This window comes from Vipera ursinii (assembly GCF_947247035.1).
Source record: "Vipera ursinii genome assembly, chromosome: 5".
NCBI lineage: Eukaryota > Metazoa > Chordata > Lepidosauria > Squamata > Viperidae > Vipera > Vipera ursinii.
In genome coordinates, this window is record NC_139518.1 from 91,147,520 (window position 1) to 91,291,698 (window position 144,179).

At 41.1% G+C, this 144,179-nt stretch overlaps 2 protein-coding genes across 6 annotated transcripts in view; one reads left to right on the plus strand and one right to left on the minus strand.

Annotated features, from left to right (window-relative positions):
- Nucleotides 1-10,558: 10,558 nt before the first annotated feature.
- On the minus strand, nucleotides 10,559-71,705 carry SYNPO2L (synaptopodin 2 like). Its single transcript, XM_083364180.1, has 4 exons — nucleotides 71,514-71,705; nucleotides 48,297-48,448; nucleotides 36,341-36,984; nucleotides 10,559-14,817 (listed from the first exon to the last, which is right to left on the minus strand). The coding sequence occupies exons 1-4, from the start codon at nucleotides 71,622-71,624 to the stop codon at nucleotides 12,494-12,496; spliced, it is 3,231 nt and encodes a 1,076-aa protein (XP_083220306.1). The 5' UTR covers nucleotides 71,625-71,705; the 3' UTR covers nucleotides 10,559-12,493.
- A 15,674-nt stretch (nucleotides 71,706-87,379) lies between these two features.
- SEC24C (SEC24 homolog C, COPII coat complex component) overlaps nucleotides 87,380-144,179 on the plus strand; it is a 69,905-nt gene continuing 13,105 nt past the window's right edge. The window contains exons 1-18 of one of the 5 annotated variants that reach the window (XM_083364174.1): nucleotides 87,380-87,527; nucleotides 103,552-103,755; nucleotides 106,697-106,780; nucleotides 107,730-107,874; nucleotides 113,887-114,065; nucleotides 116,903-117,358; nucleotides 118,609-118,739; nucleotides 119,818-119,886; nucleotides 121,671-121,782; nucleotides 124,453-124,580; nucleotides 124,849-124,987; nucleotides 125,928-126,043; nucleotides 132,358-132,482; nucleotides 138,081-138,272; nucleotides 141,348-141,441; nucleotides 141,922-142,038; nucleotides 142,843-143,013; nucleotides 143,474-143,570. In XM_083364174.1, the coding sequence (XP_083220300.1) occupies nucleotides 103,581-103,755; nucleotides 106,697-106,780; nucleotides 107,730-107,874; nucleotides 113,887-114,065; nucleotides 116,903-117,358; nucleotides 118,609-118,739; nucleotides 119,818-119,886; nucleotides 121,671-121,782; nucleotides 124,453-124,580; nucleotides 124,849-124,987; nucleotides 125,928-126,043; nucleotides 132,358-132,482; nucleotides 138,081-138,272; nucleotides 141,348-141,441; nucleotides 141,922-142,038; nucleotides 142,843-143,013; nucleotides 143,474-143,570 (2,530 nt within the window). In that variant the 5' untranslated portion in view covers nucleotides 87,380-87,527; nucleotides 103,552-103,580. The other 4 variants (XM_083364173.1, XM_083364177.1, XM_083364175.1 and 1 more) reach the window with 4 other exon arrangements.

The following is a 144,179-nucleotide window of genomic DNA, read 5'->3' on the forward strand; positions in this document are numbered from 1 at the left end:
CCGGCACCCCTGCAGCTGATTCGGGAGGCAGCGGGCGGCACAATTGCCCAGCTCATCTGCCCGAATTTCTGGCCCCACCCCAGGGGTCCACTGACATCCCTGGGGGGCTCCTGGGGGGACGCCTTATCGTTGGGGGCTACGGAGCTCTCCCCAGCGCGTCCGCCATCTTTGGAGTCGGCAAAAAAAAAATGGCAACGGTCTCTCCCCCCCGCATCTTCTCAAAATTACTCCTTGTGCTACAAAAAATAAAGCTTTTTCTCCTGCATGAATCCCTTTTTTTAAATAAAAGTTTTTATTAAATTTTATAGGGTTAGGAAGAGGATATGACGAGGGTAAGGATCAGGATTTGGGATGGGGTTAGGATCAGGATTGGGATAGGAATGGGATTGGGAACAACATTGGGTTGCCCCCTAATAACATTTTCAATCTTTAGCAAACAGACTATTGTCCGGGTACATATGTTAAATTAACACTAATTAATATAACAGTAAATAGCTATAATACATATGCTAAATGATAATCATATACGGTATTAATTAGTCAATACATATCATTCTCCTTACTAATATATATTCAAAATAACATATCCCATTCATTTCTTGCTAGTTTGTTTTCCTAACCATTGGTAAAATTTATCCTATGTTTTTTTAAAAAATTGAATCCTCTTTCTCTTTAATCTCTAAAATTAATCTGTCCATTTCTGCACATTCTAAAATTTTCTTAAAATCTCCTCGGTTGGTAGGTTTTCATTTTTCCAATATTGGCTAAATGCTATTCTTGCTGCTGTCAATACATGCAATATTAGATACTCATTCTCCTTCTCATACTTAGCTCCTAATATTCCTAACAAAAACAATTCTGGTTTAAATTCAACCTGTATTTTAGTTATCTTTTCCAACCATGTAAGTATCTTAAGCCAGAACTTTTTCGCTTTAGGGCATACCCACCAGATATGGTAGTAGGTACCTGGCCTTGGTTTACATTTCCAGCAATTATTTGAAATATTTTCAAACATTTTAGCTAATCTTGCTGGTGTCATATGCCATCTATAAAACATTTTATACACATTTTCTTTATATGAAACTGCTTTAGTCAATTTAGGGGACGCGGTGGCTCAGTGGGTTAGGACTCTGAGCTTGTTGATCAGAAGGTCAGCAGTTTGGCGGGTCGAATCCTGAGTGCCGCATAACAGAGTGAACGCCTGTTACTCATCCCAGCTTCTGCCAACCTAGTAGTTCGAAAGCACGTTTAAAATGCAAGTAGAAAAATAGGGACCACTACGGTGGGAAGGTAACAGCGTTCCGTGCGGTTTTGGTGTCTAGTCATGCTGGCCACATGACCACAGAGACGTCCTCGGACAAATGCTGGCTCTTTGGCTTTGAAACGGAGATGAGCACTGACCCCTAGAGTCAGGAACGACTAGCATGCATGTGTGGGGGAACCTTTACCTTTACCTTAGTCAATTTAATATTTCTATCCCGTAATTTTTGCCAGTCTTCCAAATCTATAGAATATCCAAAGTTTATTGCCCATGTTATCATTGTATCTTTTACTTGTTCTTCTTCCATCTTCAAGTTTAGCAGAAATCTGTAAAGTTTCTTAATGAGGTTTTTGTCTGTTTTTAATAATATTTGATCAAATTCTGTCTGTTCTTTATAAAATCCCATTGTCTTTGCATCTTTTCTATATCTTGTTTGAATTTGTAAATATGGCCACCATGCTAAGTCAATACCTTGTCGATGTAAGTCTTGTCTGTCTTTCAATTTTCCTTCCTTATGTAGAATATCTTTGTAGGTAATGACTTTGTCATAGTTAATTAAATTTGGGTAAGCAAAAGCTTCCATTGTTGAAAGCCACTCAGGTAGTTTAATATAGATTTTCTGCTTTATTATTTCCCATTCTAAAAGAAGTACATTCCTTATAAAGTTATTTTGGAAGTATCTATGTATTTTACTTTTCTCGTACCATAGGAAGGCATGCCAACCAATTGGTAGGTCATGGCCCTATAGGTACAATAGTCTTTTATTTCTCAACGTAATCCATTCTTTAAGCCATGGTAAAATGGCTGCTTGATAATATAGTCTCCAAATCAGGAGTCCAAATCCTCCACTATTTTTAGCTTCTTGTAACATTTTCACTTTAATTCGTGCTTTCTTCCCTTGCCAGATAAATATCAATATTTTTGCATTTAGGTCATCAAAGAAAACCTTTCCCAGTTTTACAGGGATTGTTTGAAATAGGAAGAGTACTTTTGGTAAAATATTCATTTTAACAGTAGCTATTCTTCCTAACAGTGACATTTGAAGATTTTTCCACTTTTCCAAGTCCAGTTTTATTTGTTTCAACAATCTTTCATAGTTATCTTCTTTTCTGCATGAGTCTTATCTAGCTAAGAGAATATTTTTAATATTTTATCATTTTATCATTGGGGCTTGTTAGTTTAATCTTTTTTTTATATTTGTATTATTGTGTTTTATTGTTGTTAGCTGCCTTGAGTCCTTCAGAAGATAGGGCGGCATATAAGTCCCAAAAATAAATAAATAAGCAAAAAAATAATCTGTGCAATCATAAACTAACATCATAAAGCAATTATCTTAGTTAAAAAATGTTTAAGCAAGTTTCCTCAAGTCTTGTTTTGATTCATTCTTCAACATCAGCTGCTGATTTGCTTCTTGGCCTCTGATATAACCTTCATGTTTCATGTGTATATACTCTGTGGCTTGTTTCATACGTCTGTCTATTGATTGGGCATGACAGGGCCATTGTGGTACTTGCATTGGTTTGTCAATGAACCTCTTTATTTCTGCTGTAGTCAGTTTGCACATCAAAGGTGGCTCATATACACTTTTGGACCAGTCAATCAGCTCCAGCAGAGTGGATGCTCAGGGGTTGATTAAAGACGTTTTTCTTGCATGTACAGAAAAATCTCCCAGCATGTCATCATCTGTACCCCTCAAGTCAATGATCTTTTGTATATCAGCTCCCCTCTTTTGAATGTCATCTGAACACAAGAGTGTCTGGATTATCATTTCACTGAAAGCGTACCATGCTGAGCACTTGGCTGTTGGTCAGTGGGGTGAGTCAGCATATTGCAAATGACCCACAAATGTTTTTAAACCTAAGACCAGCTAAACAAACATTTGTTAGCTTGGCTAATGGACAACAGTCTGCTCTTAAAGGAGAAGTAAAGTTTATGTTCATGGAGTGGTGATCGGTCCTGGAAGCACTATTCACTTATATTAACACCACTGGTCATGCCCCAGAGGACTGGGGCCTGGCAATTGTTGTCCCAATTTTTAAACAGGGAAAGAGAGGTGCTAATTAGAGGCCAAGAAATTAAAAGACGCTTGCTCCTTGGGAGGAAAGCCATGGCAAATCTAGACAGCACACTAAAAAGCAGAGACATCACCCTGTCAACAAAAGTGCGTATAGTCAAGGCTATGGTCTTCCCAGTTGCAATGTATGGCAGTGAAAGCTGGACCATAAGAAAGGCTGAGCGCCAAAGAATTGAAGCCTTTTTTCTATGGTGCTGGAGAAGACTCCTGCAAGTCCCTTGGACTGCAAGGCGATCAAACCGGTCAGTCCTAGAAGAGATCAACCCTGACTGCTCTTTAGAAGGCCAGATCCTGAAGCTAAAACTCAAATACTTTGGCCACCTGATGAGAAGGAAGGACTCACTGGAGAAGAGCCTAATGCTGGGAAAGATTGAGGGCAAGAGAAGAAGGGGACGACAGAGAATGAGGTGGCTGGATGGAGTCACTGAAGCAGTAGGCGTGAGCTTAAATGGACTCCAGAAGATGGTAGAGGACAGGAAGGCCTGGAGGAACATTGTCCATAGGGTCGCGATGGGTCGGACACGACTTCGCAACTAACAACAACAACAATTAGAGGTTTCGGGTTCCTGTTTTCAGTGTAGCAGTTGGAGAATTTGATCCTCTGGCTGAAATTTCATTTTGTTGGGGACCCTAAGGGGCCAAAATCCACCCTGAAGGGGTGGACTGAAGGAAGGAAATCCCAGTGACTTAGGAGAGATGGCGGTCTCTCCAAACAGTCCAGGAGAAGCCTCCCAGAAACCAATGGAAGAAAAGGCTGGCCAACGCCCTATCCAGTCATAGCTGAAACAATGGAAGCCATAAGTGATTAAATCAAGCGAATAGAAAACACCATGTTTGAATCTGGGTAAGAATATTGATTTTCTCTATCCTACCTACTTTCCTGAAGAAGAAAATCGCCAAAATAAGAGATCTCCGAAGAAGGAAAGGGGGAGGGGGACTCCGTTCCTTCTCCTTTAAATGGGCGGCGGAATCTACCCTTTAGAGAAAGAAAACAACTAGAAAGACATGATAAATGAGCAAATGCTGACACCTGCTGGTGGATGAGGACTTTTTTTCTTTTTTTCCTTTCCCTTTGAACTCTTAAGCTTTTAAATGCACCTGTTTAAACAATAACACAGCTGAAGCAATGAATACTTTACAAAAAGAAACATGTGATGAGAGACAACAATTCCAAAGGACAATGACTTCAAACTACATAGAAATTCAGAATAACTTTGAGAATATGAATCAACTTATTTCCAACTTAATTTTACTCCAAGAAATTTCTCAGGAAAATACAGTAGAGATGATTGAACAAAATTCTGAAGAGAGAAACCTAAAGAAGGAACCTTATAAAACGCTCATTTTACAAAAGGAAACATATGACAAGCAGCAAAATTTCCAAAGGACAATGAACTTAAACTACAAGAAATTTCAGAAGAACTTTGAGAGCATGAATCAACTTATTTTCAACTTAATTTCACTTCAAGAACTTTCTCAGGAAAATATAGCAGAGATGATTAAATATAACTGAGGATAGAGACTTGAGAATGGAATTATATAAAATAAAAAATATGATTTAATTCAAATGGGAAATATTTTAATACATTTAAAAACTTTGAAGATAAGGAAAAGAATGAGAAAAAATTCCTTTTAGGGAAAGAAATGATACAGCAAAATATATTGATATAAGATACTGATCAGAGCAAAAAGACTAAAATGAAATTCCAGGAAAGAGACGGAGTATACCAGAAAGAATATTTTAAAAAGAGACATTTGTTTGAATATGGCTAAGAAATGGGAAAATTTTGAAATATACTACTTTTAGAGGGAAATTTTTTCTTCTTTTTTCTTTCTTCCTCTTACTATAATTGTGTTTTTTCCTTTCCTTTTTTTGTTTTGTTCTTCCAGTTGAAATGATTTAAACAAAAGTAAAATATAAAAAATGTGTTTTGAATGAGTTTTAAAGGATTAGATGATTAGAACTATTGAAGGGAATGCTTAAATTTTAAATAGATTAAATATATTCTTAGCTAAGATTAAAAAGAATGAGAAATTGAGGGAATAAATATATACTAAATTAGGAGAAATAGATATTTTCATATGTTATTTTTTGTAGTCTAGTATTCTTGTCTTTTTTCCTCTTTTCTCTGTTTCTCTGCCTACTTTTTTGTTTTTGTCTCTTTTTTCTTTTTTTGTTTATTAAGAAATATAAAAGCATAAAAGGGTCTATATGGAAAAAACAGAATTAAATTCACTAATGTAAATATAGTTGAATGTTGAAATGATTGTAATTTGTAAAAACATCTAGAATTTGGAGGGAGAAACAAGCTGTTCTCTTTTGTTGTTGTTGTTATTGTTTCTTTTTACTTTTTTACTTATTGATTAGGAATTATAAAAGCATGAGAGGGCTTGCATGGAAAAAAATAGAATGAAATCCACCAATGTAAATACAGTTAAGTGCTAAAAAGATTGTCACTTGTAAAAGTATTTAGAATTTGGGGGGAGAAATAAGCTGAAATAAATATGGTGACAGGATTTATGATAAGGCAACTAAAACAATACACAGGAGTACCGAAACTATATATTTAACTGTTGTTAAGCAAACAGAACTGTCTTAATCTAATGTTTTGCAAAGAAAGATATGTTGGGGAAAGGGGAAATCAAGTGAAATTAACATATGGAACATAGATTATAGAATTTAATTGTTAAGGACTGTTTTATAAATATTACCCAGACAACATTCTGTTTTATAATGATTTATGTCATGTTAAAAAATTTCAATAAAATATTTACACACACCCAAAAAAGAGAGATGCTAATTACAAACCAATAAGTCTGCTAAACTCTATGCCAAATACCTCTAAGATAAATTAAAGGAGTGATTGAATTTTAAGAACTTGATTGCTGAAGAGCAAGCCAAATTTAGAGAGGCAATAGATCAGTGCTTAGTCCTCCATCATTTGATTGAAAAATATGTATCAAATAGAACTACCGTATATCATTATATGCTGCCTTTATAGATCTCAAGGCAGCTTTTGATTCGGTTACCAGGACTAAGCTATGGGAGAAACTGGAAGCTGCTTCAATTGATCGTAGCCTTCTCCATTTACTATGTGCCTTACATACTAAAACATCCCTCAAGGTTAGGTGTAATATACAAAGGTCCTCTTGAGGTAGTCCAAACTCAAATTGCTTTTCAATTTCTATATTAATGACCTGGTAAAATGGTTAAATAAACCAAATTACCACCCCCAAAATAGATGATCGAAGCATCGCCCTGCTGCTCTATGCAGATGATGCTGCAATCTTCTCCAGGACACCTGTAGTTCTTAAAAGAGTCCCGAGAACCCTTGTCCATTATTGTAATTATAATAAGCTGGACATAAATTGCCAGAAAACTAAAGTTATGGCTTTGCAAAAAGGCCAAAACCCTGTTCATGGTATCTTAATGGTCATAACATAAAGCAAGTGACCATCTTTAAGTATTTAGGTATGATCATGCATGCCACCGGCTCAAGAAAAGCACATGGTGAATATGTAGTTGCCTCTGGCTAAAGATAAGCTAATAGTATTCTCAATTTTTTCCACACAAAGGGAGTACACTATGTTCTTGCCATAATTAAACTCTTTCAGGCCGCTAGCACAGCTTCTTTACAGAATCTTGCTCAGACTGTTAGCTTTGTGTTTCACACTACTTGAAAGAGTTCAATCCAAATTTATTAGAACAATTCTCCAGATATTGCGTTATTTCTCAAATGCACTTCTACACCTGGAGGTAGGATTGATAATAGTCAAAGCTATAGCTTCTTTAAATCTTTGGCTAATTTTTTCCCCCAAAAGTCTTTGCTCCATTAATCCTCCAAGACAAATTCTTCTCTTCGTGGATCAAGACTGTTAAGTCCAACCTTGCCAAACTAGGCTTTTCTCCAGCCTCAATACCCAAGTTAGACTACAACCAAGCAAAACAAATTTTGTGACAAAGAGTAGAGGACAAAGAGAGGCAAGCAGATTTAGGGAAAGCTCCATTGTTTCTGGCTTCAGACTCTATTAGATATGTTGTTACCCTTGCCATTTATTTTAACCAGTTGGAGATAGTGAACCATCTGAAAACGTTTGCATTTATATGGTGCCATGTGCTTCCATGGCACTCCTGCACAGCAAATATAAAAAGACACCATTAATTCAGAGACTCTGTCCCTGTGGCTCTGGAGAAAAGAGACCATTAGATTTTTTTTTAAAAAAACTTATCTTGCCAATAATCAATAGGTATCCTGGCCATTCCGACACTACTTATCTCCAGTGGCTGCTTAAGGACAAACAGATTGTGATTACAGAGCAGATGGCTAGATTCTGCACAGCAGCACTGGGGATTCGTCAGAAACAGGTGATTAATCCATCATAGCTATTTTACACAATTAATGCAGCAAACTCTTTTGCATTATCACTCTCTTACATTTTAGTATTTAATGACTATGAGCCTCACACTTTAAGGATTGATATTATATTATAGTTAGCCCATGCTATGTTTTGCTCATGTGCAGCTGAAGATTTTATAGTAGAATTTTTAACTGGATATTCCTTGAGTTTTTCTAACTTGACTTGACTTGAATCACTGCTAAGAGTTTAAGGATCTTCCTTTGATTCACAGTGAGCTTGAAGAGCCACAAATTGGAAGAAGGCAGCATTGGAAGATCACTGTCATTTTTATGTATGGTTTTGTAAGATAAGATAGCTCCACAAACTTTCTTTCAATGCCAATACTGGAATGGTGCTTCAAATTATAGATCTTATAACAAAGAACCTAGTATCTGTGCATCTACAAAATTAGATGCAAACTAGGGGCTAGTTCTGAATTAGGATGACCGAATGGAAAAGAGATGCGTGTCAGATTCACAGTTTAGCAAGTGAGATGACTAACTTTGAAGGCTGTACAGATAGTCCTCAATGTACAACAGTTTGTTTAGTGACTGTTCAAAGTTACAATGAAACTTGATAATGTGACCAAATTCTAACACTTGACAACTGACTCATATTTATGACAGTTGCAGTGTCCCGGATTCATGTGATCACCTTTTGCGACCTCTGACAAACAAAGTCAATGGGGAAGCCAGATTCACTTAACAGCGGTGTTACTAACTTAACAACTGCAGTGATTCACTTAACAACTGTGGCAAGAAAGGTTGTAAAATGGGGCAAAACTCAATAAATGTCTCCCTTAGCAACAGAAATTTGGGCTCAATTGTGGTTGTAAGTCAAAGATTACCTGTACTCATTTTATTTCTACCATAATTGTAATATGAGAATGAAAAAGGCAAATGTAGAGAAGAATTAAAGTGCATATCAGAAATTTATTCCTCAGCACAATCATTTGGAAAGTGACTTTCAGTTTCAAATGAAAGAAAAAAATAAAATAAAAACAAACTTCTAGAATGACAGTGTAGGTTCTATTGTTTACTTCAGAAGTTCAGCCTTGCACAGCTGGGGAAAAAGCTTCCAGCTGGCAGATTCCTTTCTTCAACATGAAATGTTCAATCCTCACAAAAAGCAGGCGAAGCATCACTGTTGTCACATACAGCACTTTTGCAAAGGTCATTCTTTGAGTTTGTTGTGGAGAAAGCCAATGCGATGATCCGAAAGATGCAATGATCATCCAAAGTGTCTTTCTGCGTTCCAGGTAAAGATTTCACTTTTGAGTGCTTTTCCAATCAGAGTTTGGAAGATTTGTAATTGTCCCTTTCCCAGAGGCCTAGCTGAAGACTGCTTTTACGCTGGTGAGGCTTTTGGTGGCATTTCCCACCACAACTTCATATCTATTGTCCAGTTAACAGAAAATTCAATAGACAAGGAGGAAAGGGTTGGCTCAGCTCCTGTATTCCCATGGTAGGCTCCTTCACTTTCCTAAGACTTGTACTGAAAATCTATATTTCTGAGCAGTTCTGAAAAGTTATCAAGACCCACAACAGACACTGTAGCTTAGGGGTGTCAAACTGCTGGCCTGTGGCCTGTTTGCATCATGTGGAGGCTGCACCCATTCTAGCTCCGGTAATGTGAAAAAAGTCGCAATATATCGTGACATGTCACATGACGCAGCGAGTTTGACACCCGTGCTGTGGCTGGTCTGAGAGGTGTGTTCAGTCTGGTCACACTTCATTCTATGAGATCCAAAAGGTTGCAATAGGCTGAATCATAGCAATGCTTGACCTTGGGTTATAAAATTTGGACTTGGTTATAAAAACTGGATCTCAAAGCCTCCTCGTCTTAATCTCCATTTGTCTCAGTCTTGGATGGTACAAATTCTTGGTTAATTTATGCTAATTACTATTTCTTTTGGAATTCATTCCACCATCCTCCCTATTTAAAATCCTACCAACATTCTCCTTCCTATTAAAAATATTATTTGGTATTAAAGGAGCGTAATAAAGCTGGAAGGCTTTTTGATGCCTCATCATCAAGGATTCTTTCTTAAAAGTAGATTTTGCAGTTGCATTAGGTTTTCCTAAACTGCATTTCTTCAGCTTTCTTCAGACCCTTTGTCTCTGCATAAAAGCTAAGGTACAAAGTCCTTAATTGTCTATAGCTCTTTATACAAGTTTTCTGAACACAGGCTCTCTGTGTCAATGGAACCTGAAAGTGACCCTACTCTGGAATCTCAGAAATCAGGACTGGTAGCCATGTTTGTTAGAAGTCCCAATAGAAAACCCAAAATGGACAGGGTGGTAAGGGCTAAAAGGCTGTAATCAAATTACATGGCAGCTTGCATATGTTCAAATACCAAACTTTCCAGTTTAATATGTTGAATAAACAAAACTATAAAGCTATTTAACAGACTTCTATAAGTGTAGTCCATTAAATCCAAATGTCCCTTAAATCCAAATTTATGTCATTAGCATCAATTTACATTGTCTGAAGAATTAAATAATTGAATTTTTTACATCATGATTTGTGTAATTACACAAAACATATAAATTGATGCAAAATTCATAAAAGTGTTACTTATGTGATTACATTAATGGCATACATTTCAACAATTGCCTTGACAATTTTAGGCAAAATTGGTTTTGAGGAAGATGTTTGAATTAAAATGTTACTAAATATAAGTCTGAAATTCACTGAATGAAGGTCCAGATAAACTAGGACACCCTGTAATTCCTTTCCCATTCATATGCAACATGAACTGTTAAAATAATATAAATAACTGTGGCCAGATAGCCAATTCACGAATTGCAGTTCAGATGGACAAAATACATTATTTGCACAGTCCAATCCTTTAGCTCATGTAAATTTTTTGTAAATTGGCTACTTTAAAATTGGACTGAATTTTGGGTATTTGAACACCAAATTCTCAAGAATCTAGATATGATTGCTGGCAAAGGAGGAGCCAGGACAAGATTATATTTTTAGTGTTTTTCCCTTTGCACTTCACTTTTAATATAATCCCCATCACAGAACTTCCAAGTGACTGAGTGAACACAAAGTAATCTTGGGATTAATATCATCTTGCTTCTAGTACCACTACCCAGGCACTTTTAAAGATTTCAAGTAGCTGTAAAATAACTTCTTCTCACTTGCTATCTTTAATTAAATTGCAAGCGCCTATAAAAGGACTTTTGCTGATGTTTTGGCTTAATGATTAAATCAATCATCTTAGGTACGAATGCAAATCCTACCTGATCAATTTTCACACACTTGCTCATACTTCCCTCCTTCTACTTGCTCTCTTGTAATAAGAGGTGAATGCCATCTTTGATATTAGCAGATTCAGTAGTCAACTCTTCATGTTTTGCTCCTCTGAATTCTCTCAACCTCTATTTTTTTTCTCAGGAGCCTCCAGAAAATATTATTCTGATTTATGGAAAATGGCTGCCAAGAAAAGAGGTGATGAGTAAACTCTCTCAATATTTATACCTTTCTTGCAGTTAGGAAAAACGAGTCATAAGAAGACTAAGGTCTTCTGGCTGTATTTAAACCACAGCCTCTTAACCTGGAAGGCATTTCTATGCCTTTTTCATTCCCAGCCCTTTCAGTCTTTCTTCCTGGCCCTAAAAGTCATCCACAGTTTCTGCTATGACTCTGAGAAATAAGGATTTAGTCTTTAGCTCCTGTTCTATTTAATTACAGGCTGAGGTTGCAGATACATTTGTGTGAATCAGTGACTTTCAAATGTTCTGTTTTACTTATACATACATTTCTTCAAGTTCATGATGGAACACATTGAGTTTTGCCCTTATTTAATTTCGTCACTCTTCTAGCTCTTTGAGAAACCCGAGAAATAATGACTGACCCAGGGAAGTCCAGAGCTAAGTAGGACCTTGAATTTGGGCATCAGTCCAACATCTTAGCCAGAAATGTTGGCAACAGAATTATCAAACAGCATGGACTTGATTTCTAGTCCTGCTTTAGGCCTGAAGCCAACTGGGTGACCTTGGGCCATCCCTAAGAAGCAGGTAATAGTAAGCCACTTCTGAAAAGCTTTGTAAAAAAAAAATCTTGTCCAGGCAGCTGCCAGAAGTCAAGACTGATTCAGAGGCACACATTGCAAAGCAGACTGGAGTCCCCTATTTGTCTCAGAATGCTAATCCAAGGGCAAAATGTGGGGACAATGAGGGAATGAATATCTACCAATGCTTCCCTACAAAGAGGGAAAAAACCCACTCCTGGCAATTTTATTTCTTTGTCCACCTTTGGCTTTAGATTCAGGCAGGCTGTCAATTGAGCAGAGGTTAAAATTTATTCATAATGTTTGGACTGCTTCCTGTTGCTTAGGACGAGTCTGAGCCATCTACCATGTAAATGAAAAAGCTTTCTAGCTTCACTATTTTATTTTCCTGCTCCAAACCAGACCCCCCCACCCCCCAAAAAATAACCACCCCAACCCTGTTGAATCCTGTTGAAGAATTTCAGACCCAAAAAACTGAAGGATCGGGGTTTAGGAACAAAGATGGTTTGTCTCCAGTTTGGCTTCACCGATCTGATTTATAGGAATTAGGTTTAAATAGAAGGCAATCACAAAGACAAGTATTTAGCTTAAACATCTGGCTTGTGCCTATGGCCATTTTGCACACTGCACAGAAACAAATGTAAGTTTGCAATCCAGGGCACAATTAGCAGTGAGCTGAAACTAATCTCACTTACAAAATTGAAGGTGTTAAAACAAACATTAAAAAAAAAACTTTTTTTCATTGGTGACCAGATCCTGGTCTCCAAATATGTGCCTGCATTCCAGTTTGGGATGCCGAAAACCTGGGTCTAGCTACCTGAAAATTGAGGGATGATGTGGGCCGGCTTGAGGAAGCTCCTCTGTCCGTCTCGCTGAGTTCAGGAGAACTTTGATATTGGAGGAGAACTCCCTGATATGGCCCTGGGGATGCAGGCACAGAAGTAGAGATCACTTCTGATCTCCAAACTGGTTCATCCAATGTGGTGGCAGAACGAGGAACTAACACTGTAGGAGCCATACCACTTGAGGTTGGCATTGGGACTGGGGTGGAAAAACGGCGTATTTCATAGGTCCTGGTTGTTTTCACAGGGGCTTGCTTGGCCGGTGTGAAAGACAAGCTGGACTGCTGAAGTGTTGGACTTGTAGGGGCCTGGACACCAGTGTTTGGAGTCTCCCCAAAACAGAACATGGCAGAATTTAGTTGGTATGGTTGATGTCTGAGGAAGTCAATGACTTGGATCCCTGATTTGTGACTTGGTGCTTTTTTAACTTTGCTCTCTGCCTTTGTGGCCTGGGACTTGCTAGCTGCCAATGGGTAAAATGGGGAATGCAATGGGTTGTAAGCTATGGGAGGTGGGGCACGAATATTTGGTGAATACTTCCAGGAAGAGGGAAGAGAAGGTGCAGGAGATGGAGTTCTCGGCTTTGATGTTGGTACAGCCTCCACCACAAACTTATCCATTCGACTCTGTCGCTTAGCAAAAAGCTCCGCCCCTTTCCCCTTCAAATGAGACAGGTCATGTGCAGGAGAGGAGCCATTCACCATTCCATTAGGGGCACTTGACTGCTGAGGCTTAGGCGCCACTGGAGGTGGGGTCTTGAACTTCCGGCCTGAGAACTGCATAAAATTGCAGGCTTCTGCTCCCAGACTGAGAACATCTTCTTCAGGGCCTGACTCAAATCCTGCTCCTTGATGGTCCCCTTTGGGTTTTTCATCCAGATTCTGTACAAGGGATAACAACTCTGGATTTGGGGAATTCTTTTTCTTCTCTTCTACAGATTTGAACATGGGCTTCTTACTGCTTCGGCGGCGGGCCTCCTGCAAGATACCTGTTCTGGGAGCTGGAACTGCAACCCTCTGCTCCCTGGAGGCCAAAGGCTCAGAAGCAGGTCGTGGAATAGCAGAAACATTACTGGTGAATGGCTGGATTGGTGGCTGATTGAGGAGCTGTGGAACTGGACTAACATATGAAGTAGAAGATGCAAAACCCTGGGTTTGTGGAGAAGATAATGGGGTAGATGTAGCTGCGACTGCATCCACAGCTGGTCTAGAAGAGGATGAGAGAAATATGGAAGCAGTGGAGGTTCTACCTGCTCTGGAAAGTGATTTAGCTTCTGCTGATTTTGCACCTGCTGCTGACTGTACTGATGATGGTGCAGTTGGGATATACAGAGACACAGATGTGCTTGCTGTGCCTTTAGGTTGCACTGATGGTGGAGGGGCAGGAAGGGCTGTGCCTGAAGAAATAGGGGAAACAGGAGGGGCAGCCATTCTCTGATTACCTGCCCTCTCACTACTTTTTTTTAGCACTAAGGGTCTAAACACAACAGATGAAGTTATAGGACGTTGCCCAGAAAAGCCAGGAATGAAAGGCCGAGCAGACCTATTGAAGATGCCTGAGGTATTTGAAGAGATCTGGGCTCCCTCTCCAAAGATAACAGATGGAGACTGGAGCTGAGCAGGTTTAGGTGGTGGCAGCTCACTAGAAATTGGTGCTGATTCTAAATGGACACTTAGGGAAGTCTTTTCTGCCTTCCATGGCATTGGTGCTTCAGTACCAATCATGCTATGTGTAGGTTGTATGGTTGAATTTGGGACCTCTGCCTCTGGTTTCTGGACAGATGTATTTTCCAACATCTGCTTCCCAGTTTTCTGCCTCTGCTGCTCAAATAATTGTGCTCCTCTCCCTGAGGCTTCACTCAGCCCTTGCTGTAGCTGGGCCTGCTCTTGTGTAGGATGACTTTTGGGCTTCTCAATGTCAAGGTAGGTGTTTCCTCCATCTGAGTGGTTGGTTAAACTTCGAACATCAGAGAAGCCTTCTTCATCAAATTCTGACTCACTGGTTGGGAAGACTCCATCCTCTTCATCATAACTGCGGTCTTCTTCCACACTCCCAAAACTGACTAGGGTATATTTCTTAGCTCTCTGCCTGCGTTTTTTAAACATCAGAACTCCCTTGGAGTGGGGATTAGGGGCATCGGTCAACAGGGATGCAATGGTTCTGCATTTGGTTTTGGCTTCCTTCATGTTTTTTTCTTGCATGCTCTCACCACGATTAAGCTCTGCAAGGAACAACAACAAAAAGCACAGTCAGGATTCTATATTAAAAAAATCTACATGGATGCACAATTTTGTATAATCTGTAAGGCAAAAGAGCCTTACTGATGACAAGAAATGTGCTTGGCTCACATATGAATAATCTTCAAGGCTGCATTAGACATTCTTCTAACAAAGGAATGCAAAAACGTCATAATACTTTGATAGAGGAAAAGAAATCTTTGGCAATAAGTTTCTGAGACCCTTTATGATAGAGCAACTGAAACTTCGACGTGGCCCAACAAATTTCAATCTAGTAAATTCCTGGTAGCTATTTTATATACACAGAAATTATTAGACTTTATAACATCAAGATCCATCAGGCGAGATATACCATATATAGGGAAGACACTTACAAGGGAAAATAGAGTCCTAATACATCAAAAAGAAAAGATTTAGCTCAATTAGCTCCTAGTTGCACTGTTAGGCTTTCTGTAAGCCAACTGTTGTTTTATTGTTGCATTTTCTGTATAAAGGCACCACACATTCAAAATTTAAAATACCCACAGGTTCAGGTCTTTGTCCACTTCTTCCTCCATTTTTTCTGTCACTCACTCTCCTCATCACATCTGGAGAGAGGTCAGCAGATAACAATCTGATTATTGTAATATGCTCTATATAGGGCTGCCGCGAAGAGAATACAGAAACTGCAGCTTGAAAAATTATGTGTCCTTCTCAAGCAACACGTTTTACCTCTGCTGTATTGCACTGGCTACCAGTATGCTTCTGTGTACAATTCAAAGTGCTAGCAATGACCTATAAGCCCTACATGACATGGGGTGGATTATTTGAGGGACCACATCTTCCCAATCATGACTACCCATTACTTCAGATCTGGCAGAAAAGGCATGTTGTGAATCCCCCTCCACAAAGGAATGTCATTTGACAGGGCCCAGGAGGAGTCTGTTCTGTCATGACACCCACCTTTCCCCCCTGGAGCTTAGACTGATGCCCACATTTCTCCCTTTAGGAAGGACCTGAAGACATGGCTGTGCCATTGTGCCTGGAGGTCTTGCAGGAGAGGTAAGCCTTGGCAATGGCTGTATGGCTTATATTTACTGCCTCACTGTGACTTTGCTTTATTGAATTTTTGAGGATAGTTGAATGCTGCTGTGTTTTTATAGATTCTGCTGTTGTTTTAACTGTTGTGAGCCACCCAGAATCACATGTGAAAGACAAGTAGCTATATAAATCTAATAAATAATTATCTAAGGCAGGAAGAACAAAAATAAATGCCACCTGGGGTCATAAAGAAGAAAAGAACTTTTGTCAGTTTCTATCAAGTCAATCAGCTCTGTAGAATTTGCAAAAAAATATCAGAATCAATTTAAAATAATAGCAAAAAAATAATAATCTCTCAATGGATTTTTTTGGTTTCAGTCAATACATCAAGATTCTGTTTTTATATGTTTTAAATGTGAAATGTATGTCCTTCCTGGGTACTTTCCTTAAATTTTACAAAAAAGGCGGAAACAATCTTTTTAGTATCACTTATGAAGAAGCCCTGGGGGAAAAGGCAGCTCCTTCTCCTGTATTTATATTATTTCTCAAGTAAAATGGTAATTTATGTAGCGTAAAAAAGTAAGTCTTGGTTGAAAACACAGGATTTTGTTTCAAGGTTCTTTATATAATTAAATGTATTTCATTCTAAGTCAATGAAATTGCAGGCTCTCAGCTCAGAAATCTTTTGGAATTTGCTAAGATTTGAAGGGTCTATCCAACATTCCTGGCATCTCCACTCTTTTAGATAAATGTTGATACTGGAATGTTATCAGTTCCGCTATTAAGCAGATTGAGGGTCAAGGAAAGTGACATAAGACTCCATAGGAATGGAGGTAGAAAAAGTACTAATAATACTCCATATTCCCAATTAGAACAGAGAGCATAGAATAATAGGGTTGGAAGGGACTTTGGAGATCTTCTGGTCTAACTAGAAATACTTCTATTAAATTATTAAAATATGCCTATCAAATAAGAATTATCCACCTTCCTCAGTAGGTGAGTACAGTACTATGGAGGTTTCCAGTGAGCTGTGCTTCCTGCATTGTAACTCTGATTTTTAAAATTGTCTTAATGCTGACTGCAAGCTCAGCACAGAGATTACAATGTACTGACAGTAAACAAAATGTACTTTGATGAGACGATGCAAAACCTCTCCTTAGCAGTCTCAGAATGGCACAGCAGTGGTTGGATGACTAGTAGATGCTATAAAATAATCAAATGCTAATAATAATAAGAGCTCTCAGCATCATGGAAAGCAGGGAATAGGGTGGAAAGGAGAACGGTGTAGCATTTCTAGCAAAGCCAACTTTTTCTATTACATAAGGTCAAAATAATGATTCAGACACTTCAGCATTATTTTCACAGAGCAGCCATTTGAAAACAGTATCAGTGGTGGAAATAGCTGTAATATTGTCATGATAAATTATTGTTCTCTTAAAAGAAACTATGAATTGCACAATACATTGGTTCAAAGTAGCTTCCAACCCATTGTTGGTTCTGTTCATCTTACTTTCTCCTAATTAAAATAAAAAAGAGGTTTTTTCCCCTAATTCAGTTTCCTTCTTCTGGCAAATATCCCTATGAAAAAAATACAGAAAGAGAAGAATCTTGCTAAGTTCAGGACACAAAGGAAATGGGTACCTGCATATGGTTGGTCCAAATGCTTGATAGTAGCATCCAGTCCTGGAGAGCAGGGCATGCCAAGTACTGTTTTTAACTCCCAGCTCTCCATAAAGAGAGACAGAAGGACTAGAGTGGCTCCCTTCTGGAGCAGAATCAAAACCTTAAGAGTCCAGGTCCTTTGACTGCAACTCTGCTGGCCTTTTAAAGCCACTCTTTTGTCTCTTCTGTATTGCTGCTAAAAGCCATGAGGTCACTCTCACTATTTTTATCCCCCAGGCATCATCACTAAACAGGGTGATGGACATTGTCAACTGTCAAACACTTGCTCCACTTCCCATCCTCCTCTCATAGCTGGGGTTAAAATAAGACAGAATGTTTCTCACAACAAGTTTTCACACTTCTGAATAGAATAAAGGCATCCAATGTAATTTACCTAACACACAATGTGCAGCTCCTACCGCCCCCCCCCAAAACATTCAACTTGTAATCTTAATCAGCATTTGAATCAAAGTATTTTCACAAACTGAGTTTTTGCAACAGGTTATACAATATGGCACACTATTGTTGTTCACAGACTTGTCCTATTCAAATCCAAAATTTAATTTAATTTAATTTAATAATTTGATTTCTATACCGCCCTTCTCCCGAAGGACTCAGGGCGGTGAACAGGGCAATACACAATAAAAATCAAATACAAAAATTAAAAAAACCATTAAAAAACCATTAAACATCATGCCCATAAAATCAATACATATTAAGTTAAAAACTAATTTTAAAAACCCAACCCCATCCCGTCAGACCAGGCCAGCTTGTTCGAAAAAGAATGTTTTAAGATCGCGCCGGAAGGAGCGAAGGTCGGGGGCCATCCGTAGCTCAACCGGTAAGCGGTTCCAGAGGTCTGTGGCTAACATAGGAAAACTAATAACATTTTAAGTGCATCATTAAGCGGAAAAAAAATTTCCCTTCTATACCTTTGTTCTTTAAGATCCATATCAATGGCCATAACCAAACATTAAATATTGTGCTATTCTGAATCACAAAGAAGCCAGTCTTGTCATGAATATCATAATTCTCTTTGCCTTCATAACTGTGTTTTTTTTAAAATTTCCCTGTTCTAATTTGAATTGGCACATAAAAATAAGACAAGGTTCTGTAATCAGGAATGGTAGTAAATTATTGTGCCAGTTATTTACATCACTAATTGTTGGGATATAACTATGTGTAAATCAAAGTAGAGGTGACTTTGGTAAAGGTGACTTTGGCCACAAAGAAGTGGGAGTCAAGCTATTCTCCAAAGCACCTGAAAGCAGGACAAGAAGCAATGGATGGAAACTAGTTAAGGAGAGAAGCAACCTAGAACTAAGAAGAAATTTCCTGACAGTGAGAACAATTAACCAGTGGAACAACCTGCCTCCAGAAGCTGTGAATGCTCAACACTGGAGGTTTTTAAGAGACTGGACAGCCATTTGCCTGAAATGGTGTAGGGTTTCCTGCCTGAGCAGGGGGTTGGACTAGATGACCTCCAACAACATCATCATCATCATCATCATCATCATCATCATCATCATTATTATTATTATTATTATTATTATTATTATTATTATTATTATTATTATTATTATTATTATTAACCATTAAAGGAGGAAAAGCAACTCAGTCCTGGAAAGTGTGAGAAAGAAACTCAAAGTAAAACTGCCTTGATTCTATTTGGTATAAGATGGGGAAGATGGAAACTCAGACAGGGTTTTAAGATTCTCTGATTCTACTTTCCACCTAAAAAAATTATTTGAATTGTTGCCTTGTCTATTTGTTGAATGGCTTACCTTGAAGGGATGACATCAATCCTGAAAGCCTGTCAGATTTTCTCCCTCCACCATCTTATACTTAATATAATTAAAATCTGCCTTAACAAAATCAAAGTGGGATTACTTTGAGTTTCTCATCCTTTTGTCTTTCTCAGGACTCAGTAATCTCTAAAATCTATAATAATAAGTAACAATCTGAATAAACTGGGTGTCTGTTTCCTGACATGACCCTACCTTAAATACTTTGTGAACTGATGGAGATATAGAAAAAAAATTACTGGAGGTTTGTCCATCCCCATTCCAACAGAAGAAATGTAAAAAACAGGTGGCGTGTCAGCAACTAAGGTGATATGATGTTAGAGATTTTTCTTTACATTCCTTTATAAATTTGCAGTGATGGACCATTCTATGCATTGTTGCCATTCAACTTGCTGGATCTGACTGTTACACTGCCAATCATCTCTATTCAGGTGGATTTTTAATAATTGGTGTCTGAACACAGAACTCACAGCCCAGTAGGTTCACTGATAGGATGGTCCAGCAATAAATCTCCTAGTCCTTCCATACTATTTGGAGTCAAAATCTGGTGTAATCTAGTGAAAACTAGTGAAATCTAGTAAAATTTCCCTGGATTTTTTTTTATCTTAAATCTTTCCTTACACAACTTCCCACTTGTTTTATTTTTGATGAAGGTCATCTTGAAAATATCTCAAAATGAATCAAATATGATTTTGATCACCACCTAGCAGGCTCAACAAATACCTTACTCTGGCAGCCAGTAGCAGAGTGAAATGGACTGTGTGGATAACTTTGTGGGGTGAGGGGAAAAAGTGCTGTCTAGGAAAAAAACAGACACGAGAAAGAGGAGCTCCCAGTGGATTAACGGTTAAAAAAAAAGAAACTTAGAAAGGATCTGCCCTAATTGATCACTTGGTTTAAAGTGGTAATGGGAAATTTGTTCCATCAAACTTGAAAGATTCTGTTAATCTAGCCTAGCAGTAGTGTACAATTAACTCATCTAGTTGTGCTTCTTATCTGATTTACTTGGGAGGCCATCTATGAGACAAAACATCATGAACACCAATAGCCTATTCTGTTACCCAATTTCTCTTATATTGTCTTGAGAAAAGGATCAGGCACCTAGAATGCTCAGTGCAGACAGAAAATGAATATTCCATCATTAAAATGAAGGGATCATTGAACTTCCAGTTTGATGTTGTAGCGATACGGACACTGGAAGGCAGAGCTCTGCTTTCCGCACACAATTTTGCCCTGCTGTGGGCTCTAAATGGGCCTAAAGTTGCCCCAAAGATGCAATGAAGAACAATGGGTGCCTCACTGATCACAGAAAGATGGTGGTCTTTTTGTTCGATCTGAGGAAAGTCCTCCAAACCAGCATGGGAAAAACTGGCTACATCCCTGTGGCCAGCCTCCAGCTACTGACAACCGAAGAAACAAAGCACTAACTAGCAGATTGTAAACAGCGTGTTTGGAACTGGGTGAGAATATTGATCCTTTCTTTACTATTTTACAACTGAATTTCCTAGAAAAGGCTCCCAAGAAGATAAAAACCTCCGAATGTGAGAAGGAAGGGGACTGTAGCCCCACCCTTCCAGAAAAATGGAAGCGGCATTTTAATTTTTTTTATTGGGGACAGAAATACATAATACTGAAGTAGAAACAATATAAAGTTACAGCTTTGATAAATTTGAGAACTGAGATAACTGTTAAAATTTTCTCTTTGAAAAAATTTTGGGGTGAAATATAAGAAATCAACCTTCTGTTTTGAGACTGGAAAATGGATATAGAAAGACATCTAGTGATGGATTAGAGAATAGCACTACAACTGCAAGGACTGATGCTAAGCAGAAGGACTATTAAAAAACATTGCTTTTAGTGCTGGACTCATATCATGGAACCTATTGGATTATAAAGGCTATACATAAAGACCAGAAAAACTAGATGAAACTTTGTTCTATTGCCATCAAGATTGGTGATATTAGATAAGACTTGTATTTGGAGAGCACAAAAGTTCTGACAGAATATCTGGGCCTCCTTAAGTAACACCAGCTGCCTGCAATTAGTGCAGGTTCGCATCCCACCAGGCTCAAGGTTGACTCAGCCTTCCATCCTTCCGAGGTAGGTAAAATGAGGACCCAGATTTGGGGCAATTAAGCTGACTTTGTAATAATGCCGCTTGGGGGTGTGTGTGAAAAACCCTAATAAGCAGGCATATACATAGAATGAAGGCTACTGCTAAGTTTGTAAGCCGCCCTGAGTCTTCGGAGAAGGGCGGGATATAAATGGAATTAAAATAAATAAAAATAAATAAAAATAAATAAAATACCCAGACAAAAGTGGTAGGAAAACATACCCAGCACCTCCATTTGAAGCCCCCAGCCAGGTTTATCAAGGATCTGCAGGAGTGATGCCTCAAAAAAACCCAATGCTTTTCAGAAGGAAGCATATTCTATGGTACAATTAATTCACCAGACAATTGCTTCACATAAAGAAGACCCAAAAAGAAACTATGATGAGAATAAAAACAATTTAGTTAACATAAATGAGCAAATCTCTAATTTAAATCTACAACTAGAAAGTTCCCAGATAACGACTAAAAGTATGAACAAATAACCCAGAAAACAGAAAATGAATCAGAGGAAATTGATTCAAAGACGGAAGATATAAAAGAAGGGAAATACAAACTGCCACAAATAAAACCTTGCAAGACCCAGCTATAATAATGAAAATGGAAAAGGCACTTTACCCCCTAGATCTGCAAAATACACTTGAGGACAAGAAAGATTTTAAAAAATGGACTATAGAGCTGTTAGGGGAAATTCCAGAAATTGGGAGACAAAAAATGAAAAGAGAAGCTGAGAGAGAAGGAAAGTGGGAGTTGCTTAAGGAATGTAAATGGACAGAATTCCCCCTCAAAAATACCTTAAATAAATTGTCTTCCTCATTCCAAGCAATTTTCACAAAAATAAAGAAAATATTATTTGGTGATTTTAATTGCCTTGGCCTGGAAAGCTATTTGGCAAAGGAAGAAAGCTAGAGTTAGACTTAAAAAAGAAAAGATTTGACTTACCAGAGTCAAATATTTATGATTAAATATTTGTTTGAATATGACTAAAAGAGTGGATAATCCTTAGATATAATTAGACTTTTATAATAAGAAAGATATGATTTATAATTAGAATAGCACCTTTTTTGATATGGGAAATATGAAAATACATGGATGGCTTGTATACATGAAACCCTTAGCTACATAAATGTAACTAATCTTGAGAAAACTATAACTGACAAAGATATTCTGAATACTGATGGGAAATTAAACTTAAATAAGAACGTGAAAAACAGGATATTGATTTAATAAGGAGATTTAATTGCAAATACATTTGAAATATAAATTGGTTAGAAAAGAGTTTATAAACTGATATTATTGTTATTTGTATAACACTAGAAAATATGATCAGGACGTTTATATACAATTTTGTATGTATTAATAGTAGCAAGAATTGTATTTGCGTAGTGTTGGGAAAAAGAAAACAATTGGGGAAGAAAGGAGGATCAGGGAAAAAACACTGGATTGTCCAGTATTGAACTGATTTATATTGAAGAAGTTAATGTTAAATATGTGAACCCAGACAACACATTATTTACTAAGCACTAAAGATTGTAATTGTTAAAAATAAATAAAATATTTTAAAAAAGAATATGCATAGTGACCAACAAATAATTTTGCTCATTGACTAGTCAGTGTGTTTGGAATGATGCTGAAAAATATGAAATTGTGGGTATTTTACAACCTGAAGAGCATGAATATTTGCTAACCAATGTATATTCTATTGTCTAGTCCAGGGCTTTTCAACTTTTCACCCATTGTACCACTTTTAGCATAAGGCAACATCCAAGTACCACTGGTCGCCTAGCAAGGTGTCAAAAACTTGATGACCAAAAAAAAAAGGAAAAAAGTGATGAAATACAGGTAGTCCTCTACTTACAACAGTTTGCTTAGTGACTGTTCAAAGTTACAATGGCACTGAAAAAAGTGCCCCCCAAGTCGAGTTCCCCCCAAGACACCTGCCTGCCCGCCTGGCGGCACTCTTTCTCCTGTCTGAGGTTTTAATTGTTGTGAGCATTTCTGTTGAAGATTGGCAGCGGGGGTGGGGTAGGGTGTATTGGTTTTTATTTCCCCCGTCTGCTGGGTGGTTGCAGCAGGTTTTGGTCACTTCACATGAACCTGGGACACTGTGACCATTATAATATCTGAGGGTCCGGATTATCTGAGGGAGCATCTGCTGCCGGCATCCGCTTCCCATCGTCCTGTGCGCTCCCACAGGGAGGGCCTTCTTAGGGTACCGCCGGTGAAGGATTGCCGGTGGGAGACTCCCAGAGAGAGGGCCTTCTCTGTGGGTGCGCCTGCCTTTGGAACCAACTTCCGATGGAACTTAGGACTGCCTCCGACCTCCGCTCATTCCACCGGGACCTGAAAACCTGGCTCTTTGAGCTGTCGGGCCTAGACTGAGGGTTTTTAATTGGGTTTTAAATGTTTTAATTTTTAAACTTTGGTCTTTAAATTTAATTAATTGTTTTATTTTTTTTAAACTTTTGTATGGTATGATTTTAATTGCCCTGTAAACCGCCCTGAGTCCTACGGGAAAAGGGCGGTATATAAGTCGGTAAAAATAAAATAAATAAATAAATAAATATGAATCAGTTGCCAAGCATCTGAAAAGACCCTGGAGATGCTGCAACATTCCAGCTGATCGGCGCTTCTTCTGGGCTCAGCAGAAGCATCAGGATCAGCACCGACCTCCAGCTGGAGCCTGGCACTGATCCTGGAGCTTCTGCTGAGCTCTGACAGCCCTGCAGCTGCAGCCATCTCTTGCTCAGGCTTGTGCGGTGCTGCCACCTGTTCAGCTCATTCCCCTCCCCCACTACCACTTTTCTAGGATGGTCACGTACCGCCTGCCAGGGGCCAATGTACCACAGGTGGTACCCGTATCACTGGTTGAAATGCCCTGGTCTAGTGTGACTAAGAGAGTGCATATTAGTTGAACAACAAACAAATACAATGCAAATCCTTCTAATATACAGTATGCATGCTTTGCACATATTAATAAATGGCATAATGGCTAAAAAATGATGGGATCAAAATGAATTTTATGCTAACAAGATAATTTGGTATTTATTTGCTCATGTTCATAGAGCTGTAGAGTAACTGTACAATCATAAAAATGTGAGCTGGTTTTGGCCAATGGTTCATATATATGGCATCTAAATAAGATACTGCAAAGTTCTTTATGACCATTTTCAGCTTAAGCATTTAAGCATTTCGCTCTTTAGCAGATACATGTAGAAAGCACCCTATACCTGTCTCCAAGTTTCATATCTATCCTCTAGTACAGGGGTCCTCAACCTTGGCAACTTTAAGACTTGTAGACTTCAACTTCCAGAATTCTGGGAGTTGAAGTCCACAAGTCTTAAAGTTGCCAAGGTTGAGGACCCCTGCTCTAGTACTTGGCAAGACCTCTTTTGACAGAAGGACAGAGGGAGAGATCAGCCTCAACATTTACTGTTCAGAGTGGCATTAGGAAGAAGTTCTGAGAAAGTACCTGGATATGCGGCATATGAGGACACAAGTTATATATTTTAGGATCAAATTCAGTTTATATAAAGGTAAAGGTTCCCCTGCACATGCGTGCTAGTCGTTTCCAACTCTAAGGGCTGGTGCTCATCTCCATTTCAAAGCCGAAGAGCCAGCGTTTGTCCAAGGACGTCTCCATGGTCATGTGGCCAGCATGACTAGATGCCAAAGGCACACGGAACACTGTTACCTTCCCACCGTAGTGGTCCCTATTTTTCTACTTGCATTTTTTATGTGCTTTCGAACTGCTAGGTTGGCAGAAGCTAGGTTGGCGCTCACTCTGCTATGCGGCACTTGGGATTCGACCCACCAAACTGCCAATCTTCTGATCAACAAGCTGAGCGACTTAACCCACTGAGCCACCGCGTCCCTTTCAGTTTATATAAATGTAGACAAAAATTATTGGGATTTGGAAAACAGTTCCTCATTTGCAAGATTGCAGTAATCAAAATAGCCAAATCTTTTAGGGTAATCTCAGAGTAAGAGTTCCCACATTTTCATTTGCCATTTCAGAATGAAATAGTTGGAACAGTGAAGGTGGCCAAGTGAGTGGAGTTCTTGGACTTTGGGCTGGTTCCTCAAATTTAGAAATAAAGGACAAAATTTGAACTGAGCCAAAAATAATTTTGAAAAGCCTATTTAATTTTCCTGTGTTTATAGCAGGTAACATTCCATGCATGCTCAGTTTTAAAATATAATCTAGCTTTAATCCCAAATTTAGAAAAATGTCCTTTGTCAAAGAGAGATCATGGAATTGCACTCCTATTGATTATTCTAGACTTTTCTATAGCTTTTTATGCTATTGAAATAACCCTGTAGGCTCATTTTATTAAAATGTCATTTCTGCTTGATCCTATTTACAAGTATGCCATGAGAACTTATGGATTTTCACTAGGGTACGCATTCATTTCAAACAGATAGAAAGCTATTGGGAAGGAACAGTGCACAATATGAGGCAAGATGCTACTAGCATGCTGATGACTCAGCATGTAGAAGTTTCTCTGATTTAGGAGAGAAGACAATCTATTTTTGCTCTGTGATTGAATGAGCAGGTAGATAATTTGGGGGTATTTTCTGATCTCATTGAAAGTCCAGATGTGTCAGCTTTGTTCTAGCTCTGCTGTTGTACTCACTGTAGCATTCCTGCACAGAAATAGTCTAACAAGTTAGGATCTTTGCAATGTGTTTTATGTAGGATTGCTCTTGAAAATGTCATCAAAAATATAGTTTGGCTGCCATGATACTGTCAGGGATAGTTGTCAAAAATCATGCAACCCTATCTTGAGAGAACTGCATTGGTTAACTATTGGATGCCAAGCCACACTCAAGGTAATGATGTTGACCTACGCAACTGAAGAAATACAGGTAGTCCTTGACTAATTCATTTAGTGACCTTCAAAGTTACAATGGCACTGAAAAAGTGACATGACCATTTTTCACACTTATGACCATTGCAGCATGCCCATGGTCACATGATTTACATTCAGATGCTTGAGAACTGACTCAGATTTATGATGGCTGTAGTGTTCTGTGGTCATGCAATCCCCTTTTGCAACCTTCTAACAAGCAAAATCAATGGGGAAACCAGATTCGCTTAACAAAGAGACTTGGTGGAACAGTGGGCTAACACCAGCTGCCTGCAATTAGTGCAGGTTCGCATCCCACCAGGCTCAAGGTTGACTCAGCCTTCCATCCTTCCAAGGTAGGTAAAATGAGGACCCAGATTGTTGGGGGGCAATTAAGCTGACTTTGTAATGATACCGCTTGGGGTGTGTGTGAAAACCCTAATAAGCAGGCATATACATAGAATGAAGGCTACTGCTAAGCTTGTAAGCCGCCCTGAGTCTTCAGAGAAGGGCGGGATATAAATGGAATTAAAATAAAAAAATAAAATAAAACTATGTTACTAATTTAACAACTGCAGTGATTCACTTAACAAATGCGGCAAGAAAAGTCGGAAAATGGGACAAAACTCACTTAACAAATTTCTCACTTAGCAACATAAATTTTGGTCTCCATTGTGGTTGTAAGTTGAGGACTATCTGTACCTCTTTCTTTAACATCCTTAGATGCTGAAGAGGCCTTATTAGAAGATATACATTAAACACACAGTCTGGGCTTTCTCTATGATGCTGCCCCATCACAAAAGGCCAGGCTAATACCTGCCTGTTCACCGTGGATTTATATATAGTGATGAACTCTGCCAGAACTAAAGGGATGGATGATGTTGCTTATGGTTTTACTGATTTTAGTGATGTTCGATTGCTCATTTGTTAACCATTTTATCAATATTATTACTAAATTGTGACTTTTTTAACAAGTAGAAGATACAAATAAATATTTAATTAAATCTCATTGCAATTGATCATATCTCTTCACAAAAATAAGTACTTGATTTGAATGAAAGCCCTCCCAACTAATGGCTGCTTCTTGTTCAGGAAAAGGGATACATACACACACTACAGTTGATCTTGGCCCAAAGGCCAAGAAGTGAAAGATTTAAAATGTGTTGCAAATGAAATGGGTTTGATTATACTGGATCTGACCTAAGGTGGGCTTGCAGGATACATTCGGGCATGTTCCTACAGTATCTGCTGCTCCCTCCTTTGCTCTGTCAATAATGCATGGTAGCAAAATATGAAGCTCAATATAATACAGAAAAAGGACAAAAGATCAGCAGAGGTGAGTAAAAAGTAAAAAAAGTCAACTGGGACAAAAATGAGAGGAGAAACCAGTGACTGTGGTGTGAAAAGAGACAATAGAGAATGAACTAAGACAGTTCTGCTGCTTAGGCAACTCATTCCAGGCCCCAACAGCAGACGTCCAGAGTGGGAAGGCGGAAGGAAAATGTTCTCACTTCTCTGATAGCCCTGCTTTTAATTCCTCATCTTATAACAGGAGATCATGTCTGGGAAAGTAACGAAGGGAGGGGAAGAGGGACTGCGTGATCCTGAAGGAGAGAAGGATACGGGTGAAATTCAGTCTCAGTTCTGACACAAATTCAGGATCTTGGGCAAGGCCATTTATCCTTAGTGGACTGCCTTCTCTGAAATGAGTTCCCTTTACAGCAGAAAACTGTAGCCCCCCCCAAAAAAATTATTTTGCAAATTGTTTTTCAGTCTTTGCATTATGCTTGTGATTTAGCAGACTTATCGTGGCAGCCATTTTATATTGGTATCAATAACACGTCCTCAAAAATTTAAATGTGGTATCCAAACTGGTCCTACTCAAACTGCACCTATTTCTAGGTTAAAACTGAATATACTAATAAGCCCTAATAAGCAGGCATATACATAGAATGAAGGCTATTGCTAAGCACATTGATTTGTACTTTAGATTGTAAGCCGCTCTGAGTCTTCGGAGAAGGGCGGGATATAAATGGGATTTATATCCTGAGTGTTGTGATATTACAACACAACAAAAAACCCCACCCATTCAGAACACACCCCACCCAATCAGAAGACAGCCACGCCTCCAACCAATCAGAAGACAACCACGCATCCACCCAATCAGAAGACAGCCACGCCTCCACTCAATCAGAAGACAACCACGCCTCCACCCAGTCGGAGGACACCCCCACCCAATCAGAAAGCAGCCACGCCTCCACCCAGTCAGAACACAGCCCCACCGGCAGTTGGAAGGAAAGGAACAGCCAGACCACGCATTGCTCCTGGAAGCAGCAGAAGGAACACTCCGGCCTGATGATGACGGATGGGATTTCGTCGAAATGTCGCCACAACTTTCTGAAGATGAAAGGAACGCGGGAAGAAACCCGAGACTCTAGATCTACACATACAGACACCAGCGAGAATCTACGAAAACATATATATATATATATATATATATATATATATATATATATATATATATATATATATATATATATATATATATATATATATATACATACTGTGTATATAAATGCTTGTTAACTATTTAGATTACCTTGCTAGGCCCCAAACATGGGACAAATCTTTATTTCCTGTTTCAGCCTAACCGAAGGCCATCAGCAGGCAGTAGTCACAACAGTGACAGCTCATATTTGTGTAAATTTTTTAGATTGCTAACAAAGAATCAGTCTCCCTTTAATTCTTTGTTAGCAATCTAAAAAATTTACACACACACACACACACACACACACACACACACACAAAAAGGCACGCAAGGTAGAGAAAAAGAAACATAAAAATTTAAAAAAAACATTGAATTGCCAAAACAGTCTGTGCGTATGTATGTGTGTGTGTGTGTGTGTGTGTGTGTGTGTGTGTGTATATATATATATATACACACACACACACACACACACACATACATACGCACAGACTGTTTTGGCAATTCAATGTTTTTTTTAAATTTTTATGTTTCTTTTTCTCTACCTTGCGTGCCTTTTTGTGCAGAGTTGGTAATAATAGTTTTGCCTTGCTCATTATATTATTATGATCAGCTCAGAATTTTTTTTGTTTTACACATAAGTTGTGAGTTGGCTGTTATTTGCTTATCTATTCAAATTTTAATTTATATAATAGGTTCTAGGTGCTTGTTTATCAGAGAAAACATTTTTGGAGCAGGCAATAGAATAGTTATTTTAAAATCAACTTGCAGCTTTTGATTACCCTATGGTCCTGAATACAGTACTTCTTCTGTATCCTTAGAAATGCCACATATGATATATCTTGCTTTTCTGAGGAACATCTCACTGTTCTGACTCCATTTATGAAAATAAGTTATGATGCAGAACATGGCTCACCCCTCTAGGACAATCAGATGGAAGAGAACAGCTGAGCATGCCTTGCCCAGCATTCATGTCATGGCTGCACATTATTCAAAAGAGATAAATAGACTCACTTGAAAGTAACTGAAACTCCTAGCAAGCTATCAGGAAATTAAATCACTCGGGTCTAATTTTAACTCATTTTCATTTCTTTTTAATCACTTTTAAACTATGAAGTACAATTTAAGCCTGTTGTAATAATTCAGCATTTCTCATCAACTTGGAAGTAATATACAGTATGCATTTCTTTGCTAAGATAGACTATCTCTCTTCAAAGTATCCACGTTGACATTTGTCCAGTCTTTACTTGGAAACCTTCAATCAGGAAAGGACACTCTGCATTCCCTAAGTGATTTCTCTCTGATTAATGTTTCAAAAATATTTGGAAAATATTTTTATAAAAAATATTTTTTATCAAGATTTCCACAAACATCAGCAGATCTCTGATTGGAAAGAGATGTCTAGTTGTATTTCTTCCAGGAGCTCAAAGCAGCCCTCCTCTTGTTCACTCCCCCCCCCCAACACACACAGACACCACAATATCTTGGGGAGATAAGTCAGACTGAGAGGAAAGGATTGGTGCAAAATTACCCAAAGTGGACTAAAATCTCAGTCTCCATGCTCCTGGTCCAGCTCTATCCCACATTGTCTTATGGGCTGAGATAGAGGGATTATTCGAGATTCCCTCAGAGAACTTTCATAGCTGGGAATACATTTCAACACCGATCTCTTATCTTACTTTAAAACCTTCACTGCTAAACATGCTGGCTCTTGCTTTGCTGGTTCTATTCATGCAACACACAAACTATAAATTATCCCACCACATCATATCCAATCATGTATGAATCCAATCTGTGTGATAAGTGTAGGGTTTCTTGCCTTGTGCTCCATTGGGTTACTTCTGCACACAATACAAACAAAGGTAAAAGAATTAGAAATAATTTGATTCCCTCAACTCCATTCCCCCCCCTGCCAATGTAGCAATATACTGTGAATGGAACATGCCTAAACATATGTTAAGAATGGAAAATGTCATCCTTTTGTCCTAAAGGGAGAGGAATGACTTAGCCAGTTGTTTTAAACAGTTGGTTCTGAAATTTGACAAAAAGACGGCCAGCTGGCTTTGTGCCTGCAATCCTTGCCATCATTGGTTACCCTGAAATCTGATGGGAAAATGGCATGTTAACACTGATAGGAATACAGCGGTAATATGTGGTCTGTCAAATACGATTTTTTTGTCAACAGAAAAAAAATACTTCTGCCTACTTTGTTATATGAATTGGAAGTGAAAGTTAGTCTTCTCAGACAACATGTAAAGGTTGAATGCCATGAGAATGGGAGACATAAAAACTATATAGTAAAACAATAGATAGTGCAGAATGAATAGCAAACAGAAGGACCCTGGTGAAGTACAGTATGTTGGGTGATTTGGTCATACAGAAAAAAAAGAATGTAGGTTGAATTGCAAAACAAATGCATGAAGGAAAAGTAGTAGGTAAAGAGCCTTGGTGGAGCAGTGGGCTAATGCCTCCTTAAAGTAACACCAGCTGCCTGCAATTAGTGCAGGTTTGCATCCCACCAGGCTCAAGGTTGACTCAACCTTCCATCCTTCCGAGGTAGGTAAAAAAGGACCCAGATTGTTGGGGGTAATAAACTGACTTTGTACTAATGCCGCTTGGGGGGGGACAAAAGGCCTAATAAGCAGGCTTGGTGGAGCAGTGGGCTAATGCCTCCTTAAGTAACACCAGCTGCCTGCAATTAGTGCAGGTTCGCATCCCACCAGGCTCAAGGTTGACTCAGCCTTCCATCCTTCCCAGGTAGGTAAAATGAGGACCCAGATTGTTGGGGGCAATAAGCTGACTTTGTAATAATGCCGCTTGGGGTGTGTGTGAAAGCCCTAATAAGCAGGCATATACATAGGATGAAGGCTACTGCTAAGCTTGTAAGCCGCCCTGAGTCTTCGGAGAAGGGCGGGATATAAATGGAATTAAAATAAATAAATAAAAATAAAGGAGATGATCCGGAAAGTCATGGATGAATCTTCAAAAAAGAAAAGGTAAGAAGTTTCAAGAATAAAAAAAAAGTATGAATCAGTACATGAGCACAGTGGAAAGAAGACAGTTTGCAAAACAGAAAAGTATGGACTTTTTGGTGTAAACTTGATTTTAATTATATTTTATTTTCTCTTATTTCCTGCCTTTAAATGTTTTTGCTCACTATTTCTTTCTTTTTTCTGTGCTTTGCATAATGTTGCTTTTGCTTATCCAGAATAGTTTGCCTAAACGTACTGTATATAAATCTCATGGGATACTAGAAAATTGTTGAGCTATTAATAATGTGGCCTAGCTGAGTAAAAATACATTTATGGTTGGAGAAAATGACTAAAAAACAAATAGACTTTAAACCAGAATTATTCCTGTTAGAAATAATAGGAGCCAATTATGAGAAAGATTGCAGATATTTAATGTACTAATGGCAGCAAGAATTGTATTTGCCCAACATTGGAAAAATGAAAACTTACCAGCTGAAGAAATACTAATTAAGAAAATTCTAGAGTGTGCAGAAATGGATAGATTGCCTTTAAATATAACAGAGAAAGAAGACTCAGTGTACTTTAGAACATGGGATAATTTCTATCAATGGCTAGAAAGACGAATTAGAGAGAAAGGAATGTGATATGTAATTTTGAATATTTATTAGCAAGAAGAATATTGAGTGATTAATTAATATATTGTTTATGATAATTAACTATTATCTATTATTGTTTGTTAAATACATGAACCCAGACATTATGCTGTTTGCTAAATATTGAGAATGTTATTTGGAAAAACCCCAACCCCAACCCCAACCTTAACCCTAACCCTAACCCTAACCTAAATCCCAACCCCAAACCCGACCTCACCTTATATGCAACTTCTGTGTATTGTTATTTAGATGCCACAGAGTCAAGATCCCAAGTACTCACATTTGACCTGTTTCTGGCTATATATTTTTTTGTTTTAACAACCTTCCAATATGCTTCCATCTACTTTATCCAGTGGATTCTTCATCTTCTACTTCCCTGAAGCTTGTCAAGCACATGAGGACCCAGATTGTTGGGGGCAATAAGCTGACTTTGTAATAATGCCGCTTGGGGTGTGTGTGAAAGCCCTAATAAGCAGGCATATACATAGAATGAAGGCTACTGCTAAGTTTGTAAAGCCGTCCTGAGTCTTCGGAGAAGGGTGGGATATAAATGGAATTAAAATAAATAAAAAATAAATTAATTTTTTCTAATCCAATATCTGTTCAAATAATGAGCTCAAAATAAACAGCATTTTGTTGGCTAATCATTACCAAAACAGAAAAATCAGCTTTTATTTAATATTCTTGAATCCTTAGTAACCCTGTCTAAATCCAGAAGTGTTTATCTTCTTTCTTTCATTGTTTCTTAATGACCAGCTTTCAGAGTTATAAATTACCACTGGATCATTGCTTTAACACTTTAACATTGATTGTAGCTGATTATTTTCTCTGTCACTGTCTTTCTTCTAGAGTTCATATCCTCTCTAGTTTTACAGCATACTGTCTGTTTTTATCTACTTCACTGTCCAAAAACTCAAAACTTTCTACTACCTTCATTTCTTTGCAATCAGCTGTGAGTTCACTTCCTTCAGTCTTCTTAATATTTAACATTAGCCTGGATTTTTAAATTTTCATTTTAACTTCCTTATTTGCTCTTTAAATCTTCCTTACTTGCAGTTAACAAACTATATAGTCTAGGGACGGTATAACTTCTAACTTCACCTCCATTCCTATTCTCAACCACTGTTTTTTTTCCAAAGCAGCTTCTTGTTTTCCTTGCAAATATTCCTCTAAAGAAATAAGCTATTGATTATTTACATAAATAAATCTTTTATAGAAAAATTCCATAAATCTCAATTGACTTCTCCTAAGGAAATGAATCCAGGCAGTGGTGGTAGTAGTGGTGTGTGTTTGTGTGTCTCTGTGAAGATTGGCAAGTGATATTCATTCTTTTTATGTATCCGCCCTTCAACAATTTTCTCCTCTATTCTCCATATGTATTACTAACTAACCAGAAAAGTGGGGGGAAAGCTAGCAAGATAGGAAAGCTGTACAGACTAAACCATTAACTCACCCTGCTTACAGCTGTTAAATAGGAACAAACTAAAGAAAGTATTTATCATGATCACAAGGCCAGGAGTGATAAACAAGACTTTAAGAAAAGAACAAAGTGTGAACAAATACTTTTTGCAAGGATCAGCAGAGGTATCATGACCCACAGAATGTAGGATGGAAATAAGGTGTGGGAAGATTTCTGTATAAAGTGGTCTTTGGAATCTCTTATCTCCTTTAAATTGACCTAGCAAGTAAAAGACAAGGGCATTCTCTGTTTTTGCCCTTGTTTTCACTTTTCTTCCTTTTTGCTAGATCTGATATGTGTGTGTGAATGGGAATGTGTATGCTTGCAGAACAGGTGGTAACAAATAGTTAGAAAACTCTCAATCATGCTCCTAGGTCAATGATGGCAAACCTTTTAGAGACCGAGTGCCCAAACTGTGACCCAAAACCCACCTATGTATCGTCGGGTGCCAAGTGGGCATGGACCATTGGGTGGGTGTGGCTATGGTGGTAAAAAAATCAATCAATTATTCCAACATTGCAAGATCTTTTTTTTTCCCCGTGAGAAGTTGAAATTGATTGATTGCTTGAACCTTTTTTTTTGCACATGGCGGTGGAAGCCTAAAGCGAAAAGGTTTTATAAAACCCAGCTGAAGGCTTAGGACTGGGGCGATGGCGCGCGTGTCCACAGAGAGGGCTCTGCATGCCACCTGTGGCACGCGTCCCATAGGTTCACCACCATGGACTTAGCGTTAGGGTTAGGTCACCATGACCTCAGAGAGCAAGATGGATATCGCCAACCAACTCGGAATACTTGGGTATGCTTAGGAGGGCACTTACTTTTCTAGCCTGCCATATCTATGTTTCCTGGTAAAATACATGGGAAAATCCCATTGGAGGAAAATTCCACTTAGGGTTAGGGTTAGGTCGCCATCAACTCATAGAGCAAAATGGACATAGCCAACAAACTCGGAGTGCTTGGGTATGGTTAGGAGGGCACTTACTTTTCTAGGCTGCTCTATCTATGTTTCCTGGTAAAATACATGGGAAAATCCCATTTTGAGGAAAATTCCACTTAGGGTTAGGGTTAGGTCACCATGAAGTCATAGAGCAAAATGGACATCGCCAACAAACTCAGAGTATTTGGGTATGCTTAGGAGGGCACTTACTTTTCTAGGTTGCCCTATCTGTGTTTCCTAATAAAATACATGGGAAAATCCCATTGGAGGAAAATTCCACTTAGGGTTAGGGTTAGGTCGCCATCAACTCATAGAGGAAAATAGACATCACCAACAAACTCGGAGTTTTGGGGCATGGTTAGGAGGGCACTTACTTTTCTAGGCAGCCCACTTTATAAAACCCTAGTAAGGCCACACCTGGAATACTGCAACCAATTTTGGTCACCATATCACAAAAAAGTTGTTGAGACTTTGGAAAAAGTTCAGAGAAGAGCAACTAAAATTATCAAAGGCCTGGAGACTATAAAACATATGAAGAATGGCTGCAGGACTTGGGTTTGGCTAGTTTAAAGAAAAGAAGAAACGGGCGATATGATAGCAGTATTCCGGTATCTGAGGGGCTGCCACAAAGAAGATGGCATCAAACTATTCTCTAAAGCATTAGAGGGCAGGACAAGAAACAATGGTTGGAAACTGACCAGAGAGAGAAGCAACCTCCAAGGTCCCTTCCAGCTCTATTTTGTTCTATTTAGTGCAATTAAGCAAAAAGAATATAATCCTAGTCATCTGAATCCAGCCTTTGTTCTGATACACTGATACATTTATCACTGCTCCTTGAAACATTGCTTCCAACAAATTCACATTTTTGAAATATCGTTAGAATTATTTTAAAATAACTGCATTTCCCTAAACCTCCTTAATTTTATTCTCTGTCTTCCATCTCTTTTTTATGATTGGAATAGTACACAAATTAAACAGCAGGCTAACAAGGAAGTTCATGACTTGCACATGAAGAGAAAGCACAACATTATAATTAGATGTTCATGATCTAATTAAAATGCTGTATTTGGGTCAAGGGAGACTGAACAGCCGTTTGTTTGTTTGGAATGGTATAGGGCTCCTGCTTGAACAGGGAGTTGAACTAGAAGATTTCCAAGGTACCTTATAATCCTATTATTCTATGTTCTAGAGTCTAGACCAGGGGTAGGCAACCTTGGCTCTTTTATGACTCGTGGACTTCAACTCCCAGAATTCCTGAGCCTGGGAGTTGAAGTCCACGAGTTCCTGGGAGCTGAAGTCCATGAGTCATAAAAGAGCCAAGGTTGCCTACCCCTGGTCTAGACTATGCTAAAAAAGTCAAGGTGGCCACAAAAGTGCAATGAAAGCTCTATGCTGAACCATAGGTAGACATTTCATTTTAGCTAGTGTAGAGTTTCCATTTCCTGAACCATAGGTCCAGGAACCCATGGTTCAGGAAATGGAAACTATACAAGCTAAAATGAAATTTTTTAAAAAAGTATTAATAGGGGAAAAACAGCACTGCAGAAGACCTACTAGCTTGCTTTGCTTTCTCTGCATAGCTGGTAGTCAGATCTTCATCGACTGGGTGCTCCACAGGACCTATCATGGGGATCAAGTGCCGCTCTGCTCGAATTGTCCTGGTTGCATGAGGAAGGAGCATGGCTTCAGGGGCTGCCTCTGTCTCTTCAGATAAGAATGGATGAAGTAAAACTTCACTCTCTGAGACAGGTGCATCAGTGAGGTTTTCTGTGTGAAATACAATCTCCCTCTTAGCCACTCCACCAAGGCCTTCTCCTTCTCCACCTGGTGCCACCACTTCAGGTGTGCTGTCATAGCCACTCTGCTCAGAGACTTCATCCTGTGGCTCACCCACTTTGTTATTTGATCCCCCTGGTGGGGAACGGGGAGTCTTCTTGCGAGCTCTCCGATGCTTTTCTTGGGTGATGTTGTCGGCATCACTGTCTGTCTCAGCGTAGTATGCTTCACTGTCTGGGGGGGAGGTCATGTTCTCCAAGCGCTGATGCTGGGGTTGCTCAGCTTCTGGGGCATTTTGGGGCCCTCCTGTTTCAGAAATGTGTTCCTGGGAGGCTCGGTTTAGTGGAGAAACGAGTGAGGCAGCTTGCTTAGGAGAAAGGGAGCGCAGTAATCTTGCCTCAGACAGATCTCTGATTGTTGCCCTGGAGAGACCAGAAAAGGAAGAGAATTTTAGTCAGTTATGTATGTAGGTTACAAGATCCACTTCTGATCCATTACTTTTTTTGTATCTTTTCATCCTACTGGCCACTGGGATGAAAGTGTAAGGATTCCCTCTTTTGACATTCCACCTTTGATACTTTCCAGAGTTGGTTAGATTGTGTTCTCCAGCTGCCCTCATTTTGAGGTCCTTTTCTATGAATCCCTGGGCCCTCTGCTGTCCATCTTGATTAATTACTTGGATGAGGGAAAGCAATGTGCTAGTAAAAGGTACCCTCCCATACACGTAAGAGTTGTATTCACTACCTGACCTGTGAGATGCAGGCACGCATGCACACACACCACATATGTGAACTGCTCAAAGTGACCTTGTAATAAAACATTCACAACAGGATGAACTGACCCTGAGTAGTGATGGGTGAAGGAACAGTCAGGGATCTGTGGCACAGCAAACCAAAGTGTGTATATACACTATCTCTCAAAGATACATATGGTTAGCATGCTAACCAGGTGGAAGGGATAAACAATAAAAACCACTCAGATGGGTTTGCTGTATCTAAAACATTCCAATGTCTTCCTGTAATTTTCACTGAATCAGAATAAGAATAGAGCTGGAAGGGACCTTGGAAGTCTTCTAGTCCAATGCCCTACTCAAGCAGTAGACCCTGTACCATTTCAGACAAGTGGCTGTCCAGTTCTCTTCTTAAAAAGCTCCAGTGATGGAGCACCCACAACTTCTGAAGACAAGCTGTTCCACTGGTTAATTGTTCTCACTGCTAGTAAATTTCTTCTTAATTCCAGGTTGCTTCTTTCCTGTATGTTGTATCTTCAAAGTGTTTTAGTTGATTTATTAGGTGAGATATTTTAAAGATTTGCAAGATACATAAAGGGGTGGCTATATCTTTAAAAAGGTAAAGGTAAAGGTTCCCCCGCACATGCGTGCTAGTAGTTTCCAACTCTAGGGGCCGGTGCTCATCTCCGTTTCAAAGCCAATGAGCCAGCGCTTGTCCGAGGACGTCTCCGTGGTCATGTGGCCGGCATGACTAGACGCCAAAGGCGCACGGAACGCTGTTACCTTCCCACCGTAGTGGTCCCTATTTTTCTACTTGCATTTTTACGTGCTTTCGAACTGCTAGGTTCGCAGAAGCTGGGACGAGTAACAGGCGCTCACTCTGTTACGTGGCACTCGGGATTCGACCCGCCAAACTGCCGACCTTCTGATTGACAAGCTCAACGTCCTAACCCACTGAGCCACCGCGTTCCTTTATGGCTATATCTTTAGATGAAAGCAAAAAGATTCAGAAATATCTAGACAGGTCTGAGGCACTAAAATGAGAAGAATGGAGTACAGCAGGAATAAATGTAAAGTTCTGCATCCATGTGGAAATGGAAGGCTTAACTATAGAATCAGGGAGACCTGGTTCAGCCCATTTGGATGGGCTGGGTGACCATGTCACCATAAGTTAAAACTGAGCCAGAGCTATAAGTGATGAATGATTAGAACTTGAATGATTGAGTTAAATGTATAGTGTTTTGTTTTGTGTTTTAAAACAGGGCCAACCCATAGAGGTATTTCTTGCTCCAGCTTGAGGATGGTTCACAGACCATTCCAGAGGACATTCTAGCATCTTACTCCATTGCACCTCATTCTCTACCTGCAGCCCAAAGAAGGTGTTGGTGTTTTCCTGCCTCCCAAAGGTCTGTATGCACGATGCAGGACATGTGGATGGACAAAGGGGAGATTATTTGAAATGACATGTTCCATGTTTGCAAACGTGTTGTCCCAAATGATTCTGCTGGTTGCCTGTGAGACTATTCCCACAAGGTGACAACTAATATCTGTCAGAGCCCCTCAAATGTATTTGCCTTCAATCCTCTTATCTTGCTTTTACCTATGTATTTTTGAACTTGCCATGTTCTTGGGGGAGGATGCTTGTATGGGGAATGTTATTTGCTTTGCTCTGCTCTGTACAAGGTGCCCTCCCTCTGGGTGAGAGGACTGTGACCTGAAAACCTCTGTCTTATCTCCAGACAATGGAGTCTGGGACCATTGGGAAACAAAACCGAGACAGACCTTGAGAAAGGCACTAAATCTCCAGGCTCTCGTAACACTCTGGCACCTGTGGATTGGCTGGATTTCAACCAGATGGTTGGACAGTGGGGGGAGAAATTTTGAATTGTCTTTTGATGTACTCTTATGCACACCAAATCTTCAGACCTTGCTTTGCTCTCTTGCCATCACTTTTAAAAAGATTCCTGTTTCAAGAGTTCTGCTTTCTTAGGAGATCTAGTTGAGGCAGGTCCTTACAATATCTCTAACTTGTTGCTTCCACCTACCAATTGTGAGGTCCAAGAATCAACTCATTAATCCATAGATTCATAGGTGCCACATGGAGGAGGTTTTTCTCACGTTGGACTGAATTGGCATTTCAGATGAGGCACTACCAATCAGTGATCTCAGAATGCTGTGTATTAAAGTTATTTGGGTCAGCAATACAGTTGAACTATGTTCTGGGTGCATCCTGTTGAGCTAACAAGATATGAGACAAAATTGTTTCTTGCTGACTTCAGCATGAGAGGAGAACATGGCAAAGCAGCAGTGTGGGTGCGACACACTATTATCTATTCTGTCAGATATACTAAAGATATCTAACAATAAATGAATACAGATATACTTACTTTGATTTCTCCCACCAACCTTTATGCTCTCCCATCTACTTCTTGGAATGTGATATCTTTTTTATGTAAATTTTATTGGTTTTTATAAGGGTGGGGAGGAAAATGAAGGGATAGGGTGTGGGGTTGGGATAGTGGGAAAATTGGGGGAGGGGTTGGGGTTTCCCCGAGTTGAATGTGATATCTTGTATACAACTATAAAAATGTGTCCCTTGACCTGAGAAAAGATGCCCATCCATAGAAAGCAGGTGAGGACTTTCATCTGCAAAGTAAATCTGAAAAAGGCTACAAAGTCAACTAATAGTCAAATATAAATTCAACTGTTTCTCTATGGGTTTGCCACTTAGCAGAGCCTCTATATTTTGTAGATTGCTTCATGAACATTAATGTAATATAAAAACCATAAGCAGTGTGGGAATGTAGGAATAGAAAGGTATGTTACCATTTCCTTGTTCATGTTGCTTTCAAGGGCATAAATGTCCTATTAAAACAAGAATCTCTACGACTTTGACAATTTATTATGCAATGCCTCACCAGGAATTCTTGTGCAATAAAAACATGATAGCTGTACATCTGGTGTTCCAAGCTTCTTTCTTATATTCAATTGCTTTCTCCCTCTGAGAAAAGCCTATTCAATTCCTTTCTATAGACCTAATGAGGCAAGCAGAAAGATGGCTTAAGTAGCAATTGAAGTAGAATTTTGCCAAATTCAACTGAATTCAGTTTGGGATCAATTTCTAAATATATTTTGTGTTGATAATGATGACAAAAATAATTTTTACCACCACAAAATTTTCTCAGTGTCATCCAATGGATCTGAAATATAGAATATATATAGAAACAAATATGGAAGAATTCCTAAGTAGAATTCAGAATAACAGAGTCTAGTCCAACCCCCTGTTCAAGCCAGAGACCAGTGATGAAGCACCCACAACTCCTGAAGGCAAGCTGTTCCATTGGTTGATTGTTCTCACTGTCCAAAAATTTCTCCTTATATCTAGGTTGAATCTCTCCTTGATCAGTTTCCATCCAATGTTCCTTGTCTGGCATTCAGGTGTTTTGGAAAACAGATTGTCTCCCTCCTCTCCGTGACAGCTCCTCAAATATTGGAACACTGCTATTGTGTCACCCCTGGTCCTTCTCTGCTATTCTAGAGGACCCAGATTGTTGGGGGCAATATGCTGCTCTGTAAACCACTTAGAGAGGACTGTAAAGCACTGTGAAGCGGTATATAAGTCTAAGTGCTATTGCTATGCCCAGTTCTTGCAATCATTCTTTATATGTTTTAGCCTCCAGCCCCCTAATCATCTTTGTTGCTCTTCTCTGCACTCTTTCTAGAGGTTCAACATCTTTTTTATAGTGTGGTGACCAAAACTGGATGCAGTATTCTATTTGTGCTCTTACTAAGGCTTTATAGAGTGGTATTAGTACCTCCCATGATCTTGATTCAATCCCTCTGTTAACGCAATTTAGGACTGCATTGGCTTTTTTGACTGTTGCATTACACTGCTAGCTCATATTTAAGGGCAGTAGAGGAGCGCCGGTGTAAAGCCAGCCCATTAAGAATGTCTGCGGTGTGTCAGCTTGTTGGAGAACAGCTTGAGGCCGGCTGGCCAGGTGAGCAGAAGATCGGGGAGAGAGAGAGAGAGACAGAGACAGAGAGATAGACACAGACACAGAGACACACAGAGAGAGAGAGAGAGAGATGGAGGGGGAGAGAGAGAGAGGGAGGGAGAGACAGGGGGAGGGAGAGGGAGGGAGGGAGAGAGGGAGAAAGAGAGGGAAGAGGGAGAGAGAGGGAGGGGGAGGGAGAGAGGGAGGGAGAGAGAGAAAGGGAGGGAGAGAAGGAGAGGGAGAGGGAGAGAGACAGAGAGAGAATATGAATATATGTGATTGTCCTTACTGGACTTTTAGTAAAGAACGTTTAATGAAATATTTTGATTTTTTTTAATTAAGAGATGAGATATGGGGATAATTAGGCTGTATTTAAAGATGGTAGATAAGCTACTAAAATTGTTTTTACCTGTTGGGATGAAGGAGAAAGATTTTTTCCCCTCTTTCTCCTATTCTTTTCTTTTTCCCCTCCCACAATTTTTTTCTTTTCTATTTTTCTATTTGTAGTTTTTATAGTTTGCACCGGCTTTTTATTTCATAAATACAAGGAGGACTCAAATAGACATTGAGTATTTTATTTGAAAGTAACCTTCGACCCAGCATCTATTTTTTTGGCGTTCAAAATGCTTTTGTTGCATGCAGAAATAAAAATTTGTTTTCTTTGTAGCAGTTCATTGATTTCATAAATGCAGCACAGTATAGTTTTTTTATACATAGCATCAGGGCTTTTTTTTTGTCATAGAACGCTCAGAACGGAGTTCCGGCACCTTTTTTTGGATGGAACCTTGTAGAGTAGGCAAGGCGGGTTGTATGACATGTGAGTTCTGGCACCTTTTTCTTTTACAAAAAAAGCACTGCATAGCATAAAGGTAAAAAAATAATATATGCAGTGTTATCTTCATTTTAGATGTCAAAAGGGTTTTGTGGCTCCCAGTGTTTTCTTTTCTGTGGGAAACAGGTCCAAATGGCTCTTTCAGTGTTTAAGGTTGCTGACCCCTGGTCTAACCAAACAAGCCACAGCTGACAGCTGGTCTTTGCTAAACGCCCCCCCCCCCAAAAAAAGCAAAGTTGCAAAAAGAGAAACCAGAGAAGGAGCCAAATGTTTTCTTTCAATCTCCTCTGGAAGAAAAAGGAACGCAGCATCCGCCAGGGATTTTTTGTCCAAATTGGCACCCAAAGCAAAGGGAAAAAACTGCTGTGGAGTTTTGAAAAACTGCCAGGGCCCCTGAACCCCTTCCCAAAACAAAGCACCCCATGCAGCCCACCCTCATCCCACACAGCTGCCATGACGCCCCGCCACTTACTTGTCCAAAATGAAGTACAGGTTGAAGCCCCTGTAGCAGGTGGTGCCCCCCTCCTCTCCTTGCCCCCCTTGCCCCTCACAGAGGACCATCAGGGCATTCAGAAAGGAGGGGAAAAGCCTGTCTGGAGTGTGTGTGGGGTTTCGGGGTGGTGGTTTCAGATTTCCCTACTGCTCTGCTTTCCCTCCAGTCTGTTTTCAGGGCACCTCTGCCTTGCGCTTCCAGCGCAGCGCAGCTGAGCCCGCCACTGTTGGCCAGGCAATTGGCAACTTCCAGTTCCCATTGCTTTACTTTGCCCCAGATTTGAGGAAGGTGGAAGCCTCACCCCACCTCCCATCCCCTTCCCTGCAAAAGAAAGAGCTGGAATCTGGTGCTAATCCTGGTGCTTCTGCTGATCCCTAAAGGAGTGCCAATCAGAAGAAGCGCCAATCAGTTGGAGCCCAGCACTGATCCTGGCACTTCTGCTGAGCCCTGACAGTCCTGCAGTTCCAACTGTCGCTCGCTTAGGCTTGTGCGGTGCTGCTGCTGGTTCAGCTCATTTCCCTCCCCTGCTAGGATGATTGCGTACCACCTGCCATGTGCCAATGTATCACAAGTGGTACCCGTACCACCAGTTGAAAAGCCCTGCACAAGAGGGTATTAAGTTCCCTGTTGCCACAGTGAATGGTGGGCCTTTCCCTACTTTTTCTCTTAGGTGTCAAACTCGCAACATCATGTCACATGTCGCAATGTATCATGACTTTTTTGGCATTGCTGGCAATGGGGTGGGTGCGGTTTTGCTATGATGCATCTGGCCCGCAGGCCAGCAGTTTGACACCCCTATCTTAGAAGTTCATTGATGGAATGATGAAATGAAATTTTCATGAGTGTGAAGCGTCCACATCTTTCTCCTCCCCAAATGGGCCAGCATTCCCTCCAGATGGTTAATGGGGCAATAAAACAGTAATTAGCCAGTGCCTTACCCCCTCCCTCAGAGCAGTTAGAAGATGGCCTGGTGCCTTCACTTGAGGAAAAAAGGGAAGAACCCAGGGAGTGGATGCCATGCAATGAAGTGGATGCAATTCTCACCAGTGGAGAACCTCAGATGGAGAGGCAATGCAGCAAACTGACCCATTCCCCCCCTTTTGCAGCAGTACTGGGTCTGATTAAATTCCAATATTAATCATCTCTATGCGCAGAGACTACTGAAAGCCTCACACATTATGGGGTCATGCAAATCCTGTGAATGTCTTGAACTGGAAGAGTCTTGTTGGGAAAATATGTTAGTACTCTTCAAAGAAGCCAGATGGACATCAGACAGGAGAAGGTCAAAGCAGAACTCTCTCATTCTAGAGAATAGAATAGAATAGAATAGAATAGAATAGAATAGAATAGAATAGAATAGAATAGAATAGAATAGAATAGAATAGAATAGAATAGAATAGAATAGAATAGAATAGAATAGAATAGAAGCTGGAAGGGACCTTGGAGACTTCTAGTCCAGCCCTCTGCTCAAGCAGGAGAACTTATACCATCTGAGACAGGTGATTGTCCAGCCTCTTCTTGAAAATTTCCAGTGATGGAATGCCCACGACTTCTAAAGGCAAGCTGTTCCACTGGTTATTTGTCCTCACTGTTAGGAAGTTTCTCCTTAATTCCAGGTTGCTTCTCTTTGGTCAGTTTCCAACCATTGTTTCGTGAGGCTTGGATTGCAGAAAGGCAGTTCCAAGTGATAGGAAAATGTTCCTGCTTATAAGAGTTCAATTACTCAGAAAGACAATGGGTTTCGCTTTGCTTGGATAAACTTTTCTACTTCAAGAGGGAATTCTGTAGCCGTCTGTCTGGAATTATTTCATTTAGATTCCTACCCTGAACTGGTGCTGTACTCAAAACCTGTGGGCCAAGATGGCCTCCAAATTCTATCATTTTATATTCAGGAAAGCTTCTCTCTTGCTTTTCATAGCTTCCATGCAATATTGCACAAGTAGTCCTTAAGGTAAAGGTTCCCCCGCACATGCGTGCTAGTCGTTTCCGACTCTAGGGGCTGGTGCTCATCTCTGTTCCAAAGCCAAAGCGCCAGCGCTTGTCCGAGGACGTCTCCGTGGTCATGTGGCCGGCATGACTAGACGCCAAAGGCGCACGGAACGCTGTTACCTTCCCACAGTAGTGGTCCCTATTTTTCTACTTGCATTTTTACGGGCTTTCGAACTGCTAGGTTGGCAGAAGTCCTTAACTTACAACAGTTCATTTAGTGACTGTTCAAAGTTATAATGGCACTGAAATATGTGACTTATGACCTTTGCAGCATCCCCATGATCATGTGATCAAAATTTAGATGCTTGGCAATTGGTTCGTATTTATGACCATTGCAGTGGCCCAGGGTCATGTGATCCTCTTTTGCGACCTTCTGACAAGTAAAGTCAATGGGGAAACCAGATGCACTTAACAACTGGGTTACTAACTTATGAACTGCAGTGTTTCACTTAATGGTGGCAAGAAAGGTCATAAAATGGAGCAAAATTCACTTAACAAATGTCTCACTTAACAATAGAAATTTTGGGCTCAATTGTGGAAGTAAGTTCCTCTTTCCAGCATAGCTAATATTGCAACATGCCATACCATGATTTACAGACCTTTGTAATGTTGCCATGGATCTTCCATGGATATGGGGGGGGGGAGAGAAAGAGGCAACAAAGAAAATGTAGCTAGAGCAGAATTTGTTTGAAATAGAATCGCTCTTCTTGGCTTTGCTGCTAGGAACCTCTGATACTCACTTGCTGTACCATTTTTACGTTGGCAGCTGCTGGCTTGAATGTCACCACACCTCTTCTCTGTCCCTATTTGTTTCTTACTTAGTCACTTGGCCACCTGCAAGGCTCCTTTTCCTATGATTGCTAACTTTCTACAAGAGCTTTTAGCATGGACTTTATCAAATATTTTTAAAAGTAATGTTCATGATATTTATTAGATTATGCAATATATCTTCATCTTAAAGATTTTTAACAATTTGCGGAGACAGAACACTGACAGGGACATACTAATTTGTAAGAATAGATAAATCGATAGATCAATAAGATGATAGATAGATAGATAGATAGATAGATAGATAGATAGATAGATAGATAGATAGATAGATAGATATAGATCAGTGGTGGTGAACCTATGGCACGCGTGCCAGAGGTGGCACTCAGAGCCTTCTCTGTGGCCACATGTGCTGTTGCCCCAGCAGAGTTCACCAGAGTAGTGAGCACGTGGCATTTGGAAGCCACGGGGCAGCAAGTGAGCAAACAAGAGGCATTGGCCACCCAGGGATGCCCGAGAGTTGACGAGGGACTGGCCCTTGCCACCCTGGCTCCTGCCTTGCCCAGCCCGGCTGCCCCCAAGGCACGCACACAGGAGGCGGTGAGCGCACGGGGACTGACAACATCCGGCAGCAGGGGCTGCGTAGCCTGCTGTGAATACCAAGCTGGCCCTTCAGCAGCAGTGCTGCAGCAGCACCGGCAGCAACAAAGTCAGGGGAGCATGTAATGCGGACTGCAGGACCTAACCCTACTCCATCCCATCTCTTTTTGGTTGGAGAGCTGGTTGCCACTGGTCACCTCCTCAGCTCCCTTGAGGGTCTTGCCCTTGGGCCGTGGGTGGAGCCCATTCCTCTTGCGCACCTTGGTACCTACCACAGGTTCCAGCCACTCACGCAGGTCCATTAAGCCACCACCCAGAGATGTAGGCCCGCCCAGCACAAAGAAGGTGAAGCAGTTGGCTAGGAAGCCCCATGTAGAGGTGATAGAGCACACCCAGAGCCCGCAGGCAAAAGGCCACCCCAAGCGGGGAAAGCCAGATTCCCATCAACGTCATGGCCACCCAGGCCCAGCAGAGATGGGGGGAGGAACGCAATCCTAGCTGGGACTGGGGGGCCATGGCGCCGATGGGGATCTGGTTTTCCCTATTCAGGGTGGCCTTTGGCTTGCTGGGGATGGGCACGCTCTACCACCTCTACTCGAACTTGCTAGCTGGCCACCTCTTGCCCTTTGTTCCTGCCTATTAGCCCTGACACTGTTTGACGTGGGCCTTTGCCTGCACAGGACAAATAGCCCCCAGCCAATTGGGGGGGCAGCAATGGCACGGGGGGTGACCAAGGGGGTTGTGAGGGGGCAGCATGCATTACGATCCATGGCAGGCTGGGGGAGAGAGCAAGAGGTATAGTGGTGCATGGCTGCTGGAGTTGTGGGGGATGAACAGTGACGATGCAAGGCTGGTGGCACTGTAGGGGGGAATGGAGACAGTACAAGGCTGCTGGCATTGGCAGGGGGAAGGTGACAGCATGCAGCTGCTGGTGTGGGGGAAGGGAGATGGCACGAGGGTGTTGGTGCTATGGGGAGGAAAGGTGATGGCGCGTGGCTGCTGGAATCATGGGAAAGGCAGTGGTGGGATTCAAATTTGTGAACAACCGGTTCTCTGTGTGGATGCCACTTCCAGAAGGCCATTCTGGGCCTGGGCAACAAAAAATTAGCTACTAGTTCTGCCGAAGTGGTGTGAACTGGCTGAATCCCACCACTGGGGAAAGGTGATGGCACGCAGCTGTTGGTATTGGGGGGAAAGGTGACAGTGTGAGGTTGGTGCTGCTGCAGGGGGGAAGGGTGATGATGCTAGGTGGGGGGTCAGCTGAACTGCCCATTCAGCATCAGGCAGGAATTCAGGTGCAGAGGCAACAGCGGGGGGGGGGGGTCAAAATGAGAAGCTCCACTTGATCCTGCCAGCCTGATGGAAATGGGAAGTTTGGCTGCCCCCCCCACACACCATCACCCTTCCCCCCAAATGCCAGCAGCCCTGTGCTGTCACCTTCCTCTCCCCCAATGCCTGGACCCTTGTGCCGTCATCTTCCCCGCCAATGCCAGCAGCCTCGTGCCATCTCCCTTCCCCCCATGCAGTGCCACCAGCCTCATGCTGTCACCGTTCACCCGACTCCAGCAGCCATGTGCCATCACCATTTGTCCTCGCCATACCTGCAGCCTCAAGCCATCTTCCTTCCCCTGCCAATGTCACCTTTCTCCCCCAATGCCTGCAGCCTTCCACCATCTCCCTTCCCCCAACAGCAGCAGACACATGCTATCGCCTTTCCCCCAATGCCTGCAGCCTCACACTATTTCCTTTCGCCCCACAGTGCCACCAGCCTCACATTATTACCATTCACCCCAGCAGCCGTGCACCACCGCACCTCTTTCTCTTTCTCCCCCAGCCTGCCACCGATCGTATTGCATGCTGCCCCCTCATAGCTCCCTTGGTCATCCCCCCAGTACTCCTGATTGTCTGTGTGCTATTTGTCCTGTGTAGCCAAAGGCCTGGGACAAACGGTATCAGGGCTAATGGGCAGGGACAAAGAGCCAGGGGCCCATAGGCTGTGGAGAATGGCCGAGGGAAGGTGATCGGAGGAGGAAAATTGACTGTAAATCAGCTGAGGTGGGTGGCTGGGGCAAAGCGGGTGTGGCCAAAGGTCAGTGCCTAAATGTCCTAGACCTGAATGCTTGAATGCATCGGAGTCTCATAGATCTCATTCTGGTATGAATGTTTCAACAAAATCAGTGGTGGGATTCAAATACCTGAACAATTGGTTCTATTATTACTTTACAAAAAACATTTAATGGTGCTCTTCCAGTTAAAAATACTCAATTTATCCAAATGGTTTGAGTAATCCGTCTTTCACTCAGTCCCACTAGTGCTTCCCTTACCTTTTAACAACAATGCTGAGGGTGCTATTGGAAGAATCGATGATCTGCATGGTGATGGCATGGGAAAGGCCAGCACATGGTTTTCCGTTAATGGATACAAGTTCATCATTTTCCCTTAGGCCCCCACGACACGCTTTACTTCTCTTGCGAATCTAAAAAAAGGAAAGTGAAGTAGGGATCAGCAGTCCACAAGTGCCGCCATCACTTATTCAACTTTTCAACAGGGAATGAGAGAATCTTGGGCAGAGGCCCAGTTAGGCATATCCACAGGGTACGATAAAAATAAAATCAAGATAGTGGTTGTGATGCTGTGGTGCAAGTTCTGCCCATTTTTATGCCTCACATTTAAAATGGGGGGAGTTTCCATCATAGCATCACGGCCACTCTCACGATCATTTTTACCACACTCTGACTCAGCCATTATAATGCACTCCTTTCTCACTTTGACTTTGGGAAACTCAATCTGAGCAAGAAAATGAATGAATGAATGAATGAATGAATGAATGTTGTATAATGTCTAGTCTAGGTATTGCCAGTAACACAATGTCCTAAAACCTGTTGCTGGTGATAAGCTATTTTAACTATCAAAATATTTTAAAACATAACATGCAAAAGTTACCATTAACAAGTACTCAGGTAAAAAAAATCACAAATAGAAGCTGAATAGGCAAAGATGTTACTGGTCATTGCCTTCAGAAAAGCTTCACAGGAGAGATGATGACAGCCAACAGAGAAATATGGACAGAGGTCAGAGGTACCCTGGCATGTGGACATACACAATAGTAAGACAACTCTTGCCCATACGGTTGTCTTATTGAGGGTTTGTCAGTCCTACAGATCAGGTGTCAGCCAGATTTCCAGCTTGCAGTTTGCAGCTTGCTGGCCCTCAGCTGTCATAGAAACAGGTGTGGGGGTGGGGGTTGGCATTTGGGGTGGGGAAGTGAGCTGGTGTGAAGTGTTCCCATGAGAAAAGGAGGGATTTGGGGTGACTTTCAATGTATAATTTTCATGCAGATTTTACTCAGTTCTTGACTGGCTTTTCCTGCTATCAGCTCATTCTTAGTACCTCTTCTCTAAATCCACGGAATTGGGTTTTTTTCTTTCTTGGGATTTGAATGGAGGCAGATCTGACATTAGGCAAGATCTGCTTTATTGGCCAACCCAGAGACCATAGTCTACCATGGGAAGGGCTGAGCACTTGATGTCAACTCCTGGGAGTGACTGGGAAGACTCTGGAGCCCCTGGGAGCAATCCCCCCCCCAGCCATGCCACACCTGAGATGAGGCAGAATGGCTGGAGGAGCTGGAACTTGATGAGGAACTGGTTCAACCCAGATGGTCACTGGGTGTAGGATGTATGGAGGACCCTGAGGAGCATTCTGCAGAGGGTAACATTTACCAGGGGCCATCGAGGATCCTGCAGAGCTGAGGGGTGTGAAGGAGATTGTGGTGAGATCCCAATTCCAACCATGAGCCATGCATTTTATCTGCTGGAAGAGGTAATCAAAAACCGAAGAGCCAGAGAAACTTTAGCTCAGATGTCCTCCCAGCAACCCAGCGGCAAGACCAGCTAGGCAGCAGACCCGGCATCAGGAAATCAACTCCTCAGGAAGGCAAAGATTATTTTTATTGAGATCAGCAATGATAACAGAATCTTGCAAGTCTGATTGAGCTGGACCTCTTCCCCTTTTTTATATTCCTGTGAATTAGGGAGTTGTCTGTTCTGAATATTCCGTTTGTGTGAACTTAAGACATGTTTCTTTAGTAATGGAGTTTATGTTCTAGAGGTTTTGCTGGAAGAGGGAATACTGATTATTTTTTAATAATAATTTAATTTACATTCCTTTGTGAGAAAAAGAGTATTTGCCCATGCAAGGTAGAGTGCCAGATCCCCCTTTTCAGAGGCTTTATTCATTGCTGCCAGTCATATTAATAACAATTAGCCTCAGCCAAAGCACATAGAATCCAAGACTAAACATTTTACCCACATATACGTTTTGTTTTAACCTCTTTAAGAAACAGATAAACATATAGGTCCGTGTGCTTGATACATAGGTAAGATCAGGCACACCATAGGCAAGCCCAGAGGACTACAGTAAGCTAATTTCCCTGTAAAGTCGCGTGCTTCACATAGAGACGGACACAGAGCTGGGGTAAAGATGAGTTTATTCTGAACAGAACGAACTGGGGAAACAGGGAAGCCTGGCGTCTATTTATACCTGCCCAGGTGGATGGCATCCAATCAGTTCAAACCTGGGCTTCCTGCCAGTGCAGGTGACAATGGATGTAGATCCTGGCTTCCCACCAGGCTGACCATGCCTGGGGCTGTCAACAGCTTAACTCATTAGGCTTATCCTGAGTGAGCAGTTATCGCCCGGAGCTGTCCAACCCCTCTGCTGATCTGCACCATCAGCCTCCTGCTGTGCTGTCCCTTTGTGTATGCTGGGAGGCATACACTGCATTCCCAATTCTAGTTTCCAGGTTTATTTAATTTAATTTAATTTATTAATATTTCTATACCGCCCTTCTCCCGGAGGACTCAGGGCGGTGTACAGGGCAAGAATAAAACACAGAAATTTACAAAAATATAGCTATTTTAAAGAATTTAACACAGAGGAATTGTCTAAAATGGCTTTATGGGGAGGTTAAATGGCTTTCAAGGACACAGATTCAAATTCGCCCATCAAAACATGCAAAACACTGATCAGCTATTTTCCAGGTAAGGCATCTGTAGGGTTACCAAATGTCCAGCAAAGGAGGACATGTCCTCCAACCAGCAAGTACAATATTAAAATCAAATATTGTCTAGCTTTTTGAATGTCTTTTTTTTAAATGGACTGTTCTCACAATAGTCGTCATTCAAACTTTCAATAATTGTGATTGTAATTTCTTCCTTTCCTTTGCCCATCTACAGATTCAATTCAAATAGAATTTGAATTCAGAGAGATTTACAGAGATGTGTGTGCCTTGAAAGTTGAATAGCCAACATCAGGGGTTGAACAAGTTGACCAGAGGATATGTTTTATGACATTTCCATCATGTCATTAACTTTTTTATGATTTTTTTTTTGTTAGAAAATGTTTTATACAATTTGGCAAATTTCAGTTCCACTGGAGTTATGGATCCACTGATGAACACGTTCTGTAAGTTGGTCCACCTGAGGTATTCTGGTTCAAAAGATTTTGCACTATGATGCACTGTTTCGCTTAATGAAAGAATATGAGATATGAGAGTCTTAGTAGTTAGATACTCCTGCATAATATTCTTTTGAAGGATGTAATGAATCTCATCAATGTATTGGGCAGTCATCCCTGGTAACAAGGTGGGCCTACATATACTCTTGTTCCTAAGTAAAACAAACCCATAAAGAACCATGATTTCCATGCTGAGGGACACAGTAAGACTCATGAGGTAGTAAAGCCATACAACCAAAGACAGTGAATGCCCACACAGCTGAAAGACATGATCAAAGTCAAATAAATAACCTTTGAGCAATTCTCATTTGATATGTTTTTGCTTTTGCCCTGAAGTGTTTTTTAAATGGCAGGAGGAAAATCGATTCATTTGAGCTGTGGTGTTGGAGGAGGCACCTGCACATTCCTTGGATGCAAAGATGACAAACAAGGAACTTCTGGAAGGTATAAAACCAGACATATTGGTGAAAGGCAAAATCACAAAATTCTACCCTACTATTTCAGCCGTGTTACACAAACAAACTCACTAGAAGAGGAAGTTCTGCTCAGAATGGTCAGAGCTGAAAGGAAACAAGGTCACCAAAATGACAGACAACATCAAAGCCAACACCAGCCAGAGAATAAAAACTGAAAGAAGCTGTACAGGATTGACATCACTTTTTAAACAGCCAAACTAAAAGCAAAATACTTGCTTTCTAAATAATACCATTTTGCACTTTGTGTTTTGGCCTATACAGAATCAGCTGATATTTTAGGCTTTGCTGAATGAATCCCCCAGAATCTGCCATGGCATAGGATCCCAGCAGTTTTTTGGATTTTTTTTATTCCACTTTAATTATTTTTATAAATAATTATTTTATAAATAACTCAAAAGTGGTGAATATTTCCTATTTTGCACACAACAATCCTGTGAGGTGGATTGGGCTGAGAGATAGTGGCTGGTCCAAGATCATCTGACTGGCTTTTATGCCTAAAGCAGGATTAAAACTCCATTTCCTAATTTCTAGCCTGGAATTCTGGAAACAACAGGGCCAGGTGGACTGTGGGTGCGACACTTTCATGCCAGGAGAGACCTACCTAATCAGCGTCATGAGAAACTGAACTCTGATGGTCTGACTCTCTGAAACAGGATAATCTAGCAAAATAGTTGGGCAGCATACCTTTATTGTACCTGGCAGCATAAGGTTAGGGAAATATCTAAAGCTTTGCCATCATCTAGTGGTAATCTGGATTTCCCAGACATTATCAGGCTAATGTTGGGAGATCCCCAAACCTATACTTCCAAAATGGCAAGCACTAATAGAAGCCCTGACAACAAATTCTAAGTTAACAAAAGGCTTTAGAAAAGCTTTCAGCTGAAGTAAGGTTAAAAGCACAAATTACAAATGTCAAACTCATCAAATTTGCAGACAACACCAACCTGGAGAGAATATCCAATGCTTTAGAAGATAGATTCAAGATTCAGAAGGACCTTGACAGACTTGAATTCTGGGCCCTACCCAACAAAATGCAATTTAGTGGTGAGAAAAGTAAGCTTTCGCACTTAGGCAAGAAAAAACAAATGCACAGGTATAGAATGGGTGGTATCTGGTTCAACAGCAGTAACTGTGAAAGGGATAGAGGAGAATATTTATAGCTCAGGGTTGAAATGAAGATTCCTTGGTGCTCTCTGAGCTTGGTTGTTTTTTTTGCAGATGTTTCATTACCCAAACGAAGTAACATCATCAGTGCAATGATCTAGGTGTCCTAGCAGACCACCACAAGTATAACCGGGCAGTGTGCCACAGTTGACAAAAAAGGCAATGCAGCCATAGGCTGCATCAATAGAAGGATAATTTCAAGTTCTCATGAAGTGATAGCACCGACTCAGCCTTCCACCCTTCCAAGGTCAGTAAAATGAGGAGCCAAATTATTGGGGGCAATAAGCTGACTCTGTAAACCACTTAGAGAGGGCTGTAAAGCACTGTGAAACAGTATATAAGTCTAAGTGCTATTGCTATTTTATATCGCACTAGTGAGGCCACACTTGAAATACTGCATCCAGTTCTGGTGACCACAATAGAAAAAAGATTCTGAGGCTCTGGAAAGAGTGCAGAGAAGAGCAACAAAGATGATTCAGGGGGCTAGAGGCCGAAACATATGATGAACAATTGCAGGAACTTGGTATACTAGTCTAATGAAGAGAAAGACTAGGGGTAACATGATAGCAGTGTTCCAATGTTTGAGAAGAAAAGAAGAGGGCGCAATCTATTCTCCAAAGCACCTGAGGGCAAGACAAGAAGTAATGGATGGAAGCTTAACTTGGATCCAACTTAGAATTAAGGAGAAATTTCCTGACAGAAGAATTAATCAGTGGAAAAGCTTGCCTCCAGAAGTTCTGGGTGTTCTATCACTGAAGATTTTAAAGAAGAAATTGGACAACTTTTTATCCATAATTCTCCTATTCAAATAGGGAGTTGGAGTAGAAGACTTCCAGAGTCCCTTCCAAACCTTTTACTCTGTTCTATGATTAGGAATCATAATGAAGAAACCACAATTGATACAGTCAGACTGGAAAGTCAATTACCGTAATCAATCAAGCAAGCTAAAAGAGATAATTAAAGATGCAGAGACCCATTAAAGCATTCAACTTTCTTTAATTGATAACAACATGGACTAATTGCATTTTGGTTTGCAGGACCAACAGTGTAGATTAATAGCCCCTATTAAAAATCACCACACACAGTTATTAATCAAATGGAAGGCAATTGGCTTCTTAACAAGAATTTAGCTTCACATCTGGCACAGTCCTGAGTGTCTCTACAACAAAAATGTAGTCTCTGTTCTTATCAGTTTAAAATGGAAACGAGAAGAAAGTGGAAGTATCTGTTTTGGGAGCTATGACCTGGCTAGGAATTTGTTGGACTTTGATCAGCCTCTGGGGTCCATCTCCTGCTGCAATCCTAAAATAGCCATGGCCTATTCCAACTGCTGCATCCATTAGCACAAGTGCCATCGCTCTAGCCTTTTGCAGTCTTTGCCCTTCCCCTACCTTTAACATTTTAAAAAAATGTGGCATGAGAACATGAAATCATAGATCAAACAGCAGAGCAAGCAGCCCTCCTCCTGGCCTTATCCAACTGCATGCCCTCCTGCCTTTTTGTTCCTTTCTTCCTAACTTTCTGGGAAGTGCATCCAGGCCTCAAAAGCATGAAATGTGTTTGGTTCAGACAGACGAATGACTCAGTGAGGGTTAACAGCAATAAGGTTTATTAACACACATATGTCAACTGGCAACTGTCAAAATAACTCCGGCTTATATACTCGAGCTGTTTGAACTGTATCCAATCCCAAGCCCGGGTTTTCCCGCCTTTACAACAATAGCCAATAATTGCACCCAAATCTCCCGCTTCAAGGAACCTTCATTGCAACAAAGCTACTGACATAACACCCCTTCCGCCCCAGTTGATGTTATTTGTTGACGTAATCTCTTAAGTATTTGGGTGGCCTATGGACCCTAGATGGGTATCTATTGGGTTGGCTACTTATGTCATTGTTAACTGACTGTCTGATTGACTGGCTGATATTTATGGGTCTGGAATTTTGGGTTACAGGCTCTGAAGATTCACTCCTAACTGATTGTGATTGTTGTTGTGTCAGTTGTGGTTGTTCAGGTACTGCTGGCCTGTTCATAGGGGACAGCTCCCAATCAATTTGACAATGTTGTGGGTTTGCTGCAGCCACACTGGTTTGAGTTTCCACTTCTCCACTGACTGGCAAGTTGTTTTGATTAAGCCAAGATGCGGTATCGCCCCCGTGTACGTTTTGACCCCCATTGACTGGCATACTTCCGGCAACCCTCTTCCTTAATTGATCAATATGTCTTTTACTTACTCTATTCCCTTCCCCCTCAATGGTGTAAGACAACGGCCCCATTCTGTCAATTACTACCCCTGGACCCCATTTGTCCCCCTGTCCATAGTTTCTGACCCAAACTAAGTCTCCAATGTTGAAGGACCTGTTTGGGATGTCAGGTTCAGCACTTGAGGGTAGTTTGTCAGGATGTAACCTGTCCAGTTTAGTGGTTAGCCGTTTGCCCCACCTCATTTCCGCAGTGCTTTTCCCGGTAGCCGTGCAAGGGGTTGTGTGTTGCGTCAGCAAAAAGTCTGCAAGTCTTTGGTGCCAGTCGCCACGGATGATTCGCTTCAAGGCGTCTTTGGTGGTTCTAACATTGCGTTCAGCCAAGCCATTGGTGGACGGGTGGAAAGGTGCTGATGTTGCGTGTCTAATCGAGTTGGCCCTGAGGAAATCCTGAAATTCAGCAGAGGTGAATTGGGGCCCATTATCAGATACAATCACATCAGGTAACCCATGAGTGGCAAAGAGGCCCCTTAAAACCAGCCACCGAGAGAAGCTGTCCACCACAACTAGGAAGGTTAGGCCTTGAAATGGCCCTGCAAAATCAATGTGAATCCTAGACCAAGGATTCCTGGCCAATTCCCACTTATGCGTGTGTGCGTGTGCCAGCTATGGTCTAGATCGCTGACACAGATAACACCCTGAAACACATTCTTCAATATCTTTATCCAGCCCCGGCCACCACAAATGACTTCTAGCTAATGCCTTCATTCGAACAATTCCGGGGTGACCTTCATGTAATTCAGTTAAAACTGTATTCCTGTGAAGTTCAGGAATAACAACACGGTTACCCCACAATATACACCCCAAATGGGATGATAGTTCATTCTTCCTCCTAAAATATGGGATGTACTTGGAATCAGGGTTAGTACTAGGCCAACCCCCTAGTACCCAGGTCATAATCCTATTGAGAATATGGTCTTTTTTAGTAGCCTCAGCTATTTCTCTAGCTGTTAAGGGGCATTCAGGAATTTCATGTAATGACATAATTTGTCCTACTGGGGCAGGGTCCTCGGTGTTGGTTAAAGGCAGTCTACTAAGGGCATCTGCATGGCCCATTTCCTTACCAGGTCTATGTTGCAGTGAAAATGAATATGCTGAGAGGAAAATTGACCACCTCAGCATTCTGGGAGACATTATTTGGGGTGTCTGCTTATCAGTGGTAAACAGTCCCAATAATGGTTTGTGGTCAGTGAGTATGGTAAAGTTCCTACCATAAAGGTAATCATGGAACTTTTTTACTCCTGCCACAATAGCTAATGCTTCTCTATCAATTTGTGCATAATTCCGTTCAGCTTTAGTAAGCGTCCTGGAATAGTATGCAATTGGCTTTTGAATGCCCTGACTATCCATGTGGCTGATAACAGCCCCAACACCATAAGGTGAAGCATCACAAGCTAAATAGATCGGTTTGTTCTCAATAAAATGAGTAACTGTGGATTGGCTTGATAGAATATCTTTTAAAGTTTGGAAACTGACTCTATGTTTTTCTTGCCACTGCCATGGGGTTTTTCTATCTAATAGTCTGTGTAATGGTTCCGCGATGGCAGCTTTATGTGGCAAGAATGTATGATAGAAATTGACTAATCCTAAAAAGGCTTGTAATTCAGCCTTGTTATTTGGTTCTGGTGCCAATTTAATTGCCTTAATTTTATCAGCTGTAGGGTGAATTCCATTTTTATCTATTCTAAATCCTAAGAATTCTGTGGATTTAACTCCTATACAGCACTTTTCCCTTTTTAATTTAAGTCCAGCCTCCCTAAATCTTCCCAATACCTGTTCCAGGCGCTCAGCTAAAATTTCTTCATTTCTTCCAGCTATTAAAACATCATCAAAGTAAGGGCATACACCAGGTATGCCCTTTAAGGCCCTCTCCATCACCTCCTGGAAGATGCCTGGAGCTGCTGCAATACCAAATTGCAGTCTGTGGACTCGGAACGCCCCCTTGTGGGTAACAATAGTTTGAGCTTCAGCAGCTTCCCTGGAAACAGTAAGTTGCAAATACGCCTGCGCCAAGTCTAACTTGGCAAATATGGCGCCGTCCTGTATCGTGACGAGGACCTGCTTCACCGTCGGGACCGGGTAAGCATGCTTTTTCATTCCGAGGTTCAGGGTGGCCTTGTAATCAGCGCAAATCCTCACATCCCCATTAGGTTTAAGGGGTGTGACGATTGGCATCTCCCACAAGCCACCCTCGACCGGTTCTAGAATGCCTTGGCCTACAAGCTTATCGAGCTCGGCCTCGATTTTTTGCTTAAGGGCAAAAGGCACCCGTCGGGCCTTAAGCCTGATGGGTTTAACTGCTGGGTCTAAATTAACATTAATTGGGGGCCCTTTATATTTACCCAAAGACCCATCAAATACGTCTGCGAATTCATCGCAGACAGATTTGAGGGTCTTATTATTATTAATGGTGTTTATTCCCCCGACCCAAATTCCCAGGGCAGGAAACCAGTTAAGGCCTATTAAACTAGTTCTATGGCCTTCTGTGACTATTAAGTCTAAGAATCCATTAAACCCCTTATATTTAACTTTAAGGGTAACTTTTCCCTTACTTTTTATTGGGTTTTTTTGGAAATCTGCCAATTGAATTTTGGTTGAACTAAGTGGAATTTTACGACCACTTTTAAGTTCAATCTGTTTAAGGGTCTCACTAGAAATTATGGACACTGAGGCCCCAGAATCAATTTCCATTTTGCAAGGAATTCCTTGCAACTGGACTAAGATTTTTAATTTTGGTCTCAAAATATAGTTTATTTTTCCCTTTCCTATGTGATTGACTCGTGCCCCCTCCCCGTGGTTGGGGTATTGTGCCCTAGGTCTAGGGGTCTCCTTGCCACTATAGTAAGGGGTTACCTTACCTTCGGCCCAAACGTCGATTTTGTGTAGACGATTGTCGCGTGCACGACCCCTGCAAATGGCTTGAATGTGGCCGGTCTTTCCGCACAATCTGCATCTAGCAGAGCGGAATCTGCATGTTGCTCGGGGATGGTTGCCCCCGCAGCTTCCACATCTGTTGTCGCTGTCGCGCGGTCTTGTTAGAATATCTCTCGGTTGTCGTTGTGGTGTTGATGTTTGGAATCGGCGACTCGGTTCTGGTCCTTCACTGCTGGATGGTTTTGCTGCCATTTTTCCAAACCTTCTGGTGACTTCGGCTATGTCGGCTTCCCATTGTTGGTCCACCTCCCCACTGTTCACAAGGCTTTCTTGGTTAATTTCGAAAGAAGCTGCCGTGCTATTGCGGGGGGGGGGTCGCGATACCCAGTGGATTCATACGTCAAAAGTTCGTCAAGGACTTCTTGCAAGTCGCCGGTGGGCTTAGCGATAATTCTATTTTGTAACTGCTCGTCACGCAAGCCCAGCACCACTCTATCACGGATCCTTATTTCTAAATTGTCATATTTACAACGTAACGCTGCTTCTCTAACTGCAGCAACGAATTTGGTTATTGACTCGCCCGGTCTCTGATTTCGTTTTTCGAAAATGCGCCGCCAAAAGAGTTCTGATCGTTTCGGCGTAAAATGTACCTTTAATTTGGCCAGTAAGTCCGCATACGAAACACTTGATACCGGCAATGGTTGACAAAGTCCCACGGCAACCCGGTACACAGGTGTGCCACAGATAGTTAGTAAGGCAGCCGCCTTTTTTCGGTCGTCGGTTATGCCGTTCACGAGCAAAAACCCTTCGACCTGTCCCACATATTCTTCCCAGTCCTCTGGGTAGTTTGGATCGAATTCTTTTAAAGAACCAATTTGCGCCATTAGGAGGTTTGTTGATTCCGCCGCGGCCGCTTGTGGTTGACTGTGAATTTTTAAATTTACCGCCTTACGTGCAGCTGTTTGTCGCCGATCCTTCACTAGTCCACCGTCGATCCCATCCTCGTCGCCAGTTGTTTGGTTCAGACAGACGAATCACTCAGTGAGGGTTAACAGCAATAAGGTTTATTAATACACATATGTCAAGTGGCAACTGTCAAAATAACTCCGGCTTATATACTCGAGCTGTTTGAACTGTATCCAATCCCAAGCCCAGGTTTTCCCGCCTTTACAACAATAGCCAATAATTGCACCCAAATCTCCCGCTTCAAGGAACCTTCATTGCAACAAAGCTACTGACATAACAAAATGGAGAAGGAGGGGCAAGAGCGTCTATGGCAGGGGTGTCAAACTCAATTTCATTGAGGGCCGCATCAGCATTGCGGTTGCCCTCAGGGGGCCAGGTGGGTATGGCCTGGGTGGGCGTGGCCTACTGGGTGGGTGTGGCTAGAGTGGGTGTGGCCTACTGGGTGGGCATGGCCAGCTCTACATCGTTCGCATCAAGGGTGCCTATGGGGGCCTGGGCAGGAGTGGGACAGATCTGAGGGTCTCTGGCAGAAGGAGGGTCTCTGGGCCAGGGCCAAGACAGTGGGGGCCGTTCCCTCACTGTTTCCAGGATGGCTTCACGGGCCACATGAAACCACTTTGCGGGCCGGATCTGGCCCCCGGGCCTTGTGTTTGACATGTCTGGTCTATGGCTATACCAGGAATGGGATTGATTAAGACCCAAATGCCCCAAAGCCAGATAGCCTGTGCATGCCCAGGCAAGGGAGTTGCTTGGGAATGACAGCCTGACTAAACCCAAATAAATGGAGCCTAGAACATAAAAATTTTTGATATGAATGTCAAGAAAAGAATATTTTTGGAGCACATTTTGATATAAATCTAACAGAAGATTCCTTCCCTGAGTCTTATTTCTATGTTTTTCTGTCTGCTTTATTTATGTATCTATCTGAAATATGACAATTTCCTGTTGTTTTTATATCATCACAATAGGTACCATTAATCATTTGCCATACTTTTGTGGGAAGCCCTCCCCCCAGATAATGAAATATTTTGGGGGATATTAAAATAGGCAGAATATTATACTTCCCCTAAAGGAGAAGAGGAGAAACATGTTCTTAAAGGCAGAAAGCAACCTCAGTCTTCCTGCTATAGGAAAAACAGCTGCAAGCAGAAGCCTGAAGTCTTTAGAAATGGATATTTTGTACCATTAAGAAAGCCAGGCCACCCCAATTCATAAACAAAATGCCTTCATCAGCTCCCATAGAAGGCTGGAGCTGATGCGATTAGAAAAACAAAATCCCCTACAATCTACCTTCCCCATCCAGCTCCAAGGACAGGGCATGGCCTCCCAGCCAGAAAGGGAGTCAGGCAACAATAAGTACAATACTAAAAGGTCACACTCAAGCACAGGTCAAAGTACATTTCACAACCAACAGGCATCCCGATCACAAAGCCCCAATGTATAAAAAACCATCTACTCTCAACTCCATTTTGTCAGCCACCCCAGAAACATGCTGCTGTAACTTTAGTTTCTGGCTATCAAATAAACAGATATCTTCTTTTCAGCAGCCTGCCTCCATTTTATTTCCAGCGTCTTTCTCCTGGCTTGGAACCGGACTGGATTTTTCTTCCACAATAGACTCAGGTTCCCAAAATCTTGATTATTCTTATAGGCTATCTGAGGTTTTTAAAAAAAGATTAAAAAAGAGCAACCCCAAAGTGACAAGCAGCCCACCAGCATCCCCTTTAGGAGACCTTGAGCCAAATTTTTCAGAGTTTGGTTTGGAATATTTTGGAATGGACAGAGCCTATAGACAAAATGGGAATTCTTTCCTCACAACAACCTTCCCACTCCCCCGCCTTCTGGAGTAGAGCTCTTGATATGCCATGTAAAGCCTGATGAGGCAGTCAAGTAGACAGAAGGGGTACACTCAGAGGGGCCTCCATGCAGGGGGAGGGAAGTCAAAACTGCCAAGATGGCAGCTGCAACTGCACAGTTGAAGTCCTCCCCACTTTACATGTCCTGATCACATGGTTGTGAACGTCTTCTTGACTTTTTGACATCCCCTCATGGAACCCACACACACTACAAAACTATTCCTTCTTGACCTTTTATTATCTGTGATAAATGGAAGGCATGGAATCAGCTCTGAAAAACCCACCAGAATTATGAATGCAAAGTGTCTTATTTGGATACTCATAACTTCCTCAATGAAATGGCATGATTTAGATACAAGGGTATGAAAAAAACTGAGACTGGAAGCATCCAATCTCACAAATAACAAAAAGAGTCTTCTGTAATATGACTATTATTATGTTGTGGTTTAACCTTTTGTGGATTAGAGCTAATGTTAGCAGATATATAAAGTAAAACTAAATTGAAAAATATATAGACATGACGCCTCACATACTTTAGCCATGTCATGTGGGGGAATTCATTGGAGAAAGCAATTATGTTGGGAAGAGTTAAGAGTAAAAGGAAAAAAACAACATCAAAGAACATGGTGGGTGTACACTATAAAAACTGCCATCAGCCAGAGCAAAGAAAAACTCAAAAAAATAGTGCAAGATCAGAAGATGTGGAAATACCTGGCCCACAGAATCTCCAGGAGTCGGACTCAGCTAAACAGATAACATCATCATCATATAGATGATGAGGACAGGTGAGCAGAGAAGGCAGACAAAAATAAATTTAAGCAAAAGAAATTATCCACATAGTGACAATTATGTATAATAACCATTAATGGACAATAATATAATTGACAAATATCATGGCATTCCATCCTTCTTAATAGAAAAGTCATTTGGGTCAGGATATCTATGCCCTCCTCAGAGTAAGATTCCAAATTAAAATACCATCAACAGAAAATAGTATTTAAAATCTATAATCTGACTTTAGTTTCAAAAAATACAATAAATGCAAAATTATTTATTTACTTAGGCAAAATAACTAAAATGCACTGGTATAGAATTAAAAATTAACTTGCCTGGCAATGTCTGTGAAAAAAGGACTTGGAATCAGAGAATGTAAATTTAGAAAAGATGTCTGAAATCATTCAGTCCAAATCCTTGTCCAGAATTACTTCAGGCCATCCAAAATCTGCTTAAATAAATCTTCAGTGATGAAAAATCCATCTCTTAAGGCAAATGTTCCATCTTATCACTGGAAATTCTTTAGCTTGGCCAAACACTTTGTTTCTTGGCTTCTGGAGCAAAACAGACGAGGTCTCTCCTATCTCCTACATGACATTGCTTGAGATGCAGTGTTTCCCTGAAAATAAGACTGGGTCTTATAGTAATTTTTGCTCCAAAAGACCCATTAGAGCTTATTTTTTGGGTGATATTTTAATTGTAAAGGAAGCTGTGAGTGCGTGGGGGCCAACAGTGTGTCCAGCAGCAGCTGCAGCCTACTGGTCCCTTGGCCAGCACATTCTGGGGCTGCGCAGCGCAGGTGAGTCTGAGCGCTGCAACTGCCAGACCAACCCTCCAAGCAACAGGTGGAGGCACGGGGGGGGAGGCACACAATCTGGCCCACTGGACATGCCAGGTAGCTGCCTGCCCACTTGGTCCCACCGTCTATCTTTGCTCATCCACAGCTGCGCACCAGGCAGCTTTGTGGCACATCTGGTCGGCCAGATCATGTGCTTCCCACCAGTGCCTCTCCTGCTGCTGGTGCTGCCATGAGGTGAGGTGAGGAAAGTGGCAAGGGTGGAGTGGCACCATACCATAAGCCGAGGCAGGTGGTGGGGTGGAGGTGGCACCACACCACGAGGCAACATAGGTGGTGGGGTGGGCTTGGTGCCATGCCATGGCTCCTGCATACTCAGCCCCCACCATCAAATCTCATCCTCCCGCCCACCACCCCACCCAAGACAGCCCCGGTGAATGGGAAGGGTGGGGAAGCCCCATCCCCAAGAGGCAGCTGGGACGCCCCTCCCTGCTCTGCCCTGCCTGAGCCCAGCCCCAGAGCTGCCCCAGGTGCTCTGCACCCATGAACCTTGGAGCCCCACAGCCAGGCCACCCCCACTCCACCTCCTGTCTTGCCTTGCTTTGTGGCGGTGGCAGCACCACTAGCAGAAGCACTGTCCAGCAGGAGCCCCACCACCCCTCAGCCCCCCGCAGCCCAGGAAGCCCAGCCCAGGCAAGGAGAGTGACCACAGGACCCCTGATGTACTGTACAACAATCTACATTTATTCAAATACAGTCATGTCATCTTCTTCTGGAATATCGTCATAACTCTCCAAACTCTGAATTCTGGCCTGAATTTCTTGTGACTCCATTTCCTGTAGAACCATTAGCCTGAATCTCTCATGTCCAGCAATAGAGCTCTTCTTAAATGAGTACTTCTTGTCCATGTAGCCTGCTCGTAATTCATTGGTAACACAGTTGTCAGTGATTTTATCCCAAGAATTTTTCAATCAAGTCACGACTTCTGGCAGGCTAGTCTTCACAAAGTTTCCACGCTGATTTCTCTCCATTCTATTTTCAATAGAGGCATTGATTTCCATGTGCAAATGGTCCTTGAATGGCTTATTTATTGCAATATCAAGAGTTTGGAGATAGGCAGTAATTCCTGTGGGAATCATTATTTGATCTATTCTTCTCTCTGCAAGGAAGTTCTTCATGTCTTTAGCGCAGTGAGTGCTAGCTGAATCCCAGACTAGCAGACCGCTTTGGCCACCTTAAGAGCCTTGGTGGAGCAGTGGGCTAATGCCTCCTTAAGTAACACCAGCTGCCTGCAATTAGTGCAGGTTTGCATCCCACCAGGCTCAAGGTTGACTCAGCCTTCCATCCTTCCGAGGTAGGTAAAATGAGGACCCAGATTGTTGGGGACAATAAGCTGACTTTGTAAAAATGCCGCTTGGGGAGGGCGAAAGCCCTAATAAGGCAGGTATATACATAGAATGAAGGCTATTGCTAAGCACATTGTGCTTTAGATTGTAAGCTGCCCTGAGTCTTCGGAGAAGGGCGGGATATAAATGGGATTTTAAAAAAAACCTCACAAAACAAGTGACAGCATGAAATCAACCCACTTTAGTATAACTATTTGTATGCATCAGGCTTTTTCGGTTTCAAGAACATAAATGCCTGAAACACATTCAAGCTTATCTTTCTTTCCCTTAGTGAAAATTAGAGGTGGGGCTTTCTTTCCATCCAGACAAATTACCAAAATACAGGTAACATGTGCACTTTCAGAATGTAGATTGACGAGGCACCCCACTGATCAATTGTCATTTGAGATCCTTGGTCCACAAACACTGCAGTTTCACTCATAGCAATCATGTTGGAGAGTTGGTATTTAGAAAAGTCAATGCCAGCGACAAAGGACTTGAATTGCAAGTGAATGTATAATAAGTTCAGTATCTTCCAGCTTGAATAATGTTGTCGATCTTCTTAGAGACAGTTCATATCACTGAAGGAAGCCATTCAGCCAGTGATGTAATGCTTTGAATTCTTCTGGGGATATTTCTAACTGTGGTGCCATTGCAAGCGCAAATGTTTGAGTATCAGCCTTGCGCACAACCAAAACCTTTGCTCTCCTGTCAGCAATCCATTCACAGATGATGTCTTCCAGTTCAGGAAATAATGGTTGCCGACCTGATGCACACTTGTGCTTCTTAGCATTTCCCTCATCCACCTGTTGATTGAGGTTATCATACTCTGCTCTCTATTTTTGGACCGTTAGGAGATCCAACTTCTCTTAGCAGAAAGCCGTAAGATTCTTGCTGCAAGAGTCCTCCACAATTTCTTTCTTGAACTTGACAGAATAGCTCTTTCTTTTTGCACTCATCTTGTCTGGGGGTCAAAATATTATTCTCTTTAAATCTACCATTAAGTCAGGGATGGCCTGGCTGCAGGACCTCGAGGTGAATGGGTGAGCCCACCTGAGCATGTGGGCTCAGGTGGAGAAAAGTGGGGAGTCCTAGCTGCCTCTTGGGGATCAGGGCTCCCTGCCCTTCCCTTTTGCCAGGGCCATTGTGGGTGGTGGATGGGAGGCTCGTCCCGCATTTGTCGTAGAGATGGAGGAAGACATTGGATGGTGGAAGCCAAGCACACAGAGGCTGCTGCATGGTGCCACCCCTGCCCCACCATCTGCCTCACCTCACCTTGCGGTGTGGCACCATCCCTACCCCGCCACCTGCCTCACCTCATGGTGGCATGACCAGTAGCAGGAGGAGGCAGAGGCATGGGGGTGGCATGCGATTCAGCCCACTGGACATGCCACACAGCCACCTGCCATGTTGCAGTCCTGAGCAAGCAAAGACAGACAATTTAATTATTTTATAATTCAATATGTCCATTGTGTGTTGCAATGGACGTACTAAATGCATCCATCTGGCTGACGATTTTAACTGGACCTTATTTTGGGGGTAGGGCTTATATTATGAGCTTCCTGAAAAATCATGCTAGGGCTTATTTTCTGGTTGGGTCTTATTTTGGAGGAAACACGTTAGTTGAACAATTAGCAAGTTTTCTTGCAGTCTTGATTTCCTCAAGGCTAGGCATACACAATCTAGTCCTAATATACACAACATATACATACACAGGGATATAGATATAGGTATATTCCTAGACCCCCTTGTAATCTAAGTTGTTCTTCTCTGGAGATGCTCTAGTTCAGGGGTAGGCAACCTTAGCTCTTTTATGACTTGTGGACTTCAATTCCCAGAACTCCTGAGCTATGCTGGCTCAGGAATTCTGGGAGTTGAAGTCCATGAGTCATAAAAGAACCAAGGTTGCCTACCCCTGCTCTAGTTTGTCAATATCCTTTCTGTTATGAAGTGTCCAGAAATGGACAGAATATTTGAGTTGTAACCTAACCAACATGAATAGGGAAGAACAATGATTCTACAAATCTTGACCCTGTACGTCTGCCAATACAAGTAGTCCTTGGCTTACAACCATTTGTTAGTGACCATTCAAAGTTACAATGGCACTGAAAAAAGTGACTTATGACCAGTTTTCACACTTACAATCATTGCAGCAGCCTATGGCCACGTGATCTGAATCTGGGGGCTTGGCAACAGGCATATATTTATGACAGTTGCATTGTTCTGGGGTCATGTAATCACCATTTGTAACCTTCCTAGCCAGCTTCTGACAAGCAAAGTCAATAGGGGAAGCCAAATTAGCATAACAATTGCAGTAATTCACTTAACTGTTCCAAAAAAGCTTGTAAAATAGGGCAAAATTCAGTTAACAGCTACCTTGTTTACCAACAGAAATTTTGGGCTCTATGGTGGTTGAAAACTTCCTTTAAGTCCAGAATTGCTATTTTTTTCAGCTGCCTCACACATACTCTTGTTCAGTTTGTGATTTCCCTAAGTTATCCACATATTTTTGTAAGTATGGCTGCCCAGTATAGTTCCCTTTTCTTTTGGTCTTATACCCTGGTTCCTTTGTTTTTCTTAACCCAATGATGTATAATTCATCTTGTTGCTCCTAGCTTGTTAAGATCCTCTTGATCCTGTCCTGTACCTTGTTTGCTAGTCCCTTTATCATGAAGGGGCTTTAAATATACTGTCCAAAAATCTAATAATCAATGTGTCACGTTCCGACCAATGGAACCAAATAAATCAGAACTCTGAGCCACAAGAATTCCTCAAAGAACATGTTTATTGAGTGCATGATGTGGGCACGGTCAAAAGTTCAGAGTAAATCAATGTAATATTTCCCACCCACCCCCTATTTAGGCATAAATCACATTCTCCAATAGACATACTTGGCGTGCTTTCTAGCAGGACATCCCTCCTTCTGCACAAAGATGTGGGAATAACCTTGGTTCCCACAGGATCTATTCATGTTTAGACTAGCAAAACACCTTGTTCCCCCTCCCCCTCTTGTGGCAACCTAGAACGACAAAGATGGCTGCAGCCAGATTCATTGTAGAGGTGACACAATGTTTTTGAAGAAATGTTAATTGTAATGTTTTTTAAATTAAATAATTGTTTAACATTCCCTTGCAGGGGTTTTTGTTGTTAAATCCACGCTGTCTTCTGCTAAGGAATGCCTTCATTTTTAATTGCTCACAATGTTATCAGCATTGGGTTAACCAAGTTGATAGTTACCTGAGTCTTCTTTCTTTCTTTTTTGAAAACAGGGATAAAATTAATCAGATCAATACGCACAGCCTTTTGGAAGCCTCAGAGCATCAAGGGGTGTGTAAGACCTGCATTAAGTCTTGAATCAGTCCAGCCCTTGATTCAAAAGAGCTTTCCAAAGAGCTGTTAGCACTTCTTGAGTACCTGAAGAAGTGCCTTAGGGAAGAAGGTCATGTCCTGTTTTCTTATGTTCTATGTTGGGGTGTCAAACTCACAATGTCACGTGACTTTTTTTTCCATTGCCAGCAAAGGGGTGGGCACGGTTTCGCCATGACGTATCCGGCCCGCTGGCCGGCAGTTTGACATCCCTGTTCTATATATTGCAGTAAGAGAAGGCAGCCTTCACAGGCTGAACATTAACCTAATAATGACCAGAATCATAAGACAATTGTTAGATGCTGAAAAGATTGAAAAGCTGAGATCCCCTGAATTTATGTCCCTCAGAAAGACTTAGGTACAGCCAGATATAGAAGGGGAAATTGTTAACCCTAGTAATAATTACGATAACTATATTAAAATTTAAGTAAATGTAAATAACATGAAGTTTAGTTCTTGCCCTGTCCCTGTCATCAAAAGCTAAATATGGCCCTATAGTATATCCATCATATAGTGCAACACAAGACAGAGTGGATTAGGCCAAATTGCCCTCCAGGTGCAGAGTTTCACATTGTATGGAAAGTTCAGCTGGAGAAAAGGAGATAGAAAGTGCCAGGAAGGCCTCATGGGCCCATGAATGTACTCAACCTCAGCTCAGAGACTACTGCTTACAAATAGCAAAGCTACGGGGTAACCCAAAATAGGGGAGAAAAGACGGTAGGTAGGTCTTTCTGTGGCTATGAAAGAGTAGGAGAGAGAAAGAGGGCCTTGAGTAAAAGAGATTTTGTTTTGACAAAGGTAATTTTAAATGTGGATGTGTGTTTGGCTTTTAATCTACCCTTTTGCTTCCTATTCAGGTTCTTCCCATAGTATTCTCATTTCTTGGAGCAGGAAAATACAGATTTAAAGGAGAAAATTTGTGTTCTGTGGTTTGAATTTCATCTCTGTGTGAAAATGGGCAAATGCCATATGTATTTCTGTGAAAAAGATAGTTTGTGATTGGTTGCAGAGATATAAAAAGATATTGTGACAAGAAGCACATTGGAAACTGTTTTAGGGTTAGAATCAGTGGTGGGATTCAGCCAGTTTGCATCACTTCGGCAGAACTGGTAGCTATTTTTTTGTTGCCCAAGCCCAGAATGGACTTCCGGAAGCAGCATCCACACAGAGAACCAGTTCTTCCCATATTTGAATCCCACCGCTGGTTAGAATGAAACATTTTTGTTTATACTTTTTGAAAGATTTTGATTAAAAAAAAAAGAAGAGGACAAAATAACATGAAGCAAACCAAGATGTAAATTGTGAGTACAAATAAAGCCAGGCTATTTTCACATAACACTAAGCCACAAACTAGCCAACCATATTTCAGTTTAATTTGTTGTGCAAAACCTGACTGTTTGATTAATCCTGTGTGTCATGCAAAACTCAGAAAAATGGGCAAATTGGAGAAAACATTTTTAGGATCAGCATGCTATGCAAAACCCAAGGCCCAGGTAATGTATAACCTTCTCCTTTCAATCACCTCTTATGTATCATGGAAGGCTTCTTGGATGGAAAGAGAGGCTGAAATACTCTATGGAAACCTTGTATCTAAATAAACCAGGCCAGCACTGAGCCTGGGCCAGTGCGAAAAAGGAGGAGTAGGAGGGAGGGGAGAAGGAGAAGAGAAAAAACAGCTAAGCAGGTGATAGCAACAACAGCATTATCAGGTGGCCAGTGAGTGCTACAGTGCTCAGTTTCAGGAGAAAAACATTAAGGGAACTAAAGGACAACTTGATTGCCTTTGCAGCTGAGAAGATAAGGGAGCAGCAGCTTCCAGTATAGCTTGCTTGAGAGCAGCCATTCCATTGTTAGGGTGTGCAATGTAATCTTTTTATCCCCTGAACCCTAATTGCCTGGCAGATCTTTTTGCACAGGATTCTTTACTGCCTGGACCACAGTCTTACTTTGATCCTGCAGACCTTCCTCAAAGAGCCTGACTACTCTGATGCCAGTTCTGGACTGGTTGATGGTTGCAAGAAATGGCTTCCGCAAGTAGACTTTCACTACATTGCCTTCACAACTTCTACAGGTGAACTACACCTTCACAGCTCCCAGTCCTCAAAACTGATCCCCAAATAGGACAATATGTATTTCCCATCCATATTTGCACAAAAGAGGATACCATTTCTGTTCTTAATGCAAGTAAAGTAAAAAAAAAACTTTTTTTACTGCAGTAAAAAAATAAGATGGGAGAAGCAGCAGCAACAAGACATTTACAATTCAATAACTTTAACTTCATAAATGAAGTAGGACAACAGTTGTAAATAGTTTAGTCTGTAAGCCCCCTGACTCATCCTGCCTTCTACTTTCTCCCATCATCATGGCAAGATGGATAAAGAAGACTTAAAATGGGATTATTAAGCTAAGCCATACAAACTCATGAGATGATTCACATTTGATTTACAGAATTTGTTCATAGGGAGAGATAAATGGGTGTGGTGGGTTTTTTGACTTGAAACTAAGGAAATACGATGAGGCCCTCACTTATTGGCAGTGGTTATAAATTGGCTGAGATATCTCCACTCATCTTTTGCCAAAAAGAACCTTCTAATTGATTGCCAATTTTTAGTGAGCTGCTAATTCTCAGAAGAAAAGGACCCATCACATCCCCATAACTAAAATGGTGAGAACAGTTCATTTATGCTCAGCTTCATTTCAGTTCTAAAATTAGGTGACATTAGAGAATAGTAGTGGAAGCAGGGCTTTTTTTCTCATAGAATGCCCAGAATGGAGTTCCGGCATTTTTTTGGATGGAACCTTGTAGGGTAGGCAAGGTGGGTTGTATGACATGTGTGAGTTCTGGCACCTTTTTCTTTTACAAAAAAAGCACTGAGTGGAAGTATTCTTTGGTTAGTTATTGGAGAAATGTTTGTGTTACCACAACATTTAATGCATATTTCCTAAGGATCTTACAGCTAGATTTTAGAATCACTTATAGGTTGTTTGCATGTTTATTATTAATTTAAATATATCTACAGATCTGCTGTTGGCAGCCTCTATAGATTCATTGATAGAAAGCAATATGGGAATAAACATGCACTCAACAGATATTATTCCTTTCTGATAAATCTTCTGATACTTGATAGAAAACATTAGGCAGTACAGTGCAACTCTGATATAACTAGTATTACGCCATCACCATAAATTTTGTTAGAAACAATTTTGCTTTTATAAAACAAGATTTACATATTGCATTGGTTTCAGAGTGGTTTAATTTTAAGATGATGTGGATATAGCATATGCATACAGATTAATTTGATTTCATGGAAGATACAGATCCAGTTTAAAAGTTCTCAAGGAGAAATAACTTTCCTAAACAACTTTCATGGCAGGAACTCATCAGTGAGTTCCCAATGTTTTTATTACACTGGTCAGGAGCAAAGGACTCTGGAATTCAAGCAATATTGCCAGTACCTTCTTTAAAGTTCCATTTTTATTTTCAACACTTTTTAGTTCCTAATGACTATACATGTTTGTGTATTTTTGACACAATTTTTAAAAACCTGGTACGTTAAACATCTGAGTTTGAGTTGAAAAATGTAAATGGATAAAAATATTGCACTAAATCTTGAATTATGGATTTGGAAGATATACTTATTACAGTAGATATTATTTGGAAGAGATAATCCCCTCTGCATAAGAAAAATTGCAAAATACTTGCCATCTATCATTTTTTACAGTAGTTGTAACGTGTAATTGGGAAAAAAAACTTTAAATAAATTTTACAATAAAATTTAAAAATATCAGTTTGAGGAATAGTAAATTTTGGGTTCTTATTTAGCACATTACTTTCAGTCTTTGAAGATTAAATTTTAAAATGTGCTTCCTCAGCTAACAAAACTAGTAGCATGGGAATAAAACTCTGGCTACAGAGATCATATGGACTTCGGCAACAACATATTTATTTGAAATTTAGAATAATTTGCACATACAACAAACACAGATATTTAAACTCCAAGAAAGACTGTTGGGAGTCCTGAAAATAAATGGCTTGGAATGGAGCAAACAGATTCCCACCTGTTTCCCCAGTATCTGTGTCCTCTCCAGAGAGCTAGAAAGTCTTACCTTGGATACTTGGAGGGGTCTGTTCTGTTCAGAGCCTCCCTGTAAGCGGAAGCCCCAGGGGCCTCCTCCAGAGAGAGTCACAAGCACCTCTTCTTTGTCTTTGGCTCCCATCCCCTCAGCACCCCTTTTGTGTGTGTGAGAAACACCTTGTCTGTAAAATAAATCTCCAGCTCTTAGAAGATGGCAGTTTGCATGCCCATTGCTGCATCTACTTTCTCCAGTCCCTCCCAACCTTTGATTTGCTCTACCCCGCCCCCCATCCTTTTCCCAGGCACAGAAAAGCCCAACACCTGATACTCTTCCAAATGTCCAGCTGCTGAGCAGACCATTGCCAAGCATTTGATACCCCTTTTGGTAAGAGGCCCGAGTTATTTGCACATGTATCTTGTCAATCTCACTCTCTGTCCTCTCCACCTCCTGGCCTGAAACAGATCCTGGATGTCTCACTCCAGACTCATGGCTGAAAATAGCTCACCTCCTGTCTTTCCAGAGCTTTGTCTCATTCTTTTCTGGCTGGGGATGATTTGATTTAAGCGCTGCAATAAAACATGGAATTACAAAAGCTCCTGAAAGATTTCTCTGCTGTTATTTATTGCCCATGTAAGAAATCTTTTAAGATGTTTGTTTCACCTCCATAAAAGCCACTTCTGTTTCTTGATGTGAGTGAAGTGGGAAGCTCATCTGGGCAAGACATTACAATGAGTGCGACCTATCAGTCATTTCAGTGGGACTTATGGAAATTTTCTCCTTGGATAGTGCAATGCACAAGCATGGAAGTGCATGCTCTATTATAGTAATGTAGTATTATGCAACAATTCTGGTACTGGTACTTACCTTTAAAGTCCTACATGGCTTAGGCCTGGGATACTTGCAGGACCATCTGCTGCCGGGAACGAATTCCCATCGCCCAGTGCGCTCACACAGAGAGGGCCTCCTCAGGGTACCGTTGGCTAGACAATGTCGGCTGGCGACCCCCAGGGGGAGGGCTTTCTCTGTGGGAGCGCCAGCCCTATGGAACCAGCTCCCCCCTGAGCTTCGGATGGCCCCAGATCTCCAGTCCTTTCGCCGCGGCCTCAAAACACTCCTTTTCCACCAGGCTGACCTGGACTGACAGGGCTTTTAATTATGTTTTTAATTTTTAACTTTAATTTTTAACTTATTTTAATTTTAATTTTAATTTATTCTACAGGGCCATTAATTTAATTTTTCTTTTAACTTCTGTATTATTGTATGTTATTGTTGTTAGCCGCCATGAGTTCTTCGGGAAATAGGGCGGCATATAAATCCCAATAATAAATAAATAAATAAATAAATTCATGAACAAAGTAACAAGATGATTTCTACTTAAAAAACTCAAATGAAATAGTACGTTAATTGGTTTATCAGTTATTATGGGAGACAAACTTTGCATCAAGTGGGAGATTGAAAAGGTTCCTGACCAACTTAGCTGACAACTTTGTTATGCAAAGGTAGACGAGGGAACTAGAGGGAAGCTATACTGGATCTAATATATAAAAAAAAGAAAAATGTCCAGGAATAGGAAATGATGGGAAAGAAGTAACTGGCAATGGAGAAAAAGCAGAGCTGCTCAACTCATTCTTTGCATCACTCTTCACACAAAAACAAAATATAGCTCAACCTAGCAAAGCATAATAAAAGACAATCTAAAAATTAAAATTAAAATGAGCAAGAAAATGGTAAGAGAACACCTCTCTGATCTAGATCAGACCACTGGGAGCTGATGGATTATATCCCAGAGTTCGGAAAGAACTGGCAGGTGTTATGTGAGAAGCATTGTACCATATCTTTCAAAGATTCTGGAATACCAGGGAACTACCAGAGGACTGGAAAACAGCTGCTGTGGTCCCCATTTTCAAAAAAGCGGGGGAAACTGATCCAGGAAACTACATACCAATCAGCCTGACATCAATACAGTATTTGGAAAGATCCTGGAAAAGATAATCAAGCAACAGATTTGCAAGCATCTAGAAACAAACAAAGTTATAACCAAAAGATTTCAGTAAGGCATTCAACAAAGTAGACCACAACCTAGTAAGTTAGAAAAATGTGATAGACAGCATCACAACCAGATTTGTAACTGGTTGACAAATCTCACTCAGCTTGTAGTCCTTAATGAAACTAGATCTAGATGGATCTTGACAGGCTTGAACCTAAGCCCTATCTAACAAAATGAAATTCAAAGTATAAAAAATAAGGTTTTACACTTAGGCAAGAAAAATCAAATGTACAGGTACAAACTAGGTGAAAATTGGCTCAACAGCAGTAACCATGAGAAGGATCTTTTTGTCCTAGTGGACAATGACTTAAATATGAGCCAACAATGTGATGCAGCTGCCAAAAAAGCCAAAGCAATTGTAGGTTGCATCAACAGAGGAATAGAATCACGATCACAAGAAGTTATACCACTGCTTTATAATGCCTTAATAAGACCATACTTGGAATACTGAATCCAGTTTTGGTCACCACAATATAAAAAAGATGTTGAGAGTGGAAATAGTGCAGAGAAGAGCAGCAAAGATGATTGGGGATGAAGGCTAAGACATATGAAGAACAGTTGCAGGAATTGGGTATGACTAGTCTAGTAAAAGGAAGACTAGGCCAGGGAGTCACATGATAGAAGTGTTCTAATACTCAAGGGGCTGACACAAAGAAGAGGGGTCAGACTATTTTCCAAAGCACCAGAAGGCCAGATAAGAATCAATGGATGGAAACTGAACAAAGAAGCAACCTAGAACTAAGGAGAAATTTCCTGACAATAAGAATAACCAACCAGCTTGCCTTCAGAAGTTGTAGGTGCTCCAACAGTGGAGGCTTTTAAGAAGGGACCGGACAACCATTTGTCTAAAATGGTATAGAATCTCCTGCTAAAGCAAGGGGCTGGGCTTGAAAACCTCCAAGGTCCCTTCCAATTCTGTTATTTTATGTTCTGTGTTTTAAATATATATTTAACACAAATTATATGACAAAATATAACACATAAACACAAGCTGAAAAGTTGTCCACTTTTGACTTATTTAGTTTCTGTGGCTCAAGCCTTGTTGTTGTTGTTGTTGTTGTTTTATTGAAAAGTTTTACAGTACATTTTTGAATACAAAACCCCTCCCATCCCCCTCCTCTCTCCCCAAACCTCCCCAACTCTCCCCTCCCCTCCCCCCCAACTTCCCAGAGCTAAATACAGATGGTATAAAAATACCATCCATTTAAACTCACGCCTACTGCTTCAGTGACTCCATCCAGCCACCTCATTCTCTGTTGTCCCCTTCTTCTATTGCCCTCAATTTTTCCCAGCATTAGGCTCTTCTCCAGTGAGTCCTTCCTTCTCATTAGGTGGCCAAAGTATTTGAGTTTTAGCTTCAGGATCTGGCCTTCTAAAGAGCAGTCAGGGTTGATCTCCTCTAGGACTGACCGGTTTGATCGCCTTGCAGTCCAGGAGACTCGCAGGAGTCTTCTCCAGCACCATAGTTCAAAGGCTTCAATTCTTTGGCGCTCAGCCTTTTTTATGGTCCAACTTTCACAGCCATACATTGCAACTGGGAAGACCACAGCCTTGACTATACTCACTTTTGTTGACAGGGTGATGTCTCTGCTTTTTAGTGTGCTGTCTAGATTTGCCATGGCTTTCCTCCCCAGGAGCAAGCGTCTTTTAATTTCTTGGCTACAGTCCCCATCTGCAGTGATCTTGGAGCCCAGGAAAATAAAATCTGTCACTACCTCAAATTCTTCTCCATCTATTTGCCAGGAATTGAGAGGGCCGGATGCCATGATCTTGAGTAGGCTCAAGCCTACTCTGGATTTATTTATTTTTTTCCCCATTCAATCATGTCCAATGTTCTGAGACTGCCTGGACAAGTGCCTGCAGTTTTTGTGGCAAAGTTTTTCAGAAGTGGTTTGCCATTGTTTCTTCCTAGGGCTGAGAAAAAGTGACTGGCCCAAGGTCACCTTACCAAAATGATAGCCGCAGAGATTTAAAATGCTTTCTCCATACTGAAACCTCTCAGCTACAACACTGTACTGCTGGCAACAATCCAATAAAGAAAAGATGGTATCCAAAGTTGTTATAAGTATCATAATATAATTTTCTAGTAGTTTTAGAAAGAAATGTACTAAACATGTATCCTGCAATCCCTGCAGAATCCCCAAAATAATGACAAATGATTTATACAACTTTGATCTGCCTGCCTTTTTCTCTCCAAGCCAAGGACAGAGAAATGAGGCTCAGAGCCAAAAACACTTAGGCTTCCCGGCAACATCTACAAGTCAATAAATAAAGTAATCTGAATAGAGTAGAGTGAAGAATGAAGGAAGGCTGATGAAATATACATATTTTAAGAATGTGAAATTTTAGTTGCAATGTACTTAGCTCTTTTGGAGAATTTGGCTTTCTTACAATTTTGGTTTATTTTAAGAATCCTTTAATTGTGGGTCCCAATGTCTGGAAGCACCAATTTCATGTAGTGAATTAAACTGAAGAGTGATGAAGTTTAAGTTTGAATTCCTAATCATTCCTAGGGGACTCTAAGCACTACTTGTCAGTTTGTGATAAATCCCAGAGACTTCCATCTCCCCTGGCCTAGCCTAGCCTTGCCCAGCCCAGCCTACAACAGCAGATGAGCAAATACCAATGTATTTGTTCATATAACACTACTTTTTAAGGACATTCAAAGGCTGATTTATGTGAAAAAACAGAACACAATAAAAAGAAAACTACAAAGAATATGTCCTACAAACTGGTTCATGGCTCACTGTGTATGACTGAATGATTCTTTATTGCTACCAAGCAGAGGCTGCTTCACATAATCTAAAAAAGTATGCAAAGCAGTCAATTTCAGAATGGAAGCAAACAGTTTGGCAGGGAAATTTGCAAAACGGTTTAACAAGAGGGTTCACTATGTTTTTCTCTCTATAACTGATACAGCATATTATTTTAATCCAAGAATCTATAGAAAGATTACCGTAAGTTAAAGCTCATTGCAATGCTTGGAGAAAACGTAAGAGGGTTGGGGAAATGATTATTAGTACCCGTATTGTACTTTATAAATAAATAGAAAGATTTCTTAGACAGCAAACAATGCGAGAAATAACTCCTTGCAAGTAGGAAAAGTGGAGGGAAAGGGCATTTGGAAGATATTCTGGAACAATAGGAAATGCTTCTGAGTCTAAAGAGAGAATGCAACTGATCCCTATTACAGGAGAAAAAGGTAAGATAGTTGACAATCCCTTATTATGAAAACCTGAAACAAATACACTGGACTTGTGCTGTCTTTCAGAAGCATGGCTACAAAAAAGCACTTACCAGTATGACTCATCAGATCCATCAAGTTATCCTTCCCTGTTTGCCATGTGGGGATGAATGATACAGTCCAGGCTAACTATATCATCTTGGACTTTGAAGTTCTAACAAGATCTAGAATTTGCAATAACAGATGGTGTTCTATCTGCCCTTGTAATTCATGGAATAAGCATAGAAGGAAAAAATACTATAGGCAAATCACTATTTACAAAAATAGTATCAGCGAAAGATTAATCATCTGAAACTATTTTATGTTTCTGGATGAAGGACTACTGATGGGAGACAGACGTTCTTCTTAAGAACTGTGAAAATGTATTTGCCACGATCCTATACAGAGGGCCTCGAATCCCATCAAAGCATCAGCAACATTACTGAAAAATAACAATAACAGCAACAGCAACAATAATAATAATAAATCAAGAAATTGCAGCTTCCTGCAATAACTCCAGCAAAGCTACATAAACCTGCGCTATTCGGAACATCTTACATTTTAAGGAGATACCTGGTTGATACCTAGGATGCTGGCAGCAACCCATGTCAACCATTAGTGGCAGTCAGTTTGAATGTTCAGTTAACTGAGTTTCATGTTTAATGAATAAAAGTTTTATAATAATAATAATAATAATAATAATAATAATAATAATAATAATGACAAATGCATACAAAGTCAAAATTGAGAAGACAGCAACAGACAGTAAGTGCCGCCTATGCAAAGAAGCTGAAGAAACAGTGGACCACCCGGTAAGCTGCTGCAAGAAGATCGCACAGACCGACCACAAGCAGCGGCATGACAAAGTAGCAACAATGGTGCATTGGAAGATCTGCAAGAAATATCATTTGCCTGTAAACTAGAACTGGTGGGATCATAAAATAGAGAAAGTCATAGAAAATGATAAAGTTAAACTGCTCTGGGACTTCAAATTCAAACAGACAAGCACCTGCAACGTAGCACCCCAGACTTAACAATTATCAATAAGAAAGACAAAAAAGTCTGGATAGTGGACATGGCGGTGCCTGGAGACAGCAGAATAGACGAGAAAGAACTGGAGAAGATAACAAAGACCTACAAATAGAAATAGAAAGACTGTGGCAAAGGCAAGCAAGGGTAGTACCAATAGTAATAGGCACCATGGGTGCAATCCCAAAACAACTGGAGCACCACTTGAACACCATTGGCATTGACAAATTCGCCATTAGTCAATTGCAAAAGGCGGCCTTACTAGGAACTGCTTCCATCCTGCGACGAGATCTGTAATGCCATCAAACATCCACATCTGCCTATCCCAGGTCCTTGGTAAGGAGTCGATAGGTAGACAAAAATGCCAAATCCAATCTGAACATCTGGCTGTGTGATGAATAATAATAATAATAATAATAATAATAATAATAATAATAATAATAATAATAATAATAATAATATCAACAAGAACAAGAAGAGCAGCAGAAACAACAACAACAATAATAATAGAGTTTGAAGGGACCGTGGAGGTCTTCTAGTCCAACCCTCTACTCAGGCAGGAAACCCAATACCATTTCAGACAAATGGCTATCCAGTCTCTTCTTAAAAACTTCCAGTGTTGGAGAATTCATAACTTCTGCAGGTAGGTTGTTCCACTGATTAATTGTTCTACTGTCAGGAAATTTCTCCTTAGTTCTAGGTTGTATCTCTCTTTGATTAGTTTCCATCCATTGCTTCTTATCCTACTTTCAGGTGCTTTGGAGAATAGCTTGACTTCCTCTTCTTTGTGGCAACCCCTGAGATTGTCATGGTTCCATTAGATGAAACCGGTAAAAGAAGAATTCTTCCTTTGGAAACAAAGTATTGGCATTCACATAGTTGAACCCAAAACTGAGATTCCCTCCTCCCAGATACAAAGTAACAAGTTGCAATTCCCACCCCACAAATGCTGTCATAAATCACAATCCTCAATTAATGCAAGACACGGGCTTTTCTCACTGGCTCCTTAGCCTACCAAAACCTTATCAGATCATGTCCTTGAGTTCCCATACTTCTACATTGTTATAGCTAGCTAAATCCTCAAGCATTTACTGCATCCACCCTTCTACATCTGAACTCTAAAAGAATAGAAAAGGCATGTTAAAAGCAAAAGTAAAATGGCTGCTGATTCTCAGTTGTCAGAGCGATTACATCCATTGTCACAGTGTTGACATCGATGATAGCGTTGCTTGTCACCTTCTTGCCACTTTCTCCCACTAATGGACCAATCATTTCCTTAACTTTTTTCTTGTTTTTTATATGTTGAAAGAAGCTTTTTTTGTTATTTGTGATGTTTGTCGCAAGCCTTAGTTCATTTTGAGCCTTAGCTTTCCTCACTTCATCCTTGCAGGCTCGGACTATTTGCTGATATTCTGCCTTAGTTATGTGCCCCTCTTTCCACTTTTTATACTTGTCCTTTTTGTCTTTCAATTTATCAGAGTTCTTTATGCAGCCATGCTGGTTTCTTTTGAGAGTTGTTCTTTTTCTTCTTTGTTGGTATTGTGCTAGACAGGGCTTTTATAATCTCTCTTTTCAAAATTTCCCAAGCTTCTTGGGTTGTTTTCCCCTTGAGGATTCTCATCCATGGAATCCTTCCCAAGTGCTCTCTAAGTTTATTTATTTTTATTTATTTATTTTATTAAATTTATATACCGCCCTATTCCCGGAGGACTCAGGGCGGTGTACAGGGAAGATTAAAACAAACATACAAAAATTAAAATCAGATTAAAATTAGCTCTCTTAAAGTCCAAGACTCTAGTTTGACTATGTTCTATTGCTTGCACTTGTATGATGCAAAATTCCAATATTGCATGATCACTGCTCCCCAAGGTTCCTGTGCCTTCAACACCTTCTATCATTTCATCTCTGTTAGTGAGAATTAAGTCCAATGTGGCTGATCCCCTAGTTCCCTTTTCTACTTTTTCGGAGACAAAGTTGTATGTTAGGTTTGTCAGGAATCTGTTTGATGTTCCATTTGGTGCAGAGTTTGTCTCCCAGTTTATGTCAGGGTAAATTAAAGTCAGCCATTACTATTGTGATGTGCTTCCTACATATCTTAATTAACTGACTAACAAAAAGTTAATCTATTTCCTCTGTTTGTTTGGGTGGCTTATAGTATACACCTATGGCAATGTCATTTTTTCCTCCCCTTTTATATTTACCCAAATGCATTCAAGACAGTTTTCATCGTTGTTGTACTCTATTTCTGTAGAGATGTAGTTATTTCTTAAATAGAGAGCAACTCCACCTCCTCTTTTATTTGGTCTGTTTCTTTTAAATAATTTAAATCCCTCTAGCTGTGTCTTCCATTTGTGGGTTTCATCCCACCAAGTTTATGTAATGGCAACAATATCATATCTGCCCTCATTTACTTGAATTTCTAATTCACTCTGTCTATTGCTCATACTTTGTGCATTGGTGTATAGACATTTCAGTCCTTTATGACTGATCCTGCATTTACTTTCTACATAATCTGTGTGGTGCCTGAGTTCCCCTATCTCCTTACCAGTTCCCCTATTTCCTTAGTCCTGAAAGGGCAGAGGAAAAAAGGAAGAAAGATGGTAATACTGAACATATTGGATTCTTTCATCATGAGATTCATTTTCATAATGAAAGATTCCAGGCAGGAAATGGGTTGTAGCTCTTGAGAACTGAGAAAATGTGTTTGGAAGGTGCTTCAGAAAACTAATCCAGAGGGCTTTATACTGAAGCCTCTGGGGGAAGGAGAAGGGAGCTCTGAAAACAATGCAGTACTGCATATTGGAACGGAACTGATGCACAGTAGTCATACACAGGATGTGGAAGCACCCATTAATGAGCATTCAAAACAGGAAAGAATAGGTCAAGTTTTTTACCCGAGGTTTCTAGTGACTCTATACAGGGAACAAGTATGGGGGACAAGCCAGATGAATTAAAAATCTTAATGCCGGAAAGCAGATATGATTTAATGGTCGTTTCTGAAACCTGGTGGGATGAAATTTATGAGTGGAATGCCAGACTGAAGGGTAGAACTTATTCGAAATAAATAGTCCAAACACAAGGAGGAGAGGAGGGTATTATATAGAAATCAAGTGTACACATTTACACTAAGCCTCAGGGTTTAGGTAAGAATATTAAGAAAAGGAAACACTATATTATTGTGGGTGCAATGTATTGGCCACAACTGTTTTAATCACTTGCTTAATGTCTGACCTAGATTGCTGTATTGCTTAACAGTTGCTGTTACTGACAGCCAGACTGGCTGTCTCCAAGTTGATAACTAGGTTTGGGTGGGGAAACTGTTATTTTAAACCAATTGGTTGCCGCCTAGAGGCTAACTGTATAAATAGCTGTGCAGCAGCCATTAGGGCTGCTTCTGTTCTGAGTTAAGAAACTAGTTTCTGTTTCAACACTCCTGGCTTGTTCAATGCCTAAAGAACCGAAAATATAACAGTGGGGATGTACTATAAGGCAGCAGAAGATCTGCATATTTCTCCCTGGATCAGATTACGACATTTATAGAAGAGACATATTAATAATGGGAGACTTCAGCTATTCCAACATCTTTTAGAAAATCTACATAAGGCAGCAATGCCCTCAGCATTTTTCAATGGTCATTAAGTCTGTTTCAAAATCATTGGGGGAAAGTATGTCCTCCTAAACCTGATCCTAAAATTTAATTATTTATTTAATTTCATTAGATTTAGATGCTGCCCCAAAGTAAGTATCATTATCATCATCATCAAAATTAAGAGTGAAAGATTATCTCATCAGTGGCTGTAGCAAAATCAGTCAGACTACAAATAACATAGTTAAGAAAATTGCCCACTGGAATTTATATAGTGTAAAAAATATGGCTTTAGTGTTTGCAAAAATTAGTTCAGGCACTTTTCATGCGCCTAAAACAGTTTCACACATTGAGACAAATTTTGTAGGATTTTAAACTTGATTAAAACAATTAAAACGTAACAGACTAAACATCACTGTTAAGTATTGATATGCCGGTATTTGTTTATCAAATTGATGATAAGCAACTTTGAAAAGTCACTAAATGAATGGAGGTACAGAAAGTCGAGGAATACCTGTATGTTACTTATGACTAAAAATAGGGTTACTATAATTCCATAATAATTTCCTGACAGTGTGAACAATTCATCAATGGAACAGTTTGCCTCCAGAAGTTGTGGGTGCTCCATCACTGGAGGTTTTTGAAGAAGAGACTGGACAGCCACTTGTCTGGAATGGTATATAGGGCTTTCTGCTTGAACAGGGGGTCGGACTAGAACAGGGCTTTTCAACCAGTGGTACGTGTACCACCTGTGATACTTTGGCACTTGGCAGGTGGTACACAGCCATCCTAGACAAGTGTAGCACGGGAGGGGAATGAGCTGAAGAGGTGGCAAACCGCACAAGCCTGAGGGAGAGACAGCTGGAGCTGCAGGGCTGTCGGGTCTGGGCAGAAGCCCCAAGATTGGCACTTCTGCAGGACTATGGGGGCTGGGCAGAAGCCCCAGGATCGGCAGGCACTTTTGCAGGGCTATGGGCAGAAGCCCCAGGATCGGTGTGCGCTTCTACAGGGCTATTTGGGGCTGGGCAGAAGCCCAGGAATGGCATTCACATCTACAGCTAATTGGCACTTCTGCAGGGCTATGGGGGCTGGACAGAAGCCCCAGGAATGGCGCATGCTTCTGCAGGGCTATGGGGTTTCGACAGAAGCCCCAGGATCAGCGCTTCCAGAGCACCTGGAAGAAAAAAGGAGGAAGGAGGAAAGAGAGAGGTGAGGTTATAAAAGGAGGTTTTGGCGGGAGAGGGAGAGAAAAAAAGACAATGGGGGAAAGAGAAGGGGACTGAAAAAGAGAGACGGAGAAGTGCAGCCTTGAGAGGAATCAGCAGAAGGTGCACGGAAGAGAAAAGGAGGAGGGGGAGAGAAGAGAGAATATAAAAGAAGGGGAGAGAAGACAGAATATAAAAGAAGGGAAGAGAAGAGGATATAAAAGAAGGGGGAGAGAGGAGAGGATATAAAAGGAGGAGTGATTCTGGTTTCTCCATTGACTTTGTTTATCAGAAGGTTGCAAAAGGGGATCACATGATCCTGGGACACTGCGACCATCATAAATATGAATCAGTTGCCAAGCATCCAGATATAGATTGATCCTGGGGATGGTGCAATGGTCATAAGTGTGAAAAATGGTCATAAGTCACTTTTTCCAGTGCCGTTGTAACTTTAAACAGTCACTAAGTTAACTGTTGTAAGCTACCTGTACTTTATCACTTTTTTCCCTTTTTTTGGTCATCAAGTTTTTGACTCCTTGCTTGAATATTGCCATACGCTAAAGGTGATACAGTCTGTGAAAAGATTGAAAACGCCTGGACTAGAAGACCACCAGGCTCCCTTCCAACTCTGTTACTCTAAATTCATTACACACAACAGATGTTCAAAAAAGGTTGGTTACTAATCTTATGTTGGAGATGCAATAAAATGCATATACTTTGGTTATGCCCTTTGATAGTTGGATAGTTATTACTATGATGGATCACGTTTTTGGGAGGATATTAAAATTTAAGATCAATTTAAGGATTCCTTCCTTTAAAAATATTATTTTTAAGGGGAGGAATTATTTCCTTATTTCCAAAAAATCAGTTTTATTTATAAAGCTGTAGAATTATATTCTTGTATTTAATATGTAGATTAAGTTAATTATTAAAAGTAAGTGGTATTTGTGTTTCTTGTCCAAATATACTCATAATGAAAATGTAATTTATTTGGGGGAGGCTCGCATAAATTCATCTTATCATTTAGGAGGTCATGGATTAGAATAGAATAGAATAGAATAGAATAGAATAGAATAGAATAGAATAGAATAGAATAGAATAGAATAGAATAGAATAGAATAGAATAGAATAGAATAGAATAGAATAGAATAGAAGCTGGAAAGGACCTTGAAGGTCTTCTAGTCCAGCCCCCTGCTCAAGCAGGAGAACCTATAGTATGCCATCTCAGACAGGTGAATGACCAGCCTCCACTTAAAAATCTTCAGTGATGAAGCGCCACTGATTGATTGTCCTCACTGTCAGGAAGTTTCTCCTCAGTTAGATTTTATTAGATATTTTCAGACATTTGTTACTTTAATATGTTTAAGAAAAAAATACCCCTCTACATGCCCAGCTGAAAAGAAACAGAATAGCCATGGTATTATAGCTCCATATTTAAAGTACAAAAATCTAAACAGAAAATTGGTGCCATCTAGTGGCCATCTGGATTTCTGCAAACCAAATACAGCAATTCTAGCAATCTTATTCTATTTTAGATGGAAAGTTTTTTTTAAAAAAAATTGTATTTATTTATATTTCATGTTTATAGTCTGCCCATCTCCCTCAAGCAGGGGCTCTGGGCGGTGTACAGTACACTATAATAGATGCATACAGCTATCAAGTCTACACACACACACACACACACATATATATACACACATACACACACACACACACACACACACACACATGTAGATCTTTGGTCATTCGGGTTTTTCCCACGTAGAATGACCAAAGATCTACATACAAACACCCGCAAAAACCTCAGAAAACATATATTCCGGCACCTTTTTTGGATGGAACCTTGTAGGCTAGGCAAGGTGGGTTATATGACACGTGTGAGTTCCGGCACCTTTTTCTTTTACAAAAAAAGCACTATATCTATATCTATATCTATATCTATATCTATATCTATATATTGTATTTGTTTTCTGAGGTTTTCGCGGGTGTTCGTATGTGGATCTTTGGTTATTCGGGGTTTTCCCTGCGTAGAACTAAAGGTGTAGGAGCGATGTTTCGACGGAATCCCCCACCCAATCAGAGCACACCTCCACCCACAGAACACACCCCCTCTGGCAGTTTAAAAAAGAGGAACAAACAGCGACATGCTTCTCCCAGAAGAAGGAAGCAGAAGCCACCAGCCTGATGATGACGGATGGGATTCCATCGAAACGTCGCTCCTACACCTTTAGTTCTACGCGGGGAAAAACCCGAATAACCAAAGATCCATATATATTGTGTGTGTGTGTGTGTGTGCGCGTACATATATATATATATATATATATATATATATATATATATATATATATATGTGTGTGTGTGTGTGTGTGTGTGTGTGTGTGTGTGTGTGTGTGTAAATTACTAACAAAGAATTAAAGGGAAACTGAGATGCATTTCTGACTTGTTAGTCGTCATCAGCCAGCTATACCCATCTGAGATTCGAACCAGGGCTGATTGCATATGAGGCAGTGTTATTTGCCTCTAAGCCACAAGGTCTCTCTCGCTCTGTTAGCTTTTTTTCCGCAAGGGAAGATATGTTTCAAATGTTAACTATTTAGATTACCTTGCTAGGCCCCAAACATGGGGCAAATCTTTATTTCCTGTTTTCAGCCTATCTTGAAGGCTATCGAACAGGCAGTAGTCACACCGGACAATTCATATATTTGTGTAAATTAAAAAAACAGGAAATAAAGATTTGCCCCATGTTTGGGGCCTAGCAAGGTAATCTAAATAGTTAACATTTGAAACATATCTTCCCTTGCGGAAAAAAAGCTAACAGAGCGAGAGAGACCTTGTGGCTTAGAGGCAAATAACACTGCCTCATATGCAATCAGCCCTGGTTCGAATCTCAGATGGGTATAGCTGGCTGATGACGACTAACAAGTCAGAAATGCATCTCAGTTTCCCTTTAATTCTTTGTTAGTAATTTACACAAATATATGAATTGTCCGGTGTGACTACTGCCTGTTCGATAGCCTTCAAGATAGGCTGAAAACAGGAAATAAAGATTTGCCCCATGTCTGGGGCCTAGCAAGGTAATCTAAATAGTTAACATTTGAAACATATCTTCCCTTGCGGAAAAAAAGCTAACAGAGCGAGAGAGACCTTGTGGCTTAGAGGCAAATAACACTGCCTCATATGCAATCAGCCCTGGTTCGAATCTCAGATGGGTATAGCTGGCTGATGACGACTAACAAGTCAGAAATGCATCCCAGTTTCCCTTTAATTCTTTGTTAGTAATTTACACAAATATATGAATTGTCCGGTGTGACTACTGCCTGTTCGATAGCCTTCAAGATAGGCTGAAAACAGGAAATAAAGATTTGCCCCATGTTTGGGGCCTAGCAAGGTAATCTAAATAGTTAACATTTGAAACATATATATATATATATATATATATATATATATATATATATATATATATATATATATATAGACACACACACAGTGTTTATGTGTGCACGCGCATGCATGTGTAAGTATGTATGTACGTACTGCTTTAAGAAGAAGGTTGCAGTTTATTGAAGAGAGCCAGAAAGATGGCTCTGGAAAAAAGAGTGAACACATGTAGGGAGTGAGTTTGGGTACCCTCTGGAGCCTTTTGTTTGGAGTTTTTTTCCTGTTCCTGTTTGGGGCTTTGTATTTCCTGTGTCATGTATTCTGACCTGTGCCTCAGTGTGCCCTTTGGCATCTGTGAGTTAATACTATTATGTCCTGTCTTAGACCTTGGGTTGGTTATGTAGATTTTAGGTGTCTTTGTCTTCTTAATCTTCTAGCTTCAACTTTCCTGAATGGTTTACATCTGCATTTCTATAGAGCTGGTTTCTGCTTGGGGGAGGGAGACTTGGGGCTATAAAGAAAACTGGGCATGCTTTTCTGCCTCTTTAAGATCCTTTGAGGAAATATATTTTCCTGTCATTTTAATATTTCTTTCTCTGTGGGACTGACTTCCCACATAACGATCTGCTTGTTTTTACAAGAGGTGAACTGCACTGTTTGTAGATGACTGTGCATACTGGATTAGGAGTAGGAATTTAAGAAGAGCAGAACTATTGAACAAGGCTCCTAGCAGTTTAGAACAGTAGGGAAAAACTTGGGAGGTTTCCATGTTTCTCAATTAAGTCTGCAGGAGTGGGTTTTGGGCAAAAGAGGACTATGCTGAATGCTTGACAGCTTTAATGTAAATCTCCAAGTAAACCCAGACTGAAATGCAACCTTAGATGCTGAAGTATCTTATATCCAATAAAGCTTTTAGCAGCTTCCTAGGGGTTTGTTGGCGGACAGGACTTTTTTGGGAGGGCGGAGTTATTACACCTTTGACTTTTTAAGAACGTTTTCTGATTTTGATTCCTGTGCAACAGAAATTTGACGCTCACGTTACGTTGACAACAGCTACCAATGACTGGCACTCCAACTGAACTCTCCACTTAAAACTGATTTTCAAATGAAGGCCTCCCGGCTTAGGTTTCAGATGGTTCTCTTCTATGTAATATTCTGCCAACGCAGCTAATCAGAGTAAGAAGCTACGCTTCGCCAAAGCGGCGGCCCATAACTGATTCACCGTTCTGAACGTCCTACGGAGAGGACGGCAGATGCGTGTAACGTCGTACACAGTCGATTTACGTGTGAAGCAAATCTGGAGAGACAGCACGAAAACACGAGCGCAAAAACCTGGAAGTTATCTTGCCCCCCCACACACCGGAAACGGGAAAGAGCAAGGAATCACGGGGGCTGAAAAGGTCACACGTCATTTCCTGTTCCCCTTTTCTCTTCCTGGTGTGACCTCTCGGGTGGGCCGTTGATAGAGTGAGGACGTGGCAGCTCGGAGGAATAGCAAAGAAGCCTGGGAGGGGAGCTTCCGGGTAGCGCCCGGCCCAGGAACCGGAAGTCGTCATCGCCGGGGTCGCTGCCTGTGGTGAGTCCTGGGCCGAGCGCTTGTTCCGGGCGGGGGCGGCCCGTCGGGGAAAAGAGGGGCAACGCTGTGGCTTCCTAGTCGTCCGGCCCGGGCTCACATTTGCATCTGCCGCCCGGCTCCGTCCGCTTTCGAAAGGACTCCAGACAGGCCTGGGCGCCTTCCCGCCGGCTGGCGCTTGCCCCTCTCCTGGCGGCTCTGGGTGGGAGCAGTTGAGAGCAGCGGCAGCCAGGAGCTCACCTGCCTCCCTTCCCCACGTGTTCGGGGCCTTTTCGTGATGGGTGAGTGTGCCGCGGGACTCCTGGTTTCTCACGGAATGCCGTAAGCGAGAATTGGCTACGTGCGGAACTGGCGATTTTGTGCATCAGAGTGTCCTGGGCTTCGTGGGATGTCCTGCTCCTGGCCTAAGCCAAAAGCCAACATCCCTAAGCCACCGGAGGACCGTGAATCCTCGGAATGCGTACCCTATTCGGTTGTGTAGGCTAGTCTGGTGCTTTACAAAAATGACTTTTGTCGATTTATAACAACAAAAATCTCCGCATCCACGATAGCGGCAAGGGTGCTGTTACACAACATTTCGGGTGGTCTTGAACCATCCCGGATTGTAGAAACAAAGGGAATTTAAATACAGACCTGTGCATTGTGCCACATGCCAGGTAACCTAGCCACAATAGTTCCATATTTTGATATCTTACTTTTTAGAACCAAATCTTAATATGAGAATCTACACATATAATGGGTAGGGTTTTGAATTGTTAGAGTACTTTTAGTTTTCCCCACAGCATTTTTCCCCCATAAATTTATTCCATAAGGGTGAAGAAGCACCAAACGTCTTGTGAGATGATTATTTTAACTCTAGCACAAACCATATTTTGTTGATTAATTTTTCTTATCCCCAGTCTGAATTTCTAAAAGAAATATAATTATTAGTATGGTAGTTATAGATATCAAGTTATTTCCTTTTGATCTTTTGGATTATCTCTGTTGATTGCATACATACTCACCTATAGGAGTACAGCTTAAAACAGTTTCCATAACAGTTGCCAAACCCCCAAATTTTGGTCACATGACCACAGTGGTGCAGCAATGGCCATAATTACATTTCTTCCTTGAGCAGTACTGAACTTCAAACCTTACTATCAAACAAATGATGGGGAGTTCTGCCTTTTGCTTGTTGGTCATTAGCATTTGTTAGTTATTAATCCTGAACAACTGTTGCATTATAGCGTATCTAAAGAAGCTCCCCTTTGTTATTTGCATTCTGTGTTTTTTTCCTCTTCCTATACCAACTGTAGTTGTGGAACTCAGATCTGCTCTTTTACAAAGCTCAATATCTTTGAGGTTATTAAGACTTAAGTTTATTAGAGCTACTATTGCAGTCCAAAGTGTGTTAAGAATACCATCTTACATTTAGAGAAGGGTTTGGGATTATGGATGCTAGAGCTTGGTTTGTGCCCCTCAGTTTTTGAATAAAATTAATTTTCTTCCCCATTGCTTTGGTCCTTAGGGACCTCTTCAAATCAACATGGCTATTGACAAAATGTACTCTTTGTGTTTCTCAATGGAGAGCCTCGGTTCATTAGGCTCAGAAAAGCAACCATATCCAAGACATCTTCAAACCAATTTAACCCTAATTTAATCCTTACAATTCTGGAGATTCATCCAAAATTATTTGTGCTGGCCTCCTATCTATTATCCATCACAATACTGAAATTTTGAAAGGCATTTACTTTTGCTAGGCTGGGGGCACTTAGGAGTCCTCTGCTTTGTAAAAAGCTATCACTGGCGTCCCTTAGCCCAGGTGAGGATAACTCAATAGAGTTTCTGAGTCTCAATTTATGACAATTCAAAGTTACAAAAAGGCCTCCTAAAAAGTCATGAATTGTTGGTGCTTGGCACCCAGCTTGTGCTTATGAACAGTTACAGTGTCCTGTGGTCACATAACACAATTTGCAATGTTTTTGTTGGTTTCTGGCAAAATTGCCCATTTGGGAGACTCTATTTGGATTTATGATCACTTAACAACTATTGGCCTTCATGGCTTGAGACCGTGTTATCTGTGGCACTGTCTCTTCCCAGTTACATCCATCCAATCCACTAGAGTGGGGAGGCAAAGTCCGGTCTCCTAAAATACATCTTGCGGGACCCAGAAGAAGGCCTTCTCTGTGCTGGCTCCTTCCCTTTGAATTACCATTTCTTCAGAAATTAGACTGAGCCCCACTTTGACATTTTCGTAAGACCCTGAAGACCTGGTTTTGCCAATGGGCCCGGAGAACCCAGAGTGGAATAGAGCCCATCAAGTGGCTCGTTTGATTGTGTATTGTCACCATGGGGTGGGGGTGTATTATTTTTTACTTATCTGTTTGCAGGTAGTCCTCACTTACTGACTATAATTGGGATCAGGAACTCCATCACTAAGTGACATAATTGTATAAAGTCATGTGACCCTGCCAACTTTAAAAAAGCAGGTCTAGCAATGTCACTTGGTATTGTTAGATGAATCCCGTGCAGTCAGAGCATCCTGTGTTTATATGATTGCAATTTGCAACTTCCTGCTGGCTTCCCCATTGATTTTGCTTGTCAGAAGCTGGCCGTGAAAGTTGCAAGTGATGACCACGTGGCTGTGGGATACTGAAAAATCATAATTGCAAGTCAGCCAGGTGCCCAAATCATGATCACATGACCTTAGGGAGACTGCAGTAGCTCCAACTATGAAGAGCAGTTCTAAGTTCCCCTTGTTCAGTACCATCATACCTTTGACTATTGAAGGAGTGGGTGTAAATAAGGACTACTTGTACTTGAATTTTATGTTGCTCTAAATTGAATTCCTTGTGTTATGTTGTTAAATTTTATACTTTGTTATATAAATTACATTTTACATTTTATTTTACTACTTACAGAGTGATACATACATATGCATGTGCATGCATACACCAGTTTGTGAGTTTTAGCTTTTTCTTTTGGTTGTAATTATTTCTCTATTGATTAGTATCAAGTCAAAAATGGTTATCCTGAGGGGTTTTAATTTTTAATTTTTAATTAATGGGGTTTTAGTTAAGTTCAGGGATTAATTTAATCTTAGTTTTAATCGTTTTTAATTGTATATGATGTATTTTAACTTTTAATTTTCCCTGTAAACTGCCCTGAGTCCTACGGGAATAGGGCGGTATATAAATTTAAATATAAATTTAAATATAAATAAATAAATCCTCTGGTATTATTCAGTTGCTGTATTTCAGTTTTTGGGACAAAAATAGTTCGACTGTCTGACCGTTGGCTTTCAAAGTCTTGGAACTCAAAACAGCATCAGCTGAAGTTATGTTCTCATCTGTCCATCCCTCTGGTCCATAGGAAGGGGAAAGAAGTGTTTTAAGTAAATAGCTTGCCATGGCAATGTGTTGATGGAGAAGTTTTGATTTCTAGATTCTGACTTGACATATTCAAGGTCTTAGTGATGGTTTTTAAGTCCTTACATGGCATGGGTCCGGAATACCTCGGGGACCACCTGCTGCTGGCGTCAACTCCCCTCCGCCCCGTGCGTTCCCACAGAGAGGGCCTCCTCAGGGTGCCTCCGGTCAGGGAATGTCGGCTGGTGGCCCCCAGGGGGAGGGCCTTCTCTGTGGGCGCTCCGGCTTTGTGGAACCAGCTGCCGGTTGAGCTCCGGATGGCACCGGATCTCCGCTCCTTCCGTCGCGGGTTAAAGACCCATTTATTTGAACAAGCTGGCCTGGCCTGATGGGGAATCACTTAGGGTTTTAATATTTATATATATTTTTATTGTTTTTATTGTGGGCAATAATTTAATTCTTTTTTAATTTTTGTATTTTTGTAGTTTTAAGATATGCCCTGTTCACCGCCCTGAGTCCTTCGGGAGAAGGGCGGTATAAAAATTTAATAAATAATAATAATAATAATAATATGTACAGCTGGCACAAGGTAGGCTGCACTTTCCAAGGACAAGGGGAAAAAAGCTTGATTAGGCATCCCTTAATCTGAAATAGGGAAGGGACATATTGGAAATGATTTTTTCTGTAAATAGGGGGAAAACGTACTTGGCTTATTCTCACATTACATTGTGATTTTATCAGAAAGAGAACATGATCTGTATAGATTTCTTCATATGACCAAGAGGCTCTACCACCTTTGGTCAAAAGCAGAATCTTATAAAAGGTTTCTCTCAGGGGTGGTGATATTATCACCATTGTTAATATCTAGATTTCATTAACAAATCAATAAAAGTAGAATTAATCAGAAATCTCTTATTATATGATGTCTATTGAGTTTGACCTAGGGTGTTTTCATGTAAATATTTACTTAAGCTGTTTGAGGAATGTAATTGTAAAAAAAACAACACTTGAATGGCAATATCTCTAGTTAAGATAAACTTTTGAAATATAACTTTTTTGATTTGTAGTACTAATTACTTTAGGACCTCTTATTTATAGATAACCTAAGAGTACAGATATCAGATTTGGGCTGCAAAACCCCAGTTGCCACTAAATGGCAACAGAAGTTTCTACTGTAGATTTTTGTCTCTTGGTTGCTAGTCTAGTGCAGGGCTTTTCAACCTTTTCAGAGATTGTACCACTTTTAGGATATGGCAATATTCGAGTACCACCAGTCGCCACTGGTGACTCGAGACAGCTGGGTCAGAACAGAACAAGACACACTGGCTTAACTCATGTGTGAGCAACTCGGTGCCCCACGAACTCCTCGCCTCCCCAAACTGCGAGCAGCCAAGCGACACACACCACATTCCAGGTTTGGGGACTTTTATCCACAGAGGAAGGAGAGGGCCTTCTCCCCGAGCCCAGGCATGATTGGCAATTTGCTAGCTCAGATGTGGATACAAGTCTCCAAGCTTGGAATGTGTGTATGTGCAACACACTAAAGAAATGTTATTTTCCCAATCTCAGACATTGTGGGGGTTTCCCTGTCCGGTGCCTCCTCCCGGCAAAGCAGGAGTTGGAGGACGTTTGCAGGAAGCAGTTTCCTCCTAGTCCAGCTTCTATCTTGACAGATCTCTGGAGAGCAAGAGGAGGCGGCAGGGGAGCAGCGCTCCCGGGTCCTGCACAAAGGAGACCTGGCCCTTTTTGAAAGGAAATTCCCATTTCCAGCAAGGATGCTGGCTTATTGGAGCAGCCTTCCTTCACACAGCTCCCCTGCCACCCCCTCCTCCTCCTCCTCTCCAGAGATCTGCAGGGGAGACAGAGATCTGGAGGGCAAGGTGCAGCCTCCATACTGGCCAAGCCCTCCTCGATTAAACATACATTATGTATAAATTAAAACACAGCCAAAAACGAAACAGTTAAATCAGTAATTACAGCTCTTCACATATTTTCTGGGAAAACCACCTTTATTGATGCTAGGAAGGAAAAGGAAACCTTATTAAGGAACTCTGTAACAGGAAGGGAATTGAAGACTCCAAAAGGTCTCATTGTTTCTAATCTGCTTTCCCTTTGAGCCTTTAGTTCTCATAATTTTATTATTATGTATTTAAGAAGAAGATCAAAGGCCTCCATAGCTCAGGATACTCACCTTAAATCTCAAAACCCAGAAAAATTTAGTTAATCCGCAATACCACCCTATGAAGAATGAAGATAATCTTTGGGTCCTGAGAGCATGCAGGTGTCCAGTCAGAATATTAGTGGCACACCTGTCAGCAACTGGAAGCGCATAAGTCCATGTACTTCCCTTTATTGTCTCACATCTCAATCCATACATCCTTTAATTTTCAGACACATCTTTTTCTCATAAGCGCCTTTAAAAACCCACAAGGTATACTGTAATTAGCAGGAAAAATAAATATAGTACTCCTGAATTCTTCCCACAAGGGGGAAAGGAAAGTTAGCCTGCAGGTTGCCAGCAAAGTCGTCAAAGAACGTAGTCATTGCTGCTAAAGATTTAAGGTGCTGGTACTCACCTTTAAAGCCCTACATGGCCTAGGCCCGGGATATTTGCAGGACCGTCTGCTGCCGGGAACGACTTCCCATCGCCCAGTGCGCTCACACAGAGGGCTTCCTCAGGGTGCTGTCGGCTAGACAATGTCAGCTGGCGACCCCCAGGGGGAAGGCCTTCTCTGTGGGAGCACCAGCCCTGTGGAACCAACTCCCCCTTGAGCTCCGGATGGCCCCGGATCTCCGGTCCTTTTGCCGCGGCCTTAAAACTTTCCTTTTTCATCAGGCTGACCTGGACTGACGACAGGGTTTTTTAAAATGTTTTTTAATTTTTAATTGTTTAGTTTAACTTATTTATTGGGGCTGTTTATTTAATTTTTTTAACTTTTGTATTGTTGTTTTTATTGTTGTTAACCGCCCTGAGTCCTTCGGGAGATAGGGCGGCATACAAGTCCCAAAAATAAATAAATAAATTTATTTATTTATTTTTATTTTAATCCCATTTATATCCCGCCCTTCTCCGAAGACTCAGGGCGGCTTACAATCTAAGCACAAATCAAATGTGCTTAGCAATAGCCTTCATTCTATGTATATGCCTGGTTATTAGGGCTTTCTCCCCCCCCCAGCAGCATTATTACAAAGTCAGCTTATTGCCCCCAACAATCTGGGTCCTCATTTTACCTACCTTGGAAGGATGGAAGGCTGAGTCAACCTTGAGCCTGGTGGGATGCGAACCTGCAATAATTGCAGGCAGCTGGTGTTACTTAAGGAGGCTTTAGCCCACTGCTCCACCAAGGCAAGACAAGAATAAATAACGAATCAATTTTGCAGCTCTCTCCTGTTATTACATCCTCTTACCTCCAGAATGTGGCCTGGGATTGCAAAAGGGCCTAGGCTAAAGTCCAGTTGAGTAGTTTGCAGCCAGGTGCTCATTACAGACCTTACCAGTGTGATTTTAATAACACATGGAAGGGATAGGAAAACCTGAGGAAAACTTGGCAATCAATAAACCATGGTGGACTCTGCTTGTTTTGCCTTGTTTTGATTCTCCTCCCCAGCAGCAGCTCTTCCATTTTAGAACTGCATTGCCACAAAGACGGAGGCCTTCAACCTCCCACCCCCTGCTTAGGGAGGGATTTGCATTTCGGTGAGGGTCAGGCCGTATGCCCGCAATCAAAGGAAAAACCTGAATCCAGCAGGCCAGAAGGCAGCCTAGCCACTGCGCCCCTTCGGTTCCTTCTCCTTGCCTCCTGGGCTCAGACGCAGTCGCTGCTCCTCACCATAGCTAGGGCGGGACTTGCAAGTACTTCTGTCCGGTTTGTCCTGCAAAGTGGTGCTCACCTGGCACTCCTGCCTGCCGCCATGCCGGCAACCCCGACTAAAGGCCAAGCGCTCCAGCCTTGCCCTGCCAAGGAAGGAGGCAGCAGCCGAGGCTACAGCAGATTTGCAGCTTGTCAGGGGCATTCAAAGGCTGCCCAACTTTTACTCTGGAATTTTGGGGTTGGAAAGTGGAGGGGCAACGGCACGTTTGTAGGCATGGCAGCACCTGCTGGAAAGTCTTCTGTTTCCCCCCCCATCCCGCCCCGCAGCTACCTCCTTCAGAGCCTTCCTGATCCTGATGGGCCTGCTAGCATGGCTGCAGGCAAGAACGCCAGGTGAGCCACGCTTTGCAGGACAAAGTGGGCAGAGGTACTTGTAAGTCCCGCCCCAACTATGGTGAGGAGCAGCAACTGCGTCTGTGCCCAGGACTGAAGAGAAGGAACCGGAGGGGCACGGTGGCTGGACTGTCTTCTGGCCCACTGGATTCAGGTTTTTGCTTTGATTGTGGGCTGGGGTGGACTGGCCTCTTGCTGTCTCCAGGGTGGCCCTAGGCCAAATGTAAACACCCTGCGGGCATGTCTATTTTATATCATCTCCTCTCTCCCTCCCCCTCCTCCTTTTCTCTTTGGTGTAGCTGCAACTGACTCCTTTCCCCAGGCTGCGCATAGCTTCCAGAAGGGCCAGTCAGCTGGAGCCTGGCACAGATCCTGGGTGCTCGGCAGAGCCCCTGCAACACTGTGGCTCCAGCTGGCTCTCCCACAGGCCTGTGCTGCGTTGCCACTTCTTCAGTTCATCCCCACTTTTACACTTTTTTTTACATTTTTTAAGTGCTTTTCAACTCATCATAAGCATACCACCTGCCAGGTGCTGACATACCACCAGTGGTACGCGTAGCACTGATTGAAAAGCCCTGATCTAGTGGTCTGATATATTTTACATTGCAGATCTCGTAACCTTACTTAAAGGACAGAAATGTAAGAACTGGAAAGGATCTAGGAGATTGTCTAGTGCAACTTCTGACCAGTGCAGAAATCCACTACAACAGCATCAAGAGATGGAGCTATCCAGCCTCTGCTTAAACATCTCCAGTGATAATCTGTTTCCATCTAGTCTGTTCCATTATTGAGCAGCTCTTAATATTGGGCAAAAAATCCAGGTGGCTGAGCAAAATTGACGTCCTTGTAATTTAAAGCCGCTATTGCTTGTCTTGAAGCTGTTTCTACTTTGAAGAAAATGTTCTCTTCCTAGGCAAGAGATGTTCCCAGAAACACATTAGTAACCAATGCAGTTTCTGTAAAATAGGTGTTAAATATTTGGGCACTCAGTGTTGCCTGCATCTGAACCAAGCAATGTTTCCAGAAACTTCAACAGCAGAGAACAGAGTACATTGCAGTAATTCATTCTAAATGTGTAGAAAGCCCCAGATGTGGCTGGATTAAAACTGTAAGAAATGGCCTGGACAAACACCCTCTGACAATGGGTTCTATTTGACATAGAAGCAAAACCATGTTCAAAACTACTTCTAAATTCCAACCTAGTTGTTCAAAGGACCACTGTTTCTACTTTGAAACTGCTTCTGGTCTTTGTTTTTGAAGTGGGAAAAAATGAAACTTTGACTTTGGGTTTTACCGATTAATAGGTTTGGTGTTATTGAAATGATTAGTTTATATTATTATGTGAAAGTAAAAAGTTGAGGTTTGATACTATTATCTTATTCTAGTACACGCCTTTTCTTGCTTTTTTCCCTTTACCCCATACTCTCTTCCCTTTCTCCTCCATTATTTTCCTCCTATTTTGTTTTGTATTTTTTGTATTTTATATTATAAACAAAGAAACAAAAACAATAGGGGGAAAAATTAAAAGAAAAAAGAGAACACTGATCCATCCAAAATAGACTAGATCTCGTTTCTTTGGGAGATCACTTTCCTAGCCTTGCCCTATTTGTCCCAGTTCCAGACTCTTACATATTCCAGCAAGAGGGGAGTAGGTAGTCTCTAAGCCACTTTGGAAGTCAAGACCATTTTAAGGCAAGCATGGATTTTTTAAAAAAAAATTTTTTTGAACACATTAACAAATGCTAATAAAAACTCAGAAGACAATTTTACAACACACTAATCAATAGTCAGATTCTACTTCTTGGTGTTCTTAATGACCTAAGTAAGGACTTTGGGATATCATATTCGCATGGTCTGAAAGTACTTTCCCTTCCTACTGGGAAATAAGCGGATTGCTGCAGTTGAACTACTTTTTCTAGGTTTGGTCTGTTTACCAAGAGAAGGAGTTGATTAATGGACTTTGTAATGATAAGATTAATGTAATGTAATGATAAGACGCAGTGGCTCAGTGGGTTAGGACACTGAGCTTGTCGATCAGAAGGTCAGCAGTTTGGCGGGTCGAATCCCAAGTGCCGCATAACAGAGTGAGCGCCTGTTACTCGTCCCAGCTTCTGCCAACCTAGCAGTTCGAAAGCACGTACAAATGCAAGTAGAAAAATAGGGACCACTACGGTGGGAAGGTAACAGCGTTCTGTGAGCCTTTGGTGTCTAGTCATGCCGGCCACATGACCACGGAGACATCCTCGGACAAGCGCTGGCTCTTCGGCTTTGAAACGGAGATGAGCACCAGCGCCTAGAGTCGGAAACGACTAGCACACATGTGCGGGGGGTACCCTTTACCTTTAATGATAAGATTATAACTATTAAGGGCCAACTTAACTGTAGTTAAATTACATTAAATTAGATATTTTAAAGTACAGGTAGTCCTCAACTAATGACCACAGCTGAGCTGAAAGTTTCTGTTGCTAAATGAGATGTTAAGTGAGTTTTGCCCCATTTTATGATCTTTCTTGACACAGTTGTTAAATGAATCACTGCAGTTGTTAAATTAGTAACACGATTGTTAAGTCACTCTGGCTTCCCCATTGACTTTGCTTGTCAGAAAGTCGCAAAAGATGATCACATGACCCCAGGATGCTGCAGCCATCATAAATATGGGTCAGTTGCCAAGCATCTGAATATTGATCATGGGATGCTGCAATGGTCGTGTCACTTTTTTCAGTGCGGTTGTAAATTTGAACAGTCACTAAATGAACTATAAGGAGACACGAATGAAATTGAAGTATTTAATAGTTACCAATTGGTACTTATTTCTGTATCCAAAAATTAGAATTTCAGAAATTCAGCAAAACTTTCCTACATATACGATTATCCCTCCTTGCCTCCTTTGGAAGAAAATGAAAAATTCAGCTAATTGTGGGAAATATACTGGTTTACATGACATAGTCTTGTACAATAATTGGCTGCCCTTTGCCTAGAAGTTATCTCATGTAATGTTTTACGCAAACATTTTTTTGTAAATTTTCATATTCTTTCAAACATATATGCCACTGGGATGGAAACTAATTGAGAAGAAATGAAGTTGTCCTTATGTGCTCTTAAAATTGTAAAATGGTTGCTATAAATTGGAAGGGAGGGAGGAAGGGCACTCATTTGTTGATAGTTCTACAGGTCAAATAAGTCTTACTAGAATTGAACAAGCATTCATTCCATTGCAAAAGTCTTGCCTTGAAGACTTGTTAGAAAAGTGGTCTCTTGGTGCATTTCTTCCCTAGTCTGTTACTAAAATTAAGTAATGTGTCCTAACTATGAACATATTAATTGTACATTTGAGCTCATAAATACATTTTTTTGCAAGTAATAAAACAATAAATTGTCTCCAAAGTTTCAACTAAGAGTTTTGAACTTGGGACCCTGAACACTAGCAAGGCATTCTATGGTGACATAACTTTCTTCTATTTTTTGTATTAGAATATATTTGAATGAATTCCTTTTAGATTCCTTCAAAGCAGCATCCAAACTTTTTCCCCAGCTGCTCTTGTCCTCCAGATAGATAATGAAATTGTTGACTCTTTATAATTAGCACTATTTTATTGCCTATGTTTCCCTTCAATAGCTCTAAGGGAGAGACAATGAGACTTTTCATATATCTCAAATAGTGAGGCCCTCATGTATCAGCTGTAACAAACCTCAACTTTGATCTGAAATATCTACGATCTAATATGTACTCTTTGCATAAAATTACATTAACAACTTATATTTATTGTTTATATGCAGGCATACCTCTTAAGAAATACTCACATGCATACATACATATAGCCATTCACACACACCAAATAAAAGAAGAAAAAACGGATTTGTGAATCAAAATACCCGTGTTGGATAGGGAGAAGAAACAGAGCAGAATCACTTTGCTTAATCTTTTAATTACATTCAAAGTTTGGGAGTGATTTTTTTTTATTTAGAATTTTAGCTGTAAAACTCCCGTTTCTCCCCCCACCTTCCAGGAATATAAAATTATCTTTTAGCTGTGTTTTCAGAGTTCCTGGATTTTAAAACTCCAAGTTGTCAAGTCTATAATGCAGCATCATATTAACACCCTAGGACAGGCATGTCAAACTCGCGACATCACATGATATTGTGTAACTTATTGCAACTTTTTCCCCATTGCCGGCAATGGGGTGGGCGCGGTTTCAGTATGATGCATCCGGCCCACTGGCCGGCAGATTGACATGCCTGCCCTAGGAAGTTATTTCTATACAGAGGTTATTAGAGAACTCATTTCATGTATCTGAGTCCCCTAAAATATAATACTAAAATATAAAATCTCCAGCATAAAAAATTGATCCCTAGCCAATGTTAAAAATCTGTTGAGATATCAGATATGAACAGTATTCACCTGACAGTATTTTGTATAATTACTGTATGAAATAAGATCATAAGAAACATAAGTTTATTGATTTGTTAAAATAAGGTGTTCCAAAATTCTTGCAGTTTGCCATTATTTATCTTAGTTACATTCTTTAACTACAGGTATGTATAGAAATAAGCTTTCAAAAAGCTTTCCAGTAGAAGAAACAATTTAGGAGTTTCAGAGGCTGACATTCTGCTGGTGGCATGTCCGCATAATAATCGCCCTGAACAAAACTTAGAAATCATTTTAGGAATGCCAGGGGAATGGTCCATTAACAAGAAATCCACTCTTTCCTCATCCAGTCATGCTTAAGGAGAATATTAGAGGGAAATACCACAACTAGTACATGGAACAGTGCTGCAAAACCTGTGGAACTGGTTCTTTTGAATCTTCCAAATGGGAACAAAGATGATCTTGCAAAATATTGTGATTGTATCTACGTTCAGTATTATAAATGGCATACTATCTGCATATTCTGTGAAAATATTGTACTGTGTGTTTACAGTCGCTATATTAGCAAAATAACTGACTAATATAAGTGGCTCTCTGCCCAGATTGCCCATATAATAATTGGATACTAGAGTTCAGTCTCTCCAAAGATCAGAATCAACCATGTAGTGTTTTATCTTCAGAGATGTTTTTCTCATAACGTCGTTGAAGCAAAAAGTGGATTGAAAACTGCAGTGATTTAAATCTGTGGCTGTGGTTTTCTTCCAAGATGAAATGAACCTGTCAGTGAAGATTAAGGGTGTGTCTTTCATGCAGTTTATTTCGGGCAGATATCATAACTAGCAACGCCTCACCTGTGCCTTTCTGCCTGTTTTCAGATGCAAAAGCATATTTGGAACACATGCTATATGGTGCTCGTATAAATTTAGCCTGTATTAGCTCAGATTCTCATAGGTTCTTACATTAGCAAAACTGAACTGTAAAACACTCAGTTTCATGTCTTTGCCTTTATGCATATCATGCTTCCCCCAAAAAAGTTATATACCCTTTGGTTGGCAAATTGAACTATTGCATTGGACATTGTTTGTGCACAGATATAGATATATTTTATTATTCCATGTTAAAGAGAAATAAAGAGTAACTCTCAGGTGTTGAAAAATCCTTCACTTGTTCATTGGGGATATTATTTATCTTCAAACACTGCATGTTATACAGTATGTCTTGGTGAAAATCGGGTTGTTAATGCTTGCAGAATCTATGTTAGACCCACCTGGGGTAAAGATAGAGTAGCTACTATGTCAGCAAATGAAAGGGTAGATGGAAGCTAATTTGCCAATATATGTGGATAGAATTCTTTTAAAAAAAACTTGGGTAAATTCTTCAGCCTAAATGCTTCCTCTACTCAAGATATGATCTGCTCTCAAACAAAGAGCCTACCCTTACTCAGGAGATGTCAGTAGCCTTGATCCAGTTGCAAGATCAACATCATAATTTAGCTGGTGCTTATCAAATCTGATATGGCTGCAAAGTCATGCAGGCATTATAGATTGTTTTTGAGCAGTACTTCATTCCCCAAAAACTTCCCTTTCCCAATAAGCACTTTGGCCCTTCTCTGTCTTGTGAGGTACTGTTGGTGCTGTTAACATTCATGTGGACTAGAACAGGGCTTTTCAACCTTCACAGGCTGATGCTGAATCACAATACTACCCATTGTATCACTTTTAGGATATGGCAGCATCCGAGTACCACCGGTCGCCTACCAAGGTGTCCAAAACTTGATCCCCCCCCAAAAAACAAAAAAAGTGAAGTACAGGTAGTCCTCAACTTACAACTGTTCGCTTAATGACTGTTCGAAGTTACAATGGCACTAGAAAAAGTGCCCCCCCCCAAGCAACAGCTGAGCAAGACGCCTGCCTGCCCGGCGGCGCTCTTCCTCCTGTCCGAGGTTTTCATTGTTGTGAGCATTTCTGTTGAGCATTGGCAGCGAGGTTGGGGTGGTGGTGGGTGTTTGGTTTTTATTCCCCCTGTCTCCTGGGTGGTTGCAGCAGGTTTTGGTCACTTCACATGAGCTTGGGACATTATGACTATCATAAATATGAATCAGTTGCCAAGCATCTGAATGTAAATCACAAGACCCTGGAGATGCTACAACATTCCAGCTGATCAGCGCTTCTTCTGGGCTCAGCAGAAGCGCCAGGATCAGCACCGAGCTCCAGCTGGAGCCTGGCACTGATCCTAGTGCTTCCGCTGAGCCCTGACAGCCCCGAAGAAGCACTGATGCTGGCACTTCCACTGAGCCCTGACAGCCCTGCAGCTCCAGCCATATCTCGCTCAGACTTGTGCAGTGCTGCCACCGCCCTGGACTAGACTGATGCATTGAAAAATCTAAATCAGAATCCTGTGCAAAAGATCTTACTCAACTGGTACAAATATTCTTCGACCTATGATCATAATTGAGCCCAAAATTTCTTTTGCTAAGTGAGACACTTGTTAAGTGAATTTTGCCCCATTTTACAACCTTTCTTGCCACATTTGTTAACTGAATCACTGCAGTTGTTAAGTTAGTAACATGGTTGTAAAATGAATCTGGCTTCCCCATTGACTTTGCTTGTCAGAAAGTTGCAAAAGGTAATCTCACATGACCTGGGACATCTGAATTTTGATCAAGTGACTATTGAGATGCTGCAATGGTCATAAGTCACTTTTTTCGGTGCTATTGTAACTTTGAACAGTCAGTAAACGAACTGTTGTTAGTTGTGGACCAGCTGTACAGAGAATTTGCTGGGATTGCCTAGCTAGTTTTTTTCCTGTGTGGAGTCATCCTCATTTCAGCCTCATATTGTCCTGAATGAAGTGAACTGTCTATATGCCTTTTAAGTTTTACTTTTAAACTGGGTATATGAAATACTACATAGGAAGATAGATGTTTGGGGATTCTAAGTTGTCATCTCTTTTGATTTAACAGCAACCATAAGCTGTTGCTCCAGAATTGCTACCATTCCGTTTTTTAATGTGTAAGGACCTGCCTCAAGTAGATCTCCCAAGGAAGCAGAACTCTTGAAACAGGCATTGTTTCAAAAGGATCTTTTACTGAGAGTTAGTGATAGTAGGGAAAACAAAGCAAGGTCTGAAGATTTCATGTGAAAGGTTACATCAAAATGCCCATTCAGGTCTCCTCCCCCTAATATCCAACCATCCATTTGAAATCCAGCCAATACTAGGTTGTTTTGAGAACCTAGTGATTTAGCGTCTTTCTCAAGGTCTCTCTCAGTTTTGTTTCTCAACGGTCCCAGGCTCTGTTGTCTGGAGATAAGACAGATTTTTTCAGACCACATTCCTTAGGGCAAAACAGAGCAAGGCAATTACATTCCTCAACAAACAAGCCCCACTCCCAACAGAATGGCAGGCCCCAAAAATGAATACATAGGAACAAGCAATAAACTGTAAGCAAATCCATTTGAGTGGTCCTGACAGTGGTGTTAAGAGATTTATGGTTTGTAGAGGTGGAAGGAGGAAGAACCTGTTCTATTTCCCAACAAAATGATTTTTTTCTGAGGTTTATTATATAAAATGTACATGGGTTCTTGGTAGTTCAAGTGACAAACCCCACTTAAAGTTACACATGCTTTTTGCAACGTGACTCTTGGAGCAATAGCTATTTTGTTTAGGCTTTTTAATTCAAGAGTTTTTAATGTTATTTTATTTCTGCTGATAGTTTCATAAATATCCTTATATTGTAACAGCCCTCTTGCTTTTTTATTTCTTGTATGTCACTCTGAGAATCAGTAATAAGATGATATACAAAAGCCTTAAATAAACAAATTTGTGAGAATTATAACCTAGCGTGAATGAAAAATGAAGTTTGAGGTTTAATTATGCTTTGTCCTAATCTTCTTTAACAGTGGCAAATCATCATACTCTTTTATGTGTATATGAGATTTATTTATAGAAGTCTGAACAGCAGTGAATAATATAACATGAAATAATAAATTCAAACTCCACTGAGACTTGCTCTGGAAGCATTGTTATATCAAATTGTTTCTTTCAACCCTTCCTCTTTCTACAAATATTACTCTGAGTGATTTCTAAGTAGTTCTCTTTCCTTCCCGCAGGTGAAGAGTAGCCTGGGGATGTGAACATAATGAGTGTAAACCAGCAAGCTCACACAGGGCCATCTTATGGACAATCACAGCCTGGATATGCAAATTACATGCAGTCGGACTATGGAGGACAGCAAATGCAAAGTGTTCCTGCCTCTCAGTATGGTCCTTACAATGGCCCAGTGACAGGATACCAACAAGCAGGCCCTCCCCAAGGTAGGAGAGGATGGTCTTTAGTGAATGGCTTTCGCTTCTAGACTCTTTGAAGAATGTTCGTTGTAAGGAGTAATCGTTTTAAGCTAATAACTTCCACCTTCAAGATTGCAACACTGATTCCTCATTGTCAAATACTGGGAGATTGTAAAACTCTATATTATGCAACACTGCTCTCTGATATTTGCTAGGTTGCAAATAGTACTTTACAGATTACAAGCATGTCGGAAGGCTAGTATAGGGATATGTATAGGATATGGCCTGTCAAGAAATGTGGGGGGGAAATTACACTTGTCAGCAAGAAAACTTTTCTGGAAGGCTGTTTGAAGGAATAGAGATTAGGTTCTTTGCTATTGTACATGAACCTTTGTTTTACAAAATGAATTTTAATGTGAAGAAAAGCAAAGTTTTACATTTAGGCAGGAAAAATTAAAGGTATAAAAATCAAAGATATACAGATTAGGCGAGACCTGGCTCAAAAGCTGTAACTTTGGGAGGAACCTTGTAGTCCTAGTGGATGATCACTTGACTGAGCCAGCAGTGTGCAGCAGCAGCCAAAAAAGTTAATACAATCCTGTGTTGTTTAAACAGAGGCATAGAATCCAGATCATTAGTATTGCTTTGTAAAACCCTAGTAAGACCACACCTGGAATGCTGCAACCAGTTTTGGTCACCATACTACAAAAAAGATATTGAGACTTTGGACAAAGCTCAGAGAAGAGCAAATAAGGTGATCCAAGGCCTGGAGACTAAAACATATGAAGAATGGCTGCAGGACTTGGCTTTGGCTAGTCTAAAGAAAAGAAGAAATAGGGAAGACATGATAGCAGTATTCCAGTGTTTGAGGGGCTGCCAGAAAGAAGAGGGGGGTCAAACTATTCTACAAAGCACCAGAGGGCAGGACCATGGTTGGAAACTGATTAAAGAGAGAAGCAACCTGGAATTAAGGAGAAACTTCCTAACAGTGAGGACAATTAACCAGTGGAACAGCTTGTCTCCAGAAATCGTGGGCGCTCCATTACAGGAGGTTTTTAAGAAGAGACTAGACAGTTATTTATAATGATATAGGTTCTCCTGCTTGAGCAGGTGGCTGGACTAGAAGACCTCCAAGATCCCTTCCAGCTCTATTCCATTCTATTGGAAAAGTAGCTTTTGTTCCTGAAATAGGGAAGGTGGACAAAAGTGGCACATTTGCCGTATTTATATTTCTCTGTATATCACATAATGCAGGACTTTAGTAATTTTAAGGCTTGGGGATATGAATTAGTAGGTGTTTGGTGAAGAGCTCATGCCAGCAGATGACTTAATTTTTGTCTATGTCATTCATGACAAAGTAATAAAAACCTCCAGTTTGTAGTTTATATTCTCATTTACTTGACAATCCTGCACTACTCCTGAAGAGAAATTCCTTTTTTAAAAAGTACCTGTTTTATAAAAACAATTTTTATTGCTGTGCAATAAATATTTGAGCAGTTGTAAGTTTTGCAATGCTTTTAAGGCATTTAATTTTTGACCTTTTTAGGAGAAAAGCTACAAAGATGTAAATGTTATTTAAAAATTTTTTACATAGAAGTATGCATTGCCAGGAGGAGATTAAATGCAAAATGTATTAGGGGTTACCTTCATGAGTTAAGTTTATTCAGCACTTACGTTTTGATTGATAGAAGTGAGCCCTTGATAATCAGAAACCTAAAGAATTATCAGTTCAAATGCTAGAACAGGGATCTTCCAGCTGATGCCCTTGGTTGTTGGTGTTAGAATTAGTGTATGGACTTTTGTCTATTTTCATTATTTAAATTACCTTCCATGTAATAGCAGAAACTAGGTGGCAAGAAATTGGTGCTGTGGATTAAACAAAAAGAGCTGTGATTCCATTCTCAATTGTTGTACTGTGATATCCAGCATCTGTTTCCTATTAAACCACTGATAGCTTATGGAATTCATATAAAGCAAGAGCAGTAAAAAATAGCAAAATATTATATTCAGTTCAGCTTGCTATTAACTATAGTAGAAATAAAACTGTAACTAGTTTGAAATTAACTAGTTAATTCTTGAGCAACAATCATGGCAACTGTCCACAATTATTTAAAAGTGGCTAGTACATGCGATATTCAGTCATCCATTTTTACATTTATGCTTGAGGTATGCTTAGTAGAAATCTGCAGTGCTTTGGGTGGAAAGCGCTCCAGAACATGCAGGGGTGTGAATGTGGCATTTGTCTGCACTTCCTTCAATCAAATGCCTCTTTTGGGGAAGCAAAGAAAATGCAAGAAAATATCCAAATGGCAAAAGCTGAAGACAAATTAATACATCCACTCTTTTAATATCACTACAGAGTTGTTTCAAGTAACCAGAGGTTTTGTCTTCCGAGCTTTCGGACTCGTGCTAGAGCCGATCCTCTTCAGGGAACTTCTCCCTAGCTAAGGTGGGCTCAAGGACAGGTCCGAAAGCTCGGAAAACAAAAGCCTCTGGTCCCAGGGACCGACCTAGATTGGATACGGCCACTTTATCCTGGGACATGCCTTCATTCGTGAGAGAGACGGCTGTTTTGAGGATTTGCAGACAGGTGCTGCGTTCATATCTCCATTCACTATAAAGGGTTCTTTTTGACTTTGAGTTCAAAGTCCTAGTAGAACATTTCAATGTGTATTGATTGGTAGAAGCACTTTTGAAAACATAGCTTCTCTCTTCCCTCCCTTCCCCGTGTCTACTCTATTTTAAAATACAATATGTTGCTAAACCATTAAATGCCAATACCACAAAGCCCTACTCTGGCTAGGCTTCATTGTTGCCTATGCTGCTTTTCAGTCACATGAGTGTTAGGTAGGGAAAAGGAATAATTTATTATATGTAAGTCATACATTTGTTTTTCTGTTTTTGACATCTGGCATAATACATATTAATGGGCACATGCAAACACATTATTATGCCTTTGCCTTTCTAGGTTACTATCCTTCCCTGGGGTTTCCTTCTAAGAATCCTCCTGTCTCTCTTGATTCTGATGCTTCCTTTGCTCCTAACTTCCTAGGTAAATGCTTTCCATTTATCATGTGAAAAAAAGAATTTCTAATGCATTTGCGTTAACTATTAACACTTCATCTGAATATTAAATTGCAGTGTAGAGAAATGAATATGCCTGTAATACATTTGCAGATATTTCCTATAAATGTATGACACCAGGCCAAAGCTTTTATACTGCAAGAAACAATCCTAATATGATCACAGATACTTTCTAGTAACAAAGATGTTTTCCAAAAATAGTAGGAACACTAAAATGTATTTTAACCTGATGGCTAAAATAAAGCTAGGAAATAGTGGGCTATGAAAAAATGCTATTTTTAAAAATTCTAATTCTGGCCTTTGTGTAATTTATCTGAGCACAGTATTCATATGCACTAGAACGTCTAACTTGCAGTGCTGGTCTGTTCATTGATCATAAACATTCATTTATATTAATAATGTGCCAACCTGTTGAAGGAATTTGGCCTTTGTACCTCTACTGAGTAACAAGACCTCGTTTTCCTTTCTCTTATTGGATATTGTATTATATCAGGGTAAAATAGTGGGAGGGACAAGCTAGAATCCCTCACGCACATGACATACTGAATAAACCATCTGAAGAGCTATAGTTTATTAGCCATATTTGTCTGCATGAGGAATTGCAGAGTTTGAATAGAATAGCATCTTCTGTTCATTGCTAAAGTGTCGTTAACATAGACTGCTTTCCTCTTTCTTAAACAAGAGCATTTTCTCCTGTTATTTGGTGGGTCTCTACCAAATGTCATATGTACCTAATTTTCATTTTTTAATTTTCTCTTTCTCATAATGAAATTCTTGTGTAGCATAAAGATATACTATGAAAAGATAAAATAACTACATTTAATGTTGTGGGTCTGTTTCATGTTGCTTTTATGCTTGGTCATGCCAACAGTTTTGATAACTGATGTGTAACTGACAATGTAATTCAATACTTCTAGGTTCTGTAAGAGCGCCCCCCACCTCAACTGGAGCATCTGCATCAACATCTGGAACATTAATCCCTTCTGGACAACCTGGCTGTAGTCAGCTTGGACAAGGAGATGTACGAAATGGGATACCTGCTTCTACAGTTCCCTTGCAAAGGTATTTAAGAAAAGACTACTCAGGACTTGAACCTGATATGTGTGGGACAGGAACACAGAAAATATGGCATTCCATTTTGCTACATTTTTGCCCTAGGTTCTAAGATTTGCCTATATACAATGCTTGTGGAGATTCCCTATCTCACTTGAAAGATGACGGGGAAATTGAAAGCAAGCATTTTCTGCAGGAACTCTTGTGCAACAATCACTGATGAGATGAAAGTTTGGTACTCTCACTCTTGACATTTAAGAAGTTCTGGATGATCCAAAGAGCATTTGAGGCACTAGAGTGAGAGATTGTATTTATAATGAATAGTGCTGTTGCTAGTATAAGCATGAGTTGGAATTATTCATTCCATACTCCTTGGTTTTATAGTCTAGTGTTTTATTGGTTTATTTATATAGTGTTTCATATTTTTAAGAATGTGCAACATTAGTTATATGATAGAAGCTGCAAAAAGCACTCCATAAATCATTAAATAAAATTTCCCCTTTATGTGAAGCTGCTAAACAATAAACTTAAAATGTTAATGGGCATATCCTCTGATTGAGAAAGGATTCTAATAGTCTTAAATTACTCCTAAAGTAAAGGTAAAGGTTCCCCCACACATGCGTGCTAGTCGTTTCCGACTCTAGGGGGCGGTGCTCATCTCCGTTTCAAAGCCGAAGAGCCAGCGCTTGTCCGAGGACGTCTCCGTGGTCATGTGGCCGGCATGACTAGCACGGAACGCTGTTACCTTCCCACCGTAGTGGTCCCTATTTTTCTACTTGCATTTTACGCGCTTTTGAACTGCTAGGTGGGCAGAAGCTGGGACGAGTAACAGGCGCTCACTCTGTTACGCGGCACTCGGGATTTGATCCACCAAACTGCCGACTTTCTGATCGACAAGCTCAGTGTCCTAACCCACTTAGCCACCGCGTCCCTTCAAATTACTCCTAGGCCTTTAATAAATTGGGAGATACTGACTTTACATGCTTCTTTATATTTGTGCATAGCTTAGGTTCCTCCTGAAAAAAATGGCTATGATCTCTGGCAGCTTCTTTTTCATTATGCATCTACAATCCCGTGTAGTATGCATATACTTAAAACTAAATCTTAAAACTTTGAGTTTAGTGAAGCCTATGCTCACTGAAGCACATATGAGACATTGGGTCTCTGCTTTTCATGTTTCTTGGTCTTATTTCCCCCATCTTCTTAGATGTTTTTATTACTTCCCCATTTAATTTTCTCATTCTTCCCATGATCCTTTTCCATTTGTTATAGCCAGATTCTGTTCCTCATGATGCATGGTAATTCAAGTGCAGACCTGTGCTGTTGTGTAGAGGTGGAATCTATTATTCTCTGAGTGCAGATTATGACTCTGCATCCAGCTGCCGTTCAGGACTCTTTAGATTAAAAGGAACAGCTTGGCTTCTTTTTGCCATCCCCTTAGACCAGACATGTCAAATCGCACTGTCACGTGATGTCGCACAACGTATCAGGACGGTTTTGCCATTGCCGGCAATGGGGTGGGCGTGTCTTCCGGATGACGCATCCGGCCCGCCGGCCGGCAGTTTAATATCCATGCCTTAGACACATAGTCATAGTAAGCTAAGTAATTACATTATTTTAAGGAAACTTGTCTTAGTTTTGAATTTTTATTGTTTCTAACAATTGTTAGTTACAATATATTACTTGTTGTTTTGTCTAGGATTGTCTTAACTATTATTATTCCCTGGTTGTCCAGAAAACTGTGGAGGCAGGCAAATTATGTAGGACAATAGTTACAGTTGCAAGAAAAAGTATGTGAACCCTTTGGGATTACGTGGAGTTTTGCATGAATTGGCCATAAAATGCGCTCTAAACATCATGTAAGTCACAACAATAGAAAAACACAGTCTGCTTAAAATAATACTACACAAACATTAGCTGTTCTCATGTTTTAATTGAACATAAGATGGAAACATTCACAGTGCAGGGTGGAAAACGTATGTGAACCTTTGGACTTAATAACTGGTTGACCCTCCTTTGGCAGCAATAACCTCAACCAGACGTTTCCTGTAGTTGCAGATCAGACCTGCACAACGATTTGGAGTAGTTTTGGACCACTCCTCTTCACAAAACTCTTTTAGTGTAGCAATATTCTTGGGATGTCTGGTGTGAATCGCTCTCTTAAGGTCATGCCACAGCATTTCAATCGGGTTGAGGTCAGGACTCTGACTGGGCCACTCCAGAAGGCGTATTCTGTTCTGTTGAAGTACGTTTTCCTGCAAAATGTCCTGATAAACTCTGGAATTCATTTTCCCATCAGTGACAACAATCCATCCAGGCCCTGAGGCAGCAAAGCAGCCCCAAACCATGATGCTCCCTCCCCCATGTTTTACAGTGGGGATGAGGTTTTGATGTTGGTGTGCTGTGCCTTTTTTTCTCCACACATAGTGTTGTGTGTTTTTCCCAAACAACTCAATTTTGGTTTCATCTGTCCACAGTATATTTTGCCAGTAGTGCTGTGGAACATCCAGGTGCTCTTTTGCAAACTTCAAACGTGCTGCAATATTTTTTTTGGATAGCAATGGATTCCTCCATGGTGTCCTCCCATGTACTCCATTCTTGTTTAATGTTTTCCTTATTGTAGATGTGTCAACAAAAATGTTAGCATGTGCCAGAGATTTCTGTAGGTCTTTAGCTGACACTCTAGGATTCTTCTTTACCTCATTAAGCATTATGCGCTGTGCTCTTGCAGTCATTTTTACAGGACGACCACACCTAGGGAGAGTAGCAACAGTGCTAAACTTTCTCCATTTGTAGACAGTCTGTCTTACCGTGGACACATGAACATCAAGGCTTTTGGAGATACTTTTGTAAGCCTTTCCAGCTTCATGCAAGTCAACAATTCTTGATCGTAGATCTTCTGAGAGCTGTTTTCTGCGAGGCATGGTTCACATCAGACAGTGCTTCTTGAGACCAGTAAATCCAAAACAGGTGTGTGTTTTTAAAGGGCAGGACAGCTGTCAGCAATACATCCAATATCATCACACTGATTGGAGTCAAGGTTGGCTCACTCCTGGCTCCAATTAGCTCTTGGAGAAGTCATTAGGCTAGGGGTTCACATACTTTTTCCACCCTGCACTGTGAATGTTTCCATCTTATGTTCAATTAAAACATAACAACAGCTAATGTTTGTGTAGTATTATTTTAAGCAGACTGTGTTTTTCTATTGTTGTGACTTACATGATGTTTAGAGCGCATTTTATGGCCAATTCATGCAAGACTCCACGTAACCCCAAAGGGTTCACATACTTTTTCTTGCAACTGTATGCTCTTATATTCTTTCATGAAAAAAAGTGGAAAGCAAGTTTTTGGAGTCGTGTAATGCTCATCTTTTAAGGTCACATTTATTCCCTTTATTCCCTGGGTTCTAATTGAAAACACTCTTAAAAATTAAGCATTTATAGAAATAAATATATAGACAGAGAAAAAAGAGATAAGATTATATAATGTACACATACATACACATACATACAAGTCAGGGGTGATAAATACAGTTTCTCCTCAACTTACAACCATTTGTTTAATGACCGTTCAAAATTTCAACGGCACTGAAAAAATTGTCTTATGACCCTTTTCACACTTACCACTGTTGCAGCATCTCCATGGCCACATGATCAAAATTGGACAACTGGCGTGTATTTATAAAGATATTTGCAGTGTCCTGGGGTCATGTAATACCCTTTGGCGACCTTCTGAAAATTAAAGTCAATGGGGAAGCCAGATTCACTTAACAACTATGTTACTAACTTAACAGTTGCAGTGGTTCTTTTAACAGCTGTAGCCAGAAAGGGTGTAAAATGGCGCAAAAGCCTTGAGGACCTTGTCTGAAAGGACAGAGCAAGTAAATTGAGTGTGCAAATAAGAACTGACAGCACAATCAGGATGCAAGTTGGTTTACGAAGTCCTTGGTGCTGTTTGAGTTTGGTTGTTTGCTTGCAGATGTTTTACTGACTAGGTAACCTCTTCAGTGCACTGAGCAGTTCTAGTGCTGAAGATGTTATCTAATTGGATAGTGAAATGTGTGCAACCAAAAAAACTAAGGACTCCATAGTTCAACCCTGAGCTACATATATCCTCTTTTATTGAGAAGTGTTTACCTGATTATTCTAAAATCCTTTAAAATGATTGGAAAGCACTAAGAATAATATATCCCATTGTTAGGATTTATTTTTTACCACGAGTGCCTTTACAGAGTGCACACACTAGTTTAGGAGATCTATGAATAACAGATCTGTGAGAAGACCTGCAGAGAATCAGTGATTCAGTTACCAATATGTAAAAGACCTTGCATTGGTAAAGAACATTAAAAGATAGAACAGAGTCTCGGGTAGCGCGTCTACAGTATTGCAAGAAAATATCCAAAAAAGCTGAAGACAAATTAATATATCCACCCTTTTAATATCATTACAAAGTTATTCAAGTAACCAGAGGTTTTGTCTTCCGAGCTTTCGGATTTGTGCTGTAGCCCATCTTTTCTCTAGAGAAGTTCCTTGAAGTGGATGGGCTCCAGCAGAATCTGAAAGCTCGGAAGACAAAACCTCTGTTGCCGGTGACTGACCCAGATTGGATCCTGCCGCATTATCTTGGGACACGCATATTCTCTTTCATTCGTTGTTCAAGTAAGGTGAAATTTCTTTCTTTCCAGTGGTTGCGCCTCAAACAGCTAAGTCCTGAGAAAATTACAGATGAAGGCAATGAAATTAAAACAGAATGAGAAACTCTGAGGGGATATTGAAGAAATTAAATCCATTTTTTCATTTGAAATATTATTTGGGAGGAATATTATTCATTCTCACAGATCTGCCATTTTACCAAAATCTATTAGGTTCTTCTCTGAGTTGTGAGCCTGTCAATTCAAAGTCTGTATATATAGGTGTTTTTGTGTTTTTTTTAATTGTAAGCCAGCCAGAGTCATTTTGGATTTGAGTGGTCTTTAAATATAAATAATAATAATGTGCACTATTTGAATCCGGCATAGTTGTCTTCATTGCATCTGTCAGAAGCCAGAGCTTTGTGCTCTCAAGAAAAGGTGTGGCTTCTTTAAGGAGCTGCCAAGAGGTACTCTGAGTGTGCCCCTACCAAATCTATTTGTACATATGAAAGGTGTGCAGTACATGGATGTATGTATTGCAAACTTTTATATCTACAAATATTATTGACATTGTTTGAAATGACAAGATTATTTCCTTCTAGTTAAGTTCTCTCTGAAAGTCATTTCCTGAAATGTAGATCCAAATTTAAAACACTTTAGATCAGCAGCCCTCAACATTTCAACCTTGGTGGCCCAGCCCAGCATGTTTGTGAGTGGTGGGCGCAGGTACACATGCACAACTCCATTGGTGCATGCGCCCTCCACTCAGCGAAGGGAGCTTGGCATGTGAGTGGAGGGCACTTGCACTGACTTGTGAAGCTTCACTCACACTAGTGGCAGGCACTTGCACTTATGTGTAAAGCTCCATTCGCATGACTAAAGCTTTGCACATGAGCGCCCTCCGCTTGTGCAAGTAGAGCTTCGTGCACGAGCGCAAGTGCCCTCCACTTAAGCACCCTCCGCTTGCATGAGTGGAGCTTTGCACACAAGCCCAAGGATCCATTGCTTGCACAAGTGGATCTCCCCCATGCACACTTGCCTATCACTCCTGCAGCCGGTTTGAAACAGTCCGCAACCCCGTAATGGGCCATGGCCTGGGGTTTGGGGATTGGGGATCCCTGCTTTAAATGTAAGCATCTTAAAATCATTTCTATAATGGCTCCTTGTGCTTTATCTTATCCATTGTCCATACATAATATTGTCAGAAAGTGACAAAGTATAAAATTATTCAAACTTCCGGTAGTGTGATCAGTTTCTGAAATGAAAGAGTTTTAGGTCCACCACAATCCAAGAACTGCAAGTATTTGTCTCTTTCCAGGGCTAAGTATAAGCAATAATGTAGCCTAAGTGATCTATATTAATAAAGAACTGTCTTCATTCTCTTCCTCCAGAGCCTCTGCTTCTCAACAGTTCATGGCAGGCACAGCACCTCCTTCTGTGGCTCACCCTCCTTCTTTCCAGCAATATGGACTGCCTCCAACTAGCACCCAGGAGCTGACCAATCAGATGGCAGAAATGCAGATAGGCAGGGGATCATCCTGTATTTCATCCCCAGCTGGACTGAGCTATGGTGAGAAATGTAACATTGGCATGTTGTGGGTGGTCTGGTTTGGGAGTTTGTTCAGGAAAAAATATCCTCCTAAACATACACATACTCAGTGGCTTTTCATATTGTAAATACTATGAAGAGACAGGTATCCTGCAATATTATAATTGAACAGCTAAGGAATGATTGGCATTGGGGAGATGTCCACCAAAAGATGCCAAGACTATAGTTTGGAAAATCAAATCAACATCCCAGAAGGCCATCACCAACCATGTTCCTATGGTTGCCAAGAAAATGACATGGGCAAGGCTTGAATTCACCCAGATTTGATCTTGATTGGAACTACACATTGCTGGTTTTCTAGATTAGAATAAAATTACATTTTTAAAACCATTAAAGGCACCTTCAGTCTTAAATGGAAGAAGACATTTCTGCTAATATACTATGATGTATCTGTGGAGCAAACCTGAGCATTTTATGTCCATATGTGGCCGTTTGACTATCCCTATCTGGCCCAGGGGAGCAGCAACAGACCTCCATAATGGTCCCAGTTTCTCATGTAGCCCCTTGGGAAAACTAATTGCTCGCCCCACTATAGAGTTTAAAATCCCATCCATTGGTTTTGTTTGAAACTCATCAGTTTTGTACTTGTGGAATAAAAGCCTGTGTAGTGTGTATCAGTACAGTGCAGGACAACATGCATAGTTACAACCTAATAAAAAATACAGGGGATAGGTTCAACAGCAGTGCTGAAAGAAGCATAAAAAGGGTGATTAAAAAGTATTCTGCCTGATGCTGAGAAAAGGAAAGAAATATTACTCTCATGGTCAAAATCAGACTTTATGATACTTCCCTTCCATGGATTATGAGTAACAGGATAGTTATGACATATGTTATGATATATGTTCAGAGTACCATGTTGAGAAAGATGGATTTAAATTATGGTATCAAAATTTGTAGCTATATTTGTGGTTGGGTCCCGTGAAAGCAATATAATAAAAGCAACATTCACTACTACTACCCCCCAATGTCCTAGTGTTCGTTTGAATTCCAGCCAGTCCACAGGTGGCATAGTGTTTTGGTAACTGGGTTCTTTGGCACGTCTCTCTTGCTTTCCTTTTGGCTCCAAGCACACAAACCTTCTCTTAGATAAGGGTGAGACACTTCATCCTTTGGGGGAAGGGCATCATTGCAGGACAGTGCAAAGCAATCCCAAAAACTCCCCCTCCCAACAGAATGGCAGGTCACAAAGAAGGTTTACAAATTCAAAAATAGGCATAGAGAAAGAATAAATTTTTTAGGGACCTGACAGTTACAGGGTAGGTAATCCATTGATAGATAGATAGATAGTGTGTGTGTGTGTGTAAAGAATATGTGTTGAATCCTTAATAAATATATTGTACTTCAAAATTATGCGTTAGCAAACAGTGGAATTAAATTTCAGTGTCAAAACTTTGTTATTGCTTTATATTATTTCACAGAAGTCACTTAAGGTTTGAAGGTTGATCAGCTTGTTTAGAGAACATAAAATAATGAAACTAGGGGCCTATAATTTTCTTGCATATATTATAGGAAGCCCCCCCCCTTCATTATATATAATTAAATCAAATTCTTAATTAATCTGTTTTGCTTTTGTGCAACACTTGCTTGGCATTGGCAAAAATTCCTGAGTTATTTTACTTCCTGGAAAATATGAACTTAGTATCCTTTATTGTCTATTTCGACGATCCCCAACCTATAGCCCGCGGCCTGGGACCGGGTCACGGGCTGTTGGCCAGCAGGCCATGGAAACAGCTGGCCAGTGCACGCAAGCATGGACGCCCATTTCCCCCACCCACTCTAGCACCCACAACCCCGTTTGCACATGCGCACAGGCGCGAACATGGATGCTAGTGCAGGGCGGGTGTCCTCAGCCCGTTTGCACATGCGCTGCTAGCCTGGGTGGTTTGCACGCCCATTTGCACAGGTGTGAATGGGTTGCTAGCTGCCGTGGGGGGATGCACGGCCATTTGCATATGTGCACAGCACCAGTGCATGCGCAAACAGGGCTGCTAGTGCCGCGCCAGTGTGTATGGTATGTGTGCACACATGAATTTTGAAGCTGCTCTCCTTCCCTCCGGTCCTCGAGCCTGGAAAGGTTGGGAGACCTCTGGCCTATTTGAATAGATCTGGACTTTAATATATTGGCACTATAGCCATCCTTGATTTTTACTCCAGTTCAAGTTTAGGAGATGTTCCCTAGTGCAAACACTTCTTTTATATTAAAGCTTGGGTAATTGAGGTAATCAGTAGGGATTCATATGTACTATATTATCTTTGTTATCAAATGAAAATACATCTATGTATATAATGATGAAGGGACACAGTGGCTCAGTGGGTTAGGACGCTGAGTTTGTCGATCAGAAGATTGGCAGTTTGGCGGGTCGAATCTTGAGTGCCGTGTAACAGAGTGAGCGCCTGTTATTCGTCCCAGCTTCTGCCAACCTAGCAGTTTGAAAGCACGTACAAATGCAAGTAGAAAAATAGGGACCACTCCGGTGGGAAGCTAACAGCGTTCCATGCGCCTTTGGCGTCTAGTCATGCCGGCCACATGACCACGGAGACGTCCTCAGACAAGCGCTGGCTCTTCGGCTTTGAAACGGAGATGAGCACCGGCCCCTAGAGTTGGAAACGACTAGTACGCATGTGTGGGGGAACCTGTACCTTTACGTTTTATGTAATGAAAGTAACTCTAGCATAGGAAATCAGTCACGTTATTTGTTAAGGAACTTCACAAAATTCAGTCATCAATATATGTTAACCAAGATTACCAAGAAAATGGAAATAGTTATTAAATTTTGTTTGATGTATCTCCTCCTCAGGTCCTCCAACATCAGTTATACCTGCCTCAGGAAGTTTTATTGCCCCTGGATCTGGACAATATATGTCACATTCAGGCCAAGGTCTACCACCTCCTAATGTATCTCATGGATTGCCTCCTACCACCTTGTCTCAGGGTCTTCCCATAGCACAGCCACCTATATCGGCTCCATCAGCCGTGCATACTTCCTCTCAACCCCCCCTGTTTGCACCCCCACCTTCATCTGCTGGGGTTGGAGTATCCAGCTATCCTCCTGCTACGGGGATTTCAAGGCCTCCCACCATGCAGGGTGCATTGTTGCCTGGACAACCAATTACTGGGCAGCTTACTTCCCAACCAAATCATGTGACCTCACCACCACCTCAGCCACTTATGCCAGGACCACTTCCTAGGCCACCAGTAACAGGACTCCAGGGACCACCACCTGTCCAACCAGGATACGCACTGCAGCAAAATGGTATGTTGTAAAAAATGACCTGTGCATTGGTCCCTACTTTACATCTAAGGAAAGATCAGTGGGCTGTATCCAAATACTAGTGAGACATGTGGATGGGTGAGCTTCTCCCTATACTGTCTCCTGCAGCATTTGATTGAGAGGCTCCTCCTAACCCTCTGAATTGGATGTAACTGATGGATGGGGTGGTGTTTGTTAGAATCTTAGTATTTGATTTGAGTTGTATGATAAATACTGGTGTCTGGGGATATTTTCCTCTAAGCTGCTGAATAATAATGTCATACCATAAAATATCCATTTATTATTATCTAAATCTAAAAATTCCCAGTGTAGTATTTCTACTGTGGTACATGTAGCCCTTTTCTCTAGATCTTTCAGTAGCATTTTTTCATATAACTTTTTTCCTCTGCCAATTTTGAAAACTATTAAAAAAATGGCGTTTTGATCACTAATATTTTTCCTACATTAAGATGTGGTACATGTTTCCATATATAAATTAATTTGCTTCCGAGCATAATGAACAGTGAATTAGTGGTTATTTTCACAGCTGCTAATTGCTGCCCCTTGCAATATTTTTTTAACAATTGAGAACTGTACTTTAAAACAAAAGTTCAAATCTTATGTGTATTAAATGTAATTAATCCCAGATGTGAAACTTCTAAAACAGCAACATAATATCTTTCAACAAAAAGCACAGCTGGATGAATCCCAAGAAAGGGAGTGTTATTTGTCATCTCATTAAAATTGATAGATTAAATTTAATGCTATTTGCTTGCTGAAATATGAAAAGCTTTGATAATATATAATGATAAATATGAAAAAGTTCAGAAAATTTGGATGGAAGCAAATTTATTTATTAATTTATTAATTTTATTTGTATACCGCCCTTCTCTTTTCTAACACAGAACTTTTTCAGTATTTTCTGCTACTTTTATTGTTTAAAATACGTGGGAGATTCTGTATGCCCGCTTTTCTGACCCAGTCTGAAATTCCAATTTTACAAAGCTTTTCTGTGGAAATATTATCAAGCTGTATTATGGTAATTAACATATTGGATGGATTTTTAAATTTCAGAGATGATCCTGAAAAGCATTGTTCAATTAGGGTTTATTTTAGAATTCTAAGTAAAATTGTTCAAATTGAAACTTTGGTATAATCAGTTTAGTCAAAGCAATTGAGAGGTTACTATTCTGGACTGTTTAAATTCTGTTATGCATTCAAATAAAGGTATATCTGCATCTTTTTCCCCCCAGGTTCTTTTGGGCAAAATAGGGGAAGTCAACCAGTGTATGGTGCAACTTTCCCCGGACCAGCAAATTATGGAAGTCAGCCTGCAGCACCACCTCTGCCCAAACGACTTGACCCAGACTCTATTCCTAGCCCAGTAAGTGAGCCAGATCACTTTTAGAATTTAACATCCTTTTGTAGAAAGTGATGTGGAAGGGAGAACAAGACTCTTGGGTTTCTCTGCATTTGCTTAATTCATAGTCATTTCCTACAGCCAAAGGGCATTTTTGCACATTACTTTTTGTATCCCTCTTGGCATCCTAACTGCTTCCAGAGTTGTGCTTCTAAAGAAATACTATATTGATTAGATTATCACAAATTAGCCTACAGTATTTCCTGTGATCATACTAGAGCTGAAAAAGGGTTACAGGAACTAGTATGAACACGTGTTTAATCCATGTTTGTTTACATGAATAATCTTGGTAGCTTAGACTGATTCTTTGAATATGTGGAAAGCATTTTTGAAATAGGAGCCAGTAATCAGACTAGGCATGTGATTGGCTGTTTCACAGTTACTAAAGTGAGGCATACTGACATTTATCTGCTTTTTACTGGGGCCCTGGCTAGCATACAGCATGTTGTAAACCTACAGTGCTGTGGACTGGATTCTAAGAATCTGTAACCAGATTCAGAGGGCCCAAGTCTTTCATATTACTATAAGCTTATCTCTCCAGAACAATGAATGTTATGATGCTATTCTGGGTTTTGTTAATATCCAGTGGTAGTTGCAGTGGCTCTCCCCAGAGTACCTGAAAATGCCTTTTCAGTTGCAGTGCCAACTTAGCTGGTGAAAAGAAGTACAGCCTTCGACATTTTAAAGCCGAGGTTTACCAACCAAAGTGGTTAGCAGCTCTGCTTCCTTTTCTGCTTTTCCTTTAAAGGACTTGAGCATACCTCAATCTGTAATTCTCCTGAAAACACTAAGCATGAGAATTGCCAACTCCCTCTAATGTACTTTCACGGAAGAGCAAGACATGGAAATAAAATGTGAAAACATAACCAAGTATTATTCCCCTTCTTTGCATGAAGACTGTCCTGACGAATACATTTAACAGTGGTAGAAGTAAAGACAGACAGGATAACACTGCTTGGTACTTTTTATTTTACTACTCTCTCTCTTTTCCCTTTTTTGTGGCAATTTTACTTCTTTTTTTTCTTTTAAACAAACAAAAAAGCAACTCAATGAGCTGCCACCTCAGCAGAAACCCAGGCACAGAATAGATCCTGATGCAATTCCTAGCCCAGTAAGTGCGTTGTCTCTCTGTCTGCTCTTGTCTGCATGTCAGTGGCTGCCTATGTGTGTCTGCAAAATAATTCCCCTTATTAACCACCCTGGTGTTAGTGCATCACTTTTCCTTTTCCTCTGTTTCTGCTCACATTTCGATAAACAGAATAAAACACCACAAGTGTTGAAATCATTTGTACATCAAAAATGAAGGGGCAATAGAAGCTTGGCATTTAAAAGTGCAAAAGATAAGCAGATTATATATTCTCCTTCCAACTCTAGGCTTGTGTAAGCAAATAACCCCTGGAGAAATCATTACTTATTTAGCATATGCTTAGGATGAATATTTAGGAATAAATTGGACATGTAATGTATTAAATACCTGCTGTAGCATGAATTTAACAGCTACCTTTTTAATTAATTCATTTTAATTAAGCAGCAGGTCAGTTCATATTATTGTTTTCATAAACACAAAGAATGTCACTTGCCTATTGCTCCTATATTGTTTTGTCTTGGGAATGGGCTGAATTTGGTCACAACACATAAAACAGATTGGTGATGTTACCAAATTCGCTTAATTTTTTACAGCTGGAACAAAAAAAACCCTCCTCTTGGTGTGGTCACTTCAACTTTCTGCACAGTCTCTTTATAAATATGTTTCAGATTAAGGGAAACACATAGTCATTTTCACCATAAGAGATATTGTTCAAAATAATTGAAATCTATAGGGAAAGGAGATTGAATCATTCCAGTTAAAAAGGTGAATACCGTGCTAATATTTAAAAGCAGTTGAATTGGATCATAAATTAAAAGGTTCCATTTCAATTGTTTTGGATAACATTATAAGTAATAGATTTATAATCCCAAGTACTGGAAAGTAATTAAGTAGAATGTTGCATCACAAGTTTAACTTATCTTGCTCTTCGCTGAATGATTAGGGGTAGAAGCAGTATCAGGTAGTACTAACTAATTATCAGTGCTCTTCTTAACCTAGAATAAAATTTTGGAATAGCTTTAGTGGAGCCGAATTTCAAGGTGAAGGAATAGTATTGGTGAAGCAGGATACCTAATAACCAAAAAGGTCGTTGTTTTGAAAAATCTGGCATAAGATTTTTCAGAAACACTTTTCAGAAGCATGCAACAAAAACATGGATTCTTTTTCAGGGATTGGATTGCTGCATCTAAAATACATAGAATGTATCTAGGCCTGTAGCAGGAAAGGAAGCAGATGGAAGAAAAGTAGGATACAAATTAATTTTGAGCTTGTCTTTTCCCTGACAACTAGTTTCTCTAGAGTCTAGATGATTATTTTAGTTTCAAGGATCATTTCTTCTTCTGGTTTAGGGTAGCCTAAGCATATCTCAGTGAGAGCTGATTTCTTTTCACATTTTTTTTACATAATGCCTTTTTGCTGATTATCATCCAACTTGAAACTCCTAAAGCAGTATATTTAAATACACAGAGAGAGTGAGAGTGAGAGAGAAAACACATGATAAACAAAAATGCTATTGTAATGCTCCAGCATAAAATTCTCAGCTGTAACTTGACTGTCCAGTTCCAAAAACAAAAAGGTGTAAACAAATGACTTAATAAACTTTATAGACAACATATCTTGAAGTCGACATTGCAAAATATATAATTTATTAGCTACACCACTAATTTTGGACCATTGATTTCAAGCCGAGCAAAACAAGTAGAAGGGCAAAATGGATATCCTCCTTTAGGGATTAAAATGTATTAAGTTATATTATCACAACTTTTGCTAAAATTTTTGTAGTGCTAATTTGTTGCTTCCCATTATAGATTCAGGTTATTGAAGATGACAGGAATAACCGTGCTTCAGAGCCATTCATCACAGGAGTGCGTGGGCAAGTCCCACCTCTTGTTACTACAGATTTCTTGGTGAAAGATCAAGGTAAAATAGCATCCATGTAAAATAGCATCCACGAAGACAAGGATAACGAACTCACATCAAAAAAGAAAACTTGTATAGCTGTTTAGCATAAACACTTGGATTAGTTATGTTATACAGTGAAGAACTACAGTTTTTCTTTTCAGAATTTCATTATCCATTCATATTGTGCTCTTCAGCCATGAGGTTTGCCTAAATTTCTGAATACTGTTATATAAAATAATATACATAGCCACAAAAGAATAGGGAGGTCAGATCTTAAGCCTTGAATTAATGATAAGCATTAAAACGCTAAGGGATAAGTTGGTCCAGATAGATAGATAGATAGATAGATAGATAGATAGATAGATAGATAGATAGATAGATAGATAGATAATAGATAGATAGATAGATATGTACACAAGCATACATTCATACCTAAGCATACCAATGCACAAATACATATTCATATTCCTGAAAACTGCTTTGTAATGTCAAAATTTGGACTGCCTGTTTACTTATCTGATTTGTGTCCTACCTTCCCTCAGGAGCTCAAACTAGTGACCTTTTAATTTAAAATTTAATTTTAGAAACATAGCGCTTATGGCATCATGCTTCTGTGGACTTATTAAAACATTTATACCACAAATCCTGGACCAGGAGGCCCTGCTTACTCCCACCCATGCCCTTGTAATCTCCTGCTTAGATTACTGTAATGCGCTGTGCGTGGGGCTACCCTTGAAGAGCATTCAGAAAATTTAACCAGTGCAAAATGCAACTGCACAGGTAATAAATGGTCCTAGCTATATGGCACATGCAACACCACTCCTCCGTGAACTGCACTGGCTTCTGGTGTGTTTCCAGGTACAGTTCAAGGTGCTGGTTCTCTTCTTTGAAACCCTACATGGCTTGGGGCTGGGTTACCTGAAGGGCCATCTTTTTCCAAGAGTTTCTAACTCTCCAGTTCAATCCAACAGATTGGGCATGCTGCTGTTGTGAGTCCTCGCCTGCCAGCAGATCCGGCAGCCGAGTCAGATGAATTGGATGAGGGGGAAGGGCTGCCTGGGGTCACATTGGTGTCTGTGGAAGGCTCTGAGGAGCATGAAGACACAGAGCTAGATGTGACATGCGGCCCGTCTACTCACGCTCAGGCAGAGAGACAGCTGGGTTGGGGGCCTGAACTGAACGAAGAGGAGGAGCACCTGGGGCCTGTTCCAGATGCACAGATGTGCAGGGAGGAAAGATGTGCAGGACAGCGGAGGGCGGTGGGGTGGCTCTCCAGGAAAAGTAAAAGGCTCTAAGAAGCCACGTCCAGGCTGGTCTATAAAGAGGAGAAGTGTCAGAGGGGCTGGTTGCCAGAGGCAACCGTTCATGCTACAGCTTTGTGCTTCTGTCATTGGATTTCTTGCCTCAGGTTTGGCAGATTTCTCTGTCTTTGAGTGACCTTGAGCATTCTAGCTGGGAACTCGGAGACTGAAACAAAAAAAGCTGTTTCAGAATAAAAGGGGCTTATCTTGCTAAGTCTTGCCTTGTTCAGTGCAAAGGGGTTTTTCCTCATGAGTGAGCTGTTGAGCAGTATTCACAGAGGCTGAGACAGAACAGCTGAATATCCTGTCAGCCAAAATGTGTCAACTGACAGGAACTAGAAGATGGCCTTTCTCTGCTGTAGCCCTGCATGATGGAATATTCTCCTCTCGGAGATTATAATGGACCCAACGTTTGTGGCCTTTCACAAAGTTCTAAAATAGAGTTGTGTACCCAGGCCTAGGGCTCGGAATGGGTTAAGGGTCTCATTACCTGACTTATTATTGGTTAGCCATCATGGCTGCAAGATTATTTAGATGAGAGACAACCATGACATTTCTGGTCGGCAGGCTAGATTGGGAAGTAAAAGAAAATGTCCAGGAGGAAAGCAATAGCAAATTAATTCTGTATTAGAAAGCAATATGAACATGTCCATCTAATTACCAACTGATAGATTTCACAAATGAAGGTAAATATATGTGTTCCAAGATAATGCTGCAGGATTCAACTTTTTGAAGGAGATCATGTTTGTGTTATTTATATTATTTACGGTAGTTGCTTTTTTAATTGTTTAGTATACTGTCTTGCATGTGATTGTTCCACTTCAAAAATAGCAAGACAGTGGAATACACACACACACACACACACAACACGTTAGAAAGACAAGAATTGAGCACCAGGATAGAAAAATAAAAAACTTTAATATGCAAAACACTTAGCTTTCATCGGCCAAACTGCCGACTTTGTCAGAGCAAGAATAGGAGATCTGGAAGTTTGCCTATATACTCCCAGATCTCCTATTCTTGCTCTGACGACATCAGCAGTTTGGACAATGAAAGCTAAGTGTTTTGCATATTAAACAGTTTTTTATTTTTCTATCCTGGTGCTTGATTCTTGCCTTTCTAACATGCACGCACCCAGGATTCGCATTTTTAATCTTATTAAGGAGATAGATGATAGATAGATAGATAGATAGATAGATAGATAGATAGATAGATAGATAGATAGATAGATATGTGTATGTATATGTATGTATGTATATATGTGTGTATATATATGCATGCATATGTATGTATGTATACATACAGTATGTGTGTGTGTATATACATACGTGTGTGTGTGTGTGCATCGAAGAATATATAGGTAAAGTTTTGATTTCTTCTTTTAAAGGTAATACAAGTCCCCGCTACATAAGATGTACTTCTTATAATATTCCCTGCACTTCAGATATGGCTAAACAATCTCAAGTTCCTCTTGCTGCAGTCATAAAACCGTTGGCTGCACTTCCCACGGAAGAGGTAAGATTGATAGTCTGAATCATCAGATAAAAGAGCAGCTTTATTACAAGATAATGGACCCCAGGCAAAGAAAACCTTCCGTTGAGTTTTTTTATTTGCTCCGTCCCAAGAGTTAACTTTGATGCTTTGCTCTACAGACAGAAGGAATTACATACTGTGGTCATGAATACTAGAGCAAGATACAGAAAAAACACTCTTTGATATCATGTATTGGAAAAGAAAGGGGAAATGTAAATAGTGCCAATATCCTGTGGTTTTTTCTTTCCAGGCCCCTCCTTACCTGGTGGACCATGGGGAATCAGGTCCCATTCGGTGCAATAGGTGCAAGGCGTACATGTGCCCCTTTATGCAGTTCATTGAGGGAGGAAGACGATTCCAGTGCTGCTTCTGTAGCTGTGTTACGGAGGGTAAGAGCTTCCTATCAAAAGGGCCCTCGTAGCGGGTGAGGACAGTCTGCTGTCAAGCAGAAATTCCATCTGGTGGGGGGGGGAAATCATCGTGGGAAAACTCAAGAACAGATTTATATTTAAATGACGACAACTATAGATCATCCTTTGTGCTAAATTTTGGGCAGTTGCCTACAATTGGCTTATTGAATTTGCCTTTATTGAAATGAAACATACAATATGCAGAAAATCGTATTTTTAAAAATGCATATTCAGGTTTCTCTCTCAAAAAAAATGAGAAAATGATTGCATTAAGCCTTTCCACTATTAACAGTTGGGCAAAAATTGTAATGCAAGAACAATAAATCCAAAATAAAAGGCATTATGTTTGTGCTTTTTGTTGGAAGATAATGCCATCTGGAAATTAAATTTTTATGGCATAGGAAAATTACTATTCATTACTGATTGGCTGCAGGGTCTGTCAACGTGCCTTAGAATGTAGGTAGCCAACTTACTTAGAAATATAAAAAATGATCTGTAGCCATGATCTATGAATTGTAGCCATGATCTGTGAAAACAAAACATCCAAAAACCATAGGTGGGTGATATCTTTACAAGGACCAACAAGTAGCTCAAAGAATTTTCCAGGTTTTCTGTAATGATGTCACAAAAAAGTACGGATAGGGAAGGTGTTGATACAGAAATAAAGCAGAGCCAGATGTTTCAGCTATAAAGCCTGCAATTCAAAGGCAGTCTCAAGGGAGAGAAGGCAGATTCAGTACATTGTAAAATGGTATTGCTGCCAACTTACATGAAGCATTTATAAAGAGAGAAAATTGTTGTTCCCCTTGCTCCGAATGCTGAAGAGCCATCTTCACAGTTGAAACTCTCAGATTCCTGGCCTAACTGGGAGAAGAAATAAAATTTGCAGAAATTTTCACTCGTTTCTTTTTTTCCCCAGTGCCATCTCATTACTTCCAGCATTTGGACCACACAGGCAGGCGAGTGGATTACTATGACAGACCTGAATTATCCCTGGGCTCCTATGAATATCTAGCTACTGTTGACTACTGCAAGGTATCTCTACTTGCATTTATTATTTATTTTATTTACAGTGAGACCAGTAGGCTAAATAACAAATGTTTGAAGAAAGTCAACATTCAGTGCTTTACTTTTAAGTTTGTGTCAGAGCACAAACAAGCAGGCAGGAATTATATAGATTTTTCTAAGGAATTGGTATTGTCAGGATTAGGGCCAAGGAACAAAACCTTAGAAAATGATAGAATGTTTAGCCATGGATTAAGGTTAGTTCGCTGGTTAAGGTGAACTCTGAACAATATAAGAATCTTCTTATACTCTCGAGCTTGTTGGACTTTTTAAACTTTAAGTGAAAGTGCGTCACAATTGAGGACTAAAAGAGTTTTAGGTTTCCCCCTAAAACTCTTCGGAGTGGTGGATCCTCGCCGGTGCAACAAACATCACTACAGGCGTTGCACCCTCCTGAAGCGCTGACATCGAAGGATTTGCGAGATGCTTTGGATAAACATGCCCAGGTACTTTTGGAATCAATTAATCAATCAATTGCTGATAAATTGGAGAAATTGGAGGAGAGAATGGAAGAGAGGATGGAACAGAAGTTCAGCGTGATGAAGGTAGACATTTTGTCTTCAGTGCATAAAGTGGCGGAATGTGTGGAAGATTTAGATGAAAAAATGGATGATCTGGCTCAAAGGAATGCTATATTAGAAGTAAAAGCACGGGAGAATGAAAATGCAAGAGACAAAATGGAACGGGAGTTAAGCCTTGCCCAATATTACCAGATGCAGTTTGCTGTCAGAATCAGAGGTTTAAAAGAGAATATTAAAGAAGATTTAAAGCAGCTGATCTCTGAGGCTCTCGAAGTGGTATTGAACCAGCCAGCATCTGAAATAAGAGCAGCTATGGATAAAGTGTTTCGGGTGAATTCATGGATTGCCAGACAGAGAAAGTTGCCTAGAGATGTGGTGGTTTATTTTGCAAAAAGAGAAATTAGAGATCAAGTTATACAAGCTGCCTATGATGCTAAAGTTGTGATTGCTGAACAAGAAGTCTTGGTTTTAAAAGAAATCCCTCCAAGGATTTTAAGGGGAAGGAAGGACTATACATTTCTCGTGCATGAGCTTAAGCAAAGAGATATAAGGTTCAGATGGGAGATTCCAGATGGGCTGATGGTGATGCATGAAGGTAAAAGGTATCGGCTGATTACTGTGAAGCAAGCGCGTGATTTCTACAATAATGTCTTAAAAGCAACCCCATTAACACTTCTGGAAGCTGGAAAGGGATCTGGAGAAGGAGAACATCAAGAGGATGAAACAGAGGAAAATGGTGCTGGAGGAGATCAAGCTACAATTTCTTTGGATGATCCTAGAGAGCAAAGAGTAACGCGTGCTGCTTTAAAACGAGCAAAGAAAATAAAAGAACAAGATCAGCAAAAGTCCTCAGATTCTTCACAACGTACTTATAGCCAAGCTGTGGGAGGAGCACGGCCTAAAGAAGTTAGTCCTATCAAAGCTGTGGTCCAAGAGCTTTTGGAGGATATGCATGGCAACTAAATTTTTAACCTGGAATGTTAATGGACTAAATTCACCGCAGAAGAGGAAGAAAGTTTTTCAATATTTAAAACAATTTAAGATAGATGTTATATGTCTGCAAGAAACGCATATTAGAGTTTTGGATCAAAAGCACTTACTGAACTCGAGACTGGGTACGCAATTTGTTGCTTCTGCAGAGAATAAGAAAAATGGAGTGGTTGTTTATGTTAAAAGTGCCTTAACAGCAGACTTAATTGAAGCAGATAAGCATGGAAGATATGTTATGATTGAGCTGTTGTTAGAAGGTAAAAAGACGCTTTTAGTTGGATTATATGCACCTAACCAGCAACAAGCTGACTTTTTTAGCTTACTTCACACAAAGCTTACCCAGTTGGATTATAAATCTTTTATTTTTATGGGGGATTGGAATGGTGTTTTGGATGTACAGTTGGATAAGGCTGGAGCTTTTAAGCGCATTCCAAGTCATGCTAGATTGCCTAAATCTTTTTTTGAAATGAAGGACGACCTGGAATTGCGAGATATTTGGCGTGAGAGACACTTCCAGGAGAAGGATTATACTTTTTATTCTGACAGATACCAATCTTTTTCGAGGATTGATTTTATTTTGTTGACTAATGATTTTTTTTTGAGAACTAAAAAGGTGAAGATTTGTGCAAGAACTATCTCTGACCACAGTCCAGTTTGGTTGGAGATTGATAAGGAGAAAAGAGATAGGCGCTCGTGGCGCGTAAATGAGAATTTGTTTAGAAATCAGAGAAATGTGGAAGAATGCAAACAGCGGATGAAGGATTTTTTTGAGATTAATATGAATAAGGGTACCTCTATGGATATGGTTTGGGATGCTAGCAAGGCCTATATGAGAGGGGTGTTGATATATATGAATAATAGACATAGACGTGCAGTGGAAACTAGAAGGAAAGATCTGGAGAATGAAATAAAGGAAAAAGAAAAGGCTTTGATTTTGAACCCAGAGGATGCGAAGATTAAGGAGGCTATTAGACTGCTAAGAGGACAATTTGATAAATTAATGGCTGATCAAGTGGCGACCAATCTGCGGTTTGCTAGGCATAATACTTTTTGCAACGCTAATAAACCAGGCAGATGGTTAGCTTATAGACTGAGGAAAAAACAAAGGGCCTCTAATATAGATAAGATTGAGTATAAAGGAAGGGTTGTGTTTCAACAGAATCTTATTAAGGATGCTTTTGTGGATTTTTATTCGAAATTATATACTAAAGAGGAAATTAATGCAAAAGATATTGATATATACTTGGAGAATGCTAGCATCCCGGTTCTTACGCAAGTACAAAAAGAGGGGATTAATCAACTGATTACAGAAGAAGAAATTTTTACAGCAATTAAGGAACTGAAGCTGGATAAAGCACCAGGCACGGATGGCTTGACTGCGGCCTATTATAAAAATTTACAATTAGAGATGATAAAACCGTTAAAGGAACTGTTCCAGACAATCCAGAGGGGGGGAAAGGTGCCACCGTCTTGGAGAACAGCTTTTATCTCTTTGATTCCGAAGGAAGACCAGGATGCTACTCAAGTTAAAAATTACAGACCGATATCGCTTTTAAATACAGATTATAAGATATTTGCTAAGGTTTTGGCTAATAGACTGATGAGGGTTCTGCAACAGGTGATTCATGGGGATCAAACGGGGTTTATTAGTGGTAGGCAAATGAAAAATAATGTGAGACATATAGTTGATGTGTTAGAGTTTTTGGAAAGGCACAACCAGATCTCTGCAGCGCTAATCTTTTTAGATGCTGAAAAGGCCTTTGATCAATTGAATTGGCAATTTTTGTTGAAAGTTTTAGACAAAATGGATTTTGGGGAAAAATTTTTACAACCGATTAGGGCATTATATCAAAAACAAACTGCCCGAATCATAGTTAACAATAGCCTGACAGCAGCATGTAATATTGAGAAGGGCACAAGGCAAGGATGTCCGTTATCGCCCTTGTTATTTGTGTTAACATTAGAGATATTATTGGTTAAGATTCGGAATTCGGAAAAAATTAAGGGGATACAAGTTGGAGATCAGGACTATAGATTGAGAGCATTTGCAGATGATCTGGTTGTTACAGTGACCCAGCCAGAGAACTCTGTTGTGGACCTGATGGAGATAATAACACAATATGGGAAGGTTTCTGGATTTAAAGTAAATACACAGAAAACTAAGATTTTGGCTAGAAATATGACAGTTTCACAGAAGGCTCTCTTAGAAGGATTAACTGGATTTGAGATTGTTAAAAGGGTTAAATATTTGGGGGTGATTTTGTCGCCCTCTAATACAAAGCTGTATAAAAATAATTATGAAAAACTATGGGGGAAAATTCAAAAAGAATTGGAGAGTTGGGAAAAATTGCAATTGTCTTTGTTGGGACGGATTGCAGCAGTGAAAATGAATGTCCTGCCCAAATTTTTATTTTTATTTCAAATGATACCGATTCTTAAGAAAGATTCTAACTTGGAGGAATGGCAGCGTGGTATCAATAAATTTGTGTGGGCAGGGAAAAAGCCACGAGTTAAACTTAAGATTATGCAGGATACTCGTGAGAGAGGTGGCCTTAAATTGCCTAATTTTAAACTATATTATGAAGCTGCTGCATTAGTAGGAATAAGCGATTGGATTAATTTGACACAACCGAGGTTATTAAATCTTGAGGGCCATGACTTGTTGTTTGGCTGGCATGCATATTTGTTGTATGATAAGAAGGTAGATACTGTGTTTAGGATGCATATTTTAAGGCAGGCATTGCTGAGAGTTTGGAAGAAGTATAGACATAAGTTAAGCAGCAAGATACCATTGTGGGCAATTCCAAAACACGCAATAGAAAATATACATGCTGGTTTCAAACATGATGTGACTACGTACAAGGAAATTTTAAGCTTGGAAAGGAATGTTTGGTGTTTGAAATCATATAGCCTCTTGCGAGAAGAGAAGGTTGTTCAAACTTGGTTTCAATATATTCAGTTACGGGCCAGGTGGAAAGAAGACCAGAAAAATGGATTTGCAATGACTGATGAAAATTTGATAAAGCAAATTAGAAATCAGGGACCAGCACATATCAAACGGATATATCTTGCACTGATAGAGATTGATTCAGAAACAGAGCTTGTTAAGGACTGTATGATAAAATGGGCCCAAAACATTCAGGAAGTTATTACAATGGACACGTGGGAAAAGATTTGGGTGAGGAATGTAAAATTTACTCAAGCTCAAAATCTAAGAGAGAACTTTTACAAAATGTTTTATAGATGGCATTTAGATCCTAAAAAGCTTGCAAGTATGTATCCGAATTACCAGCCTAAATGTTGGAGGTGTGGCGATGAAGATGCAACATATTTTCACATATGGTGGACATGTAAGAAGGTTAAGGTTTTTTGGATAAAAGTCTGGTGGAATATGCAGAAGATTTTTAAACGGAGGATAAAGTTTTGTCCGCAATTTTTTTTGTTGGGAATAATTGTCGACGCTACAGTTGTGGACTCCAAGTTGATGTTGAACTTAGTTACGGCAGCAAGACTTTTGATAGGTCAATATTGGAAGAAAGAGGAACTGCCGACCATAGAAGAGTGGACTTTAAAGGTTTCCGACCTGGCAGAGATGGCGAAGATTTCGGCCTATTTGAAAGATCATTCGCAAGAACGTTATATTATGGAATGGAGAAAATGGATTGAGTTTATCCAGAACAAGTATAGGGTTAAGAAGTTTTATGTAGCATTCGAATAAGTCTTCTTTCGTTTTTTTTTCTTTTTCTATTTTAGTTTTTTATATATATTTAATATTGCTAAGGTTTGTTTTATCCTATATAAGCTAGAGAGTGATGGATTTTAGAATTTATAGTTGTTAGTATATGGTTGTTTATGATTGCTTTTTTATATATATATACCTTGTATTTAGCTCTGGGAAGACGGGGGGGGAGGGGGGAGGGGGGGAGGTAGGGGGGGGAGGAGGGAGGGGGGGAGGGGGGGAGGTAGGAGGGGGGAGGAGGGAGGGGGAAGGGGGGCTTTTTAAAGGAAAACTGTATTTTAAAACTTTTCAATAAAAAAAAAGAATCTTCTTGTTGAACTTTGTAGATTGATTAAGCTATCACTTACTAATGAAACTCTTCCTTTATTTCGGGATTGTGTCCAACATTCCTTTTATATTTTCTCAACTTTGCCACCACTTCTCAATAGTCTTTACAGTCTGCATTCAAGTTAAATGGGCAAAGAGACGATCCATCCTTAACATTCATTACAATATAAGTAATTGTCTTTAAGGATTTAGAAGGCCACAGATCCCTTCAGAGAGGCTGATTTTAATCAAATTATCGTAAACCTCAGGTTCCAGATACAAGAGAACTAGCTACCACATACCAAGAAACACAAAAGATTGCTCTAATGAATTTGGGTTAGCCTTTATATTGGGGAGATGTACTTCTATAACATTAGATCTGCAGAATCTAGAGGCCCACACTTTAAATAAAAATTAAGGGCTGCCAGGATAAAATGCAGTGTTTCACCACTTTGATAATTCTAAGATGCGTGGACTTCAACTCCCAGAATTACCCTGACCTCTATATTGGGGAATTCTGACAGTTGGTCCACAGTATGTTAAAGTTGCCCAAGTTGATAAACACTGATACAATGCTAATCATACTGGAAAACTGTAAGAATTGTATTTGTATTTTTTTAAGTCTAGGCAGAAACATTGTTAAAGCTTGCTTCTTTCAAGACATAGATGATGGGAAAACGACTCAGTAATGTGTGATGAATAATTGTGCTCGTGTTCCTTTCTTGCAGAATAACAAGTATCCCAACCCTCCTGCTTTTATTTTCATGATTGATGTGTCATACAATGCAGTGCGGAGTGGCTTGGTCAGACTGATATGTGAAGAACTGAAGACCCTCCTGGATTACCTCCCCAGGTACCTGCTCACATAAGACAGTGGTCACGAGAGATCCTTTGAAATTAGATTAATGCTAAAACAAATTTTTTATAATAAATGTTGATTATAATCAACCGATTTCAGTGCTGCTTATGGAATTACCTCAGTAAAACAGTTCAATCAGTCTTTCTGTTCTGAACCAGCCCTCTTCTCTCAACCCCTATTTCAAAAGAAGAGACTGGAAAGCGTCCAAGGCTAAAAGGCTTCTGCCAAGATTTAATAGTAAACACACAAGAGCTTATCTCTCAAGCAAAAGAGTTGCTTTCAGCAACCAGCCCCTCCCCAAACACTCCTTTTATAGAGAGCTCAGGGCGTGGTCTCCCTGTGCCTCCTCCCGAGGAGTCCCATAGCCTTTCTTTGTTTGTCCCTGCTCGACTGCCTCCTGCGTCGGGCATCCTTGAACAGGGCCAGCTGTGGGTCATCATCCTCCGCACTCTCGGGCTCACACAGCTGAGCAGAGGTTCCCGGCTGAGGACTTTGCAAAGTCTCCAAATCATCATCAGCCGGTTCGTTTCCCTCCTCCCCCACATCTGAGTCCTCCGATACATCGGAGCCGGCTGTCGGACCCACAGGCTGGCCCTGAGTCACAACACTATCCCGCACCGCAGGGCCCTTCCCCCGGGTCTGCCGATCCGGATGCGGTCGGGATGGGAACTGTTCGTGAAACGCAGTCACCAACGCAGGGGCATGAACGGCGGTCGCGTCTTCCCATGTGAAGTCCTCCGGCCCGTACCCTTTCCACTCGATCAGGTACTGGAAGCGACCTTTCAGCCAGCGGGAATCCCTGATGCTGGCGACCTCGTACTCGGGGGTGCTGTCGCCATCACGAGGTCCTGATGGGGGAGGTTCCGCTTGGCGAAGTGGACAAGCCGGTTGTTCGGGGACCAACAAGGACCGATGGAAGACGGGGTGCACGCGCAGGGAACGTGGCAGAGTTAAACGATAGGCGACCGGATTGATGACGGCCTCGACGGGGAACGGTCCAAGGTATCGGTGGTCCAGCTTCCTCGCCGGCCGAGTGGATGGTAGGTTCCTGGTGGACAGCCAGACCCGATCCCCCACCGATAGTGGAGGCGTATCCCTTCTCGACCGATCGGCGAACCTCTTGTAGTCGGCCTTGGCCTTCTCCAGCTGCCGTCGCACCAACCGATGGATCGCCTGTAACTCCGCCATGAATTCGTTCGCTGCCGGCTCCGGTGAGTCCACGGGAGAAAGGGGGAAAAACCGAGGGTGATAACCCACATTGGCCAAGAACGGTGTCATCTGCGTGGAGGTGTGCTGCGAGTTGTTAAAGGCAAACTCGGCTATGGCCAAATAGTCCACCCAATTGTCCTGCTGCAGGTTAACGTAGCAGCGCAGATACTGCTCTAAGATGCCGATGACCTTCTCGGTACCCCCGTCGGTCTGAGGATGATGCGCGGACGAGAGGCAAACCTTAATGTCCAACGCCCGCATCAACTCCTGCCAGAAGCGGGCTGTAAACTGGGCCCCCCTATCGGAGACGACTCTATCGGGAAGGCCGTGCAGCCGGAACACCTGTTGGATGAACATGCGACTAGTGGCGCGAGCTGACGGTAAGCCGCGACAGGGGATGAAGTGCGCCATCTTGGTCAACATGTCCACCACCACAAACACTGTCGTGAAGCCGGAGGATGGGGGTAGATCCGTCAGAAAGTCCATGGACACAGCCCCCCAGGGTCTCTTGGGCGTTGGCAAAGGCTGCAGTAAACCAGGCGGGGCCCCTGTCGCTGACTTGGCCTGCCTGCATGGGACGCAGGAGGTGACATAAGACTGGACATCGTGTCGGACTCGGGGCCACCAGAATGTACGGGAGACCAGGTTCAGAGTCTTGAACAGGCCAAAATGCCCCGCAGCCGGGTTATCATGACATTGGCTGAGGACGAGTCCCCTGAGTGGCCCTCCTGGAACATAGAGCCGGTCACGATAATACAGGAGTCCATCCGTGACCGACCAAGGCGAATCTGGCCCCACCTCTTCCTTCCGCTGAGCCACCCACGCCTCCTGCTGCTGCGCCTCCCGGATCCGAGCCCGTATATCCACCGGCTCCCGCACCGCAGCAAAAGACTCGACGGGGATCACGGTCCTGGGCGGAAGCTTGTCTTCCACTCGGGTGTACTCGGGCTTCCTGGACAGAGCATCCGCTCTCTGGTTGTGCCCGCTTGGTATGTACCGCACCCGGAAGTCAAACCTCGCAAAGAAGAGGGACCACCGGATCTGGCGTTGGTTCAAGTTCCGAGCGGTCTGCAGGCTTTCCAGATTCTTGTGGTCCGTCCGGACCTCGATTTGATGCCGCGCCCCCTCCAGATGATGCCTCCAAGCCTCGAACGCCGCCTTGATGGCCAACAGCTCCTTCTCCCAGATGGTATAGTTGCGCTCCGAGGGATTCAATTTCCGTGAGTGATACGCGCAAGGGAAAAGGGTACCGTTGGGCGTCGCTGCCTGGAGTAACACGGCCCCAATGGCAATGTCGGAGGCGTTCGCCTCCACGACAAACGGCCGTTGCGGGTCAGGATGCTTCAAGATGGGCTCCTTCATGAAGGCGTCCTTCAAAGCTTGGAACGCCTGTTGTTCGGGGGCGTTCCACTGGAACCGAGTCTTCTTCTGCAGGAGCCGGGTGAGGGGGGCTGTCAAGGCAGCAAAGCCAGGGATGAATGTCCGATAGTAGTTGGCAAATCCAAGGAGTCGCTGAACGTCCTTCACGCGACGCGGGGGTTGCCAACTCTGCAACGACTCAACTTTACTCGGTTCCATGGCGATGCCCTCAGGAGAAATGCGGTGACCCAAGAAATCAATGGTCACCTGGTAGAACTGGCACTTCTCCAACTTGGCAAACAGCCGATGTTTCCGGAGGCGCTGCAGGACCTGACGGAGATGCTGATGATGCGCTTCACGCGACGGGGAGTAAATCAGGATGTCGTCCAGGTAAATCACAACAAACTGGTCCAACAGATCCCGAAAGATGTCATTCATAAAATGCTGAAACACAGCGGGGGCGTTGGTCAGGCCAAACGGCATCACCGTGTACTCGAAATGTCCATAGCGAGTACCAAACGCCGTCTTCCACTCATCACCCGGCCGAACCCTGACGAGGTTGTAAGCTCCACGCAGGTCCAGTTTCGTGAAGATCTTAGCCTCCCGGAGTCGGTCCAAGAGCTCGGGGATGAGGGGCAGCGGGTAGCGGTTACGCACCGTGATAGCGTTGAGTTTCCGGTAGTCACAGCAAAGCCGTAACTCGCCCGACTTCTGTTTGACGAAGAGCACGGGCGCAGACACTGGCGAGGACGAGGGCCGGATGAAACCACGAGCCAAGTTCTTCGTCAGGAAGTCCCGCAATGCAGCCAACTCGGGCTCCGACATGGAGTACAAACGCCCCACTGGGAGAGGCGCATCAGGGACTAGGTCAATGGAGCAGTCGTAGGGCCTGTGCGGGGGTAATTGGTCCGCCTCTGACTCGCTGAACACGTCAGCAAAGTCGGACAGTTCGGGAGGCAAGGAAACCCCTGGGGAACCCTCCACCTGGCCGGCACAGATATGGCGGGTGTGGTCCACGTACTGCAAACTTGGGAAGGTGACCAAGTTCTGAGACCAATAGATCTGTGGATCATGCGCCCGGAGCCACGCCAGTCCCAAGACCACGGGGAAGTGCAGATCCGAAGTGACATAGAACTGAATGGCCTCCACATGGGTACTGATGGCCATACACACGGGTTGCGTGGCGGCCGTGATAGGCCCGGACAGGAGCACTCGACCATCGATGGTCTCCACAAGCATGGGCGGATACACTGGACACTGGGGAACAGCCCATTTGGCCACAAAGGCCGAATCCATAAAGTTAGTGGTAGCCCCAGAGTCAATTAAGGCATAGACCGGAATCCCCTCTGGCTTGCCAGGAAGGATCAGTCGTGCCTCCAAAATCAAATGCCGTGGAGGTTCACAGGCACCATCGGAACGGCGTCGCTCGGTGTGGTTGTTGTGGGTCGCCCGATCTTTCACACCGTCTAGATCGGGCTCGGGCCGTTTCCCGATAGCAAAGCGGGGGACTTTCTCGGGGCAGGCTTGGTCACTGACGCCCGCTGACGCTTCTTCGGGCAAGAAGCAGCCAAATGTCCAGGGTCCCCACAGTAAAAACACAACCCCTCCGATCGTCGTCTGTCCATTTCCGTCACCGATAGACGGGACCTGGCGGCACCCAGCTCCATTGGCTCCTCCCTCTGGACTGGGGGCTCACGCACAACAGGGGCGGCAGGGGTCTGTGGGGTGGCACGGCGACTCTTACGCTGCTGCAGCCGGGCATCGATCCGCAGACAAAGATGGATCAGCCCATTCAGGTCTGAGGGAATGTCCACGCGGGCCAGCTCATCCAACATCTCCTCTGACAAGCCATCCTGAAAGGCATCCACGAGCGCAGCCTCATTCCAGGCGGAATCCTGGCTAAGCAGCCGGAAATCGCTGATATAGGCCTGTAGAGGGCGCTGACCCTGCCTCAAAGCTTTCAGGCGTCGGGTGGCAGTCTGCGCCTTAATCGGGTCCTCGTACATGAGGCGCATATGGTCACAAAAACCCCCAAAGTTATCCAACAAAGGGCTAGGCTGTGCCAACAGAGGCGTACCCCAACGAGCTGCATCTCCCGACAGAAGGCTCAACACGAATCCCACCTTATCTCGGTCAGTGGGGAAATCAGCTGCTCTCACGCTGATATAAAGCTGGCATTGTCCCAGGAAGGCAGGAAACAGTTCTGGATTACCAGCAAATTTATCCGGCATAGCTATCTGACATTTCCTCCTGGGTGGGGGGGCAGCATGTACCTGAGCCTGCAGTTGTGCCACCTGAGTGGCCAGCAAGGTGAGTTGCTGGTTGAGCTGGGCATTTTCGGGAAGAAGCTGCTCCATCATAGTAATAAGGGGTGGGTGGCTGAAAGCAAACTGTTCTGAACCAGCCCTCTTCTCTCAACCCCTATTTCAAAAGAAGAGACTGGAAAGCGTCCAAGGCTAAAAGGCTTCTGCCAAGATTTAATAGTAAATACACAAGAGCTTATCTCTCAAGCAAAAGAGTTGCTTTCAGCAACCAGCCCCTCCCCAAACACTCCTTTTATAGAGAGCTCAGGGCGTGGTCTCCCTGTGCCTCCTCCCGAGGAGTCCCATAGCCTTTCTTTGTTTGTCCCTGCTCGACTGCCTCCTGCGTCGGGCGTCCTTGAACAGGGCCAGCTGTGGGTCATCATCCTCCGCACTCTCGGGCTCACACAGCTGAGCAGAGGTTCCCGGCTGAGGACTTTGCAAAGTCTCCAAATCATCATCAGCCGGTTCGTTTCCCTCCTCCCCCACATCTGAGTCCTCCGATACATCGGAGCCGGCTGTCGGACCCACAGGCTGGCCCTGAGTCACAACACTTTCAATCAAGTAATTGTAAAATGAGAGGACTTCCCAGCTGCATTCTCAAACTTGGAATTTGGTCAGTAGATATTAGGATACAATCTTCGGTTGATGCTGCTGTACTTCTGCTTTTCAGTTTGATTTTGCAAGCCCATTTTTTTACTATATTTAACACCTTTTTTAACAGAGAAGGAACTATGGAAGAATCAGCCATCCGTGTGGGTTTTGTCACCTACAACAAAGTTCTACACTTCTATAATGTCAAGAGCTCCCTGGCACAGCCGCAAATGATGGTTGTTTCAGACATAGCAGATATGTTTGTACCTTTGCTTGATGGCTTTCTTGTGAAAGTGAATGAGTCTCGCGCAGTTTTTACCAGGTAAGCAAAACTCAGCCTATACCATGAGCATTAACAGAGTGATGCAGTTAGTCTCCGACCTCCATTGGAACCAGAATTTCCATTGCTAAGTCAGTTGCTAAGTGAATTGTACTCATTTTTACTATATTTTTGCCATGATTTCTAAGCAAATCACTGCATTAACAGTGACCATGCAGTTTTTAAGCAAATTCAGCTTCCCTGATTGACTTTGCTTACCTGTTGCTGGCTGGGAAGGTTGCAGATGGTGATCATATGACCCCAGGACAGTGCAACTTTCATAATTACATGTGTAAGGACCTGCCTCAACTACATCTCCCAAGAAAGCAAAACTCTTGAAACAGCCATTGTCTCAAAAGGATTTTTTATTGAGAGTTAGTGATGGCAAGAGAGCAAAGCAAGGTCTGAGGGAGGGCATCTCGCACAGAGTAGAACAAAGCAGATAACAATAGGCAGAAGCAAAAGAGAGAGAAAAGGAAGGATTAAAGGCAAATACATTTGAGGGGCTCTGACATTCGCACCCCCCCAATAAAAAGACAAATCCACCTGAAAAACAAAACAGAAAGGAGAGAAAAACCTCAAAAAGAAACACATTAATCAAGTTTGTCTGGATAGGGGACCTAACATGTTACTGATAAACCCACTCATTCTGTGCAGCAAGCAGGTCTTTCCAGGCCACTAAATACTGTGTGAATCTGTGATGTTTGTGAGAATCTAAAATATCCTTGATTTCAGAGTGTTGCTCGCCCTCAATCATAATAGGCTGAGGTCTTAATTTGGAGGTGACCTCAGGACTAAATAAGCTACAATGGAAAAGTGGGTGGATTTGTCTCAGGCTCTTAGGAAGTTCCAGCTTCACCGTAACAGGATTGATAATGCGTTTAATAGGAAATGGACCAGTAAATTTCAGTCCCAGCTTCTTTGATGGCTGCAATGACTGTAGGAATCTAGTGGAGAGATAAACTTTATCTCCAACATGGAAAGGTTTAAGTTCCATTCTTTTCTTGTCAGCTATAAGCTTCCCTAGCCTCATCCAGGGCTTTGATAGCTACTGGCCAGATGTTCTGCAGTTGGTGAACCCACTCTTTTAGTGAAGGAATGGCAGGTTCGGTGGCAAGCAATTTACGCATAGGAAGGACACTGGCCATTAGCCACTTGGAAAGGAGTGAACTCAGTGCTGGAGTGTACTGCATTGTTGTAAGCCACTTCAGCAAATGGCAGCAGATCAGTCCAATTGTCCTGCAGATACTTAATAAAACAATTGAATGCCATGGTTATTAAATGAATCCATTTTTGTCAATAAGCATTTTTTTGCCAGAAACCAGAGGTAAACACTGGAAACTGGCGAAAAAAATATCACAGATCCTGGTCATGTGGCCGTTGGGCACTGCAAACAGCTGTAAAGGTGAGCTGGTTGTCAAGTACCCAAAATGTGATCACATGACCATAGGGGTGCAGCCATTGTAAGTTTGGAAATGGGTCATAAGTAGCTCTAGGGAGGTCCGTCATCACTTCAAAAGAACTGAAGGACTATCTGGATCACATATAAGTGGAAATATCAAACATTGCTTTGTTGTTTTCAACTGGTGAGATTGATTATTTTGTTATAGGTAATTTGAATTAATTTCTGGTCCTTGAAACCACTTTGCATACAATATACAATATTGTTCCTGAACAAATATCTGGATTGAGGAAGTTAGCATTCAAATATGTTTGCTGAGTTGATTCTCCCAATCAAATCAAATCAATCAATCAATCTTTATTACAGTCAGAGATCTGCACAAAAAATTAAACATTAAAACAAAATAAATAAAAACTGGATAGAACTGAACAAATCAGAGCATAGTAATATATTACCATTGATGGTGAAATCATCAGTGAGTGATCGAGGTTTGCCTTATTTATAGACAGTGTAACAAAACTTAGCTATGTTCAGAGAAACTGAATCATGCTTATCTGACAATAGTAGCTGTACATAAAAGAGGTGTAGAACTTCCAAGATACTTAATCATGTAAAGTGTTATGAGTTTGTGACTCCCTATAGAGGGGGCAGGGTTGACACTCCCAGTTCTTCCACCCACAACAAAGAATGGGCTTTCTTCAAGAAGGTGCTGTCATCTTCTCGTCAGGATTAAGAATCACACTCATTCTGAGCTTTGCATAGGTTTTATTTTTATTCTGTTTTTGCTAGAAATACGACCATTTTGTTGTTGTTCTCATTTGCTGCACTAGTGCCTTCTGATTTGTTAAATCAGTTGCTTTCATTTTGCATAAATAAAATGGGCCGTTTCACTCATTATTACAGTAAACCAAAAAACAGTATCTGTCTGATACTCTAAGCTTCTAACTTAGAAAAAGTGGCAACTATTAACTTGAAGTTGGAGAAAATTGAGAGAAATAAACATGAGTTTATTCTTAAAATTAAAGGCATCAAGCAAAAGTACAGTAATCTCTGAATTGGAAGAGGAGAGAAGCTTTAGTTTAAGAGAGCAATTGTGGAAAAGTGCTGCTGCTTTTGATCAGTTCCTGCATATACAGCCTGAATTTGTGTAATTATTTCCATGCTTGTTTCCCAGCCTGCTTTATAGACCAAAAGTGCAAATTTAAATACTGAAGCATAGGCTTTCTACCCTTCAGTTTAGATCAAAATTAGGCAGATACAAAAATATCATAAACTTCATCTACTCCAGAAATGGGGCAGTGTGATGGATCACAGTTAAGACGCTGGCTTGTTGACTGGAAAGCTGGCAGCCTAGTTTGAGACCCAAGCTTCACATGATGATAAATAGGTACCACTTTGGTAGGAAGGTAACAGCACTCCGTGATGCCATGCTGGCCACATGACCTCAGAAATGCCTTTGATAGTGCTGGCTCAATAGCCTTGAAACGGAGATGAGCGCTGTCTCCTATAGTCAACAATGGCTAGTGGACTATTTACTATTTACCTTTCTCCAGAAATAGGTCTTTCCCCCCCCCCCTCAAAAGTTCTAATTGGCTTGAAAGCATTGATCCTCATTGATAAGAAATAACTTGTTGAGGTTTCTATAACCTTTGACTTTGATTTTCATCATTTTGCAGCCTATTGGATCAGATCCCAGATATGTTTGCTGATACAAGAGAAACAGAAACAGTGTTTGCTCCAGTGATTCAGGCTGGCATGGAAGCTCTAAAGGTTAGTTTTTATGCTCCTCAGCACCTTAATTTAACTTGATTTTTTTCTCAGTCCCCTCCCTTTTTGAATATTCTGTAAACATCTCAAGACAGCAGCAGTCTATATCAAGTGCTGAATCCAATTTATTTATTATGGGGTAACTGAACCATATAGAATGTTATATAGGTAACATTTATCAGGCAGAATAATCTAATGTGAATGCAGAGGATTTTGAGTAATATAGATAAGTTAAGCACTTCAAATGTTGATATTTGGATTTTTAAAATTATTTTTTTTGCAGCACATTGGGAATAAGATCGGTATGTTAAGTGGCGGTTGTAAAAGATGGATCACTTGAAAAGATGAGCTACGTTTACTTTTCATTGAAGAGTCTTTTACATTTTAATATAAATGGTGGCACGGAGAAGGGGTCTATAAGGCTCTTAAGGACAAAAGAGTCTCAAATGGTCATTTCAAGGATACTTCCATGTTTGTTTACAGGCTGCAGACTGTGCTGGCAAGCTTTTCATATTTCACACATCACTGCCTATAGCAGAGGCTCCAGGGAAGCTGAAGAATAGAGACGACAAGAAACTGATGAATACTGATAAAGAAAAGGTAGAGGATCATATTCCAACAGACGTAGGCTAAGGCAGGAAGTCTGATTATGATTTCTTATGTCTCCTTAATTGCTTTGTGCCTTCCCTACCCCCCAACTCTTCCCACTGCTATGATCTGTCCACCTGAATCAGGTTCGTTTGTTTATTATCACATTTAGAAATCACTCATTTCCCTCACAGGGAATTTGGGTGGTGTACAAACAAAATAAAAAAAAACACACCATAAAATCTTGGATATAAAAAAAATTAAAATACAGGCACGGATAGTTAAAATTGGATATTGGATAATTAAAAGGAGAGGGAGGGCCTTCCGATTGCTAACCAGCCCCAGGGCTGCATGCTCCTCTGTGAGCCCAAGCGAGATGGCAGAGCCAGGTCTTCAAATATTTTTGAAAGGCTGGGAGAGTGGGGGGCCTCTTCACTTCAGAGTTGAGGGGATGGGAGAATGTTCCAAAAGGAACCAATAAAGAAGGTTCTCTTCCTGGAAATCTTCACTGATTAAAGCCCCCCTCCCACCATAACATAAAGGGGAAAAAATTGCTCCTTCTCTGAATGAAATTCCTGAAACAGGAAAAGCTTAGTACTCAGTCTCCTGCTTTCTACCCTGGTGCCTTAACCACTAGACGAAACTGCCTCTCATAGACAGGAAATTGTATACTACCTAATTGGTTTTACTTTTTATTTTTGCTCGCATTTTTAGGACAAAGGAGATATAGAGATAATTCTAAGCTGGGATTTTGGGCATTGTTCAAGAATTATCCTGTTTTCTGCCTTCTCTGCTTATTCGTTTTCTCTACTTTAGACTCTGTTCCAGCCTCAGACAAATTTCTACAACAACCTAGCCAAGGACTGTGTGGCCCAAGGGTGCTGCGTGGACCTTTTCCTTTTCCCAAATCAGTATTTGGATGTAGCTACCTTGGGGGTTGTTCCATATCAGACTGGTGGCTCCATTTATAAATACACATATTTTCAGGTATGGTTTGTCTTGGCTTTAACATCTGTTCATTTATATAGCTGCCATTATAGTCTCAAAGGAGAGAGAACAAGTAATAAAACTATTTCAGGAGCCAGTTTTACTAGTACTAGCTCAGGTTAGTTCAGTAGGAGTCAATATACACTTTAAAAAGTAAACAACAGTGAAGTTGATTTTCACATCATAATTTTGAATTCAGATGGATTTCTGTTGATTTAGATGGTTTAGGCACCTTGCATGAAAAAATAAAAGTTCTGGACTTGTAGACTATGGTATATACTGCAGATTATTCTTTTTTAAAGCAGCAGCAATGTGTTCTCTGAATTTCTAAGTGATTTAGAGTTTAGATCCTGCATAAACTGGAGGTACGAGGCAATGGTCTTATTTGGAATGCTGTTCAGCCTCTGTTAGAAATCACCTGTGTGTCCACCATGTGAAGCATGTTGACTGTGTATTTTAGGTGGAAACAGATCAGGAACGCTTCTTGAATGATTTACGTAGAGATGTTCAAAAAGAAGTTGGATTTGATGCTGTGATGAGAGTACGTACTAGCACAGGTGAGCACATATCTATGTATCTATAACCTATATCTAATCAGTAAACGTCAGCCCTTTGAAGTGATCCAGAGAAGAAACACCAATTATGAATACTAACATCCTTATTGTAAGGTTACAATAACAGAATTTTTCAAGTCTGCAAGTATCTCTCACCTTTATTTTTTGCTGTTCTGGAAAATAGGGAGGGTCCCTTCTGAGATGCTTTCTCTTCCCCTTCATACCTCCTTCAGACTCAGATTTCATTTTTCAAGCCATTGTCTAGGCTCTGTCTTTTCTCCTGTCTCCCAAGGTCATTCCCACATACCATTACAGTGAATGAGAATACCTAAGGTGTAGCTGCAGACTTTGTGTGCTTACCCTGCAGTGGTCCTGCCTCTCATCTTTGCTTACTCACTGGACTGACTTAGATCGATAAGACAAGATAAGATAAAAGATTGGATAACCTTTATTGTCACTTTTCTGTGTACACAATGGCACACATAAAATGCAGTTCCAATGCCTGCTCTCAGAAGAGTGTGTGTGTGTGTGTACACATACATACACATAGAGTTAACACAGTTGATACTATATGGTACAAAGCTATTACAGAATGTAGTTGTGCTTCAGACA

Bases quoted from the DNA above. Each gene is read 5' to 3' on its own strand.
- SYNPO2L (XM_083364180.1), bottom strand. From the start codon at position 71,624: ATGGGAGCCAAAGACAAAGAAGAGGTGCTTGTGACTCTCTCTGGAGGA. The intron at 48,449-71,513 runs GTAAGACTTTCT...TCCTTTTTTTAG, and splicing joins GACCCCTCCAAGTATCCAAG to ATTCGCAAGAGAAGTAAAGC. The intron at 14,818-36,340 runs GTAGGTCTTCTG...TGTTCCTTGCAG, and splicing joins AGAGAAAGCAAAGCAAGCTA to AGCTTAATCGTGGTGAGAGC.